The sequence below is a fragment of the Vidua macroura genome, chromosome 5 (assembly GCF_024509145.1).
Source record: "Vidua macroura isolate BioBank_ID:100142 chromosome 5, ASM2450914v1, whole genome shotgun sequence".
NCBI classification, from domain to species: domain Eukaryota; kingdom Metazoa; phylum Chordata; class Aves; order Passeriformes; family Viduidae; genus Vidua; species Vidua macroura.
This window is the reverse complement of record NC_071575.1, coordinates 8453670-8597848: the sequence shown is the minus strand read 5'-3', so window position 1 is coordinate 8597848 and position 144179 is coordinate 8453670. Positions and strand designations below refer to the sequence as shown.

The 144179-nt window shown below is 39.9% G+C and overlaps 1 protein-coding gene and 1 long non-coding RNA gene across 4 annotated transcripts; both read right to left on the bottom strand.

The window, feature by feature from the left end:
* Nucleotides 1-42675: 42675 nt before the first annotated feature.
* On the bottom strand, nucleotides 42676-133916 carry ATXN10 (ataxin 10). Of its 3 annotated transcripts, none has more exons than XM_053978803.1 (11): nucleotides 133824-133916; nucleotides 127524-127715; nucleotides 125998-126080; nucleotides 108823-108919; nucleotides 107771-107935; nucleotides 97906-97986; nucleotides 91118-91283; nucleotides 87331-87439; nucleotides 85409-85578; nucleotides 59913-59976; nucleotides 42676-43392 (listed from the first exon to the last, which is right to left on the bottom strand). In XM_053978803.1, exons 1-11 carry the CDS (start codon nucleotides 133904-133906, stop codon nucleotides 43205-43207), a joined length of 1398 nt encoding a protein of 465 aa, XP_053834778.1. In that variant the 5' UTR covers nucleotides 133907-133916; the 3' UTR covers nucleotides 42676-43204. The 3 variants fall into 3 exon arrangements, 2 of the variants coding, with proteins under 2 accessions (XP_053834778.1, XP_053834779.1); XR_008437345.1 differs by lacking the exons at nucleotides 42676-43392; nucleotides 59913-59976 and adding exons at nucleotides 63540-63866; nucleotides 64002-64249; XM_053978804.1 differs by lacking the exons at nucleotides 42676-43392; nucleotides 59913-59976 and adding an exon at nucleotides 63540-64249.
* A 6214-nt stretch (nucleotides 133917-140130) lies between these two features.
* Nucleotides 140131-143512, bottom strand: LOC128807870 (uncharacterized). Its single transcript, XR_008437299.1, has 3 exons — nucleotides 143400-143512; nucleotides 140852-141018; nucleotides 140131-140562 (listed from the first exon to the last, which is right to left on the bottom strand). It is a non-coding gene; the product is annotated as an uncharacterized LOC128807870 (long non-coding RNA).
* Between the last annotated feature and the right edge of the window lie 667 nt (nucleotides 143513-144179).

Genomic DNA, 144179 nt, shown 5'->3' with positions numbered 1-144179 from the left:
TATTTTATTGGAAGCCTTACAAAGCACACAGAACAGATGCCAGTACATCAAATTCATCATGCCGAGCCTTGATTATACAGACCCAGAAGCCCCAGCACTGCCATACAATCCTTCCTTTCAGGAAATAAAACCCAAAGACCAGTTTTCCCACAGGACCACTTGTGGGTAGAAGCTGAAGCCCTTATTACTGGAGGTTCCTTGGATACGATTTAAAGTTTGAAAGTTCCTCATATAGCTGTTCACTCATCACAGCGCGCCTCTCAAAGCCTAGGCATGCTGCTCCAAGGAATGCCCGTCCAAAACCAGGCAAGCACTCGGCCAAATATCTTCTACTTCAAGCTTAGTAGCAGCAGCCTTCTCTTTTTCTCTGAGTAGGAGTGCAGCAGATAAGGAGGGATATAGGAGAGTGCAACATCACAAACTGTAGCTCCACCAGGAGCTGCTACTATGTGTGAGGAAATGCCGTGTCAGTCACAACGAGACAGGGTTGTCACCTGAACCAAATCTACTTTGCAAAGAGGAGATTTAAAAGTTCCCTGAGAGCGTGACATGCTATGCCATGACAAAATACCAATTAAAAATAAAATAACAGAGCAGATTCTCACTGACCTGGAATTTCCTCCTATAGTTTGTGGTGTAAATCAAAGCATGATATACTACAAAGTATTAGATATGTTTACATGTGTTTGGGCTGACCATGTTTACTCATTCAGGGTTTTCACTCCACCACTTGTTAATGCATTTGGCATGGTCTCATGTAAATACATCTAGGATTTCAAAGGAAGGTCATTCTCTATCCCCCCCTCCATAGAGAGGGAACATGCCAGAACTACGCTGAGGATATGGAATGAGATCACTCAAGATCAGAGTCACTGTGGGTGGGTAACGATGAGGTTACCCCTATGGCATATGTCAAAGTATTCCAAACCCTCATTATAGTTATGATATGTTCACAGGAACACAACAAACCCATCTTTGAAACGGTTCCTTGATTTCAAGTCTACTTGCTGCTTTATGGAAGTCACTCCTGCAGTAATTTTCTGCTGGTATAATGCTAAATGCCAGTAAGTAGAGAAGAAAAGGCAGCAGGGGTCGTGAATGGAGGAATATTCACAACAGAGGAGTACAGAAAAGGGAATGCAAGGAAAGGATGGTGGAGGAGAATGGGAGAAAACCAGGGCACCAGCAAGCATTTGAGGGTGCAACTTCAGAACAATTCTAAGCCCCTGTTTGTAATCACTACTAGGAGTCACTACTAGGAGTCAGTTGTGTGTGTGATGCCAACACCCACATGCCAGGCCAGGGGAGCCTCCCTGCACTCAGATTCACTGCTTAATAATCAGACTCTGTCATGTCCTGTGCTTCTCTTTCATTATTTAGAGCTTTTCAGTCAAAGCAAAGCTTCTTGAAACTCAGCCAAGCAATGAAAGTTGCAAAAATTTTCGCGGTTTTTGGTCAGAAATATTTCAGTGCTATATAAGAAAGGAGATGCCACTATCAAATATAAAATCCCTGCATCAATTTTTTTCCTGTGTGTGTCCAGGCAATTGCCTATTTATTATTCCCCTGGTCCTTGCTCAGGCAACACTCCTGCAATGCACAAACATCAGTTCTGGTCACATGTGACACAGATTTTTTTCATATTTATTCTAAGCTATTGTGGAAATAAAGTCTATGTTGTTTTTTAGCTTTATTTTTTAGACTTTATGGTAAAGAGTTTTGAATTTATTTTTCTTAGAATAGAATTTTATTTCTTTAAAATACATCTGGCTAGTTGGCATAAAATGAAACTATAGCTGGCTCAGTCCCTAGAGTTTAAAGGAATATTTCTGGTCACAGGAGACTTAGCTCAAAATTTATTTCAGGATCATGCACTTGAGGATTAAGGCAAAATACAACCCATTCAACACTTACTATTTTATATTTAAAATTTAGAACTGTTTTGAAAAGTCCAGCCAGATTTTTTTTTTAACTTGTAAAGATTACTGTTAATCTTTCAAATTTTAATGCTGAAATTATCTTTTTAGGAACTGTACATATCTGTGAAACACCTCTTTGCATAAAATGACAGAATTTGTTGAAGTCATACTTCAAAAGGGTTTCTCTGTTTTTTATTTCTTTTCAAGAATGCACCACACTGACACCCCTAACTCTTCTTCTGTACTTAGGATGGGATTTCTGAAAACACTTTTTTTTTGCATCTAACTCTAGTCCACCTCAATCCCAATAGTGGCTTAAATGGGAGCAGGATTATGTCATTTCAGAAGACAACTGAAAATCCAAAATTGATGACTATTATTACTTAATTTAGACCACAATAAATCATTTTTGCAGGGTACTGAACTAACCCTCTTAAGAATACAGTTTTCCATTACTCAAGAGGAATCTAAGATGGAACTTTGACATTTGGACATATTGGGCTTTCACGCAGGTCTGTGTGTGAGACCAGCTGTAGGACGGATGCCTGGTGCTGGTGGAGCTCACAAGGCAGGTTTTGAGGAGGTGTAAAAAACCACAGCTCTTCTGAGACATAATTTTCAGTGAAACTATGGCAGCTGAGCTCCTCATGTCAGGCTTGAAACAATCTCTATCATTTACGGAGTGGTTTATGTTACCCAGGGGCAGTTGGTACCCTTAGGTGAGACCTTACCTGCACGGTGGCCTCCAGCCCTGGGGTCCCAGCACAGGAAGGACATGGAGCTGTCAGAACAAGTTCAGAGGAGGCACCAAGATGACCACAGGGATGGAGCAGCTCTGCTGTGAGGAAAGGCTGAGAGAATTTGGTTTTTTAGCCTGCAGATGAGAAGCTGAGGGATGACCTCATTGTGGCCTTCCAGTACCTGAAGGGAACCTGGTACAAAGATGGAGAGAAACGATTGACAAGGGCCTGGAATGACAGGACAAGGGGAATGGCCTCATACCCACAGAGAGCAGGCTTTGATTGGCTGTTAGGAAGAAAATCTTCCTTCTGAGGGTGGTGAGGCCCTGGCACAGGTTGCCTGGAGAAGCTGTGGCTGCCCCATCCCTGGAAGTGTCCAAGGCCAGGGTGGATGGGGCTTGAAGCAACCTGGGAGGTGCCCCTGTCCATGACAGGGGGTGGGATGAGAAGAGCTTTAATGTCTCTTCCAAGCCAAACCATTCAGTGATTTGATGATTTTGACATCCTGACGGTCCTCAGAAGGCACTCCTATAGAGGAGAGCACAAAGCCTGTCACTGACTTCAGGGATTCACAGAAAGCTGGGTTTCCACACCATGGCAAACCTCAATGCTGCCTTGTCACATCCTCTCCAGCCTTGTGTCTCCCACGTGTGTGTCCAGCTCCACAGCCAGCCCTAAAACTCCTGGCCACACAGTCCCCAAGAGCAGCATCAGCACCTGTGTGCACTTCAACCAGTCCCAGCTAACATTGCAACAGAAAGAGGGTACAGTCAGAATGTCTCTTCTCTCACGAAGCTACACAGCAGCAGGTCAACATCATAGAGCAGATCAATACAGGTTAATGAGCTGATTTCTAAAAACCAAGAGCAGAAATGTCAAAATGAACTTGTTTCCTGCTTTCCAGTGTAACACCACTTTCCCTACATCACATTCATATACTATCTTGCCCTTTCAGCCAGCTCCTACTTGAGCTGACCACAGCAAAATAACAGCTCTAATGACCTTTTTGCCATATGTCAATTCAGCTGAATTAAATTTTTGTATGAAATTATGCAGCTCAGATGAGGGGCACTTTCAATCATCCTTGGGAAGGCAAAAAGCTCTGCTAAGAAGGACACAGCACTTCCAGAAACTAGCAAAAATTGGAGAAACTCAGAGAAGCTCATCACACCAATTGAGCAGTGTGAGACTTGACAAACCCGTGTTAAATGGAGGAACCATGGTGGCACATTCAGCTCATTGCTTCCCTTCAGAACAGACATTCCATTCTGTATTTTTTTTTTCCTTATCTTTTACTAGAGTTTGATTGAAACTCATCTTAACCAAGCCCATTCACTCACCCACGGCTTCACAGCACAGTAGTTTTGTTTGAGAAGCACAAGTGGTTTTGTGCAGGGTTTGTGGATATATCCACCATGGGAGGAGGAATTATTTTTAGACATATCCTGATGCATCATTGTGTTTATGTAGAAAATTTAAAAACAGTTGGTTAGAGAAAATTTGATTTCTCTGTTAGCACATGAGTGAGAGCTGACTCACATTTTTATTATCTGAGTGGTTCTCATCTACTGGAACCACTGTTTCCAGTAGTTGTATCTAGTACTTCTCACATCATCAGTTCTTCCTCTGCATGTCTCTCCCACACATATTTAAACGTTCGAGTATCAAGAATAAGGGAAGTGAAAACACCCTATTCATTTCAGGATGCAGAAATAACCACTCTTTTGGGGTTAAAATCAGAACACCAATTTCAGGATATAGTTACTAGTCAATTGGCATCTCACAAGTGCTTTGTGCAAGGGTTTTCTGGAAGACCAAAATGAAGCCCCAGCAAGCAAAGGCTGCCATGATTTTAACGGGGAAGTCTTTGCTAAGCTATGCCAAATAAAGTAAATTATGAGTGATCTTTAAGATATACGGCTTTTTTCAGTATGATATTTTCACATGAAGATTAATACACTTGAGAATTTTGTTGCATCAGACAAGTAATTACAGATTCATAAACCTGGAAGCCATTTGATGACAATTTATAATGCACACTCCTATCCTAGGATCAGCCCTAAATTTTTCAGTTCTCCAAAACCTTTATCTAGCCACTCATGTTCAGTGGTAGAAATGACATAAATTTCCTAGGCAGTTTGGTCCCAGTGATTCAGATTCTTACTATTAGTTTCTTTTTCTAATGTCTATTTAAACCCAGTCCTTCTTCTAGGCCCCTCTGGCATAAGGATCAGAGTTTTGCTTCTCTCATTGAGACTTACTACTATGGTAAAACAAAATTTCAAGTAAGAGGAAACATTTCCAGACTGTTTTCCAGAAAACAAACCCAGTGTTTGAGATTGCAAAACATGAGGCCTTCTTAATGTTTTTTCTTTGTTTTAATGTTTGCATGCATGTCTTTTCTCACTGGTTTTAGTCAAAATCATTATGGAAAAAAAAAAAAAAGTTGGTTTTGTTGGTGTTTCAGAAATGGAGTCCCAATCTCATTACGCAATAAATCAGAAAAGGCAAACTACTCTCATGGGACTGAAATGCTGCTTTCTGGACCAGAATGGTTTCAGAAAAGCTTAACATGAAGATTTTTATCTGAACCAAGCTATGTGAGGCTCTCCCATCACTTGTTAGTAGCCTGGTTTTTCACCTCCAGAGACTTTAGTTTAAATCCTGGTTTAGGTCACAGTGAGAATGTGAGTTTGGTGGTTTGCATCCTAGTGGACTTCTGTCAACAGTGAAAAACCACCGTACAATCCTGCACAACCAGAAAGTTCTGCTTAAGAGAAAGCCTGGACTGGAATATCAGAGGTCCTTACAAGTCAGGACAGAAGGGTAATGTCACAGCTGCATGGAGAACTGGGAACAGTACCTGACACAAAGAAGTCCAGGGACAAGCACTATAAACTTGCTGCTGGCTTAAACTGGGACATATTTATCATTTGTCTAAACTCAATGAGTTTGTCAAACTCATTGTGAAACAATAACTTCACCTATTATTCAAAAAAATCTGATGAGAACCTCATACTGAGCAATGGTGACAAGGAAAGCAATCTCAGGCACTGCACTTTAAATTAAATGGCTTGGAATCTGCTTTACCATCATCTCCACAGAAAATAGCTGCTAGAGAAATGATTTGTTGTATGAAAAACTTTCTACATGAAGGACCGTTGATCTCCAGGGAAGTACAGAAAATAAGGGAAATCATAGAAAATGCTGAATTGCAGATCAGAGTATGGATTTTACATTTACCATGCTTAAAAAAACAAGCCTAAAGTAAAATAAAAAATTGCAAATAATATCTTCTTGCCTTTTACTCCCGTTGCCCTTTTCTCCTTCAGTCACATACACAAGAACAAGCTCTTCTCAGCTGCTCTGCAAACACAAAGACACAAAAAGAAGTAGAAGCACTCTTGGTAAAGGCAGATGCCAAGCACAAGCATCCAAGTGCAGGTGTTCCAAAGCTGCAAGTGAAAGAGCTCACTGTAACCCAAAGTCCTGTAACCCAAAGGACTAAGAGGATTTCCCACCAAGTTTCAAAAAAAGTTCACAAGTGCATTTGGACTAGAGATGATAAGTTTCTTTTCCCCATAGGAGTATCTGAGGAAAAAACCAAATGGAAATGAACAGTTTTTTTGCTGTGAGCGTGGAAGTCACTTCAGGTACTGGCAAAAGGCTGGGAATTCAGTCACCTGTGCTGGGCTTTGCAGCTTTTATTAAATAAAACCAGAACAATTGTGGTTTTTTTTTGTTTTTTTTTTTTTTTTTTTTTTTTTTTTTTTTTGCCTTTTTTTCTTTTCTACCACAGTTGCACTAGATGTTTATACTCCCAATGGCAGGGGATTGGAACTATATGGTCTTTAAGATCTTTAAGGCCTAACCAGTCTATGTTTCTGTGATTTAGAGGACAACATAAATAAGTAAAAAAATAGTTTTATTGAGTTTGTGGTGCGCCAAAAGTGAGACTGGAGTCATGTAAAAAGTCACATGCAGCTCAGCAGAATATCAGCCATGAAGACGGAAGGTAAGAGTGACCCACATCACCTTTCAATCAAATTTATTGAAAACATGAAAGCAACCCTTATGAGAACTATGGCATTGATTTTATCATTCATTTGCAAACATGAATTCAAAGTATCTATTTTTCTGATGCTGTCACAGCTTTAGCTATAGATTATTTTCTGAAGAATTCAAGTTCAAAATACATTCCACCTTGATAACAGCTTTCTTATACAGTGAAACCTACTGCATAATACAGTAACCCTAACAAACATGTTCTTACAATAATTTTCATCTACTGTTTAAATTTCACATTATTGACATCCACAGCCCATAGCAGAATGTCAGCTGTGGGACTGGATCAAAATTCAATTCTGCAGTCCCTTATGAACAGGACCATAGATATTCAACACGCATCAGCTGAGGAGAGGTAAAAGAGTTTGTATTCTCAGCAACAAGACTGATAGATTTATGCAAACATTGAAATGAAAATTAACATAAATGTAACAAGAGTTAAAAAACATACATTAGTCTATTTAAAATGGAAACACAAGAAAGCAGACCTTGATAAACAAGCTAAACATCCCTAAAATGAAAGGCTCTTGAAAGCCTCTTCACAGCAAAAGCGAAGGTTCTACACAGCTCAAGTTCCATGTTTGCTAATGTCCACCTCAGAAACATCAGGGATCACCTTGATGCATTTGAAGCCAATAATCACAATCCCATTAATTGCTATAACAGCTGTGTGCACAATTTAAGATCCTGAACCTCAAGCCTTCAAGCCTTCAAGGAGAGGATTGACCCCAGTAGTGAGCTCCTGCTTCATCACCGCATTTAAAGCATTTGTTTTTGAATGAAAAGTAATAGAAGCCTCGATTCTTTTGAAGCATTCAATTCCTCATGGTGACTTTTTCTGCTAGAATATAAATTACCAGATGGGATTTCTGCACCAAATTCCACTTCAGACAATAGCAGCTTGAAGAGTTAACGTGCACTTTTGGGTTGAAATGCTATTGCCAATGCCTTGCTGTGCTGCCATTTCCAGTTTGGAAGTAGACATTTCAGGAACTGCAAAATGTTCTTGAGCATTCAGGACCTGCAACGATCTGTAGCATGTAGTAATTGAATCAGCATGGTAATCTTCTGTTTGGAGCCCATTAAAGTCAAACTTACAAGAACAGTCTGCTTCCAAATACAATACAAATGTAGATCTAATGCAATGATCAGATAATAAGATCAAAAACACGGAGGAAATGCTTTCTTCCAAAACACATAATTAAATTGTAGACCTCACTGATACAGCAGGCTTTGGGATTGAGATAAAAAAATCCCATCAGAGAAGTACAATGACAATGCATATGTCAGTAGCTATAAAAAACAGGAGTGCAGACTGAATCTCTGGCTGGGAGAAGCACCAAGAGAAGTATTTAAAGTAAAATATGAAATTTCAAGGGGATTCCTGTGCAGAGACATGTTCTTTTTCCTGCTGTCCTGTTCAGGAGCAAGTCAACAATCAGAAAGGCAGCACATTGTAGTATGGAAATAGTTGCATAAAATTGCAACCTCCCTCCTCTCTTAGTAATTATGGAAGTGCTAAGCTTTTTGCCTCCAGACCGTAGCTGTCACCTGAGGAAGGGTCATTGGAAGTGACAAGCTTTGTCTTCGAGCCAGGAAGGGTTATAGCAAAGATTACAATTAGCCCTGTCATTACTGGCTGTACACATTAGGAGAATTGTCTTTATAAAACAAAAACATGTGGGGACTAATTGGTTTTTCTTCCCCTTGCTTATCAGTCACACCTGCAGCTGGAATCAGTAGGAACAGATGGGATTGTCACTACCTGGGGCTCCTCCAGTAGCCAGCAGGAGTAAGTTACACACTGTAGTCACTATTTCCTGCCTGCAAGGCACATTTATTGCACATTATTTACAGAATTCTGCAAAGGCAAGAGAAGTCTGGGTCTGCACATGAGTTCACTTAGATAAATATACCATGCTACTTCTTTAAAGCAACTTTTCTACTACATTTACTCCCTGGGCCATTCCACAGAACCACAGATTCATTCAGGTTGGAAAAGACCTCCAAGGTCATTGAGTCCAGCCTATGACTGATCCCCTCCTTGCCACCCAGACCAAAGCACTGAGTGCCACGTCCAATTGTTCCTTGGACACCTCCAGGGATGGGGACTCCACCATCTCCCTGCATAGTCCCTGCCAATGCCTGACCCCTCTTTTGGTGAAGAAATTCCTCCTGATGTCCAGCCTGAATCTCCCCTGGCACAGCTTGAGGCCATTTCCTCTCATCCCGTCCTTTGTTCCCTGAGAAAAGAGACTGACACCCCTGGCTGCATCCTCCTGTCAGGGAGCTGTGGAGAGCCAGAAGGTCCCCCTGAGACTCCTTTTCTTCACACTGAGCCTCACCAGCTCCCTGAACTGCTCCGTATAGGACTGACTCTCTAGACCCTTTACTATATTCCTAATGGGATATCACAGCTCTTTCAGAATAAATGAGAAAAATCTATAAAATGTAACTCCACCTATATTATTTCAGTGCAGACTGGATGCTGAAGTGTCAGATTAGACAAACAATTAAGATCCTGTAGGCTTTACTCCCAATTATAGAAATGGCTGAATGAGCTGGATGGGGAAAAATCAGAGCATTATGCGACTTATGTTTGTCTTTCTGCAATTACAGGGGAGAATTTAGATGAAACCATTCTGCTGTCTGTGGCTTTAATGAAGACCACTTGCCTTGCCTAATCAAAAAAACAAAAAGTATATAGTTGAGATCCAAAAATATCTTGGTTTAATGACGCACACAGGCAGAAGTTTATAAGTGGGCAAACTTCCTCGCTGCACAGCCTCAGTGCACCTGTGCAACAGCTGGGTTCAATCTGTCGAGGACTGTATTTTAGGAGCCATTGCCGGATTTTAGGCTGGAAACTGAATAGTGCCCCACCCAGCCATGTTCCAGTCCACAAACTTTTAACATTTCAGTGAGGGTATAAAAATTGTATTCTGTGGGTTAAAGAAATCCAGGGATGATCTATGTGTTGTTGGGTGTTTAAAGAGAAGAAAAGAAAGAAAAAAAAAGAGGGCAATTCAGCTAACAAGAAAACAACCTAATCACCTGGCCTGGTGCAGCAAACAGGGCACCTTGAGTTACCAATAAACATGATTGATACTTGTGCTACATTCATTACAGGACAGTATGGACAAATAGGATTCTGATCAATACCAGCTAGGTTTATAATTTTCAGAGTTTCATTAGAAATACGATCTGCACTTCTTTCATATCTTTCAGCAGTTACATGTATTAATAGTCTGCACCAACAAACACACAGACATAAAGATCAAATATTCTGTCCAAAGGCCACGCACAAATAACTATCAGCCAAACGACAGAAGGGTAAATAAACAAGGCTCTAAAGCCTACAGGCTTTCCCAGCAGCGATTTAGGAGACCTATCTTTGGACACTTTTTTCTTCCTCCCCCTCCAATCGTGGGTAAGATCTTGATACCACTGACCTAAGTGGAGCCAGGTTTTTAACCGTTAGCCTTGCCATACACACCCATCTGTTAAACAGATGGTATGAGATCAGGGTATGATCTCATACCTTCTCAGGCACAATATCAAACCCCAAAGCATCTAGAGCAAAGGATCTGCATGTGACAAGACCATCTCAACACCACTGCTTCATAATGAAGATGAGCAGAGCTCTCTTTTCCAAACTTGCACAAGGCAGGTTTTTCAAAAATGACCATAAAAATATTGGTTGGCCTGCTCTGTAAGATCTGACACTGCAGGGCACTATTCCTAAGGCTGGATACATTCCTTTATACACTGCCCCTTCTCCCTTCTATTTTTGAAGCCACTCTTTTCACATTGAAGATTGCTGGAGTAAAAAGTGAAACACATAATAAAATTAACCAAAGTTATTACTGAAAAAATAAACCCTCCTTAAAACTGTGATTAAACCGTCAATTTATGGCCATGTGGAAAAGTTATTCCACCAACAGTCAATCCAGTCTACTCATGCTTCCTACCAATTCAGAAGTTAATATAGCATCTCAGTGCTATTTGGCAAAGTTCTCTTCTATAAATCACAAAATCATTTAGGCTGGAGAAGATCTCTAAAAAATGTCAAGACCAATTGTTAACCAAGCACTGCCAAGGCCACCACTAAACCATGACCCCAAGTACCATATCCATGACTTTTAAATATGTCCAGGGGTAATGACTTTACCATTCTCTAGCCAGCCTTTTCCAATGCTTGAAAACCTTTCCTATGAAGAATTTTTCCTTAATGGCCAACTGAACCTCCCTGGGCACAGTTGAGGACATTTCTCCATGTCCTGTCTCCTGTTATTTGGGACCAATCCCAATCTGGCTTCATCCTCCTGTCAGCAAGTTGTAGAGAGCCAGAAGGTCTCCCTTGAGCCTCCTCTTCTTCAGGCTGAGCCACCCCAGCTCCCTCAGCTGCTCCTGGTACCCCAGACCCTTACCCAGCTCCATTCCCTTCTCTGGACATGCTCCAGCCCCTCAAGGTCTTTCTTGTAGTGGGGAGCCCAGAACTGCCCATGAGATTTGCACTGTCTCAGCAGTGCCAGCACAGGGACACTTTCCCTTTCCATCAGCTACAGATCAACATCCTCTCATCTGTGGCTCATCTCAGACAAAGTGAAGTTCCTCCTCTCAAGGGACTGATGAAAACTTATTCCGCAAGCCATGACATTCCATTGGTTAGACATCCATCAGGGGCTAGGACCCTGGATTGTGCTCCTTGTTTTGGGGCCTAGTTATGTGTGACCTCAAGTGCCATTGTAACCACAGAAATTAAGAATCCTCCTTAGTCCAGTGACCAGGACCAAGCTCTGGGAGAAGCTCTGCTCTAAAGCTCTGCTTTAGATCAAAAAGGTTGAATGAAGGGAGAGCACTTGCTTTTCATTTTAATGAGTGAGAGAGCAACTAGCTGCAGCTGACCTGAAGCAAATGTTTTTTCTATAAGTTTTGCTGAACTGGAAAATCAACTTTTCACAAAGCCCCTAATCAACACAGGGTTTCATGTTGAATACAGATGGATAAACTCCCCCACTGTATATTGCATTTTTTTCCTTAGAAATACTATTATTTTCTTCCTCAGTTTCAATTTTTCTCAGGAATCAGCTTCGCTTACACTAACTAAAAAGTTTGAGCTTAGACGCTTAGAGGTGCAAGATAAGATTCCTAATCCCCCAGTGCAATCACTCCATGGAAATTAGAAACCCTTCTCCTTTTAAAGATTTATCCAGGAGTTTCAGTTAATCAAGCACAATAGAAGGATCTCAGCCTGCATAGAATTTAACATTAGAAGTAAATGCAATTTACCAGACACATGCATTAAAAATTAAAAAATAAGCAAAACCCCAACCCTTTGCCCAAATAAACCAGCAGATTTCTGAGTTGTCAAGGCTGTGGGGCGAGGAGACAATGCTGAATTCCCATGGTGTGAGCATATGGGTACACAAATTACATCTTGAAACATACAACTTGTGGTATTATTTGGAGGACAAAACAATAGAATGTGAAGAGGGTCTTTCTGTCAGTGACAAGCCCTTTCACATGTCTTTACCCTGAAAAGAAAGGAATGCCAGCACACCGAGTCACTTCTGCATCTCCTGTCACCATATTTTTCTTTCCCATGCTCATCTTGGCCAGCTGTGACATTGTCCCAGCTTATCTTTATTTGAACAGCTTGATGGTATTCTGGAGCAGCAAGGAGGCCCTGCCAGGCAATTGCCATCCTCACCCACAGCTCTTGCTGCTCTTGGCCATATTTCATCACATAAATTTACAGGGATAGACAGATAGCTGCCTGACTGACTTACAGACAGATAGCTGGTGGATGGCAGAGCTCTGAAAGTAAACTCAGACTCTAAACTTCATTTGTTTGTAGTTTAGTTCTTCTCAAGGGCTTCAAAGCAAAAATTATCACATTTTCTCACAAGATTTCCTTAACAACAAGCTCTGCAGAAATTCCTTTTGCACAAATTCCCAAGATACAGTTTCAACACAGCTTTATGCAAATCTCATTTCTAAATGGCAGCTCTGATTCTTCTACTCACCTTTGCTTTCATGAAGCAACTAGAGATTTTGACAGTTGACATTGGGGTGCTCACCATATGTCAGCTGTGACTCGATATTACCATGCTATTTTTTTTTCCCAAAATATTTATCTTAACAATACCCCTGAATGGTTAAGAAGTGTTTTGAATTTCCCATCTGTAAAACAGGAATTAGGAAACCGTCCCCAACAAACCCACAATAAAAGGCAAAGTCTGAACATAAGCATCTAATGTCATCAGGGTGAAATTTGGACTTGAAATCTAAGCACATCTTTCTCAAACACATTGTCTAGACAAAACACTTTTCAGTAAAACCAATAAATAAGTAATATAGGTTACAATTAAGTAATGTAAGTATAAGTAATAATTATTAAGTAATATTTATGGTTTCCCACTATACTTGCACAAGACTGAAAACTTTCTAAAACCTCAGAAAAGAGAGGTTTTATTCTTATCTCATGGAAAAACCTGTTTGGGAGCTACATACTAGGAGGAGCCTTAAGGTCTAAAATCCTTTAAGGAATCTGAACATACCAAAACCATGCTTCCTATATTGAGTTCAATCCCAAACCCAACCAAGTTTGTTTTCAGCATCTAAAGAAAATGTATTCAAATTTGTTCAGTTTTATCTGAACAGGAAACATTTCACCTACTTGGGGTGAATAACTGTGATGGGACAAGAATTACACTGACCTGAAGAAAAAAAAAAAAAACCAAGGCTGCGTTGCCCAGAAGATACAGGCACTGTAGGGATGGAGCTATAAGTGGTAGATTCTCTGGCCACAGGCAGGTGTAATAGCACGTGTTACTGACCCAAAGCTCCCACCATCAGGATGCTCCTTCCCAACACAGGAGCCAGAACTCCTGTAGAAAATTACTCCCAGATTATTTGCATCTACTCAGGAAATCACATTCAGTACACAAAAATCTTGATTTGCATTAAGAAAAGCAGATCACTTTGGCCAAGACCTCCCTTGCCAGAAGTGACAACTCTGTGTCTCTCAGCTCCTCCATGCCTTGCTCTCAGCTCTCCAGCTCAGTGACAGCTCTCTCTGTATCTCTCAGCTCCAAGCCTTGCTCTCAGCTCTCCAGCCCCTTGTTGTGCCATAGGTTCAGTTGTGACAGAGGTAAGTTGTGTTGTCAACCACCAGCCCATATCACTGTAATTCCTGTGCAGCTGCTCAGAACTCCAGGCCTTTCTACAGCACTGAGCCCTCAATCAAAACAAATTGTTTGTTTCTTTCTGACCACAAGAAGACGTCTGGTTTCATCGTTTTCTTTGGCTACGTGGTCTGACTAAAAACATGCTATAATGCTAGGATCTCCATGCAGCCCTCTCTGGAGCTAAAGTCATACAGTTGCAGTTTACAGTTCTGACTGACAAAGCAAAATAATTCAAAGCTGCTTTCGAGGCCATGGCACTCACCAAGCAAGCCTTCTTTGTAGCCCTCACTTATACATGGAACTCCTCCACAAGCATGAAGATGAAGATACTCAATAAAGGGTTTTGAAGGATGCCATGAGAAAGAGTTTCCAGGGACCTGTAGTGCACAACATAGGAACACTTGAGCTAGCATGGGAAAATGGAATGCCACCCAGCTGGCACAGCATGTGGCATCTGTTCAGCCTGTCCACAGCACCCAAACCTCCTTGGCTCACCCTAGGCTGCACTGCAGATTAGGCTTTCCCAGGCCGAAGCGATCTGCTTCACTATGCTGACAGCAGCTTGAGAACAGAAAGAGAAATTACAATGTTTGGAAACACTATTTTCCAAGTTTATGCTCTTCCTGGTTGCTGGAAGAGCTACCCTGAATCCTCCTTGTTCTTCATACTTATACAAATACAAATACTTCATACAAATGCTGCTGCCTTTGTCTCCACAGTCCCCAGCTCTCTGGCACATCTCCTGCTGTAAAACAGAGCCCACCATCAGAAATCTGTGATAAGCCTCAGCACGGGTCCAATCCTGCACTTAATAGAGACAGACAAAAACTATACTGAACTGGGACAAATCTGTAAATTTAACTCCCCATCTTTTGTATTATCTAACAGTATGTCAGAAGACCATAACACAGTCTGAAAGAGGGTAAGACAATGTGGCTTCCTGAGACTGGGAGGGATTGGAGCCAGTGACCCAGGAGGTCTCATCCCTTCCCATGCTCTTCTTTTCTTTCCATGCTCCCTTCTTGCTGCTACACATCTAAATTTAGGCTGTAAACTAATTTTAACTGTAAGGGGCATGGGGTTGACTCTTTTGAGTGTCTGACACATTGTAAGAGCAGGGTAACTAAAACACAAATGCTTATGTAAATCCATCTTTGATTTTGCAATCAATTTAGTTCAGTAATTTGTTGCAGGGATTGGCTGAAGTAACATGCCAGAATTTTTACAGCCTCTCTGCCATAAAACTGACAAGCATAGGTTTTCTGGTTTTGTTTTTACTTCCTTTCAAGTGTAATAACTTCCCTTTTCATAAAATGCCAACATATTCTTTTAAAACTGTCAGGCTGCCATCAACCTGGTCATGATCCAGTGCCAGGCCATAGCCAGACAAGATGAGTTACAAGGTAATCTTTTCTCTGCCAAACAATACAAAGATATTGGCACCTTTTCTCACTGCTGCAAATCAGCTCAAAGGGCCACAGAAATCAGAAACTCAAGAAGGACTTCTTCCGTTTTTTGGGGTTTGCCTTGCAAGGAAAGTGGTGTTCTGCAAGGAATCTAATGTTTTCATTAATAGCATGCTGGCTTCTTCCCTTTCTCCAAGACTTCTCCTCCACAGAAGTCCTGGATATAATTTTAATGAAATTGAGGATACCCTCCCCCTCTCCAAGTTATACACTGGATTCCTGAAGACTGGTTTCAAGGAAACGCTACTCCCGAGATGAAATACAAAGCAGCTGCACAACTTTGGCAGGGGAGACTGCATAAATGCCACCAAAAAGTGAATCACTACCTCAGCCTAACTGGAAGTGTATCAATATCCCTGCTCAGGAAGGTCATGCAGCAGTGGAGACCATCCCTAATATGTAGAAAAAATAGTACAAAAGGCCACAGAACCAGAGGACAGACCCCATTTTCTCATGTAGCTGACATGGAAATTGAGGTTTTTCAAAGCTTCTCAGCCAGTAAATTAATACATGAGCACGGTCAGAGTTTTAAGAGAGATCTATAAAGCAGTGGTATTTGCATGTGACTTCTCAAGACTGCACCTACATTCTTTGCTGCTATAATCCTTCCAAATTTGTTTTTAAATGATTTAAGACGTATGTGGATGGTACCAAACTTCCACCTCCTTTCTCCATCTCTTGCTTGGGTATTCAAAGGAGGGCATACCAGCCTCTTAATTAAATAGCTCTGGAAGGCCATCAAGAGTTGTGATGAAAACAAGTGTCTCCACGCAGGACTTGCTGGGATAAATTGCAGAACCATCAGGTTTGCACATGCAGACACCACGTAGGGATTGTAAGAAGATCCAGTTAGTGCTTCTGGGAAAATATTCTTTTTTTAAAAAAACATTTTTAATTGTATGACCATAAAGTATACAGTCAACCTAGAGACATTAGTGTATCAATCCTTCCTCATACCAATCTGTTGTGCAACACAGTACTTATGTTTTGCCAAGCTGAGAAAAGTTCACCTGGACACTGACAGGAACCAAGCTGGTTTTCATTTTGCCTGCATGGCACCACTGGGAACAGAACTTCCAGGAGTCAAACCCTGCTTTCAACTCAATGTGGACAACTCCCTGTTTCCCACAAGGCAGAACAATGCGAAGTTAAAGACAGGATTTGCATCCACAGTAGCAAAATAGTTAAAAATGCCAAGGCATATTTGAAAACTGAGACATCCACACACTCTGGCCATGCTTGTAGCAATAAAAGTATAAATATTAATTTCTTTCACAGCAGCAAGCATGTAGGGATATATTATCAGGTATTTGCTGATAATGGTTTGTTATGGAGCGATAATGGTATAGAGGAAAGGTGAATTTTTTTCCAAATGACTTCTCAAAGTAGAAAGCACTGAATTAACTAGTCTATTAATGGCATGTATTTCTATAATTACTTGATATTAGAACAAATATCCACATATGGTACTTGCAAAAAAGCTCATACAATTACAGTATCCATCACACACATCCTTTTTGAAAACTGACTAGAATTGGAATTTAGTCAGCTTTGGGCTCTACACAAACTATTTAGCAACACACAATAGCCATTTATCAGAGAATTCCAGCAAGGTATTATCTTTGGGAAACCTGAATAAGAATTTCCAGCAGCAGGTTACAGGTCCCCAGACTGGTAAGGGCACATAACTCCAGTATTCACAATTCCAGTGTTTGCACCTTTTAATCCAACACAACTATCATTGGAAAGGTAACGTTTGCAGTCATTTTGGAAATCCCAACCCCCTATGCATGCAATATTAGAGAGATGGTAGCTGAATATCAAACACATTAAATATTGAGCCATGAAGTTTGAGACAGGCACACAGAAGATGATAGGAAATCTTTCACAATACTTCAGCTCATTCAGGAAGCATGAAAAGAGTGATTAAAAAAAATAAAAAAGAAAGGTGACACAGCTCACTGAAAGCTTGGAGTGATTTAGGAGTTTGTCTAGTTCTGCTTAGAAAGCCAAATGAACCACTCACCAAAGGGAAATGATAACCAGTAAGGAAAGGAAATCAGATGAATACACAATTTACACACCGTCTAGATAAGAAATATTTACCTTCAGATAACTTTAAATTCAACTACTGAAATCAAGCATTTCCGGTCTCCAAAACTCTTGTGACTTAGATCAACATCTTTATAGCTCTAATCCATGTACTTGGAGATGAAAAAAAGAAAAAGAAAATTAAACAGAGCTTGAGGTACTTACACTTCAAATTGATCTGTTACTGGATACACAGCAAGATAAGGTACAGTCAACAAGGAAGTCCTCAGGCAATCTTCTGCCTATAGAATACCCCAAAGTAGCCCTCTTTTTCTTGCTCAGTATATTTCATTTGAAATGTTTAACTAGAAAATGGGATTAGATCAAAAACAGATTTACAAGGAGAGCTGCACTTCAGCTGCACTCCAAAGCTCAGTGCAAAATATTAGACATGCAAGACATGATGATGGAGAAACAAAGTTTCCACTCTTAAATTTATATAGTGTAATTAGCAACAAATCTACTCAGAAAAGTATTTTAAATGTATTTTGGTGGTTAATCAGCACTTTCCTATGTGATTACATAATGTTATTCTTACACCAAATCCAACTTCACCCAAGAGTTGCTTTTCTCTTAAAGTGGAGTCTAGTAGTATAAAAGCATATTAAAACTGATATGAAGTTGAATTTTATATGTACTTCAAGACATCTTGAAAGAAGTGGCAAAGGTTGTCTTGGTGGTATTGGAACCCAGTTTCTTTGCTAATACATGAAAAGCCTTTCGAGGTTTCACTAAAGAGAGCCATTTAGGTTGGGAAAAACCCTTATGTCCCTTGAGTCCAACCACTTCTCCCAGTCTTTCTCTTCTCCTTCCTCTTGTTTCCTGGAAAGCAACAACATACCACCCTAATACTTATCAGTGGATCATGTAAATCAAATGAAAATGTACCCTCTGGATCTCAGTGGGCCAGGAATCAGCACCTGAATCATTCTCCTCTCAATCTCCACAACATGGCCTGTCACAATGCCACAACTCAGGAGAACGAGCCCGCAACAACCACATTTTGCACATGGTGCAACAGCCTTGAGATTTTTGGACAAAGACATGTGGACAGGTGTGAGGCAAAGGGGAGAGGCTGCAGGTGCATCCTACCAATGAGCTGGACACCCCTTTCTAGGTGAAAACTCATGTAAAGGGAGCACTGGTTTGATGCCAAAGCTCTAATAACATACCAAGACAATAACTAAGCTAAAAGACTAATCTCATAAAAGACCAACCTAACTCCTCTCTTAAGAAAAGGACTCACTCTTCTTAGGAAAAACCATGTGCTGCTGGATGTATAGATAGTGAGCATTATTGTGGGCAAGGATCCAGGTGCTGTATGATGTTCTTGCCTCAGGGGACTCCCAAATAAAGAGGTCAAGAGACAAGATACATATTCAGGCAGACAGTCAAAAGACAGAAGAATAGCTTCGTAAAAGTACCTGCAACAAGCTGTAGACGAAACTGTATTTTGTAGGCACTCCTGAGGTGCAGGAACAAGGAAGATTTTGAAGGAAAATAACATAATGTGATTTTGTATAACTATAGAAGAATCCTCTAATATATGAACAGCAGCAGTAGAAGGGCAGCTTGATATATTCAGCATATGGCAGTGCATAATTTTTAAGTGAAAAATAATAAAATAGGTCATGAAATGTCACCAACCTACCTTGAGCACAGGGTGATATTTTTAAATTATCTGTATTTGTTTTGATATTTCTGTATTTACTATTTACCTACTCTTTTACATTAACATTGAACCAATCTGACTTCATTTTAGCAGGCAGCACTTTATTAACACTCAAACTTCAAGTTTCCTCAAAAATGCCTTCAACAGGCAATTTGGATGACAGCCAGGTGTGAAAAGCCACCTCTAACAGAAAAGTACTAAGAAATGGAATGAACTTTGGAATGGAAAATATGTTAAGTTCAGTTATTATGAAAATACAGCAAACATGAAGAGTAGCTGGTGTGCCACAGGGAGAAGTCTTACACAGGCTGATTGCCTAATCCACATTTTTTTTTTTGTGGACTCCTAATCATAACATACTGGTGAGTAAAGCAGTGCCAGTGCTGCGAGTTACATTCACACACCAATTCAAACTTTAACATATTTGCCTTAAAGAAGAAACAGTCCCATGGTAATCTCACAGTCTGCCTCAATCCCCCAACCCCAGCTACCCCACAGGTAGCAGAGGATCAATTCCTGCAACACAAATAAGAGTGGGTAAAGACTAATACACATTGAAACATTTAGCTAGTCCCTTTTTAAAAAGTAGTTTACCTTGAATGTGCATCCCTTTCCCCCTCAATGCTGGACCCACATGGCTGAGCTCACAGCACTACTGCAGTGGCTCTCTCCACTTCAGCTCCAAGGGTAGCTGCACACCTTCAAAACCATGTTCTGCCCTGGGTTGTTTGCTCCAAAGAGTAATAAAAAGGGAAAAAAAAAAAAAAAAGAAAACATAAAATCCAAAACAGGGCACAGCATTAACACTGTCCTTTTCCCTCCAGTGGCTGAGCAGGACCAAGGATTAGCTTCTTTGCAGAAATCCTCTAGAGGAGAAATAATGAAATTTTGCTCTTCACAGGAGTTTAAAACATGGTCAGATTTTAGGAATTGTACCAGCAGGAGAGGGAAAGTGTTCTCAGAACTGTGTGCCTTCCTTGCACTCTTCCCCAGCATTCATGGGACAGAAAAAGCCCAAAGAAAAGTAACTTCCCTGCCTCACCTGGTCATTATTAATTACAGAGTTAATCAAACTGGAAAGGCCACGCAAACCCATTTAATTAGAAACTTGGAGAGAAATCACTCTTTTTTTTTTTCACTGTTGCTTTTCCATTGCTTTTAGGCAGGGGGACAGTAATCAGAAAGTCTAATTTTCTGACTGCATGGATAGGCAAAAACCAGAACTCACTCATTTAACATGGGAGGAATAAAGGTGAGATTTCTGGTGAATGGTAGGAAAAAAATTGAACACCTGTCACATTAACTAGAAAGAAACCTGCTAACTACTGAAACTGCTGAGCAGAGTAGCATGACCCCACTTACACAAAGCTTGAATTACAGGACATTTGTTGTAAGAAACAGAAAAATTGCAGAGAACCCAAGCTAGGGATCAGGCTGGGCAGGCAGGCAGGGCAGTATGTCACAGCTCTCTCCCCAAGCTGACAACCCTTCCCCAGTGCAAAGACCAGCCCTGCCAGGGAAACACGTGTGATTTGCCTGGCCAGTCTCCTTTTCCTCCCTTGGCCACAAGACTAGGTGGAAGGCAGTTGTCCTGCTGCTCATCCCATAGGAAGCTTCAGGCTTTCAGGGAAAAGGGTAGGCCTGTTGATGGGAAGAAACTGTAATACACATAAAGAGTCAGTGGACAGTGGCAGAGGGATGTGAGGAACGTCCTTGCTCCTTTCCTGTCCTTCACCTGAAAGAAAAGGAAATTACAACAATGTTGTTAGCATTTGTGCAAGGTGAAAAATCATTTCTTACCATCCTAAGTCTCTAAATGATCACCTAGAGAAAGCTTCCCAGTCACCAGTTCTCAGCTGGGAAATTTATTACCTCACCCAGCACAGTTCAGGGCTCCTCAGGACAGGAAAGACCTGGAGCAGCAGGTCCAGGGGAGGGTGACATGATGAGGGGACTGGAACATCTCCCTGATGAGGAAAGGCTGGGGGAGCTGGGGCTGTTCAGCCTCGAGAGGAGACACAGCTGAGAGGGGACTGCTGCTGCCTTCCCAAGCACTGGGGATGATCCATTAGAGAACTAAGGTAGCACAGAAGATGGAAAGGCCAGGCACTGCTTCCCACAAAGAAACTGCACATGCTGTAATTTAACTAATCTTCTTACAAATGAATTGAAACATTTTTTTAAGGCCTAGCTAGTCCTAGGAAGCAATGGCATATATAAGCCACAGCTTTAGTGTAGACTACTTGCTTTCCAGTGTATTTAGGTACCATTATCAAAAGTGGATGCATACAGCTGAACGATAGAACAGCTATAATTGAGGGGAAAATTTGGCCTGGTCTCAAAGATCAAGCAAAAATTATAGTTACGTCCATATTAAGTAGAAAAAAACCCCAACCATTAGTTTCCTAGCTTAAATCTCTTGCTGAAAACACACTTTAAAATCTGATACTAAACAGCCCAGCCATGGTCCTGATACAAAATACAGTACTACAGATGACACACTAGGAAAAATAAAACAAAATTAACATACCAATGTTTGTGGCTGGACCACTGTACCATTACTGGCATTTTGCTTATGTAGTGATTCCATTGGTGTTTTGCATTACATGGCAAAAACATAGGTTCCCCTTCTAAGAAAAGAATTGCTTAATGTGCCAAATGGTACATCTGGAGAGAAGTACTGCCAGCCTGCAATGATAACAACAAAAACAGATTATTCCAATGCTTGCTGGCTAGGTTTCTAAATTATGATATTGCTATTAAGAATCATATATTGGTGTATTACTTAAAGCTTTCAGGCTGGAAAGCATCCTTAATCCATTATTTGATGGCTTTTTATTTTTTTCTTTTGCAAATCCAACAGCTGCAGGGGAGGTGACTGTGGGTTTGGTGAGATATCATGTATTATTAGTGCTTTGCTTTAGCTTTTGAATTAAATTATTCTGTGACCTTTCACTGTCAAAGACACTACCAGGCACAAAAATAGTTTGATCTTCAAATGAGTAACTTAAAATGAAGCCTTCTGCCTGATAGTGTGGATTAAGTGTCATGTGGTATTTAAGGTCCAGCACATGGATAAGGGAAAACAGGCAGAAAGGACCTACTGGATGGCACGTGATCCATTATAATACGTATTTCCAAAGCCTGTTACATTACTACCATATAAAGTCTAGCAGGCCCCTACAAACAAGCAGTGACTTTGCTACTCCTTGGGGAGGTTCCTGCACAAATCAAGCTTCTCCTGGAATGGGTTTCCTGCAGGAGAGGCCTCAGTGCCCCTTGTTTAATTTGTTGCAGGGCTCTGTGTGGCTGAAAGTCTACAGCTGTGCAACTCAACATGAAAACCCACAGTGCAGCACACCTCAGCTGAAGCCTTAAATTTAAATTATGCCTCCTTTTTAACAGTATTTTCTTCCTGACAATTTCACTGAAAAAAAAGACATCCCAAGCATTTTAGATTTCAAAGACTCAAGTTTACACAGAATGATACAAACCATAGCCATGTATACTGATTTAACCCCAATAACACCAAATACAACCAGCAGAAGGAACACAGCAGATGTTGTTGAAGATGCAGTAAAGAAGACGACTAATTCAGGGTAGGTTAGAGACATGACCAGCCTCATCTGTCCCTGGAGGTGCCTCAGAGCAAGGCTCTGCTCTGCGACAGCTGTACCAAACCATCAAAGAGCACAACCAGGCAGAGATGCAGCTGTTTCAGCAGCTGGAGGAGGTCTCTGGTTTTGAGGTTTGTGACAGTCGCTGCATTACAAAAGGCCATCCAAAGAATATTGGTGATTTTTTTTTTTTTCCACTAAAGGGGAAAGGTTTTCCAACTGAATACTTCCCTGATTTGGAGGCTCCAGGCAGGCTTTGGGGGGCTTATGGAAAGTGGCCTGTCCTATAGATCTTGGAGCAAAAGTTGCTCAAAATATTGTTCTGGAGTTGTTCACAACCAGTCTGAAATAGTCTGTGGATAATTTTAAATACTCAGTGGTAAAAAAAAAAAAAAAAAAAAAGGTGATTTGAGATATCTGAAACAGGATACTTAACAGGGCAGTAGAAATGTTTCAGGATGACACATCAGTGCATGTGGCAATGCAGATACAACACAGGTGAAATATTTGAAATTCTGTAAAAACCTGTGGGTTATTATTACGCTCTGCTTAGAGCTGGAGGGGAGAGAAAAGATGTGGCTTTCAGGGTTCCATCCCTCAGAAGTTGCCTTTATGCTGTAAAACTTCTCATCAGCTAGAACAAAGACTCTGCAGGGTGGGACGGGGTGCTGGTTTTGAACAGCATATGGATGGCCCCACGTTGCCCAAATCCCTTGCCTGTTTGGGTGTATGGCACAGTGCTGTAGATGTCTACCTAGGAGTTACACTACTCCAGACTTCAACTAGGCAATTACCACCTTGCATAGTATCAATTAATACTGAAAAACACAATTAAGCCCAAACTGAACTTCTCAAAATTTGCCATTCATTCTCTCCCCAACATGGACAAATTGCCAATTGTCACAGGAAGCTTCCATGTTCCATTATGTAAAAAATGTAAATAATTTTGATGTTTACCAGTGCTTCCTAAAACTGAAAGCACCTCCTCTTAAACTGACCATGCACTTTCAAAGACAGACTTGAAGGTTGCATAGTTTGGCAAACAAACTCACCTGTCCTCCAAATGTATTGACATTTTTCCTCTCACACAGCAGTTCCTTTATTTTCCCAAAGATCAGAATTTTTCTATTCCAGCAGATATTTTTCAGGACTGCTCTTTAGTTCCTTCCTGAAGAAACATGTTTGACAATTGATCTTAACTAAGTTATTTCCTTGTCTGACACAGAATATTAATGGAAGTTTGAACAACAAATTCAGAGCAGCATGCCTGTCACCAAGGGGATGAGGAGTGCCTACAGTTAGACCCAAGTTATGGAACTTTACAAACAGCTTTGGAAGGTTGATCTCTACATAGTCTTATATTATTTGTTTACTTTAAATGCCCAGACTCGTGCTTCATTTTATTGAACAACCAGCCCTGAAGTCTTCCTAGTGGCATTTAACATGCATCTCTTATTTTAGTGTCAGACATCAAATCTACAAGTCTAGCTTGCACAACATACACCATGAATTTCTGCCTTATTTATATGCAGTGAAAACATTGTTTTTCCAGAAAAATGTAATGTAAACAAAATGTAATAGCAAAAGAACAAAGTTCACAGTGAAAATAGTGTGTCATGGTTTTATCCTGTGAGAAAACAACAGTTCTTTAATATTTGACTTTGATAACAACAGCTGAATTAGATATATGCTTCCAGAGACACAAACTGTTCCAAGCCTGGCTGCTTGGATGGTGGACGCAGAGATTAAGTGACTCCCTGAAAGTAACACTGGAGGTCTGTGGTAAAGTCAAAAACCAATCCAAGAACTCCCAATTCCTCTCCATTGTGTGCACCTCAGGGCTATTGTGCCTTTTGACTAGGGCTATTATTTTGTACCTATCATAGTGTTTGTCCTCACCTGGCGTTGTTAAAATCACTCTCAATACCATTAGAAAACAGCAGCTCTCACCTCCAACAACCCCCATGTTTGGCCTCACAAGTCCTAACCCCCCCTCAAAGCTGGGGGAAAGTCCGGGAGCATCTCCCAGCACAGCTCCCAGACACACAGAACTGACAACTGAAAGACTGTATGGGAGGGATTCAGAAAAATACAACCGGCTGTTAACCACTCGTGTTACTGCATGTCAGTGGGAAATAAACACCAGACATGTGCCCTCCAAAACTTCCCAGGTGTGATTTGTCCAGAGCTGCAATACAACCAGAAATACAATCTAGGAATTGCACGCCAGTGTGTCTTGGCAGTGATCACCACAGAACAGCCACTGCACCTCATGTTCAGGACTGCCTCACTTAAGACCTTCCTAAGTGAAGAGAAATCATCAAATCCAGCTTCCATAAATCTGCTAAAAGTGCTGAAGGAAAAAAATAAAACATGAAAAATGTTTGGAAGGAGCAGTAAATGAATATGGAAGTCTACAGTACATAATAAATCTAAAACTAATCACTATTTTAAGAGTAGTGACAATTTCCCTTTTTAAAACTCCTTAGTTTTCACAAACACACATACCTGTTTTTATTGTTGCATAAACCAGCTCATCCAGATTTGTTCCTATTATCTAGATTCTATAACTTACAGTAGATGAAAAACAAAAAGCTGGATTCTGTCAAAGGATGCAAGATAACTTGTGATTAAAAAAGATTTCAGGGATGAAGTTTCCCAAGTAACCACGGAAAAGCCACATATTGATCATTTGGGCTCAGAGTTCTCCCTTTCCCAAGGGAAAGGACATAAAAACATGCATCTGTTTATATCAGTTTGAGAGGAAGTGGTAGAAAGGATGACTGTAACAGTGCCCTGTCCAACATTATTTCCTGGCGCTCATCTGCTGTGTTTGAAGTGCATCTGCACAAAGTGTACCTTTGCTAAACTTCTCAAAATACATGAACCCTCAAGTATACCAGAACAACAAAATCAAAATTGGGTGATAATAGATATGTAAAACCAAAGCCACCTGCTCCCTCTCTCTCAGTCCACCTGCAGAAGTCAGCAAAGCATATCCAAATTTGTGTTTGAACCCATCAGCACCAGTGCAAACATGTTTTCCAGAAATCTCAGAACAATAGCATTTATTTCATTAATTTCTAGTCCCCATCTCCAGTTGGAATAATTCCCACAGCAAACTCCAGAAGCTTTGAAATGGCAATGACAGCAGAGAAGGGAAAGAGGATTACCATCACAGAGACTTACCCTACAGTGATCACTTGCCAATATTAGCATAATACTTTTAACATAGACATAGAAATGACAAGGAAATATTCCTTTCAAACTATTAAGTTATCCCCAGGGTGAGGGCTTTGAAAAAGTAGAATACCTTATACTATCCACTAATTTAATTGCACAACATGGAAAACAGCAATGTGATTTTCCCAACAGGCATCAGGCAGAGGGGCCTCTTGTGGAGACTCACGCTGCTCATTGGATTGGTAGTCCCTGGAAGACACTCTGTCATTGACATATACTCCTGTTCAACAACACATTGGACAGCTCGCTGACAATTTCTTTCTCTGAAAACCTGCTGTCACTTCAGGGTGTGCTGGGCAGCCTCCAGCACATAACAGGCTCCAGAAGATGCTCCTAAACTCCCAGTGCCTTGTAGGCTTTGGCAATGATCAAAATAAGAAGGGACAAGATGTTGAGCATTTTCTGTGAGTGTTCTGCATCTTAGCAATTAAAAAACTGGATCTGTAATCCCATTCATTTACCTCACCAATAAGACAAGATATTTTTTTGTTTTAGGTTTATTTACATTGAGTGATAGAGGATAGCAGGATGTCAGTGAGTGAAATTGAAGGCACCTGCTTGGCATTCAGTGCCTGATAGTTTCTAACGCCATGGGTTGGAAAAGCTTAATCTAGAATTTGTTTTAAAAGAAAGAGGGGAAAAACAGTTAAATCAAAAAAGATATATGGCAGTGGTGCAGGGAGCCTTGGGATCTGGCATTTAGAGAACCAGCAGTGGATTTGGCACCCAAGGAGAAGCAGCACTACTCTTGCCTCCATACCAGCTGTCACCAAATCCTCCCTGCCATATCCAGCACAACCTTCACAGTAACAAGTTGTCCTTAGTATGACCCATAGGACTTTTCCAGCTAGTAAAGTCCTCCTCTCTTCCGTCTATTCCCTCAGAAGGCATCAGTTTTCTATTTTAAAAATATCAAGTCACCCTATCTCAGCTGCATTATAAAAAAGACAAACAAAACAACCCAAAACAGTTTTGTGTGTGTGGAACAAGAAAAAAAACACTTCAAACCCAAAGAAGTTTCCAATAAGTCACTCATTGAAATTCAGGAAGAAAAAACCCCAAAGGGTAAAAATACCCCCACGTATCCAAGTTCTCTGAGGCCATTTCTTTCCCTCATCTGTGTTCCATCATCTTCTTCCTTATCCAAAAAAGTTGTGGTGTCCGTGGGAGTATGAAAAAACATTGGTGTGACCACGGAAAGGAACTCTGTGTCTGGCAGCAGAAAGCCATGCGTTATCCCGTCTCCAGGAACTCAGCCTTCCTTCGATGGTCATAAATATTCTCTGATGACAAAGCAGAGGGTAGTCATTCAACCAGACTGAATAATACTGTACAACCCTGAAAAGCACACTGGGATCTGTGTTCTGTCCCCAGCCACAACAAAGCCACAGGAAACAACCCGACTGGCCTCATGTGTAGGACACCCTCCTTCCACCTTCACGATGATTCAGGCAGGAGTGCTGGACTTCCCTCTTTCAGAGGTCTCAACACACCTGGTGGCCATAAAATTTATCTGAGGACAGTGTCATCCAGAGCAGCCCTTGGTGAAGTGTGGCAAGCACATTTCTCTCCCTCTCAGGATTTTTCATAGAGGTGCACAGAGAGAAAGAAAGAGAAAACAATTTCTATTTCTGCTCCTTGTTTTTCCTATGTGGAATGTGTTTGGAGAATTGCTTACCAGGGGTTATTGCTTGCTTGGGTTCTGGTGAGAATTGTTTGAGCCTGATGGCCAATCAAATCCACCTGTGTCTAGACTATCGAGAGAGGGTCATGAGTTGTTAGTTAGATATGGTAGTTAGAAAAGTAGGTATGTAGTTTTAGTATCTTCCTTTATATATAGTATATTAATGTATTATAGCATAGTTATAATAAATAAATCATTCAGCCTTCTGAACTGGAGTTGGACATCATCATTTCTTCCCACTGGGTTTGCCTGCATTTTACAATAGTGAAGGACTTGAGGGTGCTAGTGGGTGAGAGCTGGACATGCCCCAGCTGTGTGTGCTGGGAGCCCAGATTCCTCATGTGCTGGGCTGAGAGTGATCAGCCTCAACCATGTATCACTGAATGACACACAAAGGCTTAAGAAAGCACCAAAGCACAGGCTATCTCATCAATGATAGACAGTGTGTGCTATGAATGAGTACACAAGCAGCTATGACACCTTTTCAGTTACACTTTGTCCTTGGGAGTCTTCAAAGTTTTACAAAACATTTAGACACAGGTTTTTTGAGGGAGAGGAAAAAAAGACTCATTACACCATTGACTTTATACAAAACTGTGTAATCAAAGATCTTCTAATTTTCGGGAGAGCGTTACTTAACATCTTGTTGCATAAATATTTTCTGCTTGTGCAAGCAGATCTGGGAATTATCAGTAATGTATGTCATGGTTTTGCCAAAGTTATTGATGAGAAAATGATCTTCATGACCAACCTTCCCCTAGCCAGAAGAAAAAAAAAAATAAGACTGAAATGTAAGTCACTCTCTTCTGGTGGCCTCCCTTTTCGCTCCCCAAACCCCAAAATAATAAATTTAGAGTGAATAAACAAATAATCACTTTACCTTTACCCATATGCCTTCTCCTTTTACAGTAGCCTTATAAATAAAATTTAATCTTGCCCTTCAAGGTAGAAACAAGTAATAAAACTAACCTGTTTATTAGTCAGTGTAGTTTGAGAATTATACTCGCATTTCTGCCTTTGAGAACGTGAGGGATTGTTGACACAATGGAGGCCAAGCATGCATTTATGGTGCATGATATCACCGTGGGGCTCACAGAGGCAGTTTACTTATTCCACAGATGACTGCCACAAGAGAATGTAATTGCTCAATAATGTGTCAATGTACCCATGGGAAGCATTTAAGTCATCTGAGACCTGTATTGGGAATTTGCCAGGGACCCTAGCACTACCTCTAATTTGCACGAAATGGAGGAATTGTGGCCATCTTCTGCAGTAAGGATAAACAGAACAAGGGAGAAAGTTGGGACAAGTCAAAAAGGCGCCTCTTTCTCAGAAAAATGAACACAACTGGAAGGGGAAAAACTGTTCCCCAAGTTTAGGGAACAAAAGCTGTAAGACTAACAAACTTCTAAGCAGGCAGGTCAACATCAGTGTGGTATACTCCAGTACATGAGATGATCTGCACTGGGGAGAAATTACCTCACCAAGAACTAAAGCCTCCGAAATAGATCTAACACCAGACTGAAAAGCTATTTATAGACAATGAAATCCTCATCTCCACCATGGCTTTATTTTTTAAGTCATAAATCAAGTTAAATGTCCAAGTGATTGGATATTAGTGTGAGATAAATAACAATTAAAACTCTCTTAACACTGCAAATCGAGTAGCATCATGTAAGATCAGCTAAATAAATCAGAGTCTTTTCCATACTTCTCAAGAATTAAAGGGTCATAGGATGAGATCCAATTTTGTGGATGCCTACTTTTACGCATGTAACTACTTCCATTGATTTTGAGAACAAAAACTCAAACAAAACAGGAATTTACAGCCTTTCCCAGCATCCTATTGGAGAATCTTTCATGAACTTTGAAATGGTTTACAGGATGTTTTCTGTTCACCTTTCCTCAAGACACAGCTCTGAAGACCCTGTCCCCTTTTAGCACAAATGGGTTCAGTCCTCAACCCCACAATGAGTCAAAGGATCTGACTGAAGGATGTCCACTGTGCCATGCCACAATGCTCAGCTCAGGGCCCACATGTGACCAACTCCATGTAAAAAAAAAAAAAAAGCAAAATTCCTAGTTCTGCTAATTTCAGGTTAGTCTTTCAATCTAGTTTCTTCCCCCAGCCCTCCCTCTACTTCTCCCTCCCACCCTGATCTGACTTTTCCCATTTCAAATGAGATTTAGAAGTCTGCCTGATGGCAGGTGGGTGGAGGCACTCCAGATACTATGTTTGTTGCTAGCCCAGCAGTTATTTGTGGTTGACTTTTTTGTTTGCCCACAAGAATTTCCAGGGTGGTGTAAACAGACAGATGTGGGTTCTCTTCTGCTATACAGATCACACCATAGAGAGATATCAAAGGAAAAAACCAAGCCATGAATAATGCACTAGTGAGAGCATTTGAAGCTCTGAACTTTAAAGACTGGCCTCTGAATTTATTGGTTTAATTGTTAGGCATGGACACTTAGCCCGCCAGATAGCTTTTGAAATAAAAACATCACGGAAAGGTTTCCCGAGTATTTATAAGTTTATAAAAAGTGTAAGTGGGCTCAAGTATTGGCAAACTCCAGGCTGGTCCCACCCTGACAGCACTGCCCTAATCTTACATGCTAAACTTGTTCTTTTCTTCTTTCCCTCAGTAGCACAGTGGTTTGATTTTTATTTCAGTGAGGCATCTCAACAACTAGCCCCTGGCTCATTGCTGCTGTTAACACTGGAACGCTGAAGGGGAGGGTTTCAAAGGTATGGATTAGTAAAGCTCCACTGATTTCAGGCTAATTCATACTAGCCAGGAAATTCTTCCCCTTGTTCTCTTTTTTTTTGCTTCTACTATTACTATATTATGCAAATGCTACTTTTGCCATGTAATTTCTATGTGCCTTGTGCTCACCCAAGAGATAGATCGTGTCATTCTTAGCTGTGAGACGAACAACTAGCCCATGATTAAAATCACGTTAAGTGAATGGTGCAACTTGCTAATCATTCTTACTCTGGAGTTTCCAGCTAAAGCTTTTCTCATAATTTATTTTTCCAGGAGGATTTGTATATGTTTCTGTCAGTCTATTTTGGAGCAAGGCAGGTTACAGAGGCACTTTGATTCATGGCTGGACATGGATTATTTTAAGTAGAAAGAAAAAGGAGTCTTGGTTTTAACAGCCTTGCACTGTCATCTTGCGGTTGCAATGCTCAGTTCTTCACCCTTATTTGGAAATGCCTTGAACAAGAATTCTATTTGAGCAGGAAGAAACAGTGATAGCCCCGCTCCTAGGGTTTTGGTTTGTTTGGAGGCCTCCTTCCTGACATTCTTGAGACAAGACAGAGTGACCTTGCCAACTGTTTCCACTTCAGTTTTTACCATGTCCTTCCTTTGTGAGAAGAAAGCCTCACCTCCTCCATAAAACCATTATTATTGAGAAGACTTCATCTCCTCCAGACTTACAGCACTTCCACTATGAACACATGCTCTGAGTTTTCAGGGCAGTGTTATTCACAGTCCTCCTTCCTGCCTGAGCTTTAAAGAGGCAATGCTCTGCCACTGTCAGCTCCAGGTGAGGGACACATCTGTTTCTCAACTGAGACAAATCACTTCCAACATCTTCTTGGCTTTATCCACTAATCTCAACTTGCAAACAGCAATTATTTTTGCCTCTTTTCTGGACTGCTCAAAACACCAAGCATGGGATTATCCTTGTAGACCCTTCCAATAGTTAATTTCCTTGTCCAAAGCTTGTCCAAAAGAAAAGAGAAAACCCTGAGCCAGGCTTCCCTTCATCTCCAGCAGTGCTGTTCCCAGCCAGAAAACTGGTCTCCCACCTGCTTCCTTATATCATCCTGTTGGATATAAAGAAACCATATTCTGCAAAGATAGCCCAAATCCATCCCCTCCCCATGAAGCCTGGCCAAATCATCTATCAGTGAATGACCAGAAATGAGGAAATCAACCTAACTAGTTACTTGGATGCGTGCAGCAGGATGTTACCCTAAACTACAGATTCCAAAAGTTGCATCCCTGTCCTCCTCAACAGGTAATACTTAGATCTCCTGTTATACAAAATCCTCCTTACCATTTTACCAATGATAGCTTAAATTTTTAAGCTTAATCAACAGCTTAAAAATCTACATTGTTTCTATTTGTGCTATTCACTTCAGTAATTTGTCTCAGTTTAGAGGTAAAAAATCCTCATAAGGTCACTCTTGTTACATTCAGTTTCAGCATCTCTATTTGGGCTGTCAATACCTTGAGGAAATGTTTATTTTTACAGAAACCACAGTTAACATTAAGATTTAAGGGCAAAAAATAAAATATGGGTTTCTAAGGGACTTAGTTTAATATCTGGGGAAAAACCCACTCTATTTTGATTAGAACTGTGTTACTATCGTTCCCTTGAATGAAACGTAGAGTACAAAAAATTAACTCCCCAGTTTGGAAAGAACTGTCTTACAGCATAAAATGTTGTAAACCATATTTACTTCAACTTTCCTTTAACATGTGAAAATTGTCATGATTTTGCAGACAGATTGCCACAGATAAGATTTGTTTATCAACCCAAAATCTTACTGCCAGCAGAGGGATCCTCCGTGGGCTTTGGAATCCATTAAAGCTCCATTCAGAATATTGAGAGGGTTATAATCTAAAACTCCCAAAATACAAGAAATTTATGCAAGATTTTTTTTCAGCTATAAGGGATTTTAAAGGGTAAGAATTATTATCTATTTTGTCCTCACACTTTCAAAATGACTACATTTTAGTTTAGCTTCAGAGAAAAAAAAACTTCAGAGATAAAATGTAAAACCACTTCAGAAAGAGGATTGCAAAATAATGGGGTGGTATAGCAATTCTGGGAGCTGAGAGTTGCCAGAAGTGTGACCAATGTTATCAAACAAATGGACTGAAATCACAGACTCATAGAGCCATTCAGGTTGGGAAAGACCTCTAAGGCCATTGAGTCCAGCCTATGACTGATCCCCACCTTGTCACCCAGACCAGAGCACTGAGTGCCACATCCAGTCATTCCTTAGACACCTCCAGAGATGGGAGGTGGGCCATCCTTACCAATGCTTGACCACCCTTTTGGTGAAGAAATTCCTCCTGATGTCCAACCTGAACCTCCCCTGGCACAGCTTGGGGCCATTTCCTTTCATCCTGTCCCTTGTTCCCTGGGAGCAGAGCCTGACTAACCCCTCCTGTCAGGGAGTTCTGGAAAGCCAGAAGGTCCACCCTGAGCCTCCTTTTATCCAGGCTGAGACCCCTCAGCTCTCTGAGCTGCTCCTGGTTCTCCAGGCCCTTTCCCCAGTTCCACTCCCTTCTCTGGACTCACAAATGTGAAGAATCTCTTTTTTGGCATGCTTAGTAGAGATGTCAAGAGACAAATCCGACTGACAAAGGTGCGTAGGAAATTCCCATGCATGGAGATGCCCTTGAACCGAGGGACTGATAACCTGCAGAGGCAAAGCAAAACCAAACCCACACAGGGACCCAGCTCAGCACTTGGGAGCTAACATCACCCCAGAGCGCAGGAAGACACATTCCACAAGGCCAACAGCACCAAATCCAGCTGCTGCTGCTGCTGCTGAAGGGCTCCAAGAGCAGCAGGGACCACCTCTGACAGCAGGAGCAGCACACACTAATTCCATCCTTCCCCTCACTGCCGGCACTGCCAGCCTGGCTGATAATTGGCACTAACTGCGGCTGTGGTCGCTGTGATGTGGTAGCTGCTTGCCAAGAGCTGGACTGAGACCACCAACTCACTTCAGACAGGCCACTAAACACCCATCTGAGGGTAACCACGAGGTCGCTCTCAACTTGGGTTCGATTCAAACTGGGGACTTCGAGGTGAAAAGGCTCCGCATTCAATTACCAGTCCCCTGAGTCATCCCATCCACCCTCTATAGTTATTTCAAAGTGCTCTGGTAAGCAATATCTGAGAACATTACATGTATTCAAAATGCTAAAAATACACGTCTAAGAAGGCAGGGAAAAGTTCAGATCACACAAAAGTACATTTTCCTTTCTCTTTAAAAAGAAAAAAAAAAAGTAATTCACTTTTAATTTGCTTTTTCTTTTTTTTTCCAAATATTTTTTCCACACCCTGCTTTGCCATTCCAATTAATTTCTTGAAAATATCTTTAGAATACAAAAGAGAGACTGTTGCTGGAAAAAATAAATGTTCCTTTTACCTTTGATTTTCTAAATCACTAAATCAGTACTGGAAAGATGGTGAAAGTACTTGGGGGGAGGAGAGGGTGTGAGAAGGGTAGCAGGAACAAAACAAAACGTTAAAAGATGGATTAAAAAGGCCTCACACTGAAATGACAAGTCCCAGGGATTCCACCCAGGGTTTCTCAAATGTGCGGATTTGTTTTCAGAGTGACGCTGCCCTCTGGTACCCCAGGATATGGTATTTTCAATGCAGCTCCCGAGGGTCACCAATCTATTTGTGTCACCTATCCTGGGATCTGACAACTCTCCCCAGGGGATCAGTTAAACAAGCCTTCAGTTTTTCAACAAAGTGGATTTTAATTGAGAAGCACCTGTGGCGAGAGTCTACCAGCATTATTAAAAAGCAAATTTATCACAGTGAACCACAGAAGCAGGAGGTGGTGGAGGCAGCAGGGAGGGGGAGTCCACACGTACGTCATACCTGCAACACAGAACCAGCCCTTTCATAGAAAACCCTTGGAGAAATGTGTAGGATTTGACTGCACCCCACAAAGAGTGTTCTTCCCAACAAGCTGTTCCCAGGGTGCTGAAAAGCTATCATTCATAAAAAATTATTGAGGGGGAAGGAGGTAGCAAAAGGGAGTTCAGGAGGCCAGGGATGCCAGTGGGAGCTGCAGAATGAGACCCTCTGTAAAGCACGCACCTGTTTGTGGCCACCATAAAAGCTTAACTAGAAAGCCTAAAGTTCCAAACTGGGGGGGGGGGGGGGGTGTGGGAGAAAGGGGGAAAGAGAGAAAACATAATGAAAGCTTGTCTTAATATAAAAATAAACTTTAACCCATGGAGTGCAGATTCACAACAGATGGCTGCAATTTAGAAAAAAGCCCTGGCAATGAGAAATACACAGAAATGAGGAGGGAACTCTTCCAGACACATCTTGGTATCATCAAACTTGGGCTTGGGGCAAAGACTGGAATTGCACCACTTTATAAAATATGTGGCTAGGAAACCTGCTTCTAAAACAAAATTTAATGTTGGCCTAGAGAGCAGTTGATAGGAGGTGCCAAGGTCTCTCTAAATGTAGTAATAAGCAATTCCACTAAGGAAGAGTTTACAAGACAAGGAGGAGAGAGTGAAGCCAACGGTTACAGGACACACAAACGTTTAGAGTGACAAGGGATGTGCTGTAATTTTAATGACACTATTAGTAAGATCCCTTGGTGATTTGTTGCAGTGTTATGCCCCCACTTTACCCTTGGTGAGGGGCAGAAATTATGTGCTCAAGCCTGTTGGCCCAGTTTAGAAGACTTAAAGTTAAGGGTGAGGCTCCTCAAAGGAGTCACTAAGGATGCTTTTTACCCTCAGAAAATAACTGGGCATTTTCATCCATTATTTCCTTATCAATGTTTTCCCATTTATTGCACATGTAACACAGCCTTTTTTTCCCCCCTTGTGCATGTAAATCAGCCTCACTTCTAATCAAAAGTAGGCACAGACTGTGATGTTCATAAGAAAAGAAATGCATGGTGCAGAATAAAGGGGGCAAGGAACAGAAATATCAGTCACTCTACATCCCATGTCTGGGAAAATGCAGTTTTGTAAATGGTTTATCAACAATTTCAGAACTTGCTTTTTTTCTCTTTTAAAATCACTGCTGAAGTAAAAACCTACTTCCCCCCTGCCACAGTGCCTTGATCTGCAAGGTTTGCTTCAACTTTTTTTGTTAAGACACTATCACCTTGGACTTGTGTGGAGAGAGACTATTTACAAGAACATGGTGTGACAGGACAAGGGGGAATGGCTTCAAACTGAAAGAGAGTAGGCTTAGATTAGATAGTAGGAGGAAACTCTTCCCTGTGAGGGTGGTCGGGCCCTGGCACAGGTTGCCCAGAGAAGCTGTGGCTGCCCCATCCCTGGAAGTGTCCAAAGCCAAGCTGGGCAGGGCTTGGAGCAATCTGGTCTAGTGGAAGGTGTCCCTGCCTATGGCATGGGGGTGGAATGAGATAAGCTTTAAGGTCCCTTCCAACAAAAACTATTCTATGATTCTATAACTGTTTAGATCTCTTTTTCTAGGGATTATCTTTTTTACTCAGTCTATCTTATCTGTTCTTCCAGCATGCTCTTCTCTTCCTCCACTTTAATTCTTACATTTAACATTAACAGCTCAATAGTTCTGCAGCAAATGTAGATAACTTCCTCCACAATTAATACAGAGGTAATCTGAAGCAGCAAACTGATTCTTCTTCCCCAACTACCCCCCTAAAAAAAGCCCACGTACACTATTTCCATGACCTGTTCTGAGAGAAAAGTGCCCCAACACAGAACATGCAAATGTCCAGTGTTAAACTGATTCCTAGTCAAAGCTGTTTAAATACATTTAGAAGAATCACTATACATAGGATTTATCATGAAAGCCGAATGCTTTTATAAGCAGTCATTAAACAGCTCACTGTGCTGGCCCTGCTGAGGCACCGTGAATATGGGAGCCTGTTCTGGGCCCCTCACTGCAAGAAAGACACGGAGGGGCTGGAGTGTGTCCAGAGAAGGGAGCTGGGGAAGGGGCTGGAACACCAGGAGGGGCTGAGGGAGCTGGGGTGGCTCAGCCTGCAGAAAAGGAGGCTCAGGGGAGACCTTCTGTCTCTCTACAACTCCCTGACAGGAGGGTGCAGCCAGACTGGGATTGGTCTGTTCTCCTGAATAACAAGAGACAGGACATGGGGAAATAACCTCAAGCTGTGCCAGGAAGGTTTACGATGGCTATTTAGGAAAACTCTTCCTGAAAAGGGCCATCCAGCCTTAGCACAGGCTGCTCAGGGCAGTGGTGGAATCCCTCATCTGTTCTGATCAGCTTAACGTGAGGACAGGTGAGTTTTGCCCCAGTCTAAAACTGCAGAAAGGAATTAGGTTCTCAGCATAGTGAAGAACAAGATTAAAACCCAAATGAGCTTAATGTTGGAATCCAAAGTGATCATTCAGCTTCATTTTTTTTTTTTTCATAAAGAAGGAAAGAAAGAGATAAATAGAAAAGTAGGAAAATGCCAAGGACAATTACATGAAGCCCAGGAAAGGGGTTACCACCTCTGTGAGTCCAGTCCTGGCTCACAGAGTGCAATGGGGAAAACCATGCCCAGTGAAGTCCCTCCAAGAGCTGCCAGCGAGTCAGCAGCAGAGCAGAGCCACAGCAGCAGGACCAGCAGGGTGGGGCACAAGCAGCCTCACAGGAGCAGCCAGGACAGCAAACCAGCACACACAGCAAAGACTCTGACACTTTGTAGGTTTTGCAACCTGTGGCAGGTTGGGCACTTGCTTATAGAGTGGCCATGTTGTATCTACCTTAGAGCAACAGCATGTCTGTGGAGAAGTTCATCTTTGCTCCCTTAGAGTTCATTGGCTGCTCACTGGCATCCAAGCAAAGTTCCCTTGATGCAAGAAAAAGTATTTATTGCTTGCTTTTCTCATATATCAAAACTTCATTGCTTGTTTGCCTGGTGATTCAACAGGCAATTTTAATGGCATTCAAACAGGGTGCCTTATTTACCAAAACAAAGCCATTGCTATAATTTTTGTTAGAGGCTGTGCAAAACTAACTTTCAAAACTTAATATTCAGAGAGCCATTGGAGAAACATCCCTTATTTTTTACTTGCTCACTACACCATCCCTGGAGGGGTTTAACAGCCATGTGGATGTGGCACTTGCAGACATGGGTTAGTGGTGGTCTTGGCAGTGCCGGGGGAATGGCTGGACTCAATGGTCTTAAGAGATCTTTTCCAGTCCTAACCATTCTGTGATTCTAATAACTTCCAGTAAACACAATTTCAAAACCAAAATTGCCCAGCACAACAGCTGAAAATCACCTCTCCATCCAGACTGAGGACTTGGTATGGATTATTTATATTTTTTTTTTTTCCTTATTACTGTGCTATGAATACTACATAATCATGTATTTCTGAAAACAAGGTCTGCAGTAGAAGAGTGATAATCACCATTTGTTCTGTTTATGTTTTAGAGTTAACACTACAATGGCAAGGTACTTCTCAGTGACTAATGCACTACCACTTCAGAGCTTTATCAAGACTTTTTCCCTTAGGCAACATAGCTTTTGTGCTGCCTTTGGTCACATTTTCAAAACTCTAGGAGAAGAAAGTGTTTAAGAACAACCCCACAAAAAGCCAGATAACCAACTGGACTGTTTGTCTTATAACAAATATTGACTATGAATGTATGCTAAAGCATGAAAATTTTCAGAATTCTTGAATTATTACAGAACTAAAGGCATTGTGTAACAATTCTGCAAATGGACAAACAGGTTGAAATTTTTCCTGAATGACAAAATGAAGAAAATCGAACACAAATCCCTTCTGTGCAATTATGTTTCTACATTAATATTTACTTGTATTCAAAAATGAAAGGAAATTTTAAAGTTTAGCATAAATGTGTTATGGAAGCCATCTTACATTTAAACAAAACCAAGTGCAACTTACAGTGTTGCTCAAGAACTTCTGTGACATCTCCACGTCATCACTGGTGCAGCATCAGCTCCACTTTTGAACTGAGATGAGATGCAGCAAAAAACCAGGACGTTAATTTTAAATGCTCTGGGCTTCCCTTGGTCTTTACCTCCGGCTGTGTTTTCCTTTCCCATGAAAATCCATGCAAAACTAGAATTCTCTGATTTGTTTGTATATTTTCTCTTTACTATTTAAATATTTTAACTATTTAGATGTTCTCTGAATTATATACTACTTTTAGAGTAAGCTGAAAGGTTGCAGAAAATGCTGAGCAAAACTCCAGAGTATCCTTGATAATCTTGGAGCTCTTTTCCAACCTTAATAATTTCATGATTCTATAAGGCAATTAAAAGCAATACAATGCCAATTCTGTCCAAATGAAATTTGGGGTGAAAGAAGACGACTCTTTTATCTTAGTCTGGAGAGTGGAGGCTCTTCCTAAAAAGATACTTTTTGGACAGCAAATTTCTGCAAGTGTCCAGACAGCAGGAGGGAAGATGCAAACTAACAATACTCTCTCATTTGACTGACGTGTTTTCCATCTCCCAGGAGTTCTCCCTGGGACCTGAACTCCTCCCTCTCTCACCCCACAATCCACTTTTATTTGCATCTGCCTTCTCCAGTCTAGTTCCGAATTCCGTGTTAGATGGACACCACCAGGCAGGTCTGAGAGAAATGCAGACAGTCTCTCAGTTCTTGTCTTCTTTTGCCAGTACCACCCTAGTGAGAGGCAAGAGCTGGGGGAAATGTCCTGTACAGACACTGGATCTATGACTGGAACATCAATTCAGTAAATTTAGTAGCTCAGCCCCCATGTCTCTACTTCCAGTGAATAAACTGAAGTTTTCCAGAGCTTACAATGTGGCAAAGTTCAGGCTGGATTATGCAAGAGGAAAACTCACTACACTCATTTATCTCGCAAATAGGTAAAGCTTCCAAAAAAAAGTTGTTTTAGGGATACTAAAGACCAATTCAAAAATCAATGCCAGTTTCTCATCCTCATAAATTGCTGGATGTTATCAGAAACTACTGGAAGAGAAAGGTCCCTTAGAGAAACCCATTAAGCCTAAAGCAGCATGAAACCCTCCCACTGCAATGGTTATGCCTCGGCCAAGCTGCAAGAGACTGGAAGCGGCTCTCGACATGGACAGGCTTGTTGGCAGAGCAGGGCAGCCCGTCAGGACCCTGGACAGCACCGCAGGGAGCGGGCGGAGCACACTGCCTAAGGGGGACGGAGAGATTTTAAGAAGGAACTGGAAAGTCCAGGGAATCATAGAATCACAGAATGGTGATTCAAAGATCACCCAGTTCCAAGTCCCCTCTGCTATGGGCAGGGACACCTTCCACTATCCCAGGTTGCTCCGACCCCCATCCAACTCAGCCTTGGACGCTTCCAGGGATGGGGCAACCACAGCTTCTTTGGGAAATCTGTGCCAGGGCCTCACCAGCCTCACAGGGAACAATGTCTTACTAAAATGCTTCTGCATTGCTTCATAAATTCCCCCCATGTAATACAAAGAAGTATACACTAAGAAGACAGGCAGGGATTTCTAAGTCAATACAACCCAACGACACAGCTCAGGCTTGGTACAAAATCTGAGGGTAATTTTGGGTAGAGCCTCAAATTTTTAGTACTTTCTCATTTGCCAATCAAGTGGACTTTTTTTTGATTCTCACTACACAAACACTTGCACCAACCACAAAATACAAACTGACTGTTTATAAATAAAGGTTGTCAACGGCATAAACTTCCTGTGACTTTTTCTCTTTTTTTTGGGCTGTATTTTAAAACATATTTTACAAGCACTTTAGGCAAAAATCACTTAAATTATTAGAAGCATATTCAGAGCTTGGCAAATATTTTAGGTTATCTCTAACAATTTGCCAGAAAGCTCTTCCAGAATCTCTCCACTTACGATGAAAAACCAACTCCCTATTCTCTTTTAATAACAAATGGACCTTAAAAAAAAAAAAAAAAAAATCTGATCACCATTGTTTGAAAGCACTTGAAAGCAGTAAGATGGTCACAAGACTTGATTTGCCTGTTCTGCCCCTTTACAAACTCACTAAAGCTTGCTTTTTATGACTGATTGCTGTGCTGTATTAATCCCCAAGCATATAAAACGAGTCTATTGGAGACCAGAACTCCACTGGGGGAGGACAGGGAAGCTGTTGTCTTCCGAGAATTAATCCATCCTGGAAAATCAAAAGCCAGCCACTCACAATACAGTAATCAGCATGTTCTCCACTATGAAAGCCCTACATTTCCCTTTTAGAAAACACAACTATTACTCCATTATGTACTGAAACACACAAAACTCTTTTAATCTTTTTTGTATTTGTTATTATTTGGCTTATATTTATGGGTTCGTGTGTATTCTATTGGTGGGTATACAACCATCAAGTTAAAAAAACCCCACCCTGTCTCTATTCCTCATTGCTTAAAAAGAAAAGGGACTCCCACTGCTTTTTCCACAACCAAAGTTCTCTCTCGATTTGTTTTGTGAACAGGATTTTAACTCTTTATCACCCTAAATAAAAGGAAATTCTTTGCACAGAAAGCACAGGAAGTCCATTTTCTGTTCAGAATATTTTTTTTTGCCTCACTTTGGTAAATTATCTACCATGAGTTTCCCAAGTAGTGGCACAAAAATAAAAGTGTTTGTATTTTTCTAATTAGCAAATTAAGAACAATTTCATTTTATTTCAGATAGTGTCATTGTCACAAGAGCACAAGATGCTCTTGTGTTAGCAAAAGTTTAATTTTTTCCTTTTAAAGTTGAATGATGCAGTCTTCCAAATAACTTTATTTCTTTCTTTTTCTGTAATCGTAGAATTTTTTTTTTTCCCATTTAGAAAAAAAGTGCTAGAAGTATGAATCTTCCATTGTGTTATGGAGATAAGATCAAAACCATCTACAAATCCAGCTGTAAATCTTATGTGACAATAATGAAAACGCTAAATGAATTCTGGCCTAAACACAATCATTAAGGCTTAAGGAAGTCATTGAGAAACCATGTGCTCAAGAAAGACCCACAATCACACTTCCATTCAGCCAGCAAAAGCCAACAAACCTACCTGTATACAACAGCACTTCAACACAATTTTAACACCCAACAAAATAGTCCCATCAAGTTATTTTTTAAAAGCAAACAAATCAATTTGCTTATATTTGTATTTACTCCTTGCTAAAGTAAAGAACATTTTTCTCCCCTATTTATTTTTTAAGTAAAAAGTCACTAAAAGAAATAAGGGTTAGAGTCTTTGTTCCTATTTCCATTATCCCTTTTCAGACATCATTTACTTAACAAACAGCTGTAGACAAGAATTTTGTATCCTTGCCTTTAAAACCAACAGGTGTCTAAAATCCCACTGGGTCAATTCCATAGTCCCACTAGGTTGGCATGGCAGACATCAACATCTTTCTGTTAACTTGAAATGACCATAACAGTCCAGCTCTACTCACCATCAGTTTTAAGCAGTACAGTGTGTTTCTCAAAGCAGTGTGTACTTTCTTCTTCCATTTCTAAATAAAAAAATCAGTTGAAGGAGCAAAAGCTAATGCACATGGATGAAGGTCTGTTTACATGTAATATGGAGCTTCAGGACATGAACTTGCATTTCTATTTAAGAATGGGATTAAATGTCAACAAGAGCATGAACATGTTAATTTTTCTGAGACCTCTGAGTTAGACATGGCTGAAGATAATCCAATGACAGTAACTGTACACCAGTACCAGCAATATTAAGCTGTAATTCCTGTTCTGCTTGTGCAGGGAGGATTAAGTTTTTTGGCTTCCAGGGCAAAGCTATGGCACACACAGAGTTAACTGTGCCCTCCTCCCCCTGCCCCCCAGTTTCACCCCCCCTTCTCCCCCATCTCATTCATGCCACATTCCACAGTGGCAGGGTCCAACAACAATATAGGAGGGTACCCAAAATGAAGAGGCAGGGCCTTCTATTCTTCTGCCTCTCTTGAATTAATTAACTGGAAATGAGTTTTGTCAATGTTTTGGAAAGGCAGAGGGGTGAAAAGAAACTGCTAGAATTAATCACAGTGAGAAACTACCTCTTCAGCAGTCTGCCAAAGTTCAGAAAACCCATGAGAAGTGCAAAATAAAAGGAAAGTGGGCTGACTTACCCTCCAAAGGAACAAATAACATTCAAACAAACACCCAAGTCTCCAAAACAGAGACATGCCCCAGTGCAAAGGAATGCAGCATCTGTTGCCACAACAGCTTCAGCTTTGGTTTTAATATACTTGTCATGAAGACTGATAGGTATCAAGATAGAAAAGACAGTTTACTAATAATTCAAATAGACAAAAGCCATGTTGTGTTTAATTCACTAAATATTTAAGTACATTCAATGTTCTCTTGATGCTTATATAAATAGAGATATTTAGGTCCCATGACTGAAAATTGCTTGTTTAGCCCTGACTCAGCACAGATCTTTTACATGGAGAAGGCAGCCTGAAAAAGAGCTCTTTCTTTGAAGAGTTTTTTAATGATAGTTATCTTCAGGTTCAGCAAAGAAAATTATGACAAGTCGATACTGCACGTATGACATTCTTCTACTAATGAAAAAGGAAGTAATGAAACTAACTGACAAGAAGGACCTTTTTTCACAAGCTGATTTACCCAGGCACACAGAAAGCACACAGGTAACCTTTTGTTTACAGCAAAAGAAGGCAGAAGCATCATCTGGCAGCTTTTCTGAGAACAAATATAACATTTTCAACAGACTGGGACTAAAATTGAAAAAAATAGTTGCTGAGCAAGGGAAAATGTTTTGTAAGAGAAATCCCCTTTTAGTGATTTGACTATTGCTAATGTTTTTGCTCAGGAGGGCTTTTTCCTGGTTGACCGCAGAATTAACTTGTCATCTCTTTGCTGTATCTCCAAGCCCATCCTCTCGAGGGCAGAGCTGTCTGCCAGCCCTTTGTGCTCCATTTGTGCAATCAGTGCCTGGTTCTGCTCGTTCTGCTCAGTGAGATTCCGGATCGCATAAACTGCCCACTGGCTCACAACTGTTGGGCAGAGTTAAGGATCATTTATTTATTTGAAGATGAAACATTGCTATTTTCATTTATTACTGCATTCACCTCCCCCAGCCCTCCCCCAATCTCTTAAACTCAGAAAAGCAGTAGAAATCAAGGGTTTGAACAAGTAAGTTTACAAGTTTACAAGTGCTGACACTGAACCTGCAAATACTTGCATATGAGGCAATTTAATTTTAAAAGAGGTTTGCCCTTAAACTTCACGCAAATTTACTAGGGTTTATATTAAGTAAAAAAAAAAACCCAAGCAAACAAAAAAACCCCAACCAAATGAACTGCAGGAATTAAAAAGACGTACTGTTTTAAACCAAAATTATAGTCAATTGGAATGTTCCAATTATCTTCCTAGTGAGTTTAAATAAATAATAAGTCATTTGTTTATGATCTGAACACTTCAACACTACACTTCCAAGGACTGGCGAACAAAATAAGCTGTATATCATGTACAGGAAAGATGACTATTATTTTCACTGCAAAAGTTGAAGAGATGTAGAAAAAGACAACTTATCCAGGTTAATATCTGAAAATAGCACAAATAGTATCAGAGACACTTAAACTTCTTTGACTTCTAATATTACCTAAACTCAGTCCTTTATGCCTGGGTGCTTTTACACACTTGCCAGGAGACCAGATACTATGATCACTGGCAGGGAGCTCCCACTGATGTTTAAATGGGCACAAGCTGCAACTCATTCACCTCCCAAGGTGGTCCCTTGAGGCCAGGATTGAGGCACATGTCAGGGATGTAGACAAAGGATTTAAATTCCCAGGATTATCAGCCAGGCATCTTCCAAGTGAACTACAGTGTTCCTTTTATGAAGTGTCAGAGATGTTGGTCCCAATTCTGCAGCTGAAAAGTTGTTATGATATAATCTTTCCCAAGTTACCCATACAGGAGCCAAGCCTTTCTGAATCCCATGAGTGGTTTGCCTGCAGGGCACCAATTATTTACTACATGTAGCTTCACATCCAGTAGAAGAATATGTATAATTTACTCATCTCCTTGACGTCTTTTGGGTTGGGGAGCATCTAAGCACAGAGATAAATGTTCTTGTGGGCATTTGCCACAGGGTGACAGGAGGGGAAAACTCAGACAGAGAGGAACTTCAGACAAAACAACAGAAGAGAGGAACTGGACTTAAACAATCTTACACAACCTCAACAGAGAGAGAAGAGTTTAGATCAAGAGTAGCTTGGACATAAACATAAGGGAACAGCCCTCCACTGACATGTGTCAGTAAATCAGCCTTTTTATAGCAGTTTATATTTATTTTCAAATTGAAGAAGTCCAGAATTGGGAGAAAAAAAAAAAAAAGTGTTAACTACTATGGAGCCCTTTTCTGATAGACCTCTTTCGACTTTGTCAGGAAGCATGTTGCACACCTTCTTTATTAAAAAAAAAAAAAAAATCCAGTGTGAGGTAATGACAGAGGAGAGAAATTAAGACCAAAACAAATTATGCATCTCATCAAAGCCTTAACATGTGAACACAACAGAGAATACGAATATATTCTCTTCTGTCAGTGCATCACCACTAGAATTAAGTAAAAAGACAAGTGCCAATCTACATTTAAGTTACATAAACTTGGTATTTGCACTGAAGATTACATTTGACTATATAAAACAATAAGATGCCGAAGTAATAAAATCATATATGTGCAGACTCTCAGTTATTAATACCAATGGTGAGAACAGATTTCAGACCAGCAAAGCATGCAAGCTGATGAATGCAGATAAACCAAGGCTGACACCTACCAGGCCTTTTCCAGGTCTGATTTAGGGCATGTTATGAGTGCCAAAAAAGTAATACGAAGTTCTCCCAGTGGACTGTGAAAAACATCCTACCACCCTCCCTGGCTTGGCTCCTGGGATGAGAAGCAGACTTTCCTTGTTGTGTTCCTAAAATACTGCTTCTGCATAAAATACAGCACTTGCATAAAAGCATATTTTCTATAATATTAACAACAATTTTCAGAGACTGACAGTTCTCAATCACACGAAGTACCACACAGACAAAAAAAAGTACTACTTTCAAAACTTTTGTGTATTAGCCTTGAGAATGATCCTGCTACTATAGTCTTTATGTCCTTCAACACAAACCCGCTGCTAAACCCCATGGCAAATGCTCTTTTCCTATTACCAGATCCATTCATGCTTACATAATATCTAAGACATCCCCATTCTCTTATGAACTCTATCACCATTGTGGCATTTATCATTATTGACTACTGTAGCTGAAGCTGCAAAATGGTTTCAATAACATTTTCAGTCCTTCAGAAACCCCTTTCTCTGTGTAGGTTTTCCATTGTGACCACAGCCATGAATATTCATCATCCCCTTGTTCGCATGCTGGGGAAGGATGAGGCCTTTGGACAGCTGGGAGCAGACCCTGGCAGACTTGAGTGTCTGCAGAGATTAAAGCCAGTCCCCAGTTAATACTCACATTACCCTCTTGCTCCTCTCCAAAGACAGAGACACAGAGAGAAAATGAAACATATTCGAGAGTCTCTAATCCTACCTACACTTTCGGCACTTTATTGTATGCTCAGCTTTAGAAAGAGAGCTTCTAAAGTTGCCATAGTTACTAAAAATATGAGTGTGAGCTTGTTTGTTGTGAAACTGCACCAAAGAGAAGCAACACAGCAGATCTGATTGCACACACTCGTCTACATTTTTCCAACTGGGCATATTATACTCTCAAATAAATTAATATTATAGACAAGTGAAGATTATAATATTCTGTGACAGAGAAGATGGCATGCAAAAGGAAGAAAACAATTCATTTTATCTTGCAGAAGCCTCATCACTAGACTATCTGTGCTTAGGGATTGAAAACAAACATTTCTGTGCATTTATAACAACACTTTTTTGAAATCTTTCAGTACTGTGTGCTTTGGAATTCCTATGCTATTTTAACATATACAAATAACAAAACTGAATCAACTTGCCCTGTCTTCCATACCTAAGTAACATCTTCATTCCACAATTTAAAATTTAAAATTGTCCTCTGGGTCATAATTTCAATTGTCAGGAAGAGGGGAACACAAAGAAACAGGAAGAAAGGTGGGGAAAACTGTCCCATAAGGATGAAAAATATTACTATCTGGAAGCCATGGAAATCTATGTCACTAAATCCTGTCTAAGTTTTGTCCCTGACTGTAAAGGGAACTTTTCACAGTTCTCCCAGTTCTTTTCACTTGGATTCTGCTACAAGAGGTTGCTGGAGTCAATGCAAGAGCACAGTGACTGGTTTGTAAGCTTAATGGGGTGTGAAAATACAAGGATGTCCTGCCAGGAACTGCTAACCAATACTGCTGGAGAGGAGGACATACAGACCATTTCTCAGGGAGAGTGTTCCACCTTCTTATTCTTAGTCCAATTAGAACTAAACATTACTGACAAGCCCACTGTAGCCACCAGGACCTAAAATAATTGTTCCATAAAGCAATTGGATTCTATGGATGACAGAGAACAGAAAAAATTATTAATGAGCTTGGAAGCTGATGAGGTGGATAAAAGGGAATGCACAAGTAAAGTTGGAAGTGTGTTGCTTGAAAAAGGCAAGTTTTAGAAGTTAATTATTATCATTAACTAATACAGGACACTGAAGGGATGACAAGAATGAAATACGGCCATCTGTTTTCCTAAAAGAACACTAGTTATTAATACTGAAGGATCTCTAAATATTACATTCTTAGTGGAGAGTTTGATTTATTACATAGTGTAGGGACTTTTTTTTTTTAATTAGACTGTTTCCTGCACTACAGTCAATTTTCCATAACTAAATTATTACTTAGGACCTTTCTTCCCTATGAGTAATTAGGTCCTATGCGAAAAAGAGGGTATTCTTTGCCCAATCCCATTACCTCATTTAAATCAATTTTTTTATTATTTAAATAGCAACTACATTCTAATCAAATACAGGAAGAGATACAAAACCTTATTAAGAAAGCCAAGACTCACAGGTTGGAACCCTCATCAAATGGGCTGCTTATGTAATCCCTTCCTTAAAGCCACCCAATTTTTCTAAGACCTATTCTGGAACAGGACTGCATGACTAAAAAACAGAGGTAATGAAAATACAATATTTTGTATTGTACAATAATTACATTTCTTTCTGGCCTTCAACAAGTAATCCAATTATCACTAGAATGACTGCAGACTGGAATGAAATACTGAAGCATCACTTAGAGTCACTTCCACTTGCAGACCGGACTGGACTGCACTGAAAAGACATAAACCATTTTTCTTACCAGTCTTTCAGTCCTTTCAAACACTTTTGTTCCACAGCACCTTGAAGATAATTCCTCCCACCACTAAAAGGGGTCTCTAGACAACTACCACAGCTGTTTGTCACAGTTTGGAGTTGTGATGGACCACACGTAGAAGACAGTCAGGACTTTGGCCCCCCACCATCAGCCAAACTGCTTACAAAGCTCTACAAGTTTCTTTCTTCTGGGGTTTTAGTAGTTTAATGAAGTTCTAGAAGCTGTATAAGATCAGACTGATTCCTTATAACTCCTCTGTATTTCTATGCGACTTCTACCTGTGATTCAGACATTACCAAAAAAGTAATAACAGAAAATGTAATGAATTAAATGTTTATCTTATTTACTTATTTTCAGAAAGTTAATTTATATTCTTAGAGTCAATGCTTTAGACTCTCTTTATACTTGGCATTGAATTACCAGCACCAGAAAACATCAGATTTAGAATATTTTGCCTAGGAGGTAGGAAAGAAAAAGTCTAAATATTTCAGTTGCCTGTATTTTCATTTATTCCGCAGCTGTTCTTATCACCTGTGACTGCAGTCACCACATTCTGTGTTTAAAAGCTAGAAATGGGCAGTACTGTATAAGCTGGGAATGTCCCTTCCTCCCCTCTCTGTTTGACTTTGCTCTTGCAGAGCTGTAGTAGCAAAACCCATCTAGTCTAAAAGCCTCCAAAATATAGAGGCATACCTGTCAGAGATATTTATTCCAGATCACACTTTTTAGGGATAAGATTTGTAACATTAGGGAAGTGAAAGCAGATGTTTCTGCTACAGGCAACTCTCACCTGGTCCAAGGGATCTGTCAGAGGGTTGGACCATCCAGCACCAAACAGGGTTCCATCTCCACCACAGCGTGGCAGCAAAGCTTCACTGGACAGCACGTGTGGCATGAGGAGCTTGCAGCCAGCCCTTTCACTCCTCACCTGCAGCCCTCCCCAAAGGAAGCTGCTTCCACAAAATATTCCAGTAAAGACAGAAAGCCTATCCCCAAAAATCTGAACTGGGGTTTGTAGCTCAAATTCTGCCCTGCAGAACATGGCTTTGACAGAGGTTTTAAACTACACCATCTCAGAGCAGACAAATGGGCAAAACCATTTGGTTTAAAGGCACTGAAACAGCTTCAATGATGAGGCAATATTCTCTGTAATTCACAGCCTACAGACAACAGGAAACATCCACAGCACAAAATAATTGTACATTAGGTACTTCTTCCAGTTCCGTAGCCCTCACTATCCTCCCATGCCATAGTGGAAACTCCAGTTCCTCTTGCAGACAAACACCATCCTTCTGGCTACTTGCACTTATCTCACTCTCTGAGCAGTCCACCCATGATCTGCAATGATGAATCCATTTCTTAAAGTGCGCCTTGTGGGACACAGGCTTCTTTAAAATGGGACTTACACATTCTGTATAACCAGACACATTAAACATAACGCAGACACATTAAACCTCATGTATGACTTTCAGAGACAATTCATCCATTTGAGTATCTATGGCCAACAAATATATTCTGAAGACCAGAATGGACTACTAAACCTCTTTTTCCCAACACTTCTACATGAACACAGATGACCAAAGGTCAGCTCCTCTTGAAATCAATCCTGTCAATTCTGTTTTGTGCACAGGATGCTTTCATGCTTTTTCTCTGAAAAACTTTTAGTGTTGAACTGGAAGATTTCACTGTGTCCCTAAATAAACTTTCCTAGTGGGTAAATATCTCACTCATTACAGCCTGTGATTTATTTCTGGCTTAGATTTGTTTAGAATTGTTTCTGAACACGGCTTTTCAGCATAGATTAAAAAAAAAGTAATTCCCAGATCATAACCAGCATTCGGTAGTTTTTGCATGAACTAAAGAAAGAAACCAAGAGAGTTATTCCAAGGTTTGCATATTTTTGTATCTCTTCCTTCAATTTATGTTTTTCAGCATCCTTCTTGAAGGACAGGCACCAGAACTAAGTAATAAAATCTGCCAAAATTTGCTATGTGGCTGATTACAGGTACAGCATAGTCTCCTGGCCCTTTGGCTGTGAGTAGTTCAGAAAGAGAAAAACAACAGCTCACAATATCCAGTTGCTGTATATCTAATAGATAATTATGAATATATATGTATATGTAATATTTACTGTGCTCCCAGAAGTAGAGTCCAAGCTCTCCAGCCTTTCACATCTTCACCAGTACTGACAGCCAGGGCAGATCATGAGGCTCATTTGAGCTCCAAGGCTTCCCCGTTTTTAACTACACCTTCATGTCAGTGATGTCCAGCTAAATGGCACCCTATGTTCATTAAATGAGGTTTACTACTTCAGAAATTTGAAATTTATTGGACATTTCTTAACTAGAGTCATATAGGAATTTTTCTCCCTAGATCACTGTATTTCTGGGCTAACAGTTCTGAGTAGTATTATGCACCCAGATTGCTATTAGCTTTTAATGCCTGCCAACTAAACATTTAATCTATATTCTATGTGCAGCCTTTCATGTTCTGTGGGACTTAAAACCCAATGCCAGAACATCTTAGCATACTATGAACTTGAACAAAAAATTTGGGTCTATCACTTCAGAGCTACAAAAGCCATAGGACAGGTTTAGCTCTGTCAGGCTATTTTTATTATAATGTCTCTTATGCCAAAACTTACAGAACTTTCGAAAAAAATTAAGCCATAACCTCCAGCTTGTTTTCCTTTTCCCTATACTCAGACTTGTAATACTAGCTTAAAACCAAGAATATGACACATTCATTTTTTGCTGCTTAGGCTGCCAATTTTTTTTAAAATTATGACTTACATTTTTAATAGAAACCCATAATTTATGAGGAACTACAAATCATCTGGTTTTAAAACAGAAAGAATCATACTCTTGATCGATCTCAAGCTAGTTAGAATACTCAGTTCCTTCAGTCCCTTCTTTTACAATAATTCCATTTTAAGAATTCATAACTAAATCTATTAGCTATCTGTAAGAGGTACCAGAGTTAGCAGACTGGTATATTAAAAAGCTTCAACTGCTGTTACCTTACTTAAAAATGCCTTACATTATCTTCTCTTCCCAAGTACAGGAAAAAAAATGCAACATTTCATTAAGTTGAAACTCATGCATCAAATTACTATTAAAACCTACCACAAACATTGAAATGTGTAGCAATGAAGCACAGGGGAATGGTAACTGTGCTTCAAACTGATCATCAGGCAGTCTGTAGTCCTTTCAAATTTCCTGGGACATGGAAAGAAAAAGGCTCCACCTTTACACAGAAATATGTTCATGTGTGTTCATATGCATACATATAGAAATAAATACCTTTTTTAAAATGCTTTAAAATGGCAATTACAGGAGTCAAATCAAACTTTCAGAAATTTAGCACTACACTTAAAAACCCAATCTAATTCATGCCTGAGATGTGGTCAAGCCAATTATAATTCACCACTCTAAAACAGATGATGAGTTGAGCTGACACAATTTGGACTGAAGCTCTTTGTTTAGAAATGTAAGAGATTCATCCATTTATATAGATCCAACAAGGATTTTATGCTACGTTATCTTTCAGCACAGTACATGCATATTTTATTGATTCAGGGTCTCTGAGTAACTTATGTGGCATGCCTTCCCTCCTGCTGCTTATGGTCATTTTCAAATGTCACTCTATGACAAATAATCATAACACTGAAGGTAAATGCAACTCCAGTTCCACGGTCACAGACACCAAATGATGCCCAGTGTGCATCCAAAAATAACAACCATTAAATAAATGGGTGTTTTGAAAGATGCAACTGAATTATAACCAGCTATTTGTTTAGCAAAATAGCCATTAGCCACAATTCTGTCTATAATTTCAGGGAATGGCTGCATCTCCTTGAGGAAATCTCCACACTCCAAAAGAAAGGAACAAATCCACAAGGCGAGTGGAAAGGACTGCAAATATATCTGAGCGAGGAAGGAAAGGTTAGGTTTTAAAAAACATTTGCAAATCTAAAGAACAAAGTTTAACCAAAGATCTGAGGAAGTGAGAAAAAACAATTTAAGGCTCAGGAAGGAGCTACACAGCAGAACACATTCACCAGCTGAAGATAAAACTGTTCTAATTACAGTGATCAAAAATGGGGCAACAGAAAAATGTCAGAATAAAAATATTATTTGAAGCATTGGCCAGATGACATCCAAATATTCTTTGGAGGTATGCACAAGAAAAAATGCCAAGAAGACAGACTGAAATATGATAAGGTGGTTGTAGAAGGCATTCCATTCTCAACAATATTTCTGAACCACTCCTAGCTTTACTTAAAAAAACCAAAAATCTTTGGCTCTCAAATTTCTAGTGCTCCATCTCAGCCCAGAGGGGAATTTTTCAAAAGTAAGTGTACAGAAAAATCAAGGAAGCTGTTTGAGCTATAAAAGCAGTGAATTTTTTTTTTTTTGAGGTGTTCCTGATTACTAAAGACCTTTTTTTTTTCAAGAATTCAAGCCTGTCATGGATTTAAATCCACCAAGAGGATTAGAGAAGAGGACAAATATGACAATATTTGGTTTAGAAATAGAGTTATTAACTTTAATTCCTCACTTTTACATGCATGAGTTGGTGCCTACAAAGATTACTCCTCATAAGGGATTAGAAATATTAGAATGTACCATTTGAAAGAGCCTTCTCACATTCTGTATAGCTCTGTAAGATTTCCTCCAGCTTTAAGAGGGACCCTGTACATCACATGTTTCTTAATAGTGATAGCTGGGTAGAAATGAGATATTGAAAGATAGATTCATATTCACATCTCTTCAAATCTGTTTTAGTATTTTATAAACTCTCAAGGAAATTACTAACACCACCACCACCCCCTCCAAGCTCTGAAGTTCAATATTTTTAAACCATTTTAAGTATTTCCAGTATTTTAATCATCCTGCAGGTGCTTTAAAAGAATGAATTTTAGCAATTACATGATCAGCAACCTGAAATATATTACTAGGATTTGTAACTTTGTTAAATGATAAAACACAAAGTGTGATCTGTAGTCATTTCTGGAAGACAAACAAGGTTAATTCCTTTAATTTCTCAGAGTATCTATTTCTGTACTGCACACTGCATTCTTTCTGTGGTCTCAAGTATTTTTCATATGAGGAGAATGTTGCATTTGACAGGAGAAAAGTTTTCCTGGGGAACAGTGTGGAAGACAGAATTAGTAATGTGGAACATCTCACAAGAAAACTTCATATTTTTGTTTTCATTTTAAAATAAACATTTTCTAGCAAGAAATACTTGAGAATTACAGTCTTTGTGTCAGAATTTAAATCCACCAAATATGCTTAATGTGGTACGTTTTTCCCTTAATTCTCCACCTTTAACTGAGTTTTGCCCTGAAGAGTTTGCAGCATCCAGAAAAGATAAATAATGAGTTAAGACATGGAAGCTATGTTATCCCAACTCTTTGGATGTGCAGCCAATGTTTAGTGGGATTTAAAACAAGGTTAGGTTACATGAGTGCCTCCTGTGCTCTTTCCAACAGGGAGAAGCACTCAGCTCCTCCCCTTTTGGAGCTTTATAATAATCCCACTCAGGACACTTTAGGCAATATACTAAAAAATCTACTTGGAGTGGAATCAAGATCTCTTTGGTCATTTAATGCTGATGTAAGAAAAGACTGGATAATCTGGTAATGCTTCTTTCAAGAGTGTAAAAAATACCCTTGATAGATAGTGACAGCAGTAGGCACTGGTAGGCAGGTGACCTTCCCAAGTACAACCAAATATGGTGTTTGGAAATAGCTGTTTGGCTGAAGCCTCTTGGGAATCACTTCAGAAACCAGCCTGCTAAAGCCCCACCCTGAAAAAACATTGAGGGATTCCCTTCTAAACCCATACAGGCTGGTCTCCCTTAGCCACTAACAAAATACAGCTACAAAGAATTCACAGCAACTTGCATAATAGGGCAGGATTTCATCTACTGAATAAAGTGAAAGAAATAAGCCCCTCTCAGACTGTTCTTGCTCAATGAATAACCACACTTGTACCTGTTCCAGCTTCTCGTCTGACCAGTTCTTCTCTGCACCTTAAAATTGCATTCACACAGAGCTCAGGTTTGTGCATATGTCACAAGGCAGGAATCTTCCACTCTCTCCACTCTCTTTAAAAACAATTCTCAGCACATAGGCATTGAACTGGTCTGAATTGGAGCATGGCAATACAGTGACTTCTTGGTTCCCTAGCTCCATCTATGGTGGAATCATAGAATAGAATCCCAGACTGGTTTGGGTTGGAAGGGACCTTAAAGCTCACTGAGTTCCAAACTAGTTCCACCTCTAGTTCCAAACTCATCTAATTCCACGGGCAGGGGCACCTTCCACTACCCCAGGTTGCTCCAAGCCTCGTACAACCTGGCCTTGAACACTTCCAGGGATGGGGCAGCCACAGCTTCTCTGAGCAACCTGTGCCAGTGAGAACAGGTAGAGCTGGCTTCCACCCAGCTGTTATTTTATTTTGCCTTTGGCTGTATGAATGAAGGGTTCAGGCCAACCAATTTATGTTCTTAACCCGTGCTGACAAGTCCCATTCTTCCACTGCTGACCTCAACCGCTGCTTGTTAAATTACAGTGACACATTCAGTACTGGTTGATAGAAAGTAAGATGTTTGCAGCACTCTCTGTCATCTCTGGATGACACAGAGCAACCAACAATAATGTAAAAATTGATTGCCCTCTACCAAAGAACGCACTCCCCCTTTGCCTAGGTAGCCTTCAAATTTACTTGTGGAGCAAAGCAAGGGTCACTGTGAGGAGGAAAATGGTAATTCCATAGAATCACAGCATGGCCTGGGTTGGGAGGGCCAAGTTCTGTCCAAGTGGGCAGAACTTGACTGGGCATGAGGAGACCATTACAGCTCTCATCAGTATTCATCAGTGGGTCCTTTACAGTGATCATATAATAACGTGATTTTGTGTATGCTTATAAAAATACAGAATCAAATAGGTCACATCAAACTTCTTAATGCACAGTCAGTGCCTGAAATGAGCTTTCCTCAGAAAGGCAACCACTGCTGAAGTGACATTGTGCTGTATTTTCTTGACAACACACATGGGATAGTCACACATGCATGAAAACACTCAGCTCTGTGATGGCTCACTCTAAAAAGTCAACTCACCTATTTTTGCTTTCTACTGGCTCCCATTCAGTGGTGAGGCTGTTTTACAGCATGTGGCCTGTTTAAGGTTGCACTCTGTAACTTTGATGAAAGTGTCTGTCAGCTCCCCCAAAAGTCGTTGCTGGCATCTTCCAAAAACAAACTGCCATTGTTGTAGACCATAGCAACTTGATTTCCTCCAGCTTTAGCCAGTTTCATGAACCACAATTATACTTGCTGCTGCCATGAAGTCAAAAGTATTTTCAATCTACCTCTCAGATGACTGAATATAATAGAAACAGTTTTGGAAGGAGTATCTGGAAATTAACTTACTCTTTCTACATTTTCATCCATTATTCATACTAAGGGATCTGTGTATGGATATTCATATCAACCTTTTCCTTTCCATATCAAGCTTTTCCTTTCACAAATGCTGAAAATTCTTACTCCTAAAACACAGCTTGCTAGGTGTTTGCTTACATATATAACACACACACACACACATATATATATATATATATAAATATAAATATATATCCTCACAGCAGGATACATTTTCTTCATGTACGACTGGTTTCTTGGCTAATAGAAAACTGTGTTGATTAACAGTTTATATAAAATACATACTTATATAAGGTCATTCTGATTAAATGCAGATATTCACAAAATCAATTTATTGAGACACCTATAAGAATCTCTAAAGGGTAACACTGGCAAGCAGCCTGAAAAAACAAGAATATTCCATCTTCAAAACTGCAGTTCACTTCTGACTTTTAAGTTTTACCACTAACTAACAGCTATTATATTGCAGTACTCTGGATAATATTTTTTCCCCCAAAATAGTAATAAATATTTCTATGGACAGCCACTGAAAAGCAAAAAAAGGCAAATCTGTGTGTATTACTCATGAGCACAAATGTTAGGAAGCAGTGAAAAACCAAGCAGCTTAGTTTAGGTAAACTGAAAAGTCTTCAATAACAAACAGGTCAGTTTATTTAAAGCCTCTCATAAGCACCTTTTTTTGAGTGATTAAGGTCAAAAGTATTTTGATCAGAACAGGCTGACCTCCCTGCTCATGTTTACCTTAAGGAAATGGAACCTGTGAAAGGGCAGAAATTAAGCTGGAAGGAGCAGGAAGAGCTTAGGATGAGGTAAAAGGCAAGAACAAAAGGAAGGGCTCTTGTCTGATGATAGAGCCAGTCAGAGATGAAGAAGACAATGATTCAGAGAGCAAAACAGAAGAGATTTGAATTTAGAACACCTTTTCAACACAAGTAACCTGAAAAGCAGGATTTGGAGTAAATTTTTTACTGGTATTACCCAGATAGGCATCTGCAACCCACTCTGCTATCCTTTAGCAGGTTGAATTTATTTGTTTTTAAGCACAGGTTACAAAGGTAATGCATGATGCTCTCACTTTTCAGAAGCAGAACAAGAAACTGAATTTTCAAAAATAAAGATTAGCTCATACAGGAATCTCTCCTTAATCTAAAGGCAAATAACTCTGCTTGCATTTTGAAACACCCTGTTTTCCTTTGAAACAGAAGGAGAGTTATGACTAGGACACAGCCAATCCATGGAAGATTTACCAGGTATAGAAAAAGTGGTATTAACCTTCTTTGAAGTTTAACTCTTAATGAACTGCATCTCTCCAGTCTCACTCTGTTTACCCTTTGTCTTGTGCTGAAAGCCTAACAGACACAGAAAATCTTGTCAACCTTCAGCATCTCTCTGTTGCATTTACATGCAAAGATGTAGTAGCTGGAAAATTAAAATACCAATTCAAATAATTACAGAGGTACAGTAAATTTGTTTTTAACTGTCCATAATAATCTTCTTGTCTGTAACTATTAGAGTGGTAGTTTTCCTGAAGGAAAAAACTTGTTTGCTAGTATAAATGTAGAAGTTACAAGTCTGAGATATAATCAGACAATATAAGAGTTCTCCCAAACTCAGACTGAAAGATGAATTTAAACAATTAATTACAGCAACGCAAACATGTCAGTTGAACTTTGTAAGCTACAAACTCCCTGGTATTTCTATGCACATTAAAGAACTGTTCAGGATCTCAAAGAAAGCAATTTTAGGTAATGACAGGTTTACAAAGGAATTTAATTTAGGATAAGAGAAGACCCATTTCCTCTTTCAGTATACTTCCATATGCTACAAATAAAAAGATTTATCAAAGAATTTTTCCTCTCAAATGTAATAGAGAGCTCCTTTAACATCTACTGTGGCAGTCCAGCTTCCCCTGATAAATTGCACACTTTAGGGAAATTATTTTTTTCCCATCCAGAAAAATATCCTATCACTTTTATCACAAAAGTTACAGTTTTTGGTGAGAAATTTTGTATGTGTAATTTGGAGGCAGAACTTTTCTAGTAAAGTGGAGAAAACATAATGACATCCTAAATGTAGAGCTTGGGTGACTCCAAAACAGATTCATCAAAAATGGGCATCTACCAAGACTTACTAAGAAATCTAAGAAGTTATTATATCAAAGGATTCTGGGTGAAACTTTTTCCAGTCAGCTTTATGCAAGGAGAAATCCAAGTAACACAGCCTGAAACCACAAAAACAGGCACTAAGAATAAGAATGTAAAATGAACTTTCTGGACATGACTTCCTGAAGGAGCCAAGACTGAAGAGCTTTGCTGAGCTTTTTCTTGAAGCTTTCCACTCCACCTTGGAAAACTGCAGATGAGCCACTGTGGTTCCTTCCAGCCTTACCCATTCAGTGATTCTGAGATTTGTGCCAGGCAGGAGTGGAGCACACAAGAAGTGCAAAGAAACTGTCAAATCTCTTCAAAGAAACATTATGCAATGGATTCAGGCATCAGGTGTCCAGAAGTAGCAGAACATGCTGCAAAGCAGATGAAAGTAGAGACAGATCTGAACTGCAAACTTGTCCTCTGCTTCCCTGTGTATGACCTGCTGGGAAGGCAGCAGATGAGGAATGTTAGAGGCAGGAGACAAGCAGGGGAGCATTAACTTCATGTAGCACAAGAGCACCTGGAATAGCAAGAGGTCAAAATAATAAACAGAGCCATAGTCAGTGATGCCTAAAGAGGCTAGACAGAATTAAAGAAGGTATTTATTAGAAGGCCTTCAAAGGCCTTCATCTTGGGCAGTACACGTGGCTCTGCCCAATATGGACACAAGATGGACACAAGATGGATGACCAGTCATGAGTTCTCACACTTTTGTAAGTTTTGGTCCATTTACATATTGGGGTTAATTGTCCAATTGCAGCTTCAGGTTATGAAGTCCCATCCTCCCAGATCGCTCTCCTCAATTCACCATTGTTTACACTTCTTGACCCTAAAGCTGTAACGGTGTCCTTGGTTCTCAGGCTGCAAAAGGATTGCTTTGTCTAACTACCCTGTGAAGAGAACTTGCTAACACTTCATATGAAGTTCAGAGTCACACTAAGGCAGTACAAAATCTAAAAAATATGAAAGCTAAAACTTATGGCATCACCAGGAGCTGCACTCCAGAAGCTGATGCAGCAAACTTTGTCAGAGCAGGCAAGTCCTCCCTGTGCCCATGTGCTACTCACTTTTCCATATCCCCCAATACTGTATGCTATGGATCACTGGTGAAAGCTCACATTAAGAGGTGTTAATATGTTTTTAAAAACCAAGTAAACAAAGTTTTATCCTCTAGTAAGTTTATGGCATAGCCATAAAATGTCAGCCTGTATCAAAAGGTGCAAGAAGTTCCACTTTGCTCAAAACACAGTAAAGACTCTCATGGTATTTTATTTTCTTTTCATTTGAGACCATAAATTACAAGTCTACCCTTTTGAGAGTCTTCAACTTTATCCTCTTCTACTACAGCTAAGATGAAGGATTAATCCTAGAAGTGGTTGCACAGCTGTGCTTTCCAGCAAAGAAGAGTCACCTGGGACAAAAACTCCTTACTAGGTTTTCTCAGGGCTGCTTTTCCACTTCGAGAAAGGTAAATTTCCCTGCCCATCCCACCACATCCAGCAGTGCCCATTACCAGATCTGGACCATGGAATTCTGCCACTCAGTGCACTGTCAGGTCTCAAACTACAGGAATACTGAAGATGTGAAACTTGTGGATATAAAGTATCAAATTGAATAACTCAGAAGATAGTTACCACCCGTTGTTCCTCCACCCAGTTTGTTAACATTGTGCTATCATCTACATTATTTCATCATTTTAGGATATATTTATGTGTACACGATGTTCTGCAGGACACAACTGAGAGAATATGAAACATTTTCACTACTCTTTTTGTTTGTTTGTTACTCTTGTTAAAAAGAATGTGCTTTTTCTTATATAATAATTTGAAATTCTATTTCATGTGTTCAGTATAAAAAAGCTGACATGACTCTGTACAGGAAAGACATTTCATTTCCAAATGCAATTATCAGAAATTTATAAAGAGCTAATGATTAGATGTCAGAAAATCACAGGTCAGTCACTGAACACACTTGTATTACTTGAAGAGATAGATAACACTGCTTTAACAACTCCTTATCTGCAATATAAGATTATTTCCCTCTAATAGCAATCTATTTTTGAAAGTTTCTGCTCTTAAATTCCAGGGGAAAAAATCTCTAATATGAAGCACAAAGCCATTTATATTAAAATCTCCCCAACATTTCAGTAATTTGCATAATTTATTTTCTCAACTATACACATTTTTGTAACAGCTTGCTAGCCTTGTCTCTGTGCTTAGAATAAGCTCCCCAATCGGATTTAACAAGCATAAGAATCAATCAGGTACTTATTTCAGTTTCCTGAACAGATTTCAGTGGAAACAAAAGCTCTAAAATCTGATACAATGACCACAGTCTGAATTCAGATTTCTGACACAGCTCTTTGAATAGGCACTTGCAAACCAGTAATACTTATTATTTTAGGAAACAGAATATAACCACAGTTAACTTATTTAGAATCCAGTTCATGGAAGCCTATTTGTGCCCTTGCTCACTTCTGAACCATTTAAATATAACCTAGAAGCTCATGAGGCCAGTTACATTTAGACACCCTGTGAAAGCAATGCTGGTATAAATCCATGAAACCCCCACACCTTGTATCATGAGTAATATTCAATAAACAGAATTATTTTGTAAAGGATACAAGGATTGTTGTCATCAATGCTGCAATTGTCCAGAATCAAGGAAATGCCATCCAAGTCATACACCTAAAAAAACCCAAAAGTTTAATTTAACAGATGTCTCAACAATACTTACAATGTTTCATGCAATAAATATGTAAAAATGTAACAGCAATGTTACAGCATATAAAAATGTAACAGCAATGTTTGTTTCATCAAAAATATTAAACATGTTAACATGAATTGCACAGTAAACCTGGTGTTTTCAGCATGAGTATCACAAAACAGAAACACAAGCAGGCTTGTGTTTAATTACTAATTTAATATTCTCCCTTCATTTAGCAAGTGTTTGACTGAGGTATTTCCTGTTTCTCATACTGAGCCAGATAAGCTATGCTCACTTAAAGCACCTGCTTGCTTCCAGAAGGAAGAACCATTGAAAACTGTGGAGTAAAAAATAGGAAAAAAAAAGAAGTTGAAAGATAACACCTCCACACATACACACACGAGTTTGCATGAGACCACATCTGCTGTACCTTAGTAGCAATGTGTTACTTATACGTGCCCAGCACAAGTTCTTTATATCAAGTAAGAGCCCTGGATGTTCCTCCTTTGAGAAAGTGTTCCTTCTGTTAGTAGCAAATGAGCAAAGATGAGATCTGGTGTCTTTAGTACCTTGTGCATACACACACATGGGAGCTCATGAATTGCACTGCTACATTTGTGTTTGTGTATGAGATAACAACATATAGATAGACTCCTATAGATAGACTCCAATCCTAATAAATATACACTTTACCAAGCACTTGGAACACACTGATCTCAATAATAAACATGGAGCATTATTATCTTATGGAAAGTATGTTCCATAAGAAATTTATGTAGATTCCTAAGGTACACTGTAACATCATACATGCATATTTATAGCTTCACATGTCCCTTCCAACCTCAACCATTCTGTGATAGCCAAGCTATACTTGTTCAAATCTTAAGTTCTTTTATTTCTTAAAACTTAATTTCAAACCAAGAACTGCCAGTTAAAGGAATTTAACATAATGCCGGTTTACGCCGTGGCTTGATGATGGTGTTCTCTCTTTCATCTTTTTTGCCCCAAAGAAGATGCATTTTTATGCTCCAAGGAAAACAATAAATCTCAAAATTTACACTGCAGGATCCTCAGCTTTCTGAAACACAAGTTTTGTGATAAGAGAGGAAAGTTGAGTAGGTTTAGATGTGAAATCCCAAACAGCCTATGGATCAATAAAACTGAATTCAGACATGAAGATGAGCACATGCCTCTTTTAAGTTCCTTTTCAGATAATGTTATTGCAGAGTCTCAAGCTACATGAGAAAGCAGCAGTGACAGACAGACAGGCAATGCTTACATGTATAAGAAGCAAAGAGCACTGCTAGGTCTTAAAACCCACCTTCCACATCTGTGCTAACATGCCTAACTTTACCTACGTGAAATACAGTTAATAATACAAGTTTAAAAATAGCCATTCTTACCACTAAAAGTCTGGGTTTTCTCCAAAGGCCAGGCACAATGCATAGTATCATACTTCAAAGCTTGAACAAGCGGTGACCTTTAGGTAACACAGCAATTGCACATGCTTGGGATATGCTGGTTCTTTGATGTTCAGGCTGTAGCCATACTCTGATGTGCCTACAGTGCTACCTCTTATTTCCTACCAGTGAAATGCTGAACATTTCTGAAATTAATTGGGATCAAGTGCTGTCAACAGAAACAAACCATGCAATAATATGCTTGTTTGATTCAAACAAGATGTCTACTTAACAGAGTAAGCATTTTGGGAAAGTACAATTCTAATTAGGATCCATCAATGCTCCAAAAGTTACTGAGAGAATATGACAAGAATCCTTCAAAGTTATGTGGGAACAGCAGCAACAAACCACAGCCTTAGTGATACCTTCATGAAGAAACAAGTTGCTAACTACCACTGCATTGCACCTCCCCCCTTGGAGTTTCTTTAATATCATACAATTTACATACAATTTGCATGAGTTAGGCACAGCTTTTGTCACCACAATGCCAGCTTTCGAATGTCACCTATGACTTAATGCACAAGGAAATGGAGCAAGAAGAAAAACCTTACAATGTACCTATCCAAGACAAACCTATATACTCCAAGTGACTCATGAGATGAAGAGGTCAAATCCTGAGCAACCAGTATTAGAAAAGTTCCAGTCCACGCCAGCTGTTCCTGAACCTCCAGTGGTCCACTGAAAAAGCATTTTATGGTAACCAACAATTCATGCTCTGTAATGTAAGCCAGGTCAGCAACTGCTCTGCACACAGCAGAGCCACCTGTGCAACAAGAGTGCCACAGGCAGTCAGAAGGAAGAATCATTGTCCAACCCAGTGTCTCACTTGCATTGCTGAAAGTCTCTCAAATCCTGTTGCTCTCATTTCCTTTCTTCCCAAACCAGCACATTTTGCAAACACTGAGAAATCGTCTTACATCTCAACCTCTCACAAGGATCCATTGGAACTACACTGCCCAACAGAAAGTGCTTTGGGAACTCTTCCAACTAATTATTGGTCTCAAAGCTTTTGCTTTGAAGAGAACTGTCTGTGAAATTGCCCAGTGCAGAGCAAGCGAGTAGAGCTTTAGCAGGAATCTTCCACAGGGCTTGGGGAAGGAGTTAATATTGCACAAAACCCTAATCATATTTTAAATATGGTGTGAAAGTACCTTGTGAAGAGAACATTTGTGGCTGGTGTGAAACTGGCTGTAATCTGTCTAGATTTCGGAAGAAATTATAGACAGAAACTAAAGAATAGGGCAGTTGTGGTGTCTGGTGAACAGAACTGCTCACGGTGGCCTGTGTTACAAAAGATCACTAAATCTATTCTCCATTTACATTACTGACAACATAGTTGGCCAATAGCAGGGAACTGCACTGGACTGTAACAAAGCCACAAGGTTATTTTATTATTAAGAACAGTGTAGTTTAGAATAATACTGTACTCTAAACTACACTGAAACAGAAAATGGAGCTGCAAGGTTACTTAAGACAAGTTTAGAATTTAAACAATCCAGCTCTGTGCTAATGATCTCTAGTGGTTCTGTCAAGTCAGTAATGAATATTTTGCCCTAAAGTTATAATGTCAGTTTCTGAAATAGTTTTCTAAAATAGCAGAAACATAGAACATCCAACATTCCAAGGCAGGTAACCATTCCTGCCAGTTAAAAAGCCTACTTTCACAACACAGCTTCATATTGCTGTCATTTGTTTACTGCACTTGCTTCTGAAACACAGTGAAGATGTGTGTCATGCCAGTAAGAGAAATTTAAATGTATTACACTGAAGAGAAAATGCCTTTCCCAGTGACAATGACTGCTAGTTTTTTTCTCTTTCTCTGTATCTGAAATTTAATAATCTATCTTAATTATTTATACCAGGCTCTAAAACGAAGCTCATGTAAGCAAAGGTGCTATACAAATATAAAACAAAGCTCATGGGAAGAACTAGCCCAAGGCTGTATTTGTCTACTGCTTCCATGGCCAAGGAATGATGCAGTCTTTAATTCAGATAATCTGGGACATGTCAGCCCCTAGGAAAAAGCTATGCTCTTTCTCTTGATAAACCAGTGAAAAAAATACAGACAAAAACTGACATCTTTATGTTATCTTACAGAAGTCACATTTATTGACCAATATATAAACAATGTCAGTAGCATAGTGAAGGATATGTGCCTAAACAGAACTGCTCCTGACAATCTCCCAGTACTTTCTTTTGAAGTACAAAGAAGTAATTACCATTAACACAATCATTCACAACAAAGCCCAGGAAAAGTATAAATTAATTGAGACTACTTATTGAATCTTTCCCTCTAGCAGCAATGGAGCTGAGCTCAGGGGTAAGAATGCAAATTCTCTGAGTATGACAGCGCTTGCTGCTCAATCTGCCTGCTTCTTGTAAAATGCAACTACAATCTCCAGGTCCAGCAACTGTACAGACAAAAATGGAAAAAATAAAAAATAGTCCAGCAAAAATAATCTCTTCAAAGAATCATTAACATTTTGGGCATTAGAAACATCACCTAATAACTAAGAGTACTATTATGCAGAAAAGGACATTCATACCTTTACATAACAACAACTGAACATAAACTACTCTTCCATCAGAATGTGACCAATTTTTGGCCTTCAGTCAATGCAGAATGAGAAAGGTGTTTGTTTCAGTCACAGAAAATCTTCTATTTCTTAGAAGTTGTGTTTCGCCAAACTATAGGTGACCAAAAAGAGTATGTTCTCTCAAACAGAAGTGCACTAGTAACAGTCTGAGTAATGCTGACACTTACTCTTCTTTTAACACATTATTTATAATCACACTGAAAAACAGAAAGACAAATTTCCTGGTTAAAAAGCAGCTGGGGGTGGGAAACATATTCTAAAAATTAGTCAAAAAGCAGGAACAAGCAGGAACCATTTATAAGGAAAACCTCTAGAAACAACATTCATTACAGACCACCAGTTTCCTACCAGACAAAGAATCTGTCTTCAATCACGTTTAGCTCCATAGTATTTAATTTTAACTCCCATCATGGAACTTAAAAGGTTTCTGGGAGCAATCAAACTGGCAAACTTCACAATTTTATGAACTTGGCTCTTTCCCTTCACTCTTTGTAATGCTTCTAGTTCTGTCATGCAGCTCTAAGTGCCCAAACTCACTCAAGCAGCAGCACCTGGTGCCTAGGTAGGGCTGTGCTGGTTGGCTGCCAAGCGCCAGCCCTGCTCTGCAGTGCATCAGGGCTTCAGCAGCCACAACCTGACTTCCCCTCTCTGGAGCACTTCTTTGGGTTTCTCATCTGCTCTATTTGCTGATTCTCACATGGCTAAGAGAAGGAGCATAACAGTAAATCTGATCCCCATATTGCTCTGACAAATTAGACTGGCTAATATAATTAAAACCTGGAGGAGGTGAAATCAGAGAGAAAGGGAACATTAACACAGCTGGGCTGGCATCACCACAGGAATCCTAACGAATGTATTAAAGTAGCAGAACACATTTGATGACTGTATGTATTTTATGACTTCTCTTAGTGCCCTAGATTACTGAAATGATTGAATTGCAACATACTTCTCAAGAGCTGAATCATCAAGATATTAACATCCATGGCACATGCATCAACAGTATGCTGAGGCGCATCTGTGCGAGCACAGCCAACAGAGCCAGGGAAGGAATTTCCCTCCCTGACACTCATGGAACAACCTACCTGGGGGCCTTGCAGAGAGGCTGAGGGAACTCAGGGTCAGGGTTTGAGCCTGGAGAGGAGGAGGCTTCAGGAGAACCTGCTGGCAGCCTTTTCACACCCCTACAAACCGGTCACCAAGACAGAGCTGCTCTCCTGACTCAGGTTCAAAGTAGTTTAAATAGAGAAAATATGGATTTAAAAGTGCAACTGAGAAGGTTCTGGCTGGATACAAGGAAAAATTTTTTTACTATGAGGATACAGAACAGCCACTGTGGACTCTCCATCTTGGAGGACTTCAAGACTTCTAGACAATCCCTGAGTAACCTACTCTGAATTCAACTTTAGGCAGAAGATCCCTTTCTGAATGGCTGTGTGAGTCTAAGACATTTTCATCTCACTCCAGCAAAAATGAAAAGGCTAAGACCATGGAAAGAAGCCCAAGTCAATTCTTTTCCTCACATTTAGTTGAAGACCAGATTCTTTCTACTCTAATATGACCGTTTCTTGGTTATAAAGTTGGAAATAGTTGTCAGAAATTTACTAAAGTATGTAAAATTTGAAAGCAATTCTAGAAAAAATATGATTCTTAACCATTAGTGGAATAATTCTGCACATTCATTGACTTCACATGACAGAGAAATCTTAAAAGAATTTGTATTTTGGATGTCAGACCATTCATATGAATTTCTTCTTATAAACTCATATAATTTAATTAATTAATGCCTTAGAGCAAATAAAAAGGATTCCTCAACTGTACAAATGGAAACAACATCATGCTTTCTAGAGTAAAAATTAGTAATTTTGTACCATTCAATATAATGAGGAAATATCTGAACTGGCTGTGAAGAAAAAAACAGAATACAAGTAAGGCCTAAACCCCACAATTGATAAAATTTTTAAAAAGGAGCATAAGCAACATGGTTAACCTACAGCAGAAGCTTGTTGGTGAACACAGCAACCTTTAATTAGGAAAATAGCATGTTTTATTATCCACATCCAGGAGGACAAGAAGCAGTTAGCCTAAAGAACAGACCATTCACATTACACATCTATTAATGGTAATGGTGAATGAAGCATTGCAATACACTGACACAAAAGTCTCAGAGTGCTGGAGCAGACTCCAGTATTCCAAGTCTCTGCAGATGACCTAACAAACCTTAGCCATCAACACCCTACCTGGTCCTGCTCTGGACAGGTGAAAGGCTCCAACCTTCTCAAACCCTTCTGTCCCTAAGTCTTCCCTAAGTCTCTGAGACAGAAAATCACACTAGAATACTAAATTATGCCACAGGAAAGGATTCCAATGAAATATAACACTGCGGATTTGTTGCCACCATTCTTTGGCCACCATTAAAGGTATTTTTAAGCTTTACTTGTTCTGAACGCACCACATGAGACTACACAATGACTTATGTAGTGAGAAATATGTCCTTCAGACCCTGACACCAAACAGGCTGACTAACAAGAGTCAATTTTTCTCCAAGACCTCCTCAACAAATAGCTAATGAGTGCTTAGACATCTGGGCAGAATCCAGCATTCAATGTGGATAACAGAAGAGCTAAATAAAAGTAGGAACATAGCAGCTGTTACGTTTCCAAGCAGGCTTCTCTGCATCTATGATGATACTGAAAAATGTTACTTCATTTTTTTTCATTTCTGAGTTTTAGTTTTGGGCTTTTCACTTGTTTTTCCAAGCAGCAGACGTGACAGGAGGTATACACAGGATATTCTACTGCAAAATACAAAGACTATTTTAGGCCTTCAGTGCTACTGGATTCCAAGGCCTATGGCAGACTACAGTCACTTTGGTTTAGAATACAGGCAGCTGTGGCTTGCGGCCATCAAGTCTATTATAGGAGTTCACCGCATTCTGCACATCTATTGAAATATTTGTGGACAGAGGCTCCCTTTCCAGGACATCACAGCAGCCTTGCTTAGCTGGTCTGAGAGCCCCTTGCACCAGTATCAATGACTTTGCTCATGTCCACTTCAACCAAGGCAATGTCCACAGAACACTCTTCCACCTCTACACCACCTAGGTAAACATGCATTTAACATTTTAATGTCTGAAACTCAGAAATCATGGCAACAAACACTGTTGCACCTGCTACATTAATTTCAAAGATATTTGCTCTCTTTCAGCATTATTTCCCAGAGAGACATGAGGTTTATTTCAACTGTCCCAAAAGTGGAGATCCTTGACTCCTTCTTGGAGGTAAAAAAAAAAAAAAAAAATCTTAGAATCTAAATGTAGGGTACCTTTGTGATGTTCTAAACCTTTCCTCAGAGAACTAGTTTAGAAAAAAGAGGGTTTTGGCCTTATGGAAGAGGAAGGGAAGATGAAGGTTCCAAGCACACCACTCTGAGCCAAAATAAGCAGATGCAGAGTATCCAGCTGTGAGGAAAGGGTAACAGGCTAACTCAGCTGCTGAATCATTTTTTTCAACTAGTCTTTCCAAGAGCAAAACACAGGAGTTTCCAGCCATTGAGATGACAATACAAACACTTGAGAATTCAGAATAGGTTCCCACAAGAGACAGTAACACAACTGGAACGTTTGCTTTTTAAACAATGCAGCTGTCCTCACTCTCCTATGTACAGCTCCTGAACCAGAAGCCACAACAAGTAGATGAGGCCATGAGAAGCAGGCTGTTTGCTCTGGTATGGTTTAGATCTGCGACTTGACGTGGCTAAAGCGAGGTCCAACACAGACTGATTTTGCTTGAAACACACAACCCTTGCTAGTGTAGCCTTTGCCTATCCTGGCAGCAGCAGTAGAAGAGAAAAATGGTGCTGAAGATCATCCAGTATTCAACACTGCCCTCCAAATCAGCTGAATTTGTACAAATTTGCATCAACACCGCAGGATACATTTATGTACTTCTAGTCACACACTCCTCAGTCCACGAAACCCAGTCATCAGACGTTCGTAGTTTGCCGATTTCCAACCACTGCTATAAAAGTGATTCTTAATTCTCTTGTCTTCTTTCATCAGAATAAAAAGAAACTAGATGGAAATTAAATGTAAGAATTAGTTATGTGACTAGAGACAACTTCTCCAAGACCATAAAAAATTCAAAAATTTATTTAGTTCTAAAGCAAAGTGAAAACTGAAGACATGTCACTTTGAAGTAGTGAAAAAATATAGGGATAAAGGTTGAACAACAAATCACATGATACCCTTCAGCCTTTTTAATCACCGTTGTAATAGGAAGTTCCAAGTCAGTCTGGCAAGCTGCCACTGTTTTGGTGGCTCCAGTATTTTTGTTTTCCATGTCAAGCTTTAAAAAGCATTTTATGAGTAGCTCAAAATGAGTGAGTTTGTTTTGTGGGTTGTGTGTACAGGCTTGTTATTTTTTGGGGATATTTTTTGTCTGTTTGTTTAAAGTTTTGTTCTCTCCTGTTTTACATTTTATATTACATCAGAATAACTTTTCTTCTGGAACAGAGTTCCAGAAAATCCATTAAGAAATCCTGTTTTTGAAAATCATTGACAGAAAAATATATTACCACTGAACGCTCCTGCTGAAGATTTCCTCATTAGTGTTCTACACTAGTGATCACACACTCTTCCAGACAAAAATGGGCACCACAGCCCTGTGACTGTTACTTTGCTCTACTACTCAGGCCAGCTTTGGTACTTACTTCATTTCTCCCCAACAGCTGGCACACCTGCCTTTCTGCTTCCTCCTCACAACATTTCAACTGCTCCTTGACACACAGTCCAGCTGAAATCCTTGAAAACTGCCTGCTATGTTCAACTTAAAGTGGGTGGAATGGAAAAGGAGGAAAACCAATCCAAAATCACATCCTGTTCTGGTGAATGCACCACCCTCACAAAGGCCATATATGCCATCACTATCACACATCACAACTATATTCTGAAATTGCTTCCACTTCCAACATCCAGGATTACAACTCTTACTTGGAAATTTCTGAATTCAGCAAGCAAAAATAAATGCCAATCAGATCTTCCATGCTCTAATGATGACTTTTGTTGCATCCAGCATTACTTAACATTTTTGCTTAGTTCCACTTTGAAACAAGGATTTAAAAAAAAAATTAAAAATCAATGTCAGACATATAATTCCATCTGCAGCAAACGCTCAAATGACGAAAATAGTGCGCGTGAAAAAATGCAGGATGATTTCAAAACACATAATTATTTATGCCAGTGATTTCTACATTTCATGGTTAAATTCTAAATTAAATTAAATTCATGCAGCTAAGTTCAGCACGTTGAATCACAGCACTTCAGAGTGCACTGACAGACTCAAGGCTAAAAGTAAAATGGTAGCAGTTTCCTGTAATTCCTCAGAGTTTCCTATTGTAATTGTGAAGTGACTTTAGTACTGTTAAATATTTTTAAGAAGCTGTAAAGAGTAAATTGTTGAGTATAGCACCCCAAACTTCATAGCCAAGGTGGGGGCTTGAGAAAAGTAGAAAAGGAGAAAGCTGGTAGGTTAGAAGATTGGAAATTGCACAGAGACATTTATTAAAGGCATTCACGATTCTCTGCTTCCACGTTCCCTTGTATGCAGAGCTTCCAAGATTTTACTGACGGGTCAAAGAACGAACCATTAATTTTTAGTACGTGCATTAAGGATGTGCACTTTGTTACACATTAAGTACAAAACTATCCTTGATGATAATTAAATTTTTCACTAGGTTAAAGCATAGTAAAACAAAGTGTTTCTGGAAAGGATTGTAAAACGCCTTTTTAGAATGCTGCAGAAACGGTAAATGGGAGAGTGCAGCACCCAGCTGGCTACTACAGTGAACACACAGTTTAGTGGTGTTTGCCACTTGTGTTTTACATCAGACCAACCAAAGAAGCCCTCAGAAGCCTCAGCCAGCCACACAACCCCATTTACTGTAGTAAATAATACGTCACTTTGAGCAACGCCAACCTCACACTCTGTTTTATATGAAATGTCATGTTTTCCGAGAAACATACAAATAATGCAAGTATGGGCCTTTTTGAAAGGAAAAAAAAACCCAACAAAAACCTGCCACCCCAAATCTCATAATTACAAAAACTGTTTCCTGTCAGGACTAACAGATGTTGTTTCACTTTACTGGAGAGCCTTCTGGGGATGGTTTCAAAGGAGGCCAATGCAAGTACAAATCGATTCCCAAGCTGGAAGAAACTTTAGACATACACTATTCTGCTGAGACCAATTCATGTCTTTTTCCTAGTATTTTTTGATACCTTCAAGTTACAAAGTATTCTTAATCCAAAATAGAACTGATGACATGTCCTCTCAAATACAAAAGCAAAGCAACTACACTTCCTTTAACTTTTCACAAGTAATTCATTAGCAATCTTTTTATTTTATAAGGCCCCTTCCAACCCAAATCATTCTGGGATTCTATGACTCTGATCACCTTAACCAAAGAAGTGGGGGAAATCCCCGTGTATGCATATTATTGAAACGTTTCATGTATCTCACTCTGCAGAGCAGAAAGGGATTTACTTTGGTTTGGGGTCTTTTTCACATCTTTTATACATTCAGGATTAATTCCTTGATGATTCCAGGATTTTGTCAGTAACAGTGCTTCATTTTTAACTGCAATAGAAATCTGAATTATGATCTTTTTACCATGGCTCATTTTTGACATGTGCAACCTGTTTTGCTGATGTAACTGCAGTTAAAAGTAACTCACAAAGAGTTTTTCCACTGACAATTTTTACAAAGTGTGACTCTGGCAGCATAAACATTTTGTATCTTTTCCATTATAGTTTTGGAAAGTCCCAAACTGCCAAACCACAAAAGAATTCAGAAAACAAGCCGTACATACTGTAACTCTAGGTTACAGTAATGTAACAGTTTAGTATTTACCCTCTTTGAGCGGGATTTTGGTGGACTGAGGGGAGGAAGAGGAGTATGCTTAGATTTGCATGTGAGCTATGCCAAACTCTGCAATTTGTCCTCAAGGCTAGAAATGGTCCCTTGAACACTTACTTGCTGTATCTGCCATGGACTGGCCCAGCCCTCATGTGATATTGACACTGTTTCTTTGCTGACAATCCAGACTTAAGAAAGCTGAGCAATTATACTCTCCATTTACCTGAAATTCTAAGAATACACATTTCCTTTTCATGATTCATCAAGCCTAACCTTTGCACAGGATCAGACTCTCATATTAATATAATTTTAGCCACCTTGTTGACATTAAGATCAACTCTACATTTAGAAAACAAGACTCCTGATGTTGTGATTTATATGTCTATAAAAGCCATATATATGGTATGCATGATATACAAAAACTCAGGAATGCATGCTCTAGCACTAAATTTCATGCTGAAAGCTTGCTAATGCCTCAGGCTACTGAGCGAGATTATACATGAAGCTGTACACAAGGAGATTGCAGAGCTGTTTCTTAATTTACCTCTAAATTACAACTACCAGAGGGTTTTCTGACTATTTGTGCCTCTAAATGTCTTGTAGTCTGGTAATAACAACTTCAGGTACTAAGAAAGTAAGATTCCCCATTTCTAGCTGAACTCCTATATCCGTGACAAACAAAATTCTAGGGTTTCAAATTTGCAAAGGTGTTGTTCAAATTGCTTTAAAAACTCTATAATAAATGTAACATTTCATAGGGTTAATTTACCTGAAAATATTATTGCACTAAACAAGGCATGTACATATATACTCAAGCACTAAGCCAATTGTTTATACAATTTTGAATGTTCCATTATGCTTCATTTATATTGTTACTTATTTTCGTCATTAATTTGATGACAGCCTATAAAGACAAAACTGTATATTTTAACTGAAAAAAAGAAAGAGTTCTTGTTTCAAGACTGCTTCATTAGTCTACACTAAGTATATATACACCATGCTATTAATTATTTAAAGGAAAGTTATGCCAGCAAAGCCAACTCCTCCTAGCAAGTCCATTAACAAGAAAAAAAAAACTCATATGAGCAGAGCTTGAGGGTACATTTCCATAGATGAAATCTGTACCATAATTAATGCAATCATAAAAACTAGAAACTTTTTCAAAAAACTTTGAATTCTGTAAGTCAATATTTTTTATTATTTTTAAAAAGAAATATGATTTCTATAGGAGTTTAATAACAAACACTTTCATTTGAAGTTGATTTTCAAAGGAGCAGGTCAACACTTTTATAGAAATGCCTGCAGGAACAGGTTGACAGTAATGGTGGGTCAGAAGGTGAGAGGAGAAAAAGCCTTGAACCAGAACCTCAATCAGCTGACACCAGGCTGATCTATTGTAGGGGAATTATAAGCTTTGTTTTTTTTTTTTTTTTTTTTTCCCCCAGCAGCGACAAATTCTAAAAGCACTTTTTAAAAAGTGCATTGAATGGCAAGGTGCTCATGAATCTGCATAATTCAAGAGCTGGAACTAAGAGGTGACACTCCCAACCACCAAATACTCCATTTGGATTGTAGGTTCCCGAAGAACGGGCAGTAGTTAGTGTCCTCTCAAACTGCCTCTGCTCCCTGTGCCTGGAGCTGTGGGGAACAGGCAGAGCTGAGACAACTAAACAGACCTGGCTGGAAAATACTGAGGGAGTGGCATTCAAGTAGCAGGGAACAAAAGTTAGATGCAGCTTAAAGGGAACCTACCAATTTATGACTAATTACACTGAATTGTTTGCATTTTTCTTTGCAGGCAAAACACTGCTTTCTTTATTATTATTATTTTTAGCTACAATACTGAATAATTGCCTGAAATAAAGGCCTTCAATATTTCCAAATAAAGCCCTTCAATATTTCCAAAGCCAAATGTACAATCATACATTTCCTGGACTGAAGGATGAAGAGATTTTTAGAGAAGTTGGAAATTCTCCTATGTAAAATTTCAAGCCTTGAACAGCTCCATGGGTAGCACCCCTCATTTTTTAAAAAGACAGGAAAAAATTGATTTGAAGGTAAACGTTATAATTTCCCCTTATTAAAATTCAACACATGTTGCCAGCTTCAATATGAATCTACTGAGCTCCATAATTGTGCTTTAGAACAGTAATTGCTAGACCAAAAACTAAATCCTTCTTATTTTATTATAGGTAAGATTAATGTCAAACCAAAGCTGACTGTAATGCTGAAACATGCAGAAAAACAGAGGAGAGACACTTATATTCAAAACTTAGTCTAGTTTATGAAGAACAGAAAAAAATCTATCTTAACAAAATGAAGCTAATCCTCATCATAGAATCATGGAATGGTTTGGGTAGGAAGGAAGCTCATCTCAATGCATGCCCTGCCATAGGCAGGGACACCTTCCACTAGACCACATTGCTCCAAGCACTGTCCAAAGTGGCCAATTCAATATTGCACTTCAAATATCAGTCAGATTGTAATAATGCAAAAATATTAAAGCAAACTGAAATATTGCACATACAACTCAAAAATTATTAGACTGAAATGAAGCACACTTCCTTTTTTTACTTTAGAGGCAGTAAACTATCTATATTTTTTGTTAAAAGCAACAAAGTTATATTTTTTTTAAGTCTGATTCTGAAATCAGAATACTGCACCAGCCTTGGTTAAATCCATTCATACTGCACATAGATCCCCTGGGCTGGACATTCTGTTGCACAGGAAACAGTCATCAGGGGATTGTCACTCCCAGGGTTCTTATCATGACCTAAATCACATCCCAGGGTACACACACCAGTCAAGACTTGTGCATTATTGTACCTGCACTTTTCAAAGTACTGCTGGATTGCAAAGGAAGACTTTCCAACTTCTGTAAATTCATACCATCTATGTTCATATAATTTTGTCTTATTTTCCAGTGTCTGTGTCATTTTACTTCCTTTTCACATCATTAAGACAGTGCCATAACTCATTTTTAAATAAAGTTCAATAAGAGATGCCAAAAGACATCATCTTGCCAGTAATAAAAAAATGACCTACCAAGGGACATAGAAAATATTTATGGTATTTTTTTAAAATTCAACAGTGCAAATTTTCTCCCAAGAATTGAACAAGAGTTATGATTCTTAATGAAGAGAGTAATTAGGATCATATTTGAGAATCTCTTTCACAGTGTATTTGTATAATACAATTTAAACTCTGCTTGTGGAAAGATTATTAAAGGCAAGTAAATCAAAGATGTACAATACAACTAGTTTTAACCAACAGTAATACCAATCTTCTCAATTTTACTCAGAGAAGCCTTCCTGGACTCGTACATTGAGGCAACTGAGGAGTTTGTGTGTGTGTGTGTGTGTGTGTGCATGTATGTTTTTATATAGGTATGTATGTACATTGAATCACAGACTGGTTTGGGGTGGAAGTGAACTTTAAAGATCATCTTGTCCACACCCCGACACCTTCCACTATTCCAGGTTGCTCCAAGCCCCAATCAACCTGGCCTGGAACACTTCCAGGGATGGGGCAGCCACAGCTTCTCTGAGCAAGGGTTCACCACCCTCACAGGGAAGAACTTCTTCCCAGTATCCCATCTAACCCTGCTCTCTGTCAGTGTGAAGCCATTCCCCCTTGTCCTGTCACTCCAGGCCCTGGTAAATAGCCTCTCTCCATTCTTCTTGTCAGCTCCCTTCAGGTACTAGAAAGCCATGCTATAGCTGCAGTCTCAACAGAGCAGAGTGGAAAAACCAACTCTCTTAACCTGCTGCCTACACTTCTCTTTGAAGTATATATTATATTTTTGTATTCATGTATATATTTTTATATTACGTACCTACACAGATGTACATATCTATATATATAAATCATACACACATGTCTGTATGTATATATATATATATATATATATAATTATACAACAAGTAAACCCCTAAATATCTAACTTCTATTAATTATGAATTTCGTCATTCTTCAGTTAGGGGAAATACTCCATTTCACCATTTCATAAATGAGAACAATAAGACAAGAACACCATTTTGACAGAAAGACAAGTGCAAATAAAATCAGACAGAGCTTTCTTCTGTCCCTCCTCTTCTGCTTTTCCACCTCAGAGGATGTTTGTGATAACCAGCCAGAATGACTCTGCAATAATTATTATACTGAACTTGAATCCTGCTCTATCTTGCGAAGAATGGCTTTGGTTAAAACCATTCATTATCTGTGTATCACAACTGCCACGAGTTCCTACACCTATTTCACCCATTTGGAACTAGGACACTATAGCAGACTGACCTTGCCTTGGTGCCAGGTGCCCAATAAGTCACTCTATCACTCCCTTTCCCAGTGGGACACAGGAGAGAATAAGATTGAGAACAACCAGCAGGGTGAGATAAGGCAGTTTTATTACAGTACAAGAAAAAGAAGCAAGATTCTGCATGCACATAAGCTAAAGAAAAAAACAAGTCAATCTCTACTTCTCCATGTTCAGACATTTCCTGGGAAGCAGGGCTTCAGTACACATAAGGATTCCTCCGGGAGACAAACACTGAGGGATCACAAATGCCCCTCCCTTCCTCCTCTCTCCCTTATGAGCTGCCATCATATGGTATGGGATATCCCTTTGGCTAATTTGGGTCAGCTGGCCTGGTTGTGTCCCCTCCCAGGACCTTGCCCACTCCCATCCCCTTTGGTGGGGGAAGGAATGCCAGAGGACAGCACTGCTCGGCAGTAGCCAAAACACTGCTGTGTCATCAACACCTGCCCAGCTACTAATGCAAAGCACAGCACTGGAAGGGCTGAGAACTTACCTCAGTCAGACCCAACACACACAGACATTTGTTTTCACTCAATCCTCTACCCATGTAATAAAGGGCATTTTGGAATTCCAGACTGTGAGGATGTATCTGAAATTTAGGGAGTCAGTCTTGTAGACAGGGATTGTTTGAGCACCCTATGTATTATCACTTTCTTTTTCCAAGCAGAGTCCATGAGAGACTCCATCAGTCCTAGAAGGTGGATAAAAAGATGTGCCAACCTGTTGTCTGCTTCCTCAGTCTCCCTCAGGCTAAGCCTATGGGGACCTGAACATACAGTGACTCTCAGTAAGTGCTTCCTCTTGCGCCACTGAGTGACACCCTTAAAAGCAAGAAGGAAAATCACACTGGTGGCACAGGTTTCTCTTCTGTTAGAGAAGAGTTTAGTGTCAGCATATGTGATGGAAGCAATCAGTTTTGTGGTGTTACCCACTGGAAATGCTTCAGGGCAAGATGGAAGGAATCTTGCTAGCAGTCTTTAATTAACTAAATCTTAATACACACAATCAAGCCATCATCTTGGCTTTTGCATATCTACCTCATTCTGCATTTCACAAACAGCAGAGGATTAATTCAATATCTTCTTGTGCTCTGACTTTCAGCATAGAGATGACCTGACGTACTTTGATCTTGCTCCCGCTGCTACAAAATCTAAATATAGGCCATGCTCCATTCAAGGAACTTAAACTCAATTGTTTTTCCAGTGTCTTTATGTGATCTTTGGTCAATGTCCCTTTGAAATCCTTCCAGCAAACCACTTCTGCCATAACAATCTGAACATAATTGATTGACTGCAATTATGAGGCGAACTTGGAGACTCACAGTTCTAAACATTTAAATACTCATGAATGAGGGAATTCTTTGTCACTTCTTGATTGAAATACTGAACTTTTTTGGTTAAAGAATAGAAGGCTTTCAAGCAGCAGTTAATGTGAATTAGCATGCTGAAGATATCAATAGACTGTAAAAGGAATATTAAGTCTGTTCTCTCTCACAACACAGGCAGAAGATCCTGAATATTTATGAAGCCCTTAAACAATGCAAGAACTGAAGATATTTTTCTAAAATCTCCTTAAAGACTGCAAGTTCTTCTCTTGTCACCTGTTCTACCACTGCTTACATAAAAAGCTAAGTAGGTTTCTTCCAATCATTGGCTGCGGATAGCAGGCAGATTAAATTGATAAAAGCATGCAGAAGTGACCACCACTTATTTTTGTATTATTGCAGCCCTCTTATAACATCGGGCCTCTTTGAAGAGCCCACATTTCAAGCAGAAAAGATAATTGAATGGAGTTCTGCAAATAAGAGCTGAATGGGCAGAACCTTTGCTTACATGGACTTGTGCAATCTCATCCCCAGCCTCTTTAAAATGAGACCAGTCCTTTGATTCCTTTGGGCACAGGCATGAATAAACTTGGCTCAAGCACTGCCATGCTGAAGAGCAAGAAGCAGAATCCTGCAGGGCTACAATTTAGAACAAACAGCATCACCCAATGGCAGAAATTCAAATCTGCAGATGACCATCACTACACTTTCTGCCTCCTCTGAAACACATGAAGGAAAACAGGAAAAATGGGGAAAAAAAAAACTTAATAAAATCAAATGCTTGGTCTCTGTCTGCAGACTAGGTGCTCTGATATGGCCTCACATCCTTCAACAGGAGTTTTAGAAAACAATTAATTAACAGCTGGAGGTGTGTCAGAGGAGGTTTAGGCTGGATATTAGTAAAATATTTTTCCCCCAGAGGGTGGACAGGCACTGAAAAGGCTCCCCAGGACAGCAGTCACAGCCCCATGGCTGCCAGAGCTCCAGGAGCGTTTGGAAAGCATTTTCAGGCACAGGGTGGGATTGTTGGGGTGTCATGGGCAGGGCCAGGAGTTGGACCTCATGACACTTGTTCCCTTCTACCTCAGGTGATTCTATTCTGTAATTCTAATTTTCAGGACTGGTAAGAGAATTCAGACTGGTTCAGAGGCACACAGGCAGAGAGCACTGAAGGTTGACAGCTGCTTTTTGACAAGGCAAAGTTGGGCTGAAGCCTGCATGGCATCACATCTCTACTGAACCTGGGAACAGCTGTCACAGGGGAGGGAGTCAATAACTGAACCCCACTGTGATAAAACAAACTGGTAGCACATTGTGAGTTTCTATCTAGCTCAGTGCTTCTCTGATTTTGATGGGAAAGTTAGTAGCAGGATTCAGTGGCATGTGCTTAACATCCAGCTTGCTGATCACTGGGAAGGGCCCTTCCACTACCCCCTTAAACACAACATCTCCTTGGTGCTCTCCTCGCCCTGAATGCAGCACAGTGTGCCGCTAAAACCAAGTTACTGCAGTAAATTCACCACAAAATGTAGTCGTTCACATGCCATGCTTCATTATTTTGTCTATGAAGCTATTTTATTTCAAAATGTGAACTGAGCTCCATTTTAAGCAATGACGGCCAAATCTCAAGACTTAAAAGAAAATAATTTCTTTTTTCTTTTTTTCCTCCTGGTTCCTATAAATGTCAGGATTGTCATAAAAGTATAAGCTGAGAAACTTTAATATCTCACAGTAACCAAAACTCAGTCACTTCTCAAGACACAGATGAAAAAATGAATGATTCCTGTGCCTCTCAGGGTAATTAAAATAGCAAGCATGACCTCTTTTAAGTGGAAAGAGAAGAAAGTTGTATATCCAAAAAGGATCACATTCAACACTCACAGCATTATAACATCAGCCCATTGTGAAGTCTGGTGCAGCTTTAAAAAACCCCCAAAACCCAATAAACAAAACATCCTGAAGAGATTTTATGCAGAATGGCAGTTCAGAGAAGATGGGGAAATTCAGTTCATGTTGAGGTTAGGACAGTGAAAAACAACACAGAAAACTGATGAAACTTCTTGTAATACTGGAAAACATGTCACTTGTATTTGATACCAGTAAAAGTGGGAAGAATTTGGATTAACAGCTCAGATCTGAGCCAGAGAAGAAGCATTCAGAAAGGGAGATGCTCTTCCACATATGGGGTTCCTGCTTCCAGCAATCTATACCACTGGCAAACCCTAGGAATCACAGATAATCCCCTTCCTGCAATACAGGGTACATTAGATCTTCTGAACCTCATCAAAAAAATATTAACTTAACCACATCAGAAGGTGTTGCTTTAGCAAGTTTTTCTAACATTGTGTATTCCAAACAAATTCAGTTCTTCACCACCTAGTCAACTAGCAAGAAATGTTTTTAGTTGATATGGTGCTCTACACTTCACTGAGTATGATACGGATAACAAAAAAATCTCTGAAAGCATCTTTAAATATTTCTTAAGTGACTAGAATTTTAATAACTTATGCCTTACAGAATCATTTGAAACCAAGACAAAGAAAGCAAGGAGCAACAGCACAAAACCCTTTGATGAATACCAAGCTTAATTCATGCTTGAAGTAGTTACCACAGGTATGACAACTACTACTCAGCCTGCTGGACCAGGAAAGAGGTTCCAGAAATCTCTTGAGAACTCTTTCATATAAAGGTCAATTACCTTAGTTTTAGATTTTTGTCTGGGAAAATAGGTATTTTACACCTTCAACAGGCACATTAAAAAGAAATGCTACAGATGCAGTTTCAACACTTAGGTAAGTGCTGAAAGAGGTCTGGAAACAGCTGTTTGACACTGGTGTACCAAGCTTTCCTTTAAAAAGGGCTGGAGTCCTGTGCTGTACCACTATGATGGTAAAGTTCAACACCAAAGAGGGCTCAAAAAAACCCACCAACATCCAGAGTCAAATGGAAGCCAGGAAGCCTACAATTTGCTACCGACTCTTTGGAAATGCACACAGAGCCAGCTTGTTCTCTTTTTTAACTTTCCATTCTTCCATCAAGGTTTCAAGTGAAATTGGCCAAACTGGACAAGTCACAATGCATCAACTGTATCTATCAGCTGTCAACAACCGGAGGGGCAGAAGAGGGAATAGGAGCAGGGCAAGAGGGAACATTAACTTTCTGCTGCTAAAGGGGCAGCACAACAGAATAGTTTTGTATTATTCTCTAAGGACAAATGAGTCACCTTGTTACAAAAATAATCCATCGTTTTACAAACAATACTGCACACTATGCATTCATCTCTGACCTCAAGGCAAAAACCTCACACCAACCCTTTATTGCTGATATTGTCCTATCCCTTAAGAGAGAGCCTGATTCTCTTTTGTTTACCCGTCTCTAGGCTTTGATGGAAATCTTAGCACCTTATTAAGGCTTCATGATTGCAACAAAGCTGAAGACTAACATAATAACAACATGGGACCAGGACTCCAGATAGTTCCCATATATGTCCCAACAGATACTCTGAAAGACACTCTTGAGCCACAGACACTTTGCTACTTGGTCTACTTCTATATTAGTTAGGTAAAGCCCCCATCTCCACAGCAAAACCCCAGCTTTTAAAAGGACTTCTGTCAGAAGGTTCATTTTCAGCTTTCCTGCTGACTTTCACAGTACTATACCCAGACAAAACTTATCAATTACAGAGCTCAGTCCTGCAATACCCTGAAGGTTTTGTCCTTACCTAGCAAAGAATTAGAACATACAGAGAGCTACACGAGAACAGCCCCACCCAACCAGTGGAACCATGCAGAATTTTGGTAGGTGTGCAGGAGCTCCAGAGCATCCAGGTCCAAAAGGCTCCCTCTTTTGTTCAACTGTAAACCAAGAATCTTTCTTCCATTTTAGGCTTCTGTTTAACATTAGGAAAATATAATAATCACAATGATCCAAGTTTCTACTTAAGAAATCCAATAGGTTTAGTTCTGCTCCCACCACCTCTGAATAGCATATGAGTTAAATGTGGGATGATCTTCACTGCAAGTAATTTCAAATTCTCCTATGCCAGAATGTAATTATTTTTAAAAAATTACAATAATCCTGAAGAACAGATAAGCTCATAGAGTTTTTCTAAAAACTGTAGGTGAGAAGAACCATTTGTTAAATAACTTAGTGTAGTGAAAGGTCAAGGGGGAATGGCTTCAAACTGAAAGAGGGTAAAAGTTTAGATGAGGTATTATGAAGACATTCTTCCCTGTGAAGCAGGGAGAAGCCCTGGCACAGGTTACCCAGAAAAGCTGGGGCTGCCCCATCTCTGGAAGTCTCCAAGGCCAGGCTGGACAGGCACTGGAGCAACTTGGGATAGTGGAAGGTGTCCCTGCCCATGGCAGGGGGTGAAACAAGATGGTCTTTAAAATCCCTTGCAACCCAAACTATTCTGTGACTCTGCAAAAATAAAGCATGTGCCTTTAATATGAGCTTTTCTATTTTATAATCACTACAGGAAGAAGATGAAGTTGAGGATCTGGGTGGTCACAGTTTGGTCTATGGACGTTGGCACCTTTTGCTAACTAAGCGGATTCGTTGCACAGCTTGCCCCCATGAAAAAAAAAGGAACTGAAAACTGAATTCCAAACAAGTCAAATCTTGTTCGTATTTTCAGGCAGAACAGTCTTCAAATTAGGAAGCCAGTGTCATATAAAACAATTTGGCTTAGAGATCTATATATACATATAAATCCAAGCTAATGTAGATACACTAAATAGTATCCAGATGTTTTACTTGCTACTTTTATTAATTTTAACAGTAGAAGTTTTTTCTTTTCCCTTTCCTCCCAGAAGACTTCCTTTTTTCATCTCTGCATTGATAAAAAAAACAGTATTACAGCATTAGGGAAAGCACTGCTACCATCTCAAATAAATACAGGCACATGAAAAAAATTATCCCTCATAAATTGTTCATCTCATTACAGTGACTCTACCTAGGTAAATAGGTGCCAGTACCAAAGGCAACTACATATTTAATTTTCCCCCCCCTATATGAACAACTGAACAGCTTTACCAAAGAAACAGATTCCAAGATTAGGATGCTATGATTGAGTTCATCAGCATCCATAATACCTAAAATGTCCTTGGCAGCTTTAGGGACAGGAAATGAGGTTGTGCAGAGCAGAGCTAGGTGTCACAATAAGGCAGAGATCAGTCATCTTCCCTTCCATGTATATGATTCTTGTAAAGGAACACAGAAACAAGGGTGCAGATTAACTGCTATGACCTATTTTGTATTTGTTTCATTTCTACAGTAAAGAACTATATCCTCTGTAACTCATTCATTAGGTTTCTTTTATAAGTTTTGCTCTTTATTAAACAGTTCTATGCTAAAGCAGCAGAATGAGCTAAATGAATCCATCCTGTCATAGCTCTGAAAGTTGGAGTGGAAAATATCTAAAGCTGTCCCCCAGGAAACCAGTATCAATTCTGTCTGGATGATAAAAGTGAGGTGTTTAGAAGGCAAGTCTAATAAGGTAATGTGAGTATGGAAGAATTTTCACTTTTTCCATCTAATAGCTTCATTCATCACCTACCAGCCAAAACCTCCACCCCTTGCTCAGCCTGAGAACCCACCTCCTTCCTTCCAATGTATTTAATAAAAACATACAATGCATCTTTGTGAAGGAGATGGAACACAACACAAGCCAGAGGAGTGCCCCACATTTATGACAGTAACTCTTGACAGCTCTTCCCCCTACACAGAAGGAAAAAAGAATGGAACTGCACATGCGTCACAGGCTCCTGGCAGAACCGACATGGAACGAGCTCATCCCTTGGCGTCCCAAGTACAGCACTTTTGTTTGTTGTTCTCTCCTGTTCAAGAGCTAGTGCAACTCAGGACATGAAGGGACCCAACATGGGTCAGTCCAAAGGGAATGTTTCATCTTAAGAATACCAACTCATCCAGCCTTGCAAAACATGCAAATGGGCATCAAGCCTGGCAAGACCCATTCTAGTAACTGCTTACAGGTCTGCCCACGCCCTTGAATCTTACGGGCCTATCACAACAGTCAAACTAAACTATGAGGAAGAAAGGAATTAAAGAATGCATTCCTAATGCTAACAGAGTACAAGCTAAAGAATGCATTCTAAAAGCAAAGACTGATTTTAAACAGAAAGTGAAGAAGCAATAAAGCGCTAGTAGGGTATTTCTCTGTTCCAAAGCATTATAAGATTTTTCCCCACTGCCAACAAAGCAGTGCAACTAAACACCTGCATTTATTGTTGTTATAGCAGGTAGAGACCATGAACAGAGAGGTGGAAAAGCAGCCTTTGTAGAGAGATTATCATCCCCCCTCCACAGAGTCTGTAGCTTTAGCTCTGTTACCAACACCCCATGCAGTCGACTGCCCCACCCCAGAATTTGGAGACACGCACTGCAGGACCCACACCCAAGCGGGCAAGTAGCCTGGGTGTCACTCGACTCAGGAAAGAGCTCCTGGACGCACTGGTCCAACTCTGTTCCATGGTGAGCTTGCCTCAAGTCGCTGTTCAAACCCCAGGTCTTTGGGGACTGCTTTTGTTTCCAGAACAAGTCAGGCAAACCAACATCAAGCACTAAGGCTGTATTACAGATTCACAGAATAAAATCAAAGAATTGCCTGGGTTGGAATAGACCTTAGATATGACAATGATGTTCCAAGCCCCCTGCCATGGGCAGGGACATCTTCCACTATACCAGGTTGCTCCAAGCCCCACCCAGGCTGGCCTTGGACACTTCCAGGGATGAAGCATTCACGACTTCTCTGGGCAATCTGTGTCAGGGCCTCATCACCCTCACAGCCAAGAATTTCTTCCTAATTTCTCATCTAAACCTACTCGCTGTCAGTTTGAAGCCATTGCCCCTTGACCTGTCCCTGTCACTACGGTTCCTGATAAAGAGCTCCTCCCTGACTTCCCTGTAGGCTGCTATGAGGTCTCCACACAACCTTCTCTTCTTCAATTATATATTCTCCCCATATACATAGGCCCTATTATAAATATAGGGGCTATATTTTTTAATCATTGATTATTAGCAGTGTACTATTACTCCATTTACTAATTCATTACCATTGTTACTGGAGAAAGAGCTCTACTGGGATTGGAAATTTTTGAAAAATATTAGAGAAAACAAGTATGAAAACCTCAGTTCATTCAAGAGCCTGAATTCTAGGAGTGCTGCTGGAGAGCCTTTGCTAAGGCTGTTTCCAGGCTTTTCCTGCCATGCAGCCCTCTCCTCCAAGGCACCCATCCAAGCTGTCCTGAGAGAAAGCCGCTTCCCCAGCCCACGCCTACAGCTCCCACTGTAAGTCACAGGAGAGCAACAGGCACTCGTAAAGTCCAAGGTCTCTCACACGCACTGCTCACTTGGCTTGTTACACAAACCCCACAATCCATCCTTTTTACATTGCTTTTGATTAAATACAGACAGCAAACTCTGTGTAAATCCAGTAACGGATACAAAATCAGACCTATATCGTGAGATACAAGTCTGAAGAGAGGTGGGAACTCAGTTCTAGGTGTGAGCCATGCACCGCTTTGAACAATTAACTCATCTCAGAACTCTTGTCTGTGCAATGATAGCAGCTGCTTGTCCTGTCCTTACAAGCATGTGTTTTTGTATAAAAGCTGCCTTACAAATGGCAAGTGCATGTATTTGAACCAATTTAAATATATGAAATAAACTGAAGGTGCAGACAGGATATGATACAATTGGCATTTCTGAAGTTTCAATGGCACTTAAGTAATGTACCATGATATCACACACCAGAATCTAAATATTTTTAATGACAGCATAAGGCAATAATATTTTCAGGCAGTTATAGCCACTTAATACCCAACTTCCACTGAAAACATTAAGCCTGAATGCTTAATTGCTCCAGGGGCCTTTGAAAATCCCAGCAAAAAGGACAATAAGCTGTAAATCAACTCTCTCAAAATGAAAGCAACCCCCTCCCCTCCACTATCTTTAGGTATTCCACAAAAATGTATTTCACTTCCACAAACACATAGTACATCATAATGGGTCAGAGACACAGCTAAGCAAGAGTGATTAATAGTATTAATAATATTTTTCAGACATATTAAAAGCTTTGATTAGATACTCTTAATATGAATGAGGAAGTGGAAAATTATTACCATATATACCCATCCAGAGAATCATATTACTAGAATTTGTCAGACAAAGACACTTTGGAAGTGTTTTTCTTGCTGAAGTCTAACAAATCCTGGAGGAGAGCCACATTTTTATCACTCAAAAAAAAAAAAAAAAAAAAATTAACATTTAAAGCTTGCTGCTGTTTCCTCTTTTTCCCCACCGTGGAAATGAACTGATTTTCTATATAGGAATTATAAGATAAAGGGTTTCAAATAATTTGATAAAGGCAGACCTCCATTTTTAAAGTGACATGAAAAAGGGAGAAAAAACATTAGAATAATTCAAAGATTTAAAATTAAGTTCATGCAACAAATCACATCCATTTCCCTTCAAAGTAAAGTTGAAATTTAGTTTGAGACTTTTCAAAGAAAGTGCAAAAGTGAAAACCACAAAGGAATTAGGCATTTGCTTGCATTCTACAGGGCTGAAACAAAAGGTAGGCAGGCAAACATTACATTGTTATTAAAAAGTCAGCATAATTGTGATAGCAATTCATAGGCACCAAAAAACCAAAAAGCCTCCTTTACACGATCGATTCTACAATTTAAAAATCAATTTCTAGACCAACAACATATTTCAATGACCTTATAATCAGGCATCTTTTTACATATCAGAGTTCTGCCAGAAAAATGTAAAAGCTCACCTTGTCTTGGTTTTCCTTATTCTTGTAACACAAATTTCCAATCAAACGAATGAGATGAGATTTGAAACCAACAGCTGGATGTGAAATTTCCTCCTGCCCTGTCACAGCATGTGTGGCAGTGAAAATATTTACAGCCTTTTTCCCAGCAAGGTGAGTTAATCTCAGGGTATCTAGAGAAAACATTTTAATACATTACCATGAGAAAATTAGTCTCACTTGGCACAGAGCTTTATTATTAATTGTTGAGTTCAACACTAAGCAACATAATTTCTGATATGCAACATCATGTCAAAGAACTTTGAAAGTTTCTCTCATTATGTGATTTGGGCTGATATAACCAACCATAAAGACCAGCCCAATGTCAAAAGGCATATTTGAGTACTTTTTACACCCTTACATAGTTCACACATGAAGGCTGAAGGCTGCTGCTATCAATCTCCACCTGAAGAATTAGAATTTGTAGGCTGTTGAGAATTCCAGCACCATAAATATATTGTTAAAACCAAGATTTTTAGAAAACTTCCTGCAGTTTGAATTTGTCACAGCAATACATACTAACCACAGAATCACTTTTTCCTCTCTTCTTCAGCCTGTTCCTGTCACTGTAGCATGAGGAGAAATTTCAAGGACACAGAACGACAGAACAGTCTGGGTTAGAAAGGACTTTAAAGATCATATTATCTCATCTGCCATGGGCAGGGACACCTTCCACTATCCCAGGCTGCTCCAAGCCCCATCCAGTCTGGCCTTGGGCACTTCCAGGGATGGGGCAGCCTCAGCTTCTCTGGGCAACCTGTGCCAGGGTCTGCCCACCCTCACAATCTAACCCCACTCTCTAGCAGTTCGAAGCCATTCCCCTTGTTCTGTCACAACAGGCCCTTGCCAATAGCAACCCTCCATCTTTCCCATAGGCTCCCTTCAGGTACTGGAAGGTGTCCCTGAAGCTTCTCTTCTCCATGTTCAACAATCCCAAGTGTCTCAGCCTCTCCTCACAGCAGAGCTGCTCTATTCCTCCAATCAACTTTAAGTTTCCTTAACACACGCACACACATGCACAAAATAAATCCTGTTGTTAGTCATCTTACTGTAAGCCATAAATCTAAGAACCCATCATCAAAAATAGAGGTTTGGTTGCTTTTTAAGTTTTTCTTCTGTTTTTGTTGGAGGTATTTTCTTTATTTGGTTTTTTATTTGCTTGTTTGGGCTTTTTTACAATAAGAACCCTCCTAACATCTCAAAAAAGTCACCACTAAGAGCTGTTTCAACCTTTTTATTTTTTTTTACCTATTTGTCTCAGAAATACTTTTACAATTTGCTCACAAAATGGTAGCATACCTCAGTCTCAAAGTGCTAAGATGTACAAAAGCACAGGTCATGTTATGTATCACCCCTCCTTCCTCCCTTGAGCATCTCTAGAATATCTTGGCGTAATTTTCTTTAGAGTACAGTACTTTATAGCGTACAGTCCTTCCCTTGCTGTTTCTTAGCTTCTTTAAAGCTGACCTTTAAAAGTCACCTGATTTGGTTAATAACATTCAAACTGCACTTAAATTTCAGAAATTTGGGAAACAGAAGGGAACAGGCACGGAGGAGAAGTCCTTTTTCTGCTTCTTGAAGAAACTCTTCTACGCATTCAGCCACTGGAAAAAACGTAGGAAGCAACTGTCCCTTGCAACACTTTCCCTAAGAAAGGAACATTGCTGATACATGAATCGAGGCTCTGTTGGGCAACACAGGCCAACAGAGAAAGTAGAGAAGCAGAAAATTTCCAGGAACAAATCAAATATTTGGAAATGCAGATTAACCCCATCTTCTATTTATTTATCTCATTCAAAGGTCAGAATTATAATTACCACCAGTCATGAAAAACATGTTTTCATTCACTGAGCACCAACAGTTAAGCCTTGTGGCTGTTCACTCACCTACAGCTGTTTCAAGCAAACCAGGGAATGCCTGCAGATGTTCCAGCTGGCCGTTGTTTGAGGTCATTTCACAAAGCACATCGAGAAGACGAATTGTCACCAGTGCTTCCTGGAATGAAAACTGCATTTCTGAAAATGGCTTATGAAGCTTAGCATAAAAACATAAACCCAGAAATGTAAACAGAGGACAGGAACTCTCAGCTCCTCAGGTTCTGTGCAGGTCTTCCAAACTGCCAAGAATAAATTTATATAAAATTATAAAATAACAATAACGTATTAGATTGCAATAATTTCTTTTCTACAGTTAGTGTTATATCTGCCTGAAAAATCATGGGGAAACCAAAACAGAGCCATAAGGGATAAAATTTTAACAAAAACACAGTAGCTTCCAAAAGCAGAAATACAGAAAATTACTAGCTGAGAAAATTATTTCTGTATAAATGTTTTCTTTGAGTTTATTCAGTCTGAGTGTTCCACTTTAAAGACACAAACACCGCCTGCAAGACACCAGTTTGTTATCCGCAGGAATTCTGTAAAGTTCTGTGGTCAAACAAACTTTGGCTGTGAGAATTTACATTATTCTTGGGTAAATAGGATTGCAATCAGAGAAGCAGCATTTTGGTTAGGTACAAGACACAATTTCATTTGCATATTATTTATTCAGCCAGAGAACTATTTTTTCTCACTGACTATGTTGGTCCTGCTTATAATGACAATCCAGCACTTACAGAAAATATCTTAAGAGCACATGACAGAATTTGGAACACCATGTATTGCTCAAAAGCCAGGCTGTGACTGCAAGATGCTCCCACTCCAGGAGTGTTACATAAACTGCAAGTAGTCATGAAAAGGCTCAGACATTGATCACAGTAACTATTACTGCCTTGTCTGGTCCAGGAAAAAAAACAAGGTTTACTTACCAATAGTGTAGTATTTTAGATCCATATAATGTTATTCAAATCATCAACAATAGTGTTCAGTAATTAGGTAGTACAATTATATTCATTTGTTGCTCCTTGAGAACACCGAGTTGCTATAGGATCCAGGTACTAAAGCTGTATTTTCATTTTTTGACCCATACAGGTGTAGGAAAGTGCAAGCCTTGCCCTAAATAATTCAATAAACTGCTTTCATCAGCACAACGGCACACTCTAAATACATGAGCCATTATCCTGTTACAAAGTAATAATATCCCAACTGCATTTCAGACACAGTAACCAGCTTTTTACAATTTTTAAGAGGAACAGATTATTTAAAAACCATAAAAGAACTCCCAAATTTTCATGTATATTTGAAACTTGTTAAGTTCGAAAAAATTGTTCCTTCACTGCTGCTGACTTTCCAATTGTTTTTTTTTTTTTGCCCTCCACCTGTACAAAAGAAAGGCAGTAAAGGAAAATACTTCCTTTTGAATTTTAAAACCTAAAATAGTTTGACCTCTGACAGACATCTTGATATGGATATAATCTGAAAAGTAAATAAGGAAATAACTGAAGACTTTTAAAATAAACATATTTAGAGAAAGATGCAGAAAAGATGTTCCTTATAAAGAGATGAACTTAGTCCACGGAAGGGTTTTATTTTGCAAGTATGGTTGAAAGTTAGTGCAAGCAAACTGATGCTCATTCAAGTCAGGCTTCGAATGGAAAAGCTATTTTAAACATTGGTTTGAGCACTGCAAAAGCAAAAGCATATGATTAGCTTCTCATGGGTTTAAGATGCAAGCTACAAGACCTGATGTTCCTTAAGAAAACAAAGCAGTGTCTACACATAACAAATTAAACAGTGGATGGGACACCCAGACAACATTCTGGGAGTAAGGCCAGTCCAAGGACTGTTCCCAAAAGTTTTTAAATGTGGCCTCAGAGTTCTGGAGTCTAAGGCAGCTTACTACTACAGACATGGCCTGAGCAAGGCACTTGGCTTGTGGGCCACAGAAAAGGCCAGGCAAAGCCAAGCTGAGTATCACAGATGCTGCCTAAAGCATTTTTAATGACAGACTCTACATGCACAATCACATTTTTTGCAGTTAAATACAACTGCTACAAAAAACCTAAAAATACTTATATAAATGAGGTGAAATTGGTGCACTTCTTTAAAGAAAAGAAACAGTTTTTTGAATTTAGACTGGCATTTTTCTTTTCCCATGGCAAGCATATGTTGTGAACAAATGTATACACAGACATGCATGCACACATACTGCCCTCCATTTATTCATCTATTGGGACTTATATTTTCTGTTCATTCAATAAGCCCCATTTTCCCACCCAACAGTGATACTCAACTTATACATCTTGTTTATGTGAGAGAAGAATAAGAAGTCTGTGTCAAGCAGGGCAAGTTATGCAGTAATATTCACAATACTGCTGTCCCAGCACCTTCTGGTTGGACAGAGACCTTCTTCTGGTGTGCAAACAAATAGTTTTTTTCCATGAACTGAAACCACAGAAAATTGTTTGGAAAGTAACCACAAAGGATAAAAAAACAAAAAAGGAAAAAAAAAAAAAAAAAAGTAAAGATGGAATTGTCTCAATGTATGTCCTCTCACTGCCAAGTTAGTACCTTTTCCAGAAGTAGTCAGTTAAGTTATCTGACATAACTTAGACTGAACAGCTGGGGCAGTGGGGGAGGCTGTGTTTCTTGGACAGATAAGAAGAGATTGTGTGCCTGTTGGTTTCTGTTTTGGTTTTTTTAACACATCCAACTACCACCTCCCCATAAAGTGATTTATGGTATTTTTTCACAACATGTCTCAAACCTACTTTTAAAATTCTTGCGTCTATTTAAACAAAACAAAACAAAAAAAAGAAAAAAAAAACCAAGTCCAACACTTTTTAACATTATCATAGAAAAGTATTTAAGATAAATGTTTTTTTTTTACTTTTATAATAAATTATTGATACTTCTTCTCTAGAGTTTCTAGAAGTGAAACTATTGCATATTAGTTTTGCATTAGCAATAAAATTATTCTGACTACATGTATATTACTGCTTCCCATCTATGAACAGAATAAATATTTTTGTTTTGGTTCATATTTGAATCATAGGTCATCACAGATTCACAAAATATTCTGAACTGAAGGGTAACCACAAGGATCATCAAGTCCAACTCTTAGGTGAATGGCCCATTCAGAGATCAAACCCACAACCTTGGTGTTATCAGCACCATGCTCTGACCAGCTGAGCTCATCTCAGGTCATGGTCTGAGTTGGAAGGGACCTTAAAGCCCATCCTGTTCCACCCCCTGCCTTGGGCAGGGACACCTTCCACTATCTCAGGTAGTTCCAAGCTGGCCTTGGGCACTTCCAGGGATGGGGCAGCCACAGCTTCTCTGGGCAACCTGTGCCAGGGCCTCACCACCCTCACAGAGAAGGATTTCTTCCTAATATCTAATCTGTCTTTACTCTCCATCAGGGTGAACCCATTCCCCCTTGTCCTGTCACTACACACCCTTCTAAATTTGAATGAATTACAATTGACGACTCAAATAAATTATAGACGTGATCCTTGGTAAGATAATAAAATATCCAAATATGTGATAACTTGAACTTTTTTAGATTTTGAAATATTTAACAATGGGGTAGACTTATTTTAATGTACCATATCCTTTGCCATCCTCAAATTAAAAGCAGAAGTTGCCTGCTCTCCTACAGACTCTGCTGTGTGCTCTGCCACTGCTTTCCCAAGGTAAACTGGAAAAGATACTGTTATGTGTGTCCCCCTGGGCAACAGTGCCAATGAGGATTTATCACATCAAATTCTAGTACTTAAATGGTTATCAGTCATACCTCATCTTCCACATCTGCTGCAGCAGTGAACTTGAGCACAGCTCCACATTTCTCTTGGAAACAGTCTGCGAGGAAGTCAGCATGTCTCACAAACACATTCATTTCTTCACTGCTAACTGAGTTCTTGTCACTTACTTTCACTATCATCAGCTCTAACAAAGTAACTCTGGAGACAGAAAACAATTTGTTAGTCAGATTCATTGAGCCACATACAATTATCAGTAGAATAAGCAGTAGTTAAAAATGATAAAAACAATTGTCATGCCAGTAATAGAGAGGATTTTTAAAAATTAACAAGCTTCATGAATACTGGCAATCAGTTTCTGTCTGCTGTGTTTTTTTTCTGTACAGGATTAATTTAATTCATCACTCAATTAATACAATCTGGCCAGACAGTCAATATTTTTTTCAAGTCTATTTCAATTTTTATTTTCTTATGTCCTAACAAAACATTACTGAGATTGCACATTACCTATATCTAAAATTTCCAGCAAATCAGCTCTTACAAGCTGTTAAGCATAGCAAAATAAGGACAGACTATTTGACAGTTTCTGTTTGAAAAATACAGGTTTTCCCAGCCCTTGCCTTGCTCACAGTCCATCACTAACTCTTCCCCACAACCCCAAACCAATTCTGAGACCAAACAAGGAAAATAAAAATTGATATGCACACTCTGTTCTTTACAGTCATTTTGTAATTGTTACTAGAGGGACTAAGCAAATCCAAGTTAATCACTCATGTACCAGTCAGAGATATTCAATGTATTAAGCTGGCAAGTAACGAGGTACGTAATGAAGCTGTTGTATGAAATCTACTTGGGCTGGGATTTTAACAGCTTTAATGTTATTTTATTTCTAATATTCTTTCATGTTGTCAGGCAAACTAGAAGTATTTTGTGGAAGCAGGACTTGGACATAGCAGAGGCCCTCCTACAGGTCCCTGCTCCAGTCCAGCACACAGGGACTGGTGAAGTCTCACTGTCATTCCCTCAAACTGTAGGAACACTGTTTATTGAATGAATTCAAAAGCCAGCTCAGGATTTTCTTCCAGTGGAATATTTGAAATTCAGATGGAACGACTGACATTTAAACATGTGGAATAGCTCAAATGCTTTTTCTTTTAAATTTACCAAGCAGGTTGTCAGAAGAGGAAGAGAAACGTCTTTTTTCTGTGGAAAAAGCTCAGTCACTGCTTTATTAACCTCCAAGAAGCCACCTCTATTAATCACAAAACAACTACTTAGTCCTTGCTAAACTGAATTCTCAGTGTCATTAATACAGCTGCATTAAACTATTATCTGAAGGAGGACAAAAAGCTTTTTCAAGACGGCAGCACAGAAGTGCTGCCGGCACACCTGGCAAAGGGCAGACTCGGGGCAGGAGGCTGGAGCAGCCTCTCTCAGGGGCTCTGCTCATGGTCTGTTTGTCCTGCAGGTTACAGCCAGGTGCACCCTGCCAATCTCCAAACAAGCAGACTCCAGCTCCCCAACACCCTGCACTGACCAAAGGCCTTCCCATTTGGCATCCCATACAAAACCCCAAGCCCATAGATCTGTCATTTGCTCCTGACACAGGGCTAGACTTGACACGTCAGTTTTTACCAAGTTTAGAATCTTTCAAGCATATGCTCAGCTAAGAACACAGGCTGGTCATAGACTTGATGAACAAAGGAATTATTCCAGTACTTCAGTGGGTTGACCCTGGCCAGATGCCAAGCACCTACCAAAGCCACTTTCTCACTTCCTTCCCCTCTCCTCCCCCCATCAGCTGGACAGGAGAAAACTTCACAAAGGGTTCATAGGTTTAGATAAGGGCCATGAGAGATCACTTATCAAATACTGTCATGGGCAAAACAGTCTTGAAATTGGAAATTTAATTTAAATTTATCATTAACAAAATCAGAGCAGAATAATGAGAAGTAAAATAAAACCTTAAAAGCACCTTCCTCCCACTCCCCTCCTTCCCAGCTCTATTTCCCAACCCAGTGGTGAAGGGGGACAGGCGATGGGGGTTATGCTCAGTTTGTCACCCACTGTTTCTCCTGCTACTCAAGGAAAGGAGTTGCTCCCCTACTGCACCATGGGGTCCCTGCCACAGGAGACAGTTCTCCATGAACTTCTCCAGCATGAGTCCATCTCACAGGCAAAGATCCCTGTGAACTGCTGCAGTGTGAGCCCATCCCATGGGCAACACTCCCATCAAACTGCTGCAGCATGGGTACAGTCTTTCAGGGACAGGCTGCTCCAGCATGGGCTCCTCCTTCCCACGGGGTCACGGCCTCCTCTCAGGCATCCCCCTGCTCTGGCAGGGGTCTCCTGCACAGGCTGCAGGTGGATCTCTGCATCCCCCATGGATCTCCATGGGCTGCAGGGGCACAGCTGCCTCACCATGCTCTGCACCATGGGCTGCAGAGGAATCCCAGCTCCAGTGCCTGGAACACCTCCTCCCCTCCTTCTTCGCTGACCTTGGTGTCTGCAGAGTTGTTTGTCTCACATATTCTCACCCCGCTCTTCTCTGGCCGCAATTACAACTGTGCATAAACTTCTTTTTTCCTTTCTTCTTAAATATATTATCACAGAGGCTTTACCACCACTTCTAATTGTCCCAGCCTTGACCAGTGGCATGTCCATCTTTGGAACTACCAGGAATTGGCTCTGCCAGACATGGAGGAAGTTTCTCACAGAAACCACACCTGTAATCCCCCTGCTACCAAAACCAGGCCATGCAAACCCAAAACAAATACTATCTCCTGCTTGACAGGATTCTAGTCAGCACTTCTTGCACCAATAATCCAAATAATAAATGTTTAAAACTGACATGCAATCCTTCTGTAAACAAGCTGGAGAGTCATTATACTTCATAAACCCCATTAAACAGATTAAATGGTTGTGAATGGGGATATTTTCTTGCACTACTCTTTCCCTTGCAATATGAACGGATGCCTTTTTCAACAACTGCAGTCCTTCTTTAAAACACCACCTGAATGCAATTTCTTTTGAAGTTTTCTGATCTCTTTAGGCATTCAAGTCAAACCATTTTCCTGAGTGTTCTTCCAGGCACAGTCATTCAGGACATGCCCATATTTCCCTGAATTTCAGGCAAGTCTTGCCATTCAGTCAGTAGTTTCCTGAGAGTGCAGTGCTTTGTTCTGGTGCAAGTTCCCTTACATTCTTTTTTTCTATTGTTTCTCTCAGCTTTCTTTCAAGATTCACCCTAATTTTTCCAAGTTAGTCCTCCCAGACAATGCAATTTGCCTATTTCTTTTACATGATCTCACAACTGTTCAGCCATTCAAATGACAGCATTTCCTCCTACTTGCTTGCCTGCAGCTAAATACAACAAATATGACAACTGCCAGTACCAGCTGAATTTTTGCAACACTCAGTTCAGTATCTCTAATCTAATTCTGTGTATTATATTTACAACTATACTTACTTTTGGAAATAATCATGCCATGTCATCCTCCTTTTCTTTAGGCACTACTGAGGGAGACCTTTTGTGAATCTCTTGCACTTTTTTCTCCCCTAGCCAAATTCAAACCAGTTCTTCCTGAAGCTGACTAAATTGGCATAAACTTAGAACAACCACTATAAGGTATCTGCAGTCATCAGTAAAACAAACTTCTGTTTCCTGTAACTTGCAAATAAACAACAGAATTCAAATGCAATTTAAATCTGGAAGCTCATTACTGCACAATAAAATGCTGCCTCACTAAGCCTAAAAGTAACAATGTAAAATTATATTGATTTTCTTAGCATCAAACAATGTTTGCATCAAATGTTATTTGTTTATAACCTCTTAGCATGGGCCAGACATTTGGGACATTCTTCCTCTGTGACTTAGGCTTCTCCTTCCTTAAACACTTCCCTGACAGCAGTGGTTCCATGAGACAAATTAGGCCCTTCCTCAAAACTTTCACTTCTTTCGTCTTCAAATGATACTTGCAAGCATCATATTAAATGAAAACTGGTAAATTTGTAAGCAACTGTAGTTCAGTGCTACCTTCAGCTACTCTGTGTCTGTGAGCATTGCCAGGTACAAAAGCATTCCAAGCACTGACAATGGCAGCCCTGTAGCTGAGCATTATCAAGAAGTGGTGCTGCTTACAGGACTTGAGTGTCCATTTCCTGGCAGGCAATTCCATCAAAGGCTGCATCCTTCACTCAGGACACTTCACCTGACAACACTAAAATCAAACCTAGAGATGCAAGTACTTGAGCATCTTAAAAACGCATGAAGCTATTCAGCTGCACTTTTTCATGCTGTTAATTAAAGCAAAACCCCTTCTTGGAAGGGACAACAACAGATGTGCTCATTTTTGAAGACTTTATAATTAAGACAAGCAAGGCATGAACTTAGTGTGTCCATGTTCAAGGCTAACTTGGATGAACACAAACCACGCTTTTTCTAAATACTTCTGCCAAATGCCTGCACACACATGCAGGAAAATCTCAAGTCTGGCAAAGAATTCAAGAATCTACACTCTTTTACCTCAATGGCCATATCCTTCTACAATAATCTCTTCCAGAGAACCAACAGGCATTGTCACAACACCATGCACTTCTCCAGGCCAGAATAACACTAAAAACCTGATCACATTGACACACAGGATTTATTTCAGGCCATTTGCACACTCAGGCATGCAACACATTAAATTTGTTAGGAAATGAAAAGAGAAAATTGTCCAGAAGGCAGAAATTTTATTTTAATTGAAAATTCAAATTGCTAATCCTTGTACAAGAACTGCCTTGAGGCAGGCACCATGGAACACAAATGCACTAGATTTCAACAGCAGGAAATACTTTGAATAGTGCAAATACTGTGAATAGTGCAAATAACTGTGGTTGCATAGCCATGTACACTCTGGGCATGCCAGGCAACTGCAAGCTTTGGGAGTCACCACTAATGGACATATTCACAAACTTCCTCAGCACAGCTAACTTCATTTCAGCAAACACACTACCTGTATTTACTGTGTGTGACAGAGGATACTGTACCTGAGGGCTACCATATATTCATGAGCTGCAGCTGCCTTCCCCAGACACCTCAATACCATTCTTCATTTCTAGGACTTGGTCAGCCTCACAGGACACCCAACACAACAATGCTTGCAGTGAAGACACCTCGTCTTATTTTGAAACAATGAATTCCCTATGCTTTGGGATTTATCACTACTTTTTTCTCCAGTTCATGACAGTCAAAATGTTTTTATCTGAATTGGATTTGTCTCCTCATGTATCTCGAAAGAATGCATTCTTAAATACACTAACACTGCCTAGGAAGATGCCAAGGCAGGGTATTCTTCTATAGCTTGGATGCAAAAAGATTATTTCACAGCACTTCCATATGTTTGTCAGGAAATTAAGTAGTGTCCAATTTCTAACACACTGTACTGTGATTATGTCTTTGAAAAACTTAATGGAGTTGACTGACAGAACTCTTGGGACTAATAATAAGTTCAGCAGATATGCTGTAACTGGTGATCCCCTGTGATCATCTATGTCACGCCTACACCAAAAGCCTTTGAGGAGAGGAATCTGTACTATGCTGAGACCTTTCCAGAAACTGGTTACACCTACTTTTAAATACAACTGAACACCCTAACCACCCTGCACTATCCTCAAAGGTGTTATGAAAACATGCAAACTGCCATTCATGATATTCCCCAAAAGAATTCAATCTAGCTCATTCACTTAAAACAGTTGCACAGCACCTACCTCCCAGTACACTAAGCACACAGCTCAGCTTTGTTCCCACTTGGTCATCCTAAATTATGGAGGAAAACAGTATTTCCGTCCTTACCATTCCCATCCCATCCCTATACAGTAATGGTATTTTATTTACAGTTCAAACCTATTGCATATTCTTTCTTTGTCTGATATCCTTTCAGTTTTCTAATAATCTCCAATCAGTACCTGAACCCTGACCCGTGGTAACACTGGAAACAACACAAAACACAGAAAAAAACACAAAGGCACTGTTTCATTTAGTGCTTTGTCTTTCACCTGCAAAAACTAGAGAGGAACTTGCAGCTTCCCTGGGTGGATGCAGAACAACATAGGCACATTAAACACATAAATGAGACCACAAATCTTCAAGCAGTTGAAGGAGCTGTAGAATTCTAGCAGTGTTTCCCAAATTTGATTGTCTTAATAAAGTATCTTTTTTAATCTTCCTTAATTCTCTATTAAAGCAATGAGCACTTTTCCATTATAGCAGTGGTCATTTCCCATCAATTCAGCACACATTTACTCAAACACTTGAAGGAAGCTGTCAATGCTTTTTCAAGGTGAAGGTTTGTTGAAGCTTTTCAACAGTGGAAACATTAAAGACTAAGTAATCACAGGCATCTGCTCATCTATGTTTTGTAGGTTCTACTAACCAGTATGAGACACACTTCCATCTTTCTTAAAGCCTTCCTCTTAATTTCTGGACATAACGGCAGAAGTATGAAGAGCTGAGGACATTTCTAATCGAGCTGTAAAACTCTGCAGGGTGTGGTGCTCTTATGAAATCAAGACCCAGGCATGAAATCCTGTCCTTTTTTGTGTGTGAAGTATTTCTTTACCGAGTAATGGCGCCAACCTGGATTCTGCAACCCTACATAAATCACTGCCAGTTGTGGCTAAGCTGTAATGTTAACCAACCAATTTAAAACCATTACTGACATAGAAACATGTATTTAGAGATTTTGTGCCAACTATGAAACCACACAGTTTTTCAATCATGTGAACAGGATACTCTATATGGAATGCTAAATACTAAAAGCCGCATTGGTTTTGGGGTTACCTTTCTTGATTGCTCAGTTTGGCATAGAGGGCTTTTACCAGCTCTGGACATTTCAGCAAATGTTCTGTAACAATCAGGAACCTAAGGGAAAAGAAAAAGAAAGTCTTATTTGAGCTATAAAAGCAGTATCCACATTTACTTCAAAAGGTGCTGGTTAGTTTTACTTAATGTGTGTTGTGCTTTTGGTCTTACTCACTAATAGATACAAATTGGCATAAAATAATTGCACATTGTCCTGCAGTTTTTTCCCTAACATAGGAATGACCATTTCTGTTCAGCACACTTTTACTCACATGCTTGAAGGAAAGCTGGCTGGAGTCTTAGGCCAGCTATATACACCACAATTCAAACAATGAAACACTCATTCAATCGTTTATGCATCTAAGCAAAAAGACAAAGTTCAAGCTTGAAAATTATTATTCTATTCATCACAACACTGTCTGTAAGCCCTAACAGTCAAAAAAGTGCCCAAATAATATATTGATTTTTCTTCAAAAAAGGAAATCTAACAAAGCATCAAAGCAAATAGGAACTTCTTTGTCAGATGCAAGGCAGCAAAGTACTTTTCTCAACTTCAAAAACATATCCTCCTTGTGTAACAGATGCCTAAGCTAAGAACCAATTCTAAGTCCTTGCTTTACAAGGCAAGTAGATATAGAATCATAGAGTCTCATATTCTGGAAGGGACCCACAAAGATCATCGAGTTCAACTCCTGGTCCTGCACAAGACACCCCCAATTTTAACACAAGGATCTTGCCAGTCAAAATACAGTGAAGTATATTCTTTAATAAATTATCACCGCCTTCCCTTTCTCACACCATATTTGGGGCTTCTGTCTGGAATACAAAAAGACCAACAAATGACTAAAAGTTGACAAACCGGCCACTGGTTCCCTCTTTCTCTTCACCAAAATGTTGCAAGGGATCTATGATACCAACCTTCCTCCAGAAAGAATATCTTTAAAAACAATCTATCCAAAACTAGCAATGGCTCATTCTTTCTTCTTAATACTTTCTCTGGAAAATATGGTCAGTCTTGCCCTTGTGCTAATGCCAGTATTTTCATTGTTTGCTTTCCCAAGCACCATCCACAGCAGTCCACAGCAGGTGACAGTCATTTAATTTCAACCCAGACTCATGCCCTCAGTTATGGGAAAAAAACTAAGTAGGTAGAAGTATTTAGCTCTTCAAATCACATGCTCAGGAGCACTAGCAGAGATATTTATGGTGCATAGGTACACTCAAACTAGATGATCCATTTTTAAAGTCGCTTGTCTAGGCTACAATACTTACAAGTTAAGTCTCAGAGCATCCTTTGAGCTGATGAAGTTACAGAGAAAGAACAGCTAAAATAATATTAAAATCAAGCAATTTCAATACTCCCTCCACCTCCTCCCTAGTTTTCCCTTTACTGACAGCCTTTATTTTGCATAGCCATAATCCATCACATAGCTAATAAGAAGATCACAACGAAGCCTTCCAGCTGCAACGAAGTATTTACTGGACGAATACTCAATGCCAATTGGGCAAACAGGAGAATAAGAGGTCCAAAAGATTAATAGCTATTATATTTCTAATCCTGACTGTGGACTTAGCCAGCATCTGATTCAGTTACTGAAAACTTGACATTTTTAAGAGGAGGAGAAAGAAAAACTATTTTCTGCTGTACTTCTTTTTACTGATATTTGTACATTTATTCATTAAAAAAATATGCAGAGGTGTAATCATCAATTTAAAATTGGCATGCTGAGGAGTGTAATATTGATGTAAGAGTTTTTCAATACAAATTTCAAAAAACACAAAGACTCGCCCAAAGTCAGCAGCATGAATGTATCCAACTGAGCTGTACAGACTCAGCTGTAACACCCAAGTTGAGCCATCAGCAGGGCAGTCAAGGGGAACTCTTTCAGAGTTCCTGAACTAACATGTCGCAGCCATCCACAATTAAGCCTTCAGAACCATCACAACCAACTTCATTTTCCATGGATTTAAGTACAACCACAAACTTTTGTGGGGAGCTGCAGAAGAAAACAGCACAGATCAGTGCTGTGCAGAACACAGAACTTGGCCTAAGAATGTACAGACTTCAGATAACAATGCAGTAGAGTAAAAAGTGCATTTGAGGAGATAGCCTGAAGCTCGATTTTTCTATTTTGCAATTGGAGCTATTTAACTTAAAAGCTTAATTTTCATGTTTAAGATTACGCTGAGGAAACCTTCTTGCCTACTTATCTTATAATTAAAAAGTGATCAATAATTATCAGAGAAAAAGATCTGCTTCTACTAGATTCATGCTCCTGATCACTACTGCAAAGTGGAAGGCCCATAGTTCAGCTGCTACTTGAGTCAGTGCTCCTGTATGTCCTCACATGCATTTTGCACATTCTGTGGACTAGACCTCTACTGCTTGAGGGGCTTGGAATATTTTAAGACTAAAATTTCTGATTCTTACCTTCTGGTTTCATGATGTGATGCAACACCTCAGAAAACAAAAAGCTCTGGCTGTCCCATCCCTGGAAACATCCAAGGCCAGGCTGGACAGGGCTTGTGGGATAGTGGGATGCGTCCCTGCCCATGGCAGGGAGTGGAAGGAGATGAGCTTTAAGGTCCATTCCAACCCAAACTAGTGTGTGATTCTGTGAAGTATCTGCTTCTGTATTTAAGTGTCCCTTTTACCTTATCCACTTTCTGCACTACTGTATTATGAAGAACAGAGCATGAGCATCATCACCAAGAGATAAAAGAACTAACAGTGGAGTAAAGCACTTCCAACTCCTTCACCATGCCTAGCAATTTTGGAGGTAGCTAAGCAAGGATGCAGCAAATTCAATGTACTATCTTTAGTCCTCCCAGCACTCCTGTTTTTCATTTGTGGCACGGGAAAAGAAGAGGAAAAGTAAGATCATCCACAATTCTGAAGTATAAAAAGATATTCAGTTTTGGGTTACTGACTGAACATGGCATTTCAAATGCACACAAAAGGCTTTGGTAGGAGATTTAAACTCTCTTTGGGGGCCAATAGCAGAACCACAGGAATAAACTGAAGACCACTGTAATTTAGTGAAGGAAATCGCAAAAATTAAAGCTGCTATGCAAGCGTAACACAGTAAGAAATGAATAGTGTTAAATATGCCAATCTTCTCGACTCTTTAAAAATTGTTTGGCTAAAATCCTAAAAAAATCAAGTGCTTCCATAGTAGATAAATACAGGAGGAGATGTTCAAAGACTTTATAACAGCACAAGGGCTGTATTGTACCAAACTGGAGTTCCAAAGCAGCCAAGACAAAGTGGTATGAGCTACATTTGCACTCAGTATATTCCAGATGGCCACTAAGCTTGCTCCAATCAAAGCTGGGTGTAAGCAATCAACTTTATCATCAAATGCCATGCTCCATATTAAGTTGATTATATCCCATTAGCAAATTTAGGTAACAATTTCCTCAGTGTCAGAAAAAGAGGAAGACAACCCCACATGTTTTCCACATACAAAGAACAAGACATGGCAATTCTTTACTTGATCAGCAACCTTCTTTTTAATCTCAAAACCAAAAGCATTTTTCATCACCCTACAATAAGGCCACTCTATCCAAAATATTTAGTAAGAACTAAATAGCTCTCTTTTTACTGTAATTTACCAAACAAATGTAATAAATCATCCACATTTTGAAGAAAAGTAAAGAAGAATGTTCAGCTACTTTCAGCCAACCTTCAAACTCTCATCACCAGCCTTTTTAAATGCTAAAAAAGTAATATGCCTCATGAGGAATTATTTGGAATCAGAACATATTTTAGAAGAAGCATATTTCATCCTTGCACAAGAATAGAACACTACCAAAACCATTTAAATAAACAATTACAATTATAAAGCTATTCAATTACAAATGGAACGTGTGCTGTCATAAAATCACTAGAAAAGAGGTAATTCACCCCATTCTCACACCAGCACTTCTCACTCAGAAGGAGAATAAAGAAACACATTTTCATATGGAAGGCTTGGTCCTAGTATCAAACATCACAATACTCCTCTCCTGTGCTGAACCAAGCACAACAGTCAACATCCTTCCATCTTCCAAAGGCATTCTCCCAATGAAAGCATCCTCCCTACTGGCCATGATAGCCCCCACCAAGCAGACTCTGAGGTCTAGAAGACTAAATTCAAATTATGTGCCGTATTTCTCTGATTCAGAAGACACTCCCACTGATTTTGACAGCTACATCTGAAAGGCACTAAAAAGAGATTAAATCTAACTTATATGTAAAACTGAGATAATTTTTTTTCTGAAGAGTTACCAAGAAATAAATGGAAGATGATTAGCAATGGCTAATAGCACTTCCTGCTCCCCCCTCTCTACAATATACACAAGAAGAAATAGGTGACAAGATAATTAAATGTATGAGGCTGAGCTTTGAAAGACTGAGGAAAACTGTGCCAATTCACTCCTACTGCAAATAGAAAGTAGAAGTTACTCAGATCTCTAAAATTAAGGAAACTTTTCCAAGTGTTGGTACTATTTAAAACCACAGCTGAACTTGGAACCTGCAACGTAACTTCAACCTTCCTGCAATTAAAATATAATTACCTTCTGGAGAACAGAAGAAGGGAGTGGAGGGCATCCTAAACTGTCTGACAGAAGAAACTGAGTTGCCAGCCCAATGAAAAAAAAAAAAAAAGTTACTTCACCCCCTACACCCCCACACCCCAATTAAGCAAAAAGAGCAGTACTGAAGAGTTCTATCCTTGCCTTTAAATCTGTGCCCATAGGTGAGACTCCTTGCCAGAGGAGTACCAGTTTCTGTCCACACACATTTCCGTAAGCCAGGACAAAAAACCCAAAGGCAAAAAACTGGGGAGGGGTAGCCCCACATCCTAATCTTTACAGTAATCATTGAGCTGTGGTTTCAAAAAGAGAAAGTGGATGTTCAGCAAAACTTACTTCAATGCCAAACAGCTGACCACACTCCTAATATAATTTTTCTGAAAGCCAAAAAGCACACTATGCCTCTTATTTTAAAATGGAGGACTTTTGTCCTTTGCTCTTCAGGAATCAAAAATACAACCTGTTTTTCCTAACCATATTGGCTGAACTGCCCCATGCACACACTTGGAAAAACTGATAACACAAGCTATACTCTCATCTCTAATGGAGCCACCAAGGTATTTCTAAACTAAACAGCTTTTAGAACACACATTGATCTTGGTTAGGATAAATTACAATTTATTTTTTTACTACTTTTTCTTAATTATTTTTAAAAGACATATATTTTTCCAGATTCACATTCTAAAATTGATCTCATGTGGCATTCTCTGTTGGTTTGTCTTCTAAATTACTGTACCTTCTACACTGTGTGACATACTTTGCCACTGATTAACACAAAATCAAGAGGGAGTGAATGTGGATGTACATGGAAACACAGAGAAACAACTTTTGAAAGGCTCCACAATCTTCCACAGCCAAAGGCTCTCTGCATGTGTTTAGGAAAAGCTATTACCGAAAAGAAAAATAAGACAGAGCATTTATTTGGAACTACATGGGAGTTTGTACAGAGGGCTCTTCAGGTCTCGGTAGGATTCACACAGAAACAGAGTAGAAAATACATATCAGTTATTGAACAGTTATAGTCAGTTATATTCCAGCTTTGTTTCCTAAAGGATGGATATGTCCAATTTCTTGACAGCATCTTTTGGTGGGAAGTGGCTGTTGAAAGCAAGCAGCACCAGAACAAGAATCAGCTTATGGAGCAGGTTTGCTTATGTGTTTAAGATATTTAAACATTAACACATTTAAACTGTTGGAGCAAGTCCAGAGGAGGCCACAAAGTTGATAAAGGGACTGAAGAACTTCCCTTACAGAGACAGGATGACAGAGTTGGAGTTGTTCAGCCTGGACAAGAGAAGGGTTGTGACAGAGAGTAGGTTCAGATTAGATATAGGGAAGAAATTCCTCCTATGAGGGCAGTGAGGCCCTGGCACAAGGTGCCCAGAGAAGCTGTGGCTGCCCCATGCCTGGAAGTGTCCAAGGCCAGGCTGGACAGAGCTTGGACCAACCTGGGAGAGTGGAAGGTGTCCCTGCCCGTGGCATTGATACCAAAATCGGCCTGATAGAAACTTTCTAACACAGGCATTCTTTATGGCAGCGCTGGGGACCCAGAGGGATCCCTCTTTCAACTGAGTGCCCCAAACATTAGATGAACATAACTTTTATCACACACTCTGATTACATATTCATGAGCTATTTCCACTTCCTTGACTTGACACAGTCACACCCCTTATTAGAAGTCCTTATATGGTTCTTTGGGGGTCTGTCTTCAACATCCAGTGTCATTTTTATGTGGCTGTTCCTTGACCCCCACTTTTGAGTAAGTGCAATATCATTGTTTTCCATGAACTTCCACTTTGTCAGCCCTGCAGAACCGAGCTGGCATCCTGCTTGCATTGAGCATGAATTCTGTTTTGTCTGTTTCTCCAAGGCTACATTGGCTCTTATTCAATAAGAGTAAAATGCTGTTCTGTTCTGCTATCCTTATCAAGTGAGTAAAATGCTGCTGGGTTCTACTTGTTCTTATCAGCAGGGAGTTGGAACTGGATGAGCTTTAAGGCCCCTTCCAACCCAAACCATTCTACAATTCTTTATATTCAATTATATAATAATAAATTCTTTATATTCAACTCTTTATATCAACAGTTCAGAATTAAATTTGTGTATCATTAGAGATACTTCGGAAAAATGGAAGATACATAGAAAATAAATTACTGTCACACAAGGGCTAGAAAACCATGCTCATCTCTTTGAACAGAAATATAAAATGGAAGAGAGGGATGGAAGAAGCAGACTCAAAAGATGCAGAAAAACCATTAAGAGTTCAGGAGACAGCAGCTCATTTTGTAAAGAACAGCATGTTTTCTAGAAGACAACTGCACAGCAAAGAACGATGGAGAAGATAGGATCAGTTAATTAGGGTATGCCAGAAATCAGATCCAAGAAAGGAAGCAAACTTGTTTCTGCAGAGTTAGTGTCTTTGAAAAGACTTACACTTTGAAGTACGTTCTGTATCATCATACACCTTGCAACTTTCCAAAGCAGGAAGCTCTGGGCACTCTCCACAAGCCCAGCTACAAAGGGGTACGAGCCATTCAGACAAATATTTTTAAGAGCCTCAGCTGGAATTATACACCATCTGCTTCCTCAGACCAATATGCCATTTTAATATGCCATTCAGCATCTAACATTAAAAATGGCAGACAGCAATATGTAAATAATCCTGGAGCTGTTGAGACGATCAAGCTTCTAAAAGAGAAAGAGAAGGATGCATCTGTTCTTAAATCATTAGAATATTTATTAAATGTGTGCACTACATTCTCCAGCTTCACAGATTTCAGAGATAGAAGTATTTCTGAGGCTGACAAGTAACCACAAGCTTAATGAAATGAGCCTTCAGACCACCTGATCTGGAGAAACACGATCACAGAAGAACTGAACACAAAATGTGACCAGGGCATTCCTTAGAAAACTGACTTCCTCCTTTACTATTTCTTAGCCCACAGCACACCACAAAAATACTTAACTGAATGTGTATCACTCAAGAAACACACTTAGATGTGCATCACAGCACTGTTACCTCTAATTCTTTCAAGTTCAAAGGCAACTTTTTGTTATGTTGTCAATGTACAAACATTTTAAAACTGCATCAGTGCTTAGTCTAAAAATTCCACTATGCTGATCTGCAAAACAGCTCTTCTCTGTTTCAAAAACTGCTTAGGAAGTGAATGACTTGGCTTTCCATCACTGATTAGAATCAGAAGTTGCTGAACTGAGATCTTTTTTCCCATGACCCACCCCTCTCAGGTAGCAGAGCCAACACCTCAGATATTTCCTCTTTCCTGACCCAAAATCTTAGCCTTCTACCAAAGGTGCTTGCATTCCTGTGACGGGTGAGGAATAAAGAACACAAATGTGCTAGCAGAATGGAGCAGTGAGCACTCCATGGAAGAGACTACATTTCAGCCAATGGTCTTAAATCCAAATATTTATCCAGGATATCCTCTCTCTGTCCTAAGAATTCACAGCAGCAACTGCAAAAATAGTTTGAACATCATAGTTGTTTACTTGTGGAATGCATTGGGTACTGTCTTAGAGGAACATTAACTTCATAAATTTCAGTGAACAATAAAAGGGAACAAAATAATGAATAGAAGTTCTGCCTATGACCAGAACTTAACTAGTTATTCAAATAAAGAGTTCCAATATCTAAAACCAGCAATTGACAGCAAGAAAGCCCAGTCAATAGGAAGAATAAACACACTGTGGCAGTCACTTCTTACTTGTAACACGAAATCAGATGCTCCAGCTCAGAGACAAAAAGATAGGCAGGAATTAAGTGGTACTTCTAACTTTAGGTAAGAACGTCTTAATTTAAGTCACTTGTGAGTAAGGATTGAGCATAACCACTAAGAATAATCTGTATTTCAGTCCAGTCATATAATACCATAGAATGGTATTATGTGCACTTTTGCCAGCACTTCTGCCAGCTGTGGCACAAGAGACCCAAACGTTTCCAACGGGACATTCACCCTCTGCAAATGCCACAGCCATGTAAATTCCTTTCAGCAATCCTACTGGGATGTAGATATACTTCAGTGAGAGCTGAAGTACAGCTACAAATTTTCAGTGTTAGTCTGCCCCTTTTTCATTTCGAGACTACTCTGAAAAGAGACCATTTCCCATCCACATTAAACATCCACAGTAGAGGTAAGACATTTTCATCATAACATCAACTGAATCTATTTCACACTAGAGAGATCAGGGAAATGCATCCCTCAGCATTTATTTTGATCCTGCATTTATTCTGCATTTACCTTCAAAACATAAATTTGCCACTACGACTTTGGTATCTCAGTCAAAACAAATTTCAAAAATTAAGGATAATCAGGATAATTATCTGAAAAGCAACACTTATTGACAGATGACAAAACTAAGGACTCAGTTTGTCACTTTTGAAACTAAAGTCTCATTGTCTGACCCTAAACTTACATTTTACCTCTTGAAAACTATTTATGTCATAAACAAATTGCCCTTGCCATTAAAAAAGCCCAGCCACAAACAAATTTTGGGTCATTTTTTTCAGTACAAAAGCAAGCTATAAAATGACATTTACTGTTCATTCAATCATCTTAAGTCTGTGTTGAGACTTTCCATACCACTTCTAAAACACCAACAATTCTTCCTAATTAAATTTTGAATTTAAACACGACCTTAAAGACAATGCTACAAAAACATACAATTAATTATTCTCCCCTTGGAATGCATGGTGTAACAATTAGCTGAATGTGCATCCTTGCTATGTAGGGCAGCACATTTATCAAAGGCATAACTGACAAAAATATTTAGAAGAATGGCCATTAGTAAAAAATACAAAAGTTATTTAAAGTATCTTAACGTATGAAATGAAGATTCACAAAAAAAGTCTTCCCGTTTTGCATAAAAATGACTGCATGTTGCGGTAGAAAGCAGCTGTATTAAAAAAGGAAGAAAGGAAAACCCCCAGGTTTTATGTAGCATTCCCAAGCAATAGACATACAAGTCTTCCTAGCATGACCTGTCTGTGAGACCATGATTTGAAAATTCCTCTGAAAACCAGACCATGATTTGAAAATTCCTATGTCCTCAACAAAAAACGGAGTCTTAATTTAGCAACAATCAAAAAGAGTCATGAAACTACCATGGAAATTATTATAAACTACTAATTTCTAATTAGATCTTCATTTACTACTTTGCAGTGTCACAAGTTTAGACATTTTAATACAGTGATTTACACCAGAAAAACACCTAATTAAGAGGTGAGAAAAAAAAAATTAACGATACATACGACCACTCAGAATCCAATTGTTCTTTGTAGACTCTCAGGACATGAAGAGCCACAGTCAAGTTTCCAGGATCCAGCAGTTCTCTCACTCGCTCTGAATTCAGGCAGGTGAACAGAACCATGCAGCAATAGGTGACAATTTTCTCATCGCTGTATGTCAGACATGTCCTTCAAGAGAAAATAAGGAGTTAAGGGCAAGTTGAAATGGACCCTGGAAAAACAGAAAAGGGGCACTGAGCTTGCTGAGTTGCCCTTTGCTGTCTTTTAGAGAACGAGTTTGTCATTGCCTAAGAAGGATAAAAGCCACCTGCAAGGAAAAATATCCAACTCATAGCTGAAGGTCAAACTTTACAGGAAGTCTACAAAACTAATGCTAAATTGGAACTGCTTTTCTTACCGTAAGATCTTCCTACACTCAGTGCTGACAAGTGGGCTCCAAAAACCCATGGAGAATGAAATTATCAAATTGAATCAAAGTGCATTTGTTACCAGCTTACTACAAAAAATCTGGCTGAACACATCAACAATGCTGCTATGTGTCTGCACAAAATAGCTTATGTAATATTTCCTTACACGTATGTCATCAAATCCCCAGAAAGATATTCTGGTGAGTTTAGAAAGGGGATGGAAGGATTGAAAGAGATGAAGATTAAGGAACTTTTATAGATTACATCTGATCCACCAATACTGACAGATCTGCACAGCAGCAACAGGAGAAAAGAAAATGCTGTGTTGTTGGAAATGAGTGCAACTACTTGAAAACACGTCTGAAATAAAGCTTATGTTTGAAGCTCATCATTCGAAAAAGTTTTCTTCCAGTTTCTGTTAAATTAATTCAATTTACTGATAGTTTAGAACAAGCAGGTTTTTAAAGGTTCTGACTCCTGTGGTTGACTAACAAAAAACATCTACAGGATATGGTCTCAACCAATTCATTCTCACCAAAGTTATTTTTCAGAGTTTCACAGTGCTAGCAAAGGCACAACTATCATGTACAAAAGATTTGAATACAACCACAGAAATGACACTAGAAAAAAACCCGCATCCATGCTTACAAGAAGAGATCTGGGAAAGCACACTTCCAAATGCTATTCTGGGAATCTCCATTTCCTGCTGCAATGTTTCCAAGAAACTGAAGACTACAACGAAGAGCTGAAAGAAACCCAGAAAATACGTTAACAAGAATTCAAAGCAACACTAATAAATTTCACAAAAATGGCATACTTCAATATTCCAGATACAGACTACAGAATCCATCTCCAGGAAGCTTTAGGTGCAGTATTTCACATCTACTGTACATAAATATTTGCATTTTCTCTTCTAATACAAATAATTTTAGTATTTTAGAATTACACCCAAGACTTGTCTGAGTATTACACACTGGCTACTAGTGATTACAAGAACTAATTGGCAGGTTCTTGCTTCTCACATTATATTCTGGTTAGCTGGACAAATCATTATAGACGATTATGATGTGCTCAATATCTTCCATTCCAGAATTTCTATCCTAGAAAAATGAAAGCCAGCTCTCCAAATATCTCTGCCTCCATTTTTGACAATGAATTTAATATGGCTGATTTCTGTTCTTACTCCAAAGGATTTCTTTTAGCCTCCTCTCAATATAGGTATAAAATACGAGAAGATTTTATTTCACCACACAAGTTAATATCCTAGAGCAGCCACCAAAAGGTGTAAAGTCATAAAACACAACAGCATGAACCCAAAGATTTCACAGAATTAAAACACTTATTTTGTCCTTATTGACAGCTCTCAATAGCCTGACCCTTATTAATAAGTTGGCAAAGAAACTTGAAATTACATGTTCAAATTCAGTTTAACACATAGTACAAACAACAGCCTAATACATGTGGAGGCAGCTAGTATTGCCAGGTTCTGCAAATCTAAAATTAGGTCTCTTGGAAAGGTGCTGTGCCAGCTGGCAGCCAGATTTTCTAAACAGGTCTGGGCATATGTCCTCTTGAGAACAACAAGAAAGCAAGTCTAAAAAGTGGTCACTTGGGCTTAGAAAAAAGTAACTTTTTTTTTGTCATATATATATATATATATTTAAGCCCAAAATATATATGTATTCCCCATAATGCATCTTGAACTATATTTGCCTCTAGTTATTAAGATCTCTGTCCTCTCCCCCTGCACATCTGCACCGGTTTATTATTTTCTGCTCATCACTGTGCTTCTGCTTCTCCCACCCATCTGCTTCCCATCCTGCTGACTAAGGAGTTTCTGAAGGACAGCAAGCATGGGCATGCCAGCAGACATTTTATGGAAATACTTCCCTGCTAGGAAAAAAAAAAAAAAAAAAAAAAAAACAAGGCAGTAAATCCTAGGAACAGGGTATTATTTCCCTTGGTGAATTCCTTACCTATATAGCAATAACAAAGGAACATAAGGTTGGTTGACTATATTCCAGTCTTTCCCTGAAATTTGCTTGACTTTTTCCAGCTATTACACCTTGGTTGTTAGAGATTAGTCTGTCCAAAAAGTTCTACAGACAAAGAAAAAATGTTCAAGTTCTTGTAAAGTTACCATTCTTACTGTAACAAAGAGGAAATGCCATGAACACATTTATAGTACAGTAATAAATAGCTATGAATTTCAATATTTGTGAAACCAACCAACATTGCCCTTGTCCAACAGTGATGTCCTGAACAAGGAAGGAAGATACAGGAAAAAGGGACAATTCTGTGGATGCACCCATGGAAAAAAACAGTTTCATCACTAAGTGCTTGTACTTGACCAGAAACAGTTACGATTTTTCTTTTAATTAGAGGACACAAATCAATATATGGGCAAGTGGATATTCTGTAACCTATCACATCTATTCCCAACTAAGCAGAGAAAGAGGATGCCTTGATAATGCAACATTTTGCTGTACAAATACTCTCACATAAAGAATCTCAGCAATTTGGAAGATGTGATTCTACAAACAGAAATGAGCACCCAAGGCAGCCAAGCAAAGCACAGGAACCAGGTCACACACCATGTTCAGCAGTCACAGATAGAAAGGCACAGATGAAGAGGCACAAACAGCATGAAAAGCCACCATGCCACACCTGGAGTAGCTCATCACAGCATGTTCTCTGAACCACATCACAGCAATATCTGTATGGCTGTGTTTAAAAAACTGACACCTCTCCCCCAGAGCTCTACAGGTGGTGGTCTTGGAATACATAAATGTCTCATGCAGTGCTTCTCTCCAAATATAACTCCATGGAGAATGTACTAGCCTATCACCAAGCTACCAAGAGACAGGCAATTTTGATAGAAGCACTGAAAATCTGTACTATGGTATTTATGCTTTATGTAAGAAATTCCCCAAAAATCCAACTAGAGAAGTTAACTCACAGCGAGGTGTGTGTGTCAAAAAATGCAAACACTGCCATAAAAGGCAAGTATTGCATTTTGAACTATGGAACTCTTCTCTTAGCATTCAATTTCTATGTTTTTCGTTTCTGTTTTACCTCTATTGGACTTGACTGCTGCAACATATGATTGAAGTATGCTTAGATATCTGTACAATACAAATCCTGCTTTTCTCCTCTTTAAGAATTTCTTCATCATAAACTCAAAGAACTAGAATTATCGAACTTGGAAAAGACCTGTAAGATCATGAAGTCCAACTGTCAACCCAGCACCATCAAGTGTACCATTAAAGCATGTTCTCACCTTTTGTGAATACCTCCAGGATGGTAACTCCACTGCCTCTCTGGGCAGCCCATTCCAATGCCTGCCCACCCTTTCCATGAAGAAATTTTCCCTGATCTTATCTAATGTGAACTTCCCCTGGCACAAGTTGAGGCAATTTCCTTCCATGGCCCTTCCATGTCCTTACAGCAAAAGCAAGAAAATGTAGAAGCTCATGAAGACAGACTTCCATTCTGCCATCCAATCAATAAGCCATGAGCTTTCTGAAAGGAGGGAGGGGAAAAGATAAACAAAAAAGAGGGGGAAAAAAAGACAATTTCACTTATCCCTGAAAATGTACAGACTTTTACAAAGCTAGAAACAATATTCTTAAACAACTCTGTAGCTATCAGCATAGCTATATTTTACTATAAAAAAAGGTTACTCCGTGTGTGGTCAAGAAGAGTATTTTTAACCTGATGGTCAACCACCGGGAAATTGCATGTATAAGATGTAACTTCTGATACACAAATCATCCCTGGAACTGAAGAGATCTCCCCTCACCAAGATTTCAACAGCTCCTGTAAAAGTGGGTGTTCTTTAGCAAATACACAAATTACATGTTGCTTTCACACCCAGTCTGTAATGGCTTAAGGAGACTTTTCTAGGTTCTACAAAAATAACCTCTTTACACAACAGGGCAAAGGGCACAAGTAGAAACACTGACTCTTCACCTAATGAATTCTGGTACCTAAATGTTTGTCTGCATGTAAACTGAACATTCAGTGACAAAGGTGAGATAGCTGATACCTGTATGAATATGGTTTAAATGCACTCCAGCAGTTCAGTACCTTCAAGATCACAGCTCCCTTTCTTCCTTTCAGTCCTTTACTATCACAAAACAACTGAGCCAGACTCCAGTGCATGCTTTTCATTTAATTATTATATTGACAATATCTCATTTAACTTACATGATATGGTCTAAAGGACCACAGTGGCTCATCTGGTCCCATCTACCTCCTCCAGCAGCACCATCCCAGAGCACAGGACACAGGATTGTGTCCAGAGGGGTCTGGGATATCCCCAGTGAGGAGACTCCACACCCTCTCTGGACAATCTGTTCAGTGCCTGGTCACTGCCCAGGGAAGAAGTTCTGCCTCCTGCCCAGGTGGAACCTCCTGGGATCAGTCCCTGCCCGTTCCTCTGGTGCCATTGCTGGGCCCCCGGAGCAGAGCCTGGGCCCTGCTCGGAGCCCTCCCTGCACACAGGGACACCCAGGCCTGAGGGCCCCTCTCAGCTGGGGCTCCTCTCGAGGCTGGACAGCCACAGCTGCCTCAGCCTTTCCTCATCAGAGAGATGCTCCAGTCCACACAAAGACATCATTTCACACAGTGCCATCTGCATAATCAGATTGTGTATTAGATGAAAATCAAAATCCCTGAAGTTCTTGAGGACAAAGATTTTAAGCATTAGGATTTTGAAATTCAGTATTTGTTTCCTTTTGTTCCACAGGGTTAGAACAGGAGCCCACAAACGTGCTCAGCAATCATTTCAAAAAACTTTGACAGCAACTGTAGAGGCTTAAAACAGTCCTAAGAGACTTCCATTCTCTTTATTTGGGTCAGAACACAGTGATAGTTGTGAGTACAAGCCTCTGCCTTTACTGGAGTTATAAAACAAATAGAGGTATAAAATAGATCCAACCAAAGCACATACAAAACTATACAACATTGCTTGTCAGATTACAAACATAAGACTTACAAACTTGCATCTCTCTTAATGCTCTAACCAGTAATAAGGCAGGAAAAATAGAGCTGGAGTGCCCCCTCTGCACTGTGGCAGACACAAATCCTAGTAAGTCCCAGGACCACATCCCAGGCTCCCAAGAGCCTGCACACTTTTAGAGTCGCCTGTGAGCTTTGCAAATCTAAACTGTGGGCTGTGAGCTGTCATGCAGAGCAGCTCTGGCTGTTTGTACATAATGGCAGAATGCTTTGTGATAGACTGCCTGTCCCGGAAAAATAAAACCTCCTACTCAGCATAAGGTGTAGACCTCTATTACTATAAAATGTGAGTTTCCACCACTATCATCCGGTCATTGACTTGTTTCCTTGTGGCTGCAAGTTAAAGCAACTTCCAGTCATAAAGAGTTATTTGCCTCTTCACCACCATGAATCATACCACAAATACTGATGAAAATGTATTTTCCTTGGAAAACAGTCTGTCTAGACTACTGAAATTGAATGTACAATACATATATGGGCTCTGTCATTTACTGTTATTAAAATAGTACTTAGTATTTTATTGCTGTAAATAAAATTATTGTCTAGCTACCTTTTATATTTTCACCTTGTTGTTACTGCACTAGCTGCCGTGCAGACTAGTAACCCATTTTTACCATCTGCGGAATACCAAGAATGTTGTATTTAGTCAGTTTCTGCTCACCCTCCCCTCCATCTCCTCCACCTCAGAAACAAAGTTGCACTCTTTTTTTTTTTCTTCCCCTTTAAAAGTGCCAACTCTAATTTTAACAGAACACTATGTGCATTGATTGGACAACCCTTGTGTCCTTGGAAGATAAATGTCTAGGCAAAATATCAACACTGTTCTGACTAAAAAGGAGAATTGGATTAAACGGCAAGTAAAATTCTCGTCACTCTATTAAAAACATGGAGTTACAAATAAATTAGAAGGGAGCTGGAAGAAACCATCAGACCACACATCAAATTAGCCTCTGATGCAAATTAAGTTCCAATGAGGTCTCATAATGGGAGATTAAAAAAAAAATTGTGCATTTACTAAGAGTCAGTTTGACAGACCTCTTGAGATCAGGTTCAAACCAATGACTCATACAGCACTAACAAGGCTTATTAAATACAGCACTAGAACAATTTCCTCTATCTCCTGTTATTTTAATTGCATAATTTCATTTTTAGAAAGTAAACATAAATGTGCTCATTTCTTTAACAAATTATCTATTAAAATCTAAAGGCATATCAAACCGGACTCTTGCTACATCCCCACAAGTAGCAAAAGCACATGCCTGAGATTACTCTCCTTATGTGAAGTGAAACACTTTTAAGTGCTTGCAGTCCTGGGAACTACCTTTATTAGCTTTCTGCATGCATTAGGATGTAAAATCTTGCTCGTGAATCAGCCCAAAAGCTGAGCCTAAATCTAATGCAATGTCTCTTTAAAGATCCTGCAGCAGTGAAATCAGCAAGTTTGAAGTACTGGGGAGTCTCAAACCAGGCTTAAACCATACCAGGAAACCAAGAAAAATAAGAAGGACTGGCCACCCACTATGCACTATTAGTGGTATCTGACTGTGAGACACACTCCTCCTACATGATACTTTGCACAAGTCTGAATAAAAAAAAAGAAGAAAAAAAAATTATTAACATGTAAAGTACTAACCAAGGTTATGAGCAAATTTCTCCAATTACTTTTGATACCATACTGTGTATGTTGTTTCATTTAACCCAAAATTTCCACTGAAGTGCTTATATTTGCCCTCAAAGAGCTGAATGAACTTTTTCTGTAAGTCTGTGCAAAGAGTATCAGACTTCCCCCCACTTACTTGTACCATTTATATTCTGTACCTGGCTAATAAATGGACCACAGTCCTTTTGGAATACAGAATTACTCGCAAACTTACACTTAGTATTTTTACTTGCATAATCACATTAATGTACAGCAACAGTTTTAGCATCAACCTTTTTGGGCATTACCATTTACTTTAATACCTGTAAAGGCAGCTTACCTCTTCTCATTGCCATGTTATAGTCCTGTTTGTACCACAGGTGGTATATGCCCAGAGGATGGAAGAAAAGGAAAGAACCCCATGTGTCTCACAAACTTTCTTGATGTCTCTACACATCATGGAACTTGGCAATATTCCTTAAAGAAAAAGGGAGACACACATTTCTCTCCAGGCCAAGAGCTGCTAGCAAAAAAGGGTGCTGCAGAATGGGAAATAAAAACCTTGTAGCTTTGTGTCTGGAAAGCCATGGTTAGACAACTCCCTCTTTTCCACCAGAACAATGCTCCTGTAACTGGAGAGCATGGAAGTTGTGCCATGGCAATAATAATCAAACAGTTGAGAGAATGTCCTACATAATTATAACCACTTGGATTTTTATCCCAACAGGCAACAGATGACTCCCATTGCTCCCTCTGCCCAGATCTTCCTCTAGCTTCTTTCCATCCCCCTTCCATCTTCACTCTCCCTGGAGGAAAAATTATAGCCCCGTTGGGGCCTCTGGGAGACTCTTTAGAGGGGATATTTCCTCTCAGCACATGTGAAAAAGAGTTAAGCTTCTTCTCCCAGCTTTAAATTTATGATGCTCTGTCTTTAGGAAGCTCTCTGCAATTAAAAGATTTGTTTGCCCCTTTCTTCCCACCTTTATCTTGAGATCCTAATGTTCCTGCTGCAAAAAACATTGCAACCATCTTAAATCTAGGGATGTTTCTGCAAGGTTTGATTCACATATATTTGTGTAGAACAGAAACCTGCCTCATTATGAATCTTGCTGACATTATTTGCTGGGGTAGGGTAGGGGACACTAAAGAGCAAGGAAGGAAGGAAAGGACTTACAGAACACTGTATTTAGAGATCCACAGCAATATAGGCATTACCATTCATTTCAAGCCTCAACCAAAGTAACCAGAAACCATTCTAATTAAATAGACATCAGCAAACTCCTATTTCCTTTGTGCTCCAAGTGGATATCAGTCCACATTATAAAACCACTATGCATGTGGCATAAATCAGCAACATCTTGGCAGGCTATACTAAAAAGCCTCCAAATTGCAGGAGCAGGAAAAAAACAAACTAGTTCTACACTGTCTAAAAGCTGAACCAGCAATGAGACCAGGGAAGCCCAGAGGGCAGCCCACTGACCTACTAATTGTTCTGACTTAGAGACATTTCCTCAGGTTACTCTCTCTCCTAGAAGAAGAAAAACTATTTACAGTGACACTCAGACAGTCACTGCCTCTGCCTCCCAGTACAGCAATCAAAACATCTTTTCGTGAGTACCACGAGAAGGACAGTTCTGACCACCAGTACAAGTATAAAACTGCTGGAAAGCACCAGCTTTTTAATCACTATTTCAAAGTCTGTTTCCAATGCAAACCATGCCATCAATACCTGACAGGCAAACCTCATTAGGCAGGATCTGGTCTGTAGTTCAAATTGTGCCTCCACAAGTTGCTGCAATGGAATATTTTCATACTCACATATACACAGTCAATAAAATAATTCAGTTCAGCACAGCTTAAACAGAGAAAGACAACTTACACGGGCCTGGACTGACAGGACAAGGGGGAATGGCTTCCCACTGCCAGAAGGCACTGTTAGATGAGCTATTATAGAGAAATTCTTCCCTGTGAAGGTAGTGAGGCCCCGGCACAAGCGGCCCAGAGAAGCTGTGGCTGCCTCAGTCCTGGAAGTGTCCAAGGCCAGGTTGGATGGGGCTTGGAGCAACCTGGGATAGTGGAACCATGGGAGGGGGTGTGGACAAGATGATCTTTAATGTCCCTTCCAACGCAGGCCATTCTGTGATTCTAAATCAGACCTCCACTGCAGAAGCAGCAAGACTCAAGGAGAGAATCAAGCCCACGGTAGGGAAAAAAACCCACTACTATGAATCACTGCATTCAAACAGTAGGACATTTAGACCAGAGTTAGGAAAAGGTTTTAAAATGAGATGAGAGCCTTCCATGGGACTAATAAAGGATAAACACAGCAAACTGGAGCTTACTATATTTGGACGCAAGCGCCTACAACTACAGTTGCCTGTAGTAATGAAGATCCAAACCCTGCTGGAAGTTGGAAGCCCAACTCCCTCTTCCTTTTTTTTTTTTGCCATTAAGATAAGAAAGTGTTGCATTTAAGTAGAGTCCCTGGTCCGACAATGGATCCTACAATGCCCTTCTTCAGTGGATCTAAACTCTCCCAAACCCCACTCTACTCCAAATGTTAAAAAAAGAAAAAAAAAAAATAAGGCATGCATCAAGTTCCCATATTAATACCAGTAGTCACAGCCAGCATTACACAGACATGTCAGGTTGAAAACACTGGTAACACTGGCATTTACCTGAAATCTCAGTTCCTGCTGCATGACACAAATGTACACAAATACCCCAGACCTGCAGGGCATAGGGAGCTGTGCCCATACGCACTGTGCAAGATCCAAAGTGTGGGAACTCCCAGTGAATGGGGCAAGAGCTAACCAGGGCAGGCAGGGCCAGTACTACATGGACAAGAGCCAAAGAGAATTCTGTATTTGCTAACTCAGGACAGCCCGTCAGTTTGAGTGCTATTGGTCCAGGTTTGGCTCTTTTTATTTCACAGACAGCTGGAAGTGCTGTAAAGGCTGGTTCCCTATTTTGGAGTTTCTGCAAAAAGGCCAAAGCACAAACCCTTGGAACAATGACGTGAACCAAGACCCACCCAAATCAGTCTTTCCACAAACTTCAATGAATTTTGGACCAAACTACAAGAATCAAGAGAATGTTCTTGCCCACAGGAGGTTGCATCAGGTTGACATGATTTGGGAACTTGAAGTCGCACAACTGGAATCCTTGCTGTAGGTGTTCTGAAGACAGTTAATTAAAAATCTGTGGCATCTGTGCATCTGGTAACTTGCTAGTGCCCAGCAGCAAATTCTGCTGTACCTTTAACCAGCCAAGGGACAACTGCCTATTGCTAGAAAACCTCACAACTGCTTCTTACCATATATGTTTCTAGGAGATGTTCACACTCACTTTTAAGAGGAACTCAGACTCATTAAAAGAAAAAAAAAAAAAAGAGTAAACACAAAGGAACAGCAACAACAAAACCTCAAATGGTACAAAAGAATAAACCAATTACTTAAAACATTCCTGTTTGGTAAAGTAGCAAAATGCTCTGAGCTATAGTAATTAGGGGATAGCAAAACTCAAGAGGATTTTCTTAAGCTATGGAAACATGAAACCAAAATCCCAATACAAGTGCAACTAGCAGTTTACTTCCACCAGATAGCATATCAACTGATTGTTAGGGCACACACTCTGCAAATGCTAGAGACCATGAAAATCCCAATATTATTTTTACAGAATGGAAAAACATAAAGGCCAAAAACAACACCAATAACTCAAATAAAAAACTCATGCTTATGTTTACATAAAAGTTTGATGAGTATAATATATTCATCACACTCCCACAATTATTCCCCAAAAATACTATAAATATTATTTTGACAATGTAATTATAGTTTTTACTTTAACAGTGGCAGCAAAGTATTGGCACCAGTCCCTCATACAAAAATCCTAACAGACAAAGCAAAGATCACACATTGAAACTGGCAACTCTTGAGGTCAGGGCTGTCCTTTATTCCTATGTCTAAAAAAAGTCTGTTTAAGTTAGCAGCTGGTTTATTTAATTTGCAATACATACATAGTTTTAATTATGCTAGCTGTAAGCAAAAGGAAACCCCAAATACAAAAATAAGTGGTAGTGCAGATTTTTAAATTCTCTTTTCTTGCATGCAACTGAGGTATGTTCTTTCATGCTGCTTTTTGGGAATTAATCCCATGGACTGTGGGTAGACTCAGGACCTGCTTTCTCCCTCTTCCTCTCCCTCAAAAGAAAAGCTAATGTGAACCTAAATTGAGAAATGTCAACTATCAACCGTTCATGATGACTGTATGACAGCTAAGTATTATATTCATAACCACTCACTCATTCCATGTTAAATCAGCAAGTAACATGACTAGTACAAAAAAATCTGCAGCATAATAATTTATTGTGTTTGGTCACAAACACCCCTAAGATCTCCAACATAACAGTATGCCTTCTTCTTCATAGATAAATATTTGGGGCACTGACATGGGAAGAGAGGAAAGATTAACTTTCCTTCCTTAATCCTGTTGGTTTAAATTTAGTAGCCATTGTCTAAGAGAGTCTCCAGGACACAATTTAGAAATTACACCTTCTCCAAATCCCTAGAAACAAGCCTGTGTGAAGACACTTGCTCAGACACTTACAGACCTCTTTTTATGGACAATAAAACTTGACAATGGTTTCCCAAATGCATTGGGTGAGCTCTGCTATGATGTCTGTCTAGCAAAAAGTGTGTTCCACCACACTATCTAAGCAAGTTTTAAAATATTTCTTTTTTATATAAAAAACATTAGTAGTAAATTGGAAATGAAATCATTCAGTGCAACATGATTAAAGAACTACAAAAAAAGTGAAAGCAAAATGCAGTTTTTTAAAGGAATAAAACAGAAGAATGAAAAATACTGGACAAGAGAAAAAGGGAAGCACAAAAGATGAGGTCAATATTGGCATCCATTTAAGAACATTTAGCTTCCATAACTGACCACTCTGTTTCTCTTTCCTGTTGATTTAAAATACTTTGCTGACTGACCAGGCATTTCAAATAATTTCAAGAATAGGTGAAAGCTAGTTAGACTGTGATGCCAGTACCTAAGCCTCTAATGCTCAGATTTTCAAACTAACTAAGCCTTAAATGCCCAGATTTTTCTACTCACTGGTTCTGCAAAGGTACCACTCCAATGCACTTCCAAAAGTCCAGGTATTTATTTCTAACTTATTCTCCTACTGCCAAAATAATCTTTTTAAGGGGACCATAGCCTCAGGGGAAGGGTTCTTCCCCCTTTCTTCTAGGGGAAGAAAATAAAGAGATAAATAAATATTGACAAGAAACAGTAAACAGTTAAGGAAACATGTCTGTCCATTTAAGAAGGAATACAGGAAAACCAACTCGGTGTGCTTTGGCAAGTTTGAAAGCATTTCCTTCCCTTGATCTTCTTTACCTTCAAAATTAGCTAATTTTGGAATTTCCACTGTAATTCCAAACTGCCAATCCTTGAGTGCAGAAATGGAAAAGGTCAGAGCAAAGAAACATCTCCTGGCGTTTTTCACTGAGTGAGGACAGAACTGAAAGTTTTGTTTCCCCTATACCCTCCTGAAAAAGTAGAAATCACTTCACTGGTATTTACCCATTTTTGTTTTCAGGAATACTTTTGCAAACATAACAATTTAACCTCGTTTTACTCTTCTCCAGAAAAACAAATACATTTGATTAAATATCTCTTTTTCTGTAAACCTTTGAAAAGTACTTTGAGCTAACAACTTTTTAGAACTGAGAAGGTACCCAATTCCAAGCAGCTGGAAATTTATTTCCTCTTGCCATTTATTCTCAGCGATCTCTCCTAATGAAATGTCAACGCGATTTTCCAGTACTACATGATCATTTACAGCTCATGTTTAGTGGCTTTTGAAACCCAGCGTGTCTTCACCTTCAAAAGCTTACCAAAAAAATCAAGTATCCTTCTCTGCTCAGCCATGTGATGTTATCCCATACACATCAGGGGAGCTTTTGTCTTACTTCATCACAGATGAAATGCTTCCATCCCATTTGGCTTTTGCAAGAAAATCTCTGGAAACTGTAGATAGGCCTAGGTCCCTTACATGTCATTTCTGAAGCACGTGCATACCCCTATGATTTTTAAAATTTATTTTTAGTGTCTATGAAGGAGTGATATTTTTATTTATACAGTGTTCTTAATTCAAAGGTAACTCATTGACATCTCTTCTGCAGAGTTCTTCTCCTCCACACTGATGAATTACAAAACACTTCCAAAGGCACTTCCTTCCCAGACTATGAGCAAACCATAAAGCACCAATGGGTCAAGAATAACTGGGTTTTCATTAACTGGAAGAAAAATAAGCATGAGAACCAATCAGGTCCAGAACAGCTGGAGTAGTTCAACAACACTGACTGAGGATGAATCCATGGTACTATTAACGGTCCTGCTGGACAGAGGAGAGAGGAAAAAAAAAGGTGGCTGAAGAGAGAAAAAAAAAAGAATAAAGGAAAAAAGGAGGATAAAAATAGGAGAGAGAAAAAAGGAGAGAAAAAAGAGAAAAAGAGAGAAGAGAAAAAAATAGAGAAAAAGGGAGAGAGGGAAAATGGAGAGAGGAAAAATTGAGGGGGGGAAAGAGAAAAAAAAAAGCTCAAAGAAAGGAACATTTTTTTATAGCTCCCTTATAAGAACATGGCATTTGTAGTACTTGAAAAATATTTAAAATAAGATATCACATATTTTCCCACACATCCTCCCTCACAAAAGGAAGCATGAACAGGTGCTAGACATATGATATTCATGCTGCTGAACTTCCTCCAGAAAATGCTCAAGTTACTGTAATAAGTGCAGTATTAAAATTTTACATAGTCATCTTTCATCACTGCTCTTAAAGGCATGCTGTAATTTCTGTTCTGAAGAGAGTACCTGTAGCTGTTTAACTACACCTGAACACATTGCAGAAAATTGGAAGCAAGGTCAAATTCCTGTTCATGGATTCAAGCTACAATCCAATACATTTTATCCAAAGTTTCTGGATTTTGTAGAATTATGAGCAGAGAACACCCCAAACCTTGCTCCAACAGGCAGCACACCTGGACACAGGTTTTGGCTGAGATCCCCAGCAGTGCCTGTGACATGAACACAGGCTCCAAACATTCTGTATCAAAAAAAATCTGTACCACCAATAGTGGATCAGGGCAATGACTGTCCCCTGTACCAGCACACTGCTGAGGCACCTCCCATCCTGTGCCCAGTTCTGGGCCTTAACCTAAAAAAAAAGACACTGAAGGGATGGGAGCATGTCCAGGGAAGGGAATGGAACTGGGGAAGGGTCTGGAGCACAAGACTGATGAGAAGCAGTTCAGAGAGCTGGGGGAGCTCAGCCTGGAGAAAGGAAGGCTCAGGGGGGACCTCCTGGCTCTGCACAACTCCCTGACAGGAGGGTGCAGCCAGGGGAGTTAGTCTCTGCTCCCAGGAAACAAGGGACAGGGTGAGAGGAAACGGCCCCAAGCTGTGCCAGCGGAAAGTCAGGTTGGGCATCAGGAGGAATTTCTTCACCAAAAGAGTGGTCAGGCATTGGCAGGGACAACCCAGGGAGGTGGAGGAGTCCCCATCTTGGGAGGTGTCCAAGGAATGACTGGATATGGCACTCAGTGCTCTCTGGGTAACAAGGTGGGGATCAGTCACATCTGGTCTTTCCAACCTTGGAGGTCTTTCCAACCTCAGCGACTCTGTGATCCTGTGAACTCCCAACAGCAGTCATCCAGCTGCTGGCTTCTTCATGCAACTCCTCAGAGCAGGTTCCCTTGTCCAAGCAGTACAAAATGCACACTGCTCAAGACAGATTAGTTGTAAGAAAGATTAGTCTTAAGAATGTCTTAGATTATTACAGATGTAAGCCATTATGGGAAATAAAACTAGGCTATGGAGCTCAACTCAAAGTAACATGGGAAGTAAGCAAGGAAGAGTAGGGACAAACAGCTAACTCTAGCAATACCATAAAAGAAAGGACTAAAAATGTTTGTGGGACAGCTGGCTTGTACATGGGATTGAACAATCTCTGAATGCTGTATGTATGAATTAGCTATTTTTCAACCTACCTTAAGTTTCAAAGAGCTATTTCAGGACGGACATTCTAACTCACCTCCATGGATTCTGGCCCACTGCCTTATATCTTGTAATCAAAACAGCAACTTTTTCCACAGCTAACTGGGACAAGTATTACAAACATACAGTAATTTATCTCATTTTTTAAGGCATTAAAAAGAATAAAAAATAAGATGTATGGTGAAAACATGCAGTAGAGTTGTTTCAGTAAATATACTGAATTGAGGAGGCCAATTAACCATGTATATAACCCCTGGGCAACTATTTTTAAAGTATTACTCATAGCAGAGAGGATGCAAAGGAGTCTGGATTTTTTGAATAAATATTAGCAACTGTTTTTATTCATACCACTTTGCACAACACCTCCTTTTTTGCTTATTTGATCATGTTCTCTCCCTTAACCATCACACTGGTCACAGCACTGGTCAAACAATACATACTTTTATTTAATTTCTGATTTTATCCATTTGAAATTATACTGCATTGAACTTTCTTACAAAAATTACCACACCACTCACTTACTAGCCTTAGCAGCTACCAATGGATTAGAGTGCAAACCTGCCATAGATCAGGTTAAATGAATTTTTCAGTCTGCAGAAAGAATTTTCAATCTCATGTTTGTAAATATGATAATGTTGGAACTTCAGGTTTATTTAGCCTACAATAATTTGTTCTGGGAATTTTTCACATGAACGCGATCCAAAACATTATTTAGTGCTGTTCACCTTTCAGTACAGCCTTACCTCCTCCTCCTTGTACTTTGTTGCTATGGAAGCAATATAAAGGTATTTTAAAAACCTTAAGAATATACACAGGCACCAAGAGGGATCATCCAATCCAAGCAGCCATTTGAGGGAGGAAATTATACACACCCAAATGAACAATTTGAAATATTCCACATAACACCTAATTATCTGCAAGAATAAAATACACATGCTACTGTAGCCCAGTGACCTGATTTCCTATATGAAACGAGAGGAGAATCACGAAACAGAATTACAGTTAACAAATACAGCACCATTTACTGATTTCATGGGTCTCTTTTGTTTCAACAGTGCTATCCAAGTCCAATTTAGCAATTCGCTTCAGTACAACTAATAAACCACAGTCAAATTGTTAACTTCTGAGGTAAAACCTGCAGAAGGAACCTGTGGTCTAGGCACTACATTAATTTCCACTTACAACAAAGTTCATCAGATCACTCAGCAAGGAATTAGCAACATTTGCTTAGTTTTTTTGTTGTTGTACTAACATCCGTGGAATACATAAGCCATGCTCATTGCAGAGGTTCCCCAAGGAGATCAATGCTCCTTACAGCATCAAATGAACCACCTACCCCAGGCCAATACAGCAAATCTTAGTTATAACTCAGATGTATTTACTGAATGGCTATGTAGAGTAGCAGTCACGAAACAACGTCTACCGAAATCCTGTTAAAAAATATCTTGTCAATGTCACCCTTATATTCAACTTTGATAAACAGAGATTTTTACACCATCCGCTGGCTAGGAAAAAGTGCCTGAAGCAGATAATCAAATTACTGGGTTTTACCCTCTTTGCTTTTTGCCCAATAGCATTCCCTCTCCTTCTTAAAACCCATGAGCAAAGAACAGCACACACATGTGACAGCCCAGCAAGGATGGGCCAGCAGCCATCAAGCCAAAGGGAAGACTCAGGTCATGTATCCAATACTGAGCACACCCTACTCCCTCTCCTGCAGGTGCTGGGCAGCCCCTCTGGCAGGTGGCATTCTTACACAACGATTCCTGATGCTTTGAATGGGCTGAAGGTGGCAAGCCCACTTTACCAGTACAGCTTTTTGAGCCCACTGCTGTCCAAGGCCCCAGCACGGACAATGACAGGCTTGACAGAAGCAACATTTTGGCTCCCATCACTTTTCCTTTTATCTTGCTGGTCTGCAAAGCTGTTCAAAACTGTGGGGCAGGACACTCTTGCCCACCATGACCTTTCCCAGTCCTTCCTGTAACACGGCTTGAAAGCCACTCTTGTGTGCCATCAGTTCCTCCTCGTTAGGGTGACTGAGCAAGCCCTTTTTGCCACCCCCAGAGCTTATAGTCCCGCTCCTCCCACACTGAAGGGCTGTGCTGGCATCACTGACCCTTCCCTGGCAGCAGGATTCCAGCAACAGGCCCAGGAGTGAACCTGGCTTAAGCACAATACCCTCACATGCCCACAGGGCTTCATTTTGAGCCAAACACAGCAGCAAAAGGAAACCCAGTCTCCTGGACTTCACTGCTCCCTCACAGCTTCATAGAGGTGTTCAAGGGTAAGTTACTGTGTGACAGCTGTGTCACCTGCTTTCACAAAACAGCAGAAAAGCAGCAGGAGAAATCCAGTAAAAAATATCATCTGAAGAACAGGAGTGAAAAGAAATAACAGACACACAAGAAAACAAACATGCTATACTGCCTGCAACCACAAACAGTCACAACTGGAGTCCAATGCATAAAGCTCCACATGCACACACCAGGAAACAGATTGTGAGAATTACTGAAAACCCTTAATATCCACTGAAACGAGTAGCAATAACTACCACTAGTACTACATAGTCACATTTTCTCTTCACTGCATTGAAAGAAAAAACTCATCTGTTAAGGAAATGCGAACACTACTCAAATCAGTACTTAATTCTTGGCAGATACCATCCTGGCCAGCAACCATGGTACCCAAATGGAAATTAAAAATAATTTTTAAGAAGTCACAGCCAAAATTTGCTTCCTGGAATCAGATAAATTATCTTAAGTACCAGCAAATAAAAAGACAGTAAAACAGCAGAATGTATTCTGAATGGAGGTACTTTTCCTTTTATAAAACCCAATTATTCTGCTTCATATTAAAAAGTTTCCAAATATCTTTCCTCTAGCAATCTATAAGTTCAGTGAAAACAGAGCTGAACTGGACTTGAGACTGAGATCTTTTTCAAGCAGTCTAAGAAAGGGCCGATTCTTAACTGCAATTCAAGAAAGAATTAAGCTTATTTATAAAACAAGTACATCAGTACAGTGACATCATACTTTTTTTACACATGTAAAACAATATCGTGCAGGCTATACATTTAACAAAATCCCCAGCCTTACCAGTCAGTAACAATTCTTCTTTGATTTGTATTCCATGAAGCAACTTTATCAAATGGACAGATGTAGAGATGAGACCCAAGTTCCTATTAATAAATTGGGAATAATACACAATAATTCACTTGATATGAAATGCACTCAAATTTAAAAGGTTTTTCACCGAAGTTAACAGGAAATCTTTAGCATCTTCAGGACCTCTGAAACAAAAATAATTTCTCCTACATTATTGCCTGCCTTTTAGTAGCTACATCACTACCATCAGAAGCAAATCAAAGGGGTTTATTGCATCATCCTGCATTTTACCAATTTTGGGCACAGAACCTTCAGAGATAAGTACCCTTTCCTCCCTTTTTGCTATTCTTCCTCTCAGACATTCAGACATCAAGTTATTCCTATAATTTAAACAGCTTTATTTCTGTAAAAACTTTGCTTTGTCTGGATGTCAAGCATCCAGAACAAGAGTCGTATCTTACTTCATAATAAACTTGGAGGATTTTCAATGCCAACAAAGCAATTAGTGACAGCTACCAAAAAACAACAGGGCCAGCTCAAAGGGAAACATACACAACTCTCAGAGAGAAGCAGAGAAGACCAAGTAATCATTTATCCTTTCTCCAGTGAGAAGGAATCGTAAGTAGACTTTCAGAATGATTTGCATTGCAATTTCTGTGGCATTAACAGAATTCTGCCCCAGCACAGAAACTAAGACTTGGTCCCATGTCAAAATTACATTTAGTTCAATAAATCAAATTTGACAGGTCCCAAGAAGCCAATTTTTATGACTGTAGTCCCTAATAATTCTTTTATATAACCAACTTGTGACAAGTTTGGGCGATTTTTTTGTTGGTTGGTTGGTTTGGGGTTCTCATGGGGCATCCGAGCAAGAAGGGTATTTGCTGCTATTTTGCTGTGTTTTTTAAAAACATCAACCAGACTGTCAGGTTTTCACTAACTACAGCTGGTTATATCACAAGCATCCCTTCAATGTTGCCACAGACACAGGCAAAGAACAGAGAGGCTAAATAACTTAAGAAACCAGATTGATTTAATATCCTTTAAGCTCAACTTGCCTGTATATATGTATCAGGATTAATATGCACAGTTCTATATGCTGTGTTTTGCCAGGAAAGCCAGACAGATTTAAATGGACCTTAAAAGACACACTAATTCTGTAACTGATTATTAAGACCATTTATTTATTCATTATGTTATAAAAAAAAAATTAAAGAAGAGAAAAAAATCATAGTTCTACAGTCAGGCTTCCAACAGGCTTAAATCATTTGTGTAATCAACTTGTTTATGGACCCAAACACTTTGTTCTGCTACTGAGCAGGGCCCAAAACTGACCTACAAATAGGTCAACGATTTTTGTTTCTTGCATATTTGAATTCAAGTGATTCCATCAAGCAGGAAATGCCAGTTAATTAATCAACTAACAGAGCAGTGTAAAATAAGAATCTCTTTTATAAAACCACACAAACATCAGAAGGTGGTACTTTGGTATGGGCTAAAAGGGTTCAGAACTGTACCTCAAGACATGTTGATTCTTGGCACACTCAACACAGGCATTCCTCAGACATCTGAAGCACTCTGCTATGAGCAGCAGGCAGGTGTCTAGATCTGTCAGTCCACAGGAGTCCTTACAGGTCTGCTCAATGGCACTTGAGGTGCTTGTCAGGATTTCCAGAACATCCTGAAATACACTTTCTTCTGCTGTTTCTCTGAAATACATAAATTTGTGAAGAAAAAAATAAAAATGCACTCCTACCAAAAAGCCTATGACATTGGCACTTATTGTAAACACAAATATGTTTCTGCAGCAATCTTTAACTATTCTGAGTATTTAACTACTCATAGTCAAAATTTTAAGTAGGAGGAACAAAAACATCACACAATCCTCCCATCAGTGTTTTCAGAAAAGGGGCTGTAGAAGAGTGGTGTTGCCTTAGTATTCCTTCTGACTTTTCAACAGCTCTTTGGAATTTTAATGAAAAGGAAACAAAAAATTCTCCCTAATACACATAGCTGGCAGGTTTAAACATGACACTGTATGCTGCTTTAAGAGGAATTGCTTTAGTTAATGAACACAGTCGAGATGTCCAGCATTAGATGTTTCAGAAGAATGAGGTATCAGAAGCTCCAGCCTGCTACAGATTTCCTCAGAGGGACAAAGGTCATGGAGAAAGCTGGTGGCTGCACAAGCACCATTCTGAAGTGTGTGAATCACAGTCAAGAGAAAATGCCAACTCTGTCCCACCTCAGCAGACAAGTATCCAACACAGAAGGTACCAGGCCACTTCCAGGAGCACCAAGACCAAGGAAAACAGCATTACCAAACCATAAGCATATGCAGAACTCCATATGACTGGATGACAGCTGATGCTGCTGCTCCATGAAGATTCACCAGCCTCCAGGACTGATACACACATCTACAGATGATCTGTCACACAGAGATAAAAACATTTCCAAACTACAGCTATTTGTCTACACTCTGCCTTGATTTTATGTCCACAAAAGCAATGAGGGCAGCACATGACAAATGTTGCTTACTCAGTTCTGATACCACATGCTGGTGGAGAGAAGCCACACCAGAGAGTGTTTATGGCATTGCTACAGGGAAGTTCAATAAATCTGCTTGTCTAATACTTCTGACCAGGGTCAGGAAAAGGCAATCCAGATACAGCCTCCTTGAACCTTAAATAGACTTGTCCTGTACTCAGGATCAAACAGAAGAAAGTGAAACGAGAGGAAATGTAAAGTAGCATTAAATAAAATGTTCACGCAGAAAACTCTTCCGAAAGGAGAATTAAAAAGCCTTGATCCAACACTACTGGGTGATATGGTACTACCTGCATTCTGATGTTCACTCAAATGCCTACACATTTGTACAATTAGACATTCTACCTCCTCTTTCTTAAGTGATCATGACCATAAATTAAACCATAGAATCACCAAGGTTGGAAAAGATCCTTAAGATCATCAAGTTCAACATTAACCAAACACTGCCAATCCACCTTGTCCCGAAGCACACCCTCAGACATGTCTGCAGACATTATTTCCCACCTCTGCTCCTGCCATGTTTCCTTTTCTAGACTAAACAAAACTCTCTTAGTCTTCACTCACAGTTCACATTTTCTAAGTTCCTTATGAGTTTTGTTGCTCCAATAGTGACACTTTTATGCTAGGCTACATCTTACTGACAGTACAGTGTCTCCCATGTTGAGGTCTGTTAGGGCACGGAGGAGACTTACAAGGAAGGGAGAGTGTGGTAAGAAATACAACAACATACACTAATGTCACTAAATTACCACAACATTAGGTTTCAGATCTCCAGAAGTATGTATTTTATTCTGCAACCTCAGAGTTGATCAAGACCAATATATCTACACATTCTCCATCTACACTGAAACATTAAAAAACCCACCACTGCATCACTTGAGAATTATGGGGAAGAAACTACATTTTACAGTGGTGCAATACTGAAGGGAAAATATTGAAGTGGCGCAAAAAACAATGACCAAAAGCAGAGCTGGCTCTCAGTCTTAAAAGAAAAAAGTGGAGCTTACATAACCAGAGAGAAAGTTTGGAATTTGGTTTTGGTTTCAAGACCGAAGAAAATATATTCATGGAACTTGAACCTTCAACTTACAAGAAACAGTGTAGCTCCTGCACTTCATGATGTGCCAAGAGAAGACTCAGTGGTTGATGTACCACAGTCTCCATGGGAAATGCACCAGAGACAAGTTTTTCTAAATGTCAGAAGAGCTACAGTCTGGTAAGGTAGTCCCCAGCCAGGGAGTGCTTTCTACATTGAGCAGAGCCATTAGCTGTTCCAAGTTCTTAAACTCTGACATTACTTTAAAATGGGACCACTCAGCCTACTGTAGTTTCCTTCATATCAGCCTGTGCCTTTTTTTGGATTATCCCATGAAACCGATCATTTCCTGACACAACTGCAAAATACAGAACCCAGTGGTCAGTGCAAGACATACTACTGTACAAAAGAGAAATTAAAGAAGCCAGAAGAACTTTTGTGCACATTTTTGTGACTAAACGGGTAAAAAGACACCTTACAGTTATTCTTGTGCTGGAAAAGTTCCACTCTCCTGGCAGAGCTATGCAGCAGAACAGAACTTTTAGTCAGACACTGGATCAGAAGCATGCTGAGCTGCTGTGACAATTTTTCTTTTAAAATTAGATTGAAAGTAAAAGAAAACCTAAGAGTACAGACATTTCCAGTAAAATACGAAGATGAAAACCTTGTGTGTCCTAATGGAGCAAGTGTGGGGTACACAAGGAAGTGTCTGCCCTTGGTGTAAATGTGGAAGATGTTGATTTTTTTACATCATTGAGGAGAGACAGAACTCCAAATCTCTCTCTTAAACACTATGAAAGAAAATCCAGACTGCTCAAGCCAGCTCATTCCAGGCAGAAATCAAATCTCAAAGCCTAAGCGAGCAAGCAAAAGGTATTCCAAATGACCATGGACTGACTTAAATGTTTTTTGATAGAGCAGGATTCTGTTCTGAGAAAATTTACATGTGACTCTTGTACCTAAGCATTCAAATAGCACTGCAATTTGAGTGTGTACTACAAAGGAATTTAAATGAAAACTGTTCTTCTGAATTTAAAAAATCCTCAAATTAGCAAGAACAGCACAAAATATTTAGGTGATATTAAGAAACTAGCCAAGACTGACCTCAGAAAACTGTTCCACAGCAATGCTTGCTAACAGTTTTTTAAAAAATAATCTTTTTCCAGCAGTACAACCAAGATTCACATACAAAGTAGCAGCTATAAATATTTAAAATGTATTTTTGAAATGGAAAATATCTTTTCCTCAATTTTAATTTATAAAACTACCAAAGACCCTCCTAAGTAGATTTTAGATTAAAAGAATACCTTGCATTGTAAACAGCCCTTGAAATCCATCCAGAACAGCTTTGTTGATATTCCACAAACTTCTGTTTCCTGTGTCTGGTTGCCTAACACAGCAGCTCCACAATTTGCTATTGCTACATGTCATTTCCACATCAAGTTCTGCAGGAATACAAAAGGAAGCAGAGGCAAAGGGTACAGCAGCCCAGCTCTCAGACAAGGAAGACATGCACAATTTCTTGTTAAGTCAAAACAAAGAGTCAGGATTCCTGCACCCATGCCAAAAGGAAGATTACTGTCACTCCTTGTAAGACCTGTTTAATTGTTAAAAACTGAAACTCTACAAGATACCACTCTACTAAACACGGAGTTAGAAACAGTAATGAAACTGTGTTCAAAAGACCAGGGCTCCAAAAAATCACAAAATTAGTCAGGAACGATGTGAACACATCCACAAATTTACAATTCTGCATCACGCACAACTCCATTCCCGTAAGCAGTTCCTAAAAAGCCTTTAAAGTACTTATCCTCACAACATTCCCAGAAACAAAATAAAGCCCTTTTCTTTTCTTTTTTTTTTTTTTTTTTTGTAGCTTAGTAAACAAAGCATAAAGAAATCAACCAAAAGCACTCGAAGTCAAATGCAAGTCTCCCAAATTCCACATCATGGTGTCATAATAGGGGCATTGTTGCCTCACTTTATTTCCTTCTGAGTTGCAGAATACCAGAACTCACATTTTTAATGTGTTTTGTTTCCACAAACACTGAACAGTCCTGTAATAACACACGAATGGTCACTAAATATCACACCTTCAAACACAAAAAATCCATTGGGTTGTGTCTTCGTGATGGAACAGCACCAGCAACAGGATTTGCCAGAGTTGGCAAATTTTCTGACACAGCTGCTCCTAGACCCATTCCGCCACATCCTATGGGATGTAAGATAATGCTGCAGCTTTGTCTTTCTGGAAGGGCAACTACAGTGTCTCTCTTTCAGCCTACTTGTACCCACAAAACTTGGCTAATCTAGGGAATATCTACTCTTCTTTCAAACACAATGGCAGAGGTTTCATGGAGCAAGACAGAGAAAGCATCAGTATATAAGCCAAAAATTTGTACAGGTCCTCCCTTCTTTCCAGAGGAACTGAGATGAACACCAGAACAAGGTCTCCTAGGTCTCCTGCACCCACACAGATCACAAAAAAATATCTGTAAGTACATCTTCCCCCTGAGCCCCCTGACTTTTAAATGTGGATTTGAAAAACAAAACTGTACTGAGAATTTAAACAACCAAAACAAAACAAAACAAAACACCAAGCTTAAGTCTGATTTCTTCATTCTTAGGTGTCAAGACGTTCGAACAACTACTTTTAGGAGTGAGAACAAGCTTCCCACTGTGCTGTGCCTTCTCCCTCCTTCCAGGAAAAGCAAAACTCATTCCTCTAACCCGTCTCCCAGCTGAACCTCTGCAAGCCCAGCTTCTGCCAAAGCCAGCAGTGCTGTGTGGTACTGCAGAAATCTCCCTGACCTTACAGGCACTGCTCCATACCAGCCCTGTTCCTCCAGTATCCCCACTCTGTCTTTACTTATCTTAAAGCTACTGAGGGACATCCAGCCTTTCCTCCCAGTGAAGCCAGTGCAGCCCATCTGCCATGCTGTGCACGCCCTCTGTCCCTAAGGCCCACAGTCACCACCCTCATCCCAAAGCTTTGGCCTCACATGGGAATGAGACTGTCCCCCAGCAGGGTCTCACACAGGCACATCTCACCCACTTCTGGACACCCTGCAGGGCTTCCATGTTTTTTTGCCCCAGAGCAGCTACATCCCACCTAATGTGCCTGCCCAGAAAGGCACCACAAGCCCCTTAAGTGGCCCATGGGAATCCCATGAGGTTCAGCAAGAGCAAGGGCTGGTGCTGCACCTGGGTCAGGACAACCCCCAAGGATCAATTCAGCCTGGGGATGAGCAGATGGAGCAGCCCTGGGAGAAGGATTTGGGGGTGCTGGTGGTGAGAGCTGGACACACCCTGGCCATGTGTGCTGGGACCCAGAACCCCCCTGTGCTGGGCTGAGCCCCCAGCATGGGCAGCAGGGCAGGGGGGATTGGGCTGCTCTGCCCTGCTCAGGTGAGACCCCACCTGCACAGCTGCCTTGAGCCGTGGGATCCCAGCACAGAAAGGACATGGAGCTGTTGCAGAGAATTCAGAGGAGGCACCAGGTTGTTTAGACAGATGGGGCAGCTCTGCTATTACGAAAGGCTGAGAGACTTGGGAGTGCTCAGCCTGGAGAAGAGCAGCTTTGGGCTGCCCTAAATGATGCCTTCCAGTACCTGATGGGAGCCTACAAGGAAGATGGAGATTATTTACACAGGCCTGAAGTGACAGAACAAGGGGCAATGGCTTCAGCCCGACAGAGTAGGTTTAGACTGGATGTTAGGAAGAAATCTTTCCCTGTGAGGGTAGTGAGGTCCTGGGACAGGTTTACGAGAGAAGCTGTGGCTGCCCCATCCCTAAAGTGTCCAAGGTCAGGCTGGACAGGGCTTGGAGCAGCCTGGGCTAGTGGAAGGTGTCCCTGCCCATAGCAAGGGTGGGATGGGATGAGCTTTAATGTTCCTGGACCGCAAGCCATTCTGTATCTCTAGATATATTTTATGCCACCCACGACTAAGAAACAAACACCTTTCCTCCCTGCTACAGGCACAAGGACTGAGCACACTGCAGCTCCTCATGGACCCCGTGGGGCAGGACAGATCACCCCCCTACACGCACAGCCCCAGGAGAAGGCTGGGGGTGCAGAAGCTCCCCAGAAGGGACTTGATTCGCACCCCTATGGGGGTACTGAGAGCCCCTTTTCCGGCCCGCAGCCGACTCCACGAGGGGCAGGACCGCGCTGGGAGCCGAGGCGAGTCCTGCCCGCCATCCACCGGCAACGCCGCTCCCTGCTCCCCACTACCTGGGCTGCGCCTCCCGGAACAGAGCCGCCAGCGCCCGCACGTTCTCCAGGCGGGCCGCGGGCAACGCTTCCGCCGCCGCCATCGCCCGCCCCGGCCCCGCTCCGCCCCCGCCGCGCGGAAATGGCGGCGGTGCCGCCCCGCCGGGCGGGAGGGGTGCGTGAGGCCGGCGGCAAAATGGCCGCTCTGGCTGAGGGGCGTGCTGCCTTCCCGTATGAATCCATACGAAATCCTTTCCGTGTCTGTTTCCTTACCGGGTCCTTTGTCTTTCACTTGTTTTTCCTTCCTCCTCCCCCCCCCCCCCCCACCTTTTTCCCGTAGGAAGCTCACCGCAGTGCCGGCTCCCATCACGTAGCTGCTGCTGTGCACCCCACACCTCACCCCGTGTGCTCTTGGGGATACTCGTCTCTAAACAAAGCAAATATTAAATTAATATAAAAATACATAAATTGCGTGAAGAATTATTTCATGCTTAATATCTTAATTATATACAGATTTCCCAGCCTGTGGCAGGGATGTGAAACTAGATGATTTCTAAGGTCCATCCCAGTCCAAGCCTTTCTGTGGTTCTGTGATGTAAATACTACTTTGCTTCAGGTTTTAAAATATTTCTGAATTAAATTCTACATTTTTAATATTTCTTTTTAAAAAAATATTGTTCAGCATTTTCTAAACATGTATGAAAAATTAATCTGTATGTGTGTGGGTGGGAAATTCGCTTCCGATGGTTAAAAAGAGTAATTGTGGCCAAATGCTATAGAAAGCTTTATTAGACAATCATCATCAAATCACAGACAGTCAGGTCTGAGTTGGAAGGGACCTTAAAGCCCAACCAGTCCCACCCCCTTCCACTATCCCAGGTTGTTCCCAGCCCCATCCAACCTGGCCTTGGGCACTGCCAGGGATGGGGCAGCCACAGCTTCTCTGGGCACAAGACACTCTTAGAGTTCAGCCATCCAGCCAATTCTTATATAGATTATAAAAGTTAGTACTTTTTTTCCCAGATTACGCATAGATATTGTATCTTAAGCTCATCTGATCTACCTAATTCTGTGAACAACAGGCAGATCCCTTGAAGATGCATCTTTTCCCCCAGAGAGTTTACAGTCTAAATAACATTTACTTTTCTTAGCACAGCTTTAGGGAACTACAAGAAGGGAAACACTCCACCTAGAGCCAATTACAACTGAAAATAAAGCTATGCAGAACTTACTTTAAAGAATTCTCCATCCAATCAAGAGATAGACTATACTCTTGAGGCAACAGTGTTTGAAGCTGGAGACAGAGAAGGACCTGGCTTAGCTAAGACTCTGGAAGACAATTGCCCCACTCCAGCAAATTCTGGCTCTGCAGGAGGCAAAGCAAGTCAAAGATGTTGCATCCCTCCTGTCTCAAATGTTGTGAGAGGCCACTTGCTCTAATCACAATAACTATACTGACTGTGCTCCTTTTTTATTGGGGGCAACTTCCATCAGAAGATAAAATTTGGACTCTGGAAAAAATTACTTTACAGTAAAGAAGCAAATCCTGTGGCATAAATATTTTATATGTTTCCGGCATAAATACTAGTTTTCTGACTCTTTATACTCTTTATTTTGGGCCTGCATTATATTAAGTATGACTACAGCTTTGAAGATGTAGACCAAAAGCTTTTATTTTTGTTCTGTCATTTAATAGGATCTAGTGAAATTGATCAATGCGCTTGGAAAAATGCTTTTCATTAGCCTCTCTTGCTAAATCTGTGGAACACACCCTGCCATCATGCCCTCAGTTTCCTGCTTACAATGGGCAAATTACAGGCATTCCTTACCTTGCCAAGGAATTCTGAACACCTATATTAAGATGAGGAAGAGCAGACCTGAGAGGAGGTGGTGCCATCTTTTTAAACACCAGAGGTAAAACAGAATCCATATGAAATGGATACTGCAGACTCTCTCAAACCCAAGAATAACTACTGCAATATGAAGCCAACTACAGAGTTTATTTGGCTTCAGGTGAGGTGTTACACATGTGTCTGAAGGCCATAAAAGAGCAGTTATTTTTGATGTTGAGATTTATGTGTCACTCGTTTGTTATGTAATATCATAAATAAATTTAATTCTTCATAAGAAAGAAATCCCTCCATCTGTACAAAAAGCCCACAATGCCTCAGAGATGTTCAAAGCCCTTGCATTTTGTCCTGGAAACAAATGATGTCTTCTGAGAAGGAGACACAGATGAAATGCTGTCAGCTGCACAGCTGTCAGGCTCCAAGTCACTGCATGGACTCTTGCCTCATTTGTTAGATGCAGTCCAGTTTTTAGAGGCAATGAGGAATTTTGGGCCTGTCATCTGCCCTTCACAAAGGTTTTATGCCACAGTTGCATGGAGTGTTTTTGTTTTTATTATCCTCATCATATTAGCCAATGGCATAAGCATGTGGAAAGACACTATCCTTGCCCTTGTCAGCTGGATCAAAGAGATGCTACTGAGGATATCTGGTACCCAAAGTCTAGTTCCCTGGTAGCCTGGGGAATTTCACGATACATGAATTCATGTACCAGTTGATTTATAATATGTAGAATTTAGAGGCATGGTTTTGTCTGGTACAGAAGAAAATGCAGCTGAATTGTAAGAAGGACAATGCTGAATTCAAGGAGGCTTTGTGTATGTTAACTTGTGTCATCTTGCAGTTTTTCCCATGCTATGAGGGGCCAGGGAGAGGCCTCCTTCTGTTTAGAAATTTATTCTTATGGATAGAGAATGTCCCTGTTACAGAGTTAACACAAATTTGGATAAAACTAAACCTTAAAAAAGTCACTGATTCCACATCTTCTTGAGTGTCAGGTGATGCCCCATCCCTGGAAGTGTTCAAGGTCAGGTTGGAGAGGGCTTGGAGCAACCTGTTCTAGAGGAAGGTGCTCCTGCCCAAGGCAGGGCAGTGGAATGAGATGCTCTTTAAAGTCCCTTCCAACACAAACCACTCTATGATTCTATGATACAGAGTAATATGTAGTTCAACACTGCTGCAGGGGGAAAAAAATGGTTACTACAGTTTAATTTTTGCAGGAAAGGAAAGGGATGCACAAGGGTCTACACAAAGCAGGGAAGGACATCTCTCTCCACAAGGCAGGCTGCCCTTGACACCAGTCACGAGGCTGAAGGACAAATGGTGAATGTGGGGAATGCGGCAGTAAGCAGTGAGCTTGCAGAAATGCTGCATAGAGACAACACATCTGAAATAAGTTCTAAGGGCCTTGTTTAAGGTTTTGTGGTAAAGAAGGATTCTTGAGGAGGACTGTGAAGGTGAGAGCATGCAGTTACTAGTCTCCTCTTGTGGCCTTTTCCACTATCCAGTGTTACTTTAAGTCCTAGAAGCCAGTATGAAAATGCTTCCACAAGCAGTGGGGTGGGAGCTAGATTTGACAGTTGTGCCATATAATTTAGATTTCCAATACAAATACAATCAGATCTCATCTCTCATGTGAAAATCTTGGCTTTTCCTGGTTTTCATTGCAGCAACAGTTTTCTGGACTTCAGCAGCCCAGGCAACTGAACAGCCAAAAAGCTGCTATTAAGCCAGTGCACATAAATCACCTCTGTGCTCTATGCTGAGTTCACCAGGCTTTTGTGCTTCCATGGAGTCACTCTGTGTCACAGGACAGGGAGTTCAAGGAGACTCATTGCTTTTGCACAGTGTGGAATCACTCTCCACATGCACATTAAACCTGCTGGGATTGCTCAGTATTTGCAGAGCTCCACATGGTAAACTCAGCATTTGGGGACTGTGGCAGCCACTGCTTAGCATCTGTGAGCAAAGTCTTACAAAATCCTGTGTAAAGTCCTGGAAATGCTATCTGCTTTCTGTTGCTTGGAAAATGTAATTCATCTGCTAAGCTTGGAGGGTCCTTCAGATATCTCACAAAAGTGCTGTTGGAGAGATGGGAATACTCTCTGAAACTGTATCTCATTCCCAGAAAATAGAAATAAGTATCCCTACTAGGGAGCAGAAATAACCAAAAAACTCCCCACCACCTGGTTGCTCTCAGAGAGTAAAGAGGCACGTGCTTGAATATTTTCGAGGAACTCACCAGTTATACAGTCCTCCTGAACAGATGTGTCAAGGCAATGAATGGAGGAGCAAAGGTAAATCCCCACAGGGAATCCCACATTACTTGGATGTGCTCCCATTTACCAGCATTGGTGTACCTTGTCAAAAGGTACACCAATTTGAAATTTGCTGCAGGGAAAAAACAAGGCCTAAAAGAATGAAGAGCAAGAAAAACCCATATAGCAACTCAGAGTATCTCCTCTTTTGGGTTACTGCTGGTGCTTGGAATTGGAGAACTGTAGCTGTGATCCTGACCAAGCTTCATACTGAGGAATAGAGATTAAACCCCTCCAGCTCTGTCAAAAGCCTGACATCTAGTGGAGGTAAAATAGTGGGCAGCAGAACTCAGCCTAAAACCATTGGACTGCAGAGTTTGTATTATTCACTGCCGGTGTAGAGTCCATTTAATTTGTTAATTCCATCTGTGAAATATGAGTTAGTCTACTCATCTTTATTGTACACTAAAATCACAGGATACATGTCCCTTCCAACTCAGGATAACTTAGGATTCTAAATCACAATAACCTCAGCCTTTAGAAGGTTTTCCATATGTACAACATCTGTCAGCAGATAAGCTTTGTAAGGCAAGAGCAATAGGTCTGGGATTGGTATCTTCATGTTGGGAGACAAATACCTGCAAAGTTTGCTTTTGCAGAATTTATGAAAGCTGGTCTAATGTCATCTTAAGAAATAATATTTGAGAACATGCTACTGGTAACTAGAAGTTGCTACATATATTATCTCTATTATCTCTAGAGAATTGTCTCTAAGGAGAAAATATATCCAGTTATATAGAGTTGCTAGACTGACAGAACCGAGAAATAAATGGTTAAACTTCAGTTCTGCAGAATCTTTTTCTTTAGATCTTTGTCAATTTTTGCAGCTATAAGAAAAGCTTCAATACTTACAAGAAAAAAGTTATTGAAAATTGTGAGCATTCATTTTGATACAACACTATGAAGCTTGTGAAGTTCTAGTTAAAAATCTCAGAACTTATTTTCTCAGAATTTTCCTATGCTAGCTTAATATTCATTGAAAGAAACATGCAACCTGAGCGTAAAAAAAAAAAAAAAAAGAACAAATATTGCTAATAACATCATCAGAAGATTTCAGAAGGTTCAGATATAAGGATATTTTGTTGCCTTTAAATTTCAAAACCTTAACCCATTGAAGAAATATCTGATGAAAACTCCCTGTCATACCTGTGGATCTGCAAAAAAGAAAATTAAGTTTCTTTTAAACCAGTATGTAAAGGCTGTCCAAAGCCATTTGTCTAATTATGTATATGAAGAGAAGCTTTGATCCATTCATGTTTTATATGTCTTTTTCCACAAGGTCATGTTAGAAGACTAAAGTGATAGGTTATTAATTTTTTTTAACTAACATCTTTTTTAAGCAGACACAAATAAAAGTTCAGTTTGATAGTTTCTAGCTGCATCTACTGATTATAAGATTTGGCCTCTTCAGAAGTCATTATTTGTATGTGTATGACAGGCTTTTAAATTCAAAAATTCCACACTCTTTAATGACTGGGAGTAATAATACTTCAGAGCTATAAATTTCCCAGCTCACATGGAGATAAAAGCAGATATTGAAGGAGGCATCTGTCCATCTGTTCACCTGTGCAATGTCCTCCTTAAGTCCAAAACTTATCCAAATAAAATTAGCCCCCTGTGTCTGCATCTGTGTGCCACACTTGCTAGATCTAGGCTACCTAAGCTTTGTTAGCCTCCCCTCCCATACTTTACCAGTCTCTGAGTGTGTCTCATACCTCAGTAACACAGCATGCAGTTATTAAGTGATATAAATTAATAATTAAAACATTAACTATTAATTCCATGCAAACACAGACATGTTCAAGACACTGTCAGGGATGGGTGAGCCTGCTTTTTGATCTGAGCACGTGCTGATATTCACAGAATACAAATGCTGGTTTCATCAGAGGGCGAAACAAGGAGAAAACCTTGGGATCAGTCAGAGGTGGAGCCTCAGTTGGCAGGAATTTGGTCTGGGATCTGATTCTCTCTTCCCTTTTCTCCTTGCCCATCATTTTTGTGACGCTGCAACTGCACAAAAACTCTGAGTCTTCCATTACCTTTGGGAATTTTTTTTTTCTTTTGTGTCTCCCTTTCAGAGTGGTCTGGTTTAAAGGCAGAACTAAAGGCAACAAAGCACTATATGGTATTTTTGTCTGCTAGACTTTATTTTTGTCTCTTACCCATGCTTGTCCTGCACAGATGGAATAGCCATCCTTGGCTCATCCTGCCCCCAGGGTGCATCACAACCAGCAGGCATCAGGAGTCACCTGCCCAGCACCTGGTGCTGGGAGCATGCAGGGTGAGATACTTCACGTATAATTAGTGCAGTCCTGTGGACCACAGCATCTGCTCCCCTGCTTCTGTTTTATGCCAGAGTCATCAAAAGCCAGATACACATCTTAGACAAAACCTGTTGCATTCTTCTCACAGCTAGAAACTCCATCCAGCTACATCTGACTTACCTTCCCAAATATATATACTCTTACCTCCTAAAACGTTATTTACACCAGTGCATGCCTGACTTCTACATATGCACTGTAGGTTCTCACTATCCATTCATGGACAGATGAGGAGTCACTTGATAAGTCAAAAGTAAGTAACAGTCACTTTTTCCTGCACAAGACAAAAGTTTGTAAGATCATCATGTTAGATGAAGAGTTTGAGTACAGTGTGCACCTTCATTCCTGAAGCAAGGAGTGCCTCTGCTGAGGAATCTGTTATAAATCACATTTTTAGTGAGACTGGCAAAGCTGCATAACTCTGGCCTCAGGGAACCTGTCTAATTTGTCAGCTAAAATTCAATCTCCTAATAGAAAACTAGTCCGTTCATGCTTTGTGAAGGGCTAATTGCCCATGGAAGGAATCTGCTCAAGGAACTGTCAGCAGTGATGTGGTGTGGTACCGTCATCTGGCTGGAGCTTCCCAGGAAAGGTAGGCAGATCTCCTCTTCCTCTTGTGCTGACCTTTAACCATGCAGCTGCTCTCCCCCAGAGAGGTATGTTTGGTCAGACCAACAACAGAGTTGCAGGAGCCAGAGGAGTACTTATTCGCCAATGTCCTTCTTCAGCCCTGCAACAGAAGGTGCTTAAACTCACCACCACTTGGAAAGGGACACAAATTACATCCAGCAAATAGGAGCTTCCAAAAATAATCCTTGGAAGAAACACTACAACTCTTAAGAAATTGTTTTTTATAATCATTCAAGTACACTGTGAACTGCAAAAACTCCAGCATTTAATAAATTGCCACAAATTTAACACTTCCTATTTCAGAGAAGAACTGAGTTTCTTTTATTGGACTAAGGAAAGTAGTTACAACACTTTCTAACTGCAAGTCAGAGTTTAATTCCCTTCCATAATGTTAGGCATGTAGTATGTTTTTTTCTCTTCTAGGATATTATTCTCTGGTGTTTGCCCCAAACTTCAATAAGCAAAGTAACTCCATTTGTTCCAGCTTAGTAGCATTGTTAAACGACCATGGTTTATCCCTATTAATTATGAAGCCCAAGCTTTGAGTATGTTCCTAGAATAGAAAAGAGGATAGGAAGAAATGTTGGGAAGAATGGTTGGAACTTGGGGGAAGAAAGCAATCATTCACAGTTACTAGCAACTGTTAACCAGTAGAGGTTCAGTTCTTGCCAGAGCTAACCAGTAGAGGTTCAGTTCTTGCCAGGGCTAATTTAGGATCCTGTAAGAGATCTCTTCAACTGATCATTTAACTTACTTTTGCTGTTATTTATCATGCTACTATGAAGACAGACGTCTCCTGGACTGAATTAACTGTATTAAATGAGGAAAATAGGTATGAATAAGAAGATAATTGCCCAGGAAACAGTTGCATCCAGTCCCAACCTATCTATAACAACTCTTTTCATCTATTATAGAAAGACTTAGTTCAAAAATAGTTACCAAGAAATGTTCCTTTTAGTTAAAAAGTATATTGCAAATTGACCATGTAAGTCTGAATTCAGCAGGGTGCTGAATGCAAGTTTGCAAGAAACAGAGTAGTCTTGGGATGATTATCAGGCTTAAAATAATGCCCATATTTAAGTTTCTTGATGTACCAAGGCCCCTTTATTCTGTTTGACTCCATCAAATTTGTGTGTTTGTTCTATTAGATGGCATCAATGACTAGTCTCTTTTCAGAGTGCTTTGTAGAAAAGGGGACATAATTGTCTGAAAAGAGGCCTATTAAGTGTTTGCTTTTAAATCAAAGAACACTTTTGAAATATTAAATAAAGAAGGACAACAATATATAAGTCACTCCAACCCATCTCAAATATACTGATGCACATTAATGATTTACTTTGGGCTCATACACCTATTTGGTTTTGTATTCAAAACATTGTTACCCTGGTAACCCCAACATCTCGCAGAATTTAACTTATTCTCCATCTAAAGTACACTCTCTTAAGGAAATTCGTACAGGTTCTTATGAGAGCTCTTTTCCCTTTTTTCCCCCCTTTGTTTGTAAAGGAAGAAATAGTGACTGGTTTCATCATGAATGGGTTGTTTTTGTATTTTCTTTCTCCCCTCTCCCATCCCATTAATGACAGCTGAGGTTTAAACACAACAGTGCATTCAGCTTGCATTCACTGTTTAACAAAGATCCCAGTCTTAAACAAGTTGGGTTGCTTTACTCCAGTATCGATACATGTTAATATGCTGGAAAGAGCCTTTCTAAGGAGTTCCTCTCCTTATTTCAGAGGATAAGTTCATTCTCAATAGGCTGCCCTCTCATATATTCCTTTAAACATGAGCAATGTAGCTCTATTCTGCCACACTGGTGTTTTACTGGGGTGTCATTAACTGGGGTATATTTCAGCACTTGGTGCAATAGCAAACATCAAGAAGAGGTTGCCAATGCACCTCACTGCCCTACTTCTACCCGGTGGTATTCTCTGATAGGTAGGCAAGGATGGAGGGAACAGCAGTGAATATCCTGCAGGAGATTGTACTTTCTGAAGCCAAAGATGATGTAAATAGTCTGCCTTGAAGTGGTCTGGCCTCCTTCCTCCAGTGGTAATTGCTGGTGACCTGGCTCAGGGAGTTGAGCCAGGTGCACATGATGGCTGCAGATTGATGTCGGAGCTGACAGCTCTTGGAAAGCGGAAGTCCTGCTTTGCCCTGAGGGCCACTTCCCATCCTTGCTCCATTGTTTGAGGTCTATCAGTCAGTGACCCAGTAGAAGAACAACCTGATTAAGAGGACTGATCCAGCAGGAAAGCTGGAAGTTGACTCCAGGACTCTCTGCCCTTCCTCCTGCTCCTGCCGCTCTTGGTTGCTGGTGCCCCACACCTTATGCTGTGTCTCTGTGACTGTTTCTGTGGCCACACATCCCTGTGGGTTGGTGACTGGATTTAACAGCTCCGATTTTGCATTATCATATTCTTGCTGTTATTTTCATTAGTTCCCCAATGCTGATCCACCATGTAGTGGTTCAACACGTACCTTGATACAAGGCAGGAGATGAGGGCCTACAGGACCAAGGGACAGGAAGTGTGAGAGGGCAGGATATGAGAACCAGCATTGCCACCTTCCCACAAAGCATTGGGGCAGGTGATTTTGGGAAGACAAGTCAGGGCTGAAAAGGAAGATAAACTTTGCAGTTTGTGCTGGGCAGATGGCACAGCACCTGTAGCATTGTGACAACTCAGCACTAGAATGTACCCACAGGCAGCTCATGAACAAAGAAGTGACATCTGCATCCTTTCTGTCCTGTCCTGGGACAGGACAGCACAGGGCTGTCCAGACCTGAGTACAGGGCAGAAAGATGCCAGTCATGGATAGCTCTAGAGAATTACATCCAAGGGAAAACATTCTCAAGAAGGAATGGATGGACCGATCCCTACAGAGTACATCCTCCGAGCAGGTACAGCACAGCCATAACCACGCACTCAGTCTGCTAAGGCCAGAAACAGCATGAACATTTTGAGCCCTGTGATCTACATGACAAATTGGTATTTGTTCCAGTATTTGGTATTTGTTGAGCTTTTTTATTAAAAAGATTTATTCAGACCAATGCAGAAGAAACAAAAGGAGTAAACATAAGCTTAATGTTTCAGAAGAGTTTCAAACTCGTTATTCAACATTATTTGCTTGCTGTGTAATCTTTTCCTCATCATTCATTGACCTCTGGCAAACAAAGAGTTGAGCTGACAGCAACTTTTTTCCCTCAAGCCCAAATTCTTAAAAATACCTTCTATTTAAAGTTGCATTTCAACCTCTTCA

Excerpts from the sequence above, each read along its gene's own strand:
- ATXN10 (XM_053978803.1), bottom strand. The coding sequence starts at position 133,906 with ATGGCGGCGGCGGAAGCGTTGCCCGCGGCCCGCCTGGAGAACGTGCGG. Across the intron at positions 97,987-107,770 it reads CAATTGGATTCTGAGTGGTC|GTTCCTGATTGTTACAGAAC; the intron begins GTATGTATCGTT and ends CTTTTCCCTTAG. Across the intron at positions 85,579-87,330 it reads TTTGCTTGAAACAGCTGTAG|ATACCCTGAGATTAACTCAC; the intron begins GTGAGTGAACAG and ends TGTTTTCTCTAG.